Raw genomic sequence first — 106,163 nt, 5'->3', positions numbered from 1 at the left:
TCAACCCATCATTGAAAACACGAATGTTATCAACATTCAACCCAACATTGTTGGAGTCAACATTGACTCTAACAATCTCCCCCTTAATCTTTTCCTTCCTGCAACAAAAACAAAAACAAAAACAAAAACAAAAACCAAAACAAAGAAAAACTATATACATAAAAGAATACTATGTTACAGAATTCAGATCAACTCCCCCTTAATCAAATCAGAGGTAAACCTTGAAAACAGTTCAGAATAGATGTTGGTACAACACTCCCCCTGAAACAAACAAGAGGTAAAATCTCAAAGCAATCCAAGAAAAAAAAATGTTGGAACAACACTTCCTTTGGAACAAATACGAAAGAGTATTGAACTCGCCCTAAATCGAACAACACTGAAACCTGCAAAATAAATGTCAGTGTAAAACAAATAAAAAATTGACCGGATATTACACACTACTGTCTATCAACGACAGTTCACTCATCATAGAAAATAAGCAGCGACATTCAGAGCATTTAACCTTTCGATCAACTTACTTAAATACATAACCATTCATAGCATTTAACCTCTCGATCAACATGCTCAAAACAAGTATCATTAAGAGCATTTAACCTCTCGATCAACATGCTCAAAATAAGTAACATTCAAAGCATTTAACCTCTTGATCAACATTGATCATATGAAGGTCGGCCGAAGGCCAAGACCTTCATTGAGAGACTCAACACAATATGAAAAACATATCAAAAAAATAAGGTAAATGTTGAAGCAACAGAAAGCTAAAAACCAAGATAACATTAGAAATGCTACCAAAAATAGGTGCCCATGCACCACAAATATCCAAGGGGAATTAAAACCCCACAAAAACCAGCAGATAAAAAAGATGTCCATGCATCACAAATCCAGAACCATAGTTTTTGAAAAAGATAAACAAACTGCCATCAAGCGCAGTCAACATCCACACCCAACAACGTCAGAATTTACTCCATCTTTTTTGTTGAAGAAGGAAAATGCAGGAGTGCAGTGAACGACTTCTCAGCATGCTCGATCCTTGAAAGCAAGGCCTCACCCATCTTCTTGCTGCGATCCATCATTGAGCGCACATGATGCTTGATGTTGACAAACTCCTTTAAAGCCTTCTGGAATCCAACAAAGTCAAGCTCAACAACATCAGCGGGAGCTTTGCCTTTAGAAGATGTGGCTACATCAGTTTTCTCATCCTCTGGATCACCATATTTTGCAAGCTCAACACTCTGTTCTGGAAAACTCAAGTGTTAGCAGAGTTTTGGAAAACTCAAGAACATTCTGTTCTTCAACTAACTTTGCATTAGCATCCTCCTCGAGGTTTTGATTCACCAGCAAGTTATAGATGAGGCTTGGATAGAGAAGCATGTTGGATCTTGCTGACTTAGATGCAGCACGAGAGATGTTAGGAAACACAAGTTCACCGAAATTGAATGCACATGGCTTACCAATTTTGAACAGAACTTCAGCTTGTTCACGGGTGAGAGCTGTGGTGTTTTTGCTAGGCATCCAGTTGTAGATGGCAATCTTGTGCATGACATAATATTTCCAGGACAAGGTGGATGCAGCAGTCTTAGAAGACCAAGCTGATATCTTACCACCGGTCAACATTGCACACATCTCCTTCCCATCAATGTTGCCTTCAGCCTCTTCAACATCCTCAGTATCATAAAGTTGATTGATCTTTGCAGGAGAGAAATCAAAAATTCTACCACGAACAAAGACTGCCAAATTTTGTATCAAAAGCTTCCACCGTAAGGTTAGCATAAAACTCCCGAACCATAGTAGCATCATAGCCATAAACATTATACACAGTGCCCCACAGACTCCTTTCTTTGAGAAAAACATCAAGCTTATATTTTTCAAAAAATGGAAGATCAGCCTTACGCTAATTCAAAAATTTTCTCACATCAATAGTTTTATGCATTTGCTTGGCCTCTTGAGTATAAAATTTCTCAGTATAAGACTTACTAACCTCCACTTCCGAGTCAGAGCTACTGTCGATTCCATTTTTTTTTCGGAGATTCAGGTGTATGAGAAGTCGGAGCAAGGCTGGTTCCTTTGCTGCTTTTGGAATGTGTCTTTCCCTTTAGACAGAGGTGGCTTTGCTGTTGGACCAACATTGGAGGCTTCTCGACCCAACAGATTGATGTTGGATAGAACGACTCGTGTTGATTTGGAACGAGAAGATCTTCTGACATTTTGAGTGTCAGTAAATGATCCAACCTTACGTTTTGTTCCTTTCTTGGTTGGAGCAGGAGCAACAAAGGTTTCCACATTGATTACTCCAACATCGTCTTCAACATCCGCATCAACATCAGCGCTTTCCACTTCATGAGTGGCAGATTTTGCATCAATCTCCATTGGATAATGCTCAGGATTCTCGGTTTGTTCTTTTGTGGTGGTAACATCAGCAGGCTTTGATGCAACAACATCCTGAGGAGAAGACACAAGAGGAACAATTTTCTCCCTAACATCACCTGAACCCTTAGCAGCCTTTTCGACTTTCTTCTCAGCATTTGTCTCCTTAGGAGTAGAAGACACATGAATCTGGGTTTCCTGGTGAATAACTTCATTGAGAATCACAGTGGAGAGAGGCTCAGCATTAAGAGGCGTCTCTACAACAAATAGGGCTTCACCCCCAACATTTGAATCCAGTGAGGACCCATAAGTACTTCGTTTGGGAGAGCTTTTAGGAGATGGCACCGAAGTTTTGCTAGCATCAGGAGCGTCCGCCATTTTTGGATGGGAGGAAGAGGGTTCTGATTTTGACAAGGCCGAGAGATGTTTGGCGGCAATTTCTAGAGAGCCAAAATGTTGAAGAAGGCTTTGTAAAATAGAAGAGAGATTGATATTCTTATTCATGACCTTTGGTATCTCCGATCAAGTCTGCACAAATCTCAAGAAGGGTTTTTGACGTGATAGGCAAAAATAATGATGATCAGCGTTGAACCTTCTTAGATAAATACCTAGAGGCTCCAGTCAACATCCGGAACATGCACAAAAAGGATAACTACAAATCCCCCAAAATCTCACAATTGAGCAAATCTTCATTCAAATCACCAAGAAATTCGAAATCAGTAAAGATAAACTCGAAAGATATGGAGAGAAACCTAAAGAAATTCAAATATACAATTACGATCACCAAGGAGAAGATAAAGAGAGAGAAAGCAAAAAAAAAATGATATGCCTATAAGAAAGAAAGAGAGTGGAGAAAATGTTACTTCACAATGTTGGAACATCATCAGATAACATTGTTACCCAACATTCTTGATTCAGAAATATGTCACCTTATGCAAATAAAGAATTTCCCTTTTTTTTTCAAACAAAATGAGATCTTTTGAGCTCAACATCCACTTTCCCTTAGTGCATCGTCGCAGCGAACGTCGTGCCCCGAGTACTTAGATGTGAGGAAAATAATTGATCCCATTTCTTAAGAAGATGTTTAATGACCATCAAGCCTCACTCTTGTGCTACCGGTCTTATAACATCAATTTTTTTTTGAAAAATCATCATCTGCTATTGGGACAAAAACCAAACTAAGTCAGTAGAGAAACACGGTACCCAACAGAAGTTCAACAATGTTAGTAACATTAGTCTCCAACACACACATATGCCTAAAATAAAAAGAAAAATAAAATACAAGAAACAAAAATAGATGTTAGGATCCAAAAAAAATATCCTAAGTCATAACATCCATTACATGCAAACTAACTACATGCAACACAAATCGAGAGACTTCATAAGCTGGGAGAATCTCTCAAAATCTAACGCTTTGGTAAAGATATCTGCAATTTATTTTTCCATAGGAATGTACTCCAATACAATCAAATTCTTCTCAACAAGATCTCTAATAAAGTGATGACGAATGTCAATATGCTTTGTGCGAGAATGTTGGACGAGATTTTTAGAAATCTCAATAGCACTAGTGTTATCACACATCACAGTGAGAATGTTGTTTTCCAAACCATAATCATCCAACATCTGCTTGAGCCAGAGGAGTTGAGCACAACAACTACCAGCTGCAATGTATTCTGCGTCGGCTGTGGATAGAGAAACATAATTTTGTTTCTTGCTCGACCATGACACAACATTATTACCAAGGAGATAACATCCTCCACTCGTGCTTTTTCTGTCATCAGCATCACCTACCTAGTCAGCATCACTAAAATCAACAATTTTAGAATTAGTATCAATAGAGTACCACATCCCAAGTTCAGATGTTCCAGCAACATATCGAATGATACGCTTGACAGCCTTCAAATGGGACTCTTTTGGCTGGGCTTGGTACCTGGCACAGACTCCCACACTATACAGAATATCAGGTCTACTAGTTGTTAAGTATAACAGACTACCAATCATTCCCCGATACAGTGTTGGATCAACATCACGTCCAACATCATCCTTGCACAATTTGTCAGTAGAACCCATAAGAGTTCTCATATGTTTGGCTGATTCAAGACCAAATCTCTGGACAAGACTTTTGGCATATTTTCTTTGTGAAAAGGAAATGCCTTCAGGAGTTTGTTTCACTTGCAAACCCAAGAAAAAATTCAATTGCCCTACCATACTCATCTCGAAAGTGGTGAAGATAGCCTGAGCAAACTCCTTAACAAGCTTATCATTAGTAGCACCAAACACAATGTCATCAACATATATCTGAGCTATGATAATGTTACTAGCCTGCTTTTTAATGAACAATATTTTATCAACTTGACCACGAGAGAAACCATAATCAAGAAGAAACACAGTTAACCTTTCATACCATGCACGTGGTGCTTGTTTCAAGCCATACAAAGTCTTTTTGAGTTTAAACACATGATCAAGTTTACTAACATCCTCAAACTCTTTAGGCTGTTCAACATACGCTTCTTCAGACAAGACACCATTAAAAAAATACTCTTAACATCCATTTGTGACAAGGAGATTCCAAACTGACATGCAATGGCAAACAACAATCTAATCGACTCAATCCTAGCAACAAGAGCAAACGTTTCATCAAAATCAATGCCTTCAACTTGTGTGTACCCCTGTGCAACCAATCTAGCCTTATTTCTCACAATGTTACCAGCTTCATCAGTTTTGTTTTTGAAAATTCATTTAGTGCCAATAACATTCTTGTTATGTGGTCTAGGAACAAGATCCCGCACGTCATTCCTAACAAACTGATTTAGCTCATCATGCATAACATTCACCCAAAAAATATCTTCTAGAGCATCAGAAACATTCTTTGGTTCAACATGAGACAGATAACATTCAAACTCAACAAGTTCACACACAGAAGTCATGCAAGCAATCCTTACCATTTCTTTGTAGTTAACATCCTTCTTCTGTCGAGTAACAACATGCTCGGAGACATCTCCAATAATTAGAGAGCTTGGATGATTTCTCCTAACATGTCATGGAATCGTGAAGAAGTTGAGTTCCCTATTCATCTTCAGAATCTGAAACATAATCGCCAGTTTCTTTTTCTGATGTTGACTCAGTAGATGTTACACCAGATGTTGGATTGGATGTTTCTCCAACATTATCATTCGTCTGGTGGTCAGATGCTTGCTCATTAACATTGAATTCCTCAAGTAACTTGGTAACATCTTCCTCATCTGTTCTATCAACAAGACTCAAAGCATCATCAAACACAACATTGACCGTTTCTTGAATGGTCTTAGTTCTCAAGTTATACATACGATAAGCATGACTATTCACAAAATACCCAAGAAAAAGATCCTTGTCACTTTTTGAGTTAAATTTGCTAAGTTGATCACGATCATTCAAAATGTAGCAAACACACCAAAAAATGTGAAAGTACTTTAAATTAGGCTTCTTACCCTTGAGAATTTCATATGTCAACATTGTATCTGGTCTCATGTACACTCTGTTGATGATATGACATGTTGTGTTTACCGCCTCAGCCCACAAACGTTTGGATAGACTTTTAGCATGCAACATTGCTCTTACCATCTCCTGTATGGTCATATTCTTCCTTTCTGCAACACCGTTCCGCTGAGGGGTTTTCGGTACAGAAAACTCATGAAAGATTCCATAGTTAGTGCATAAATCATCAAATAAAGAGTTCTCAAACTCATTACTATGATCAGTTCTGATTCTGCCAACATTCTGACCATATTAAACACTGAACCTTTTGTACAATTTCTTAAAATGAGAAAAAGTTTCAGATTTATTTTTCATGAATTTAACCCAATTATACCTAGAAAAGTCATCAGCGCACACAAGAACATACATTTTGCCTCCTAGACTTTCAACCTCAATGGGCCCCATCAAATTCATGTGTAGGAGCTCAAAACATCTGAAGGTACTGCATGTTGACAACATCGGATGTTCTGTCTTCAGCTGTTTTCCCTTTTGACATGGTTGACAAAAACATCCTCTTTGATGACTAACTTTGGAAGACCACGAACAACAATATGAGCAATAAGTCTCTGCAGATTCTTGAAATTGACATGCCCAAGTCGTTGATGCCATAACTCAACATCATCAAGTTTGGCAACATTGTAGATGTTATCTTCCTGAGACTTGTAGCAATTATCAGAGGACCTTTTTCCCATCATCACACGACAGTTTGAGTCATCAAAAACTTCACAGAGATGTTTGTCAAACTTCACAGTCATTCCTGCATCACACAACTGACTAATGCTAATAAGGTTAGCCTTAAGTCCTTCAACAAGGTACACATCTTTCAACTTGGGAAACTCATTAACATTCAACACTCATTTCCCCATAATTGTTCATTTTGCTCCTCCTCCAAAAGTAACACTACCTCCTGATGTTGGAACAAAATCCGAGAGAAGAGATTTTGTACCTGTCATGTGTCTAGAACAACCACTGTCAAAATACCAATTTTCTGAGATGCGACATGTAAGGACGAATAGACAACAACATTGCAGGTTTCATTTTTCTTCTTTCCATTCAACATTATCCGGAATTCAAACCTGCCAGCGTTATTAACAGTCTTCTGATAACAATCAAACAATTGTGTTGCAGACTTAATAGCATAATTATTTAAATATTTAACACAATGAGGTTTGATGTGACCAGGAACAGAACAATAGTGACACACATAGGACCTTTTCTTTTTAGATTTTTTCTTCTGTGAGTCCTTAATGTTATCAACATTCTTACTAACATTGTCTTCCTTAACAAACACAGTGGTGTTGTGATGTTCTTGCATCTTACTAGAACCTTCCGAATAAAACCCTATTCCACAATTACTGTGCTGACCTTGAGACAAGATATCATTCATATCAGAAGTACTTTTGTTGAAACGCTCAAACACTCTTTCAGAATAAAAAAAACCTTACCTTTAAGCTTACCTACTTCAACATCACGTTGAGACAATAACCTTTCAAGTCTGGTAATCTGACTTCTAAGCTTCTGATTTTCGTCAACCAACATGCATAGGTCATTTCTCAATTCTTGACATTGGGTGTCAGCAATCTTAAAGAGATTCTTGAAGTTCCCCATATCCTTTAGAGAGTCAAACTCGTGTTCTTCTAAGGCTGCAACACAACAAACATCTGGTATAAAGAAATTGTAATCATCAAGGATAGTCATTTCATACTAGTTAGTAGTGTTGGTGGGTATCTTCATCCCATCAATCTCCTAAATGTCAGTATTGATGTTGATAACACTGTCACTAACATCCAAGGTTTCAGAATCAACCTTCTCGACTGACATATCAGAATCAATATTGACAACATTGTCATCAACACTCATGTCAACATTGCCATCAACACTCATAGTTTCAAACTCAACATCCTCATCTGATAAAATGACTTCTGACACATCATCAAGATCTTGAAGAGCTCCAATCATCTCATCATCAGAAGATTCTTCTTCATCCACTGTAGCAACGAGGAGTACCTATTCTTCCTCAGAATCAAAGTCATCACTCAAAGTTGCAGTGAGACCGGATTGCCTTTTCCGAACAACTGTAGGACACTCATTAGCATATATAGTGACCCATTCCTTGACATCCCCTACATTTAATATTGTCAGTATTTCTCACTTCTGATGTTGATCCAAAGTTCTTCTTGACACTATTGATGTTGGATGAAGATCCAACAGACATCCGGGATGTCGTTCTGTTTCCAGACTTGAACTTCTCTTTCTTAAAAGATTTCAGCATGTTGTTAAAATTTTTAACTAACATGGCTATGTTAGCATCATCTTCATCTTCAGGAACAACATCTGTAAACTCAGACATGTTAGCAACATCAGAAATAGCAAAAGGATTTTCAGCACGAAAGGCAACACTTTTGGTAACATGACCAACCTTTTGTTGCTCAAGATTCATTTCAAAAGTTACTAACTTGCTAATCAGATCACCAATTCTCATGGTAGCAACATCAGCTGTTTCTTCAATAGATGAGATTTTCATGTTATACCTTTCAGGGAAAGATCTGAACATCTTACTGTTGGGTCCCGGAGGGTCACTGAACAGGTTTATGGGGGAGGAGGAATACACCTGTGTGGTAATTGTTCGCGAAAATTGATGTTGGAACAGAAGAGAGAACTTAACTGATACTGAAAAGCTTTGTATAAGAATATCAATTGAAGGTTTCAATTAAGTCTCAAAACAGTTTTCAGTTGAAGAGAGGCTAGCGACTGATACTGATATAAATATCAGTGGAGGACTTTAGTTAACTGAAATAGTTATATAACTTCAGTCCAGATAAGGCTTCAGTCGAGTTTGAACGTAAACAGAAGATTGTTATAAATCTTACTGATTATCCGGAGATTTATCAGTTACACTAATAACACTAGCAGCGAAAATTAAACTTAGTTCAAATAGCCTGTAGAAAGGTTTGTCAAGTTATGAAATCCTTAGTTTCTCTTTTCAGTTAAGCAAGTTCAGTTGTAAAGCAATTTCAGCGCAAAAAAAAGAATAACTGAAAACAGGTAAAGAACACAAGGATTTTTACGTGGTTCGAAAAATAAGTTCCTACATCCACGACCAGATGATCAGTCTGACAAACATTCTGGGCTAGTACTTACGGGTGCACAACAAACCTTGAACTGAAAATACAATTTTCAGTATCAACACACTGGGTTGGATTTCTCGCTCTTCTCTTAGCACGCTAAGACACACAAGTGCCTTTTCCAGCGGGTGGCTAAGATCTCTGGAGTCAGAGCACTGGTCTGAACTCCTCTCTACTCAAACACTCTTTTTGCTCGATTGAAAAAGGGTTCGAAATCTTCCAACTAAGATTACTGAGAATAGGCTCTCAAGTAATCGATTATAGGCTTAGGATTCAACAAGAGTTGCCTAGATTTCTAAGAGAGTTTAGGTAATCAATAAGATTGATTTTACAACGTTTGAGTACTCTCTTCTTCGATTCAAAGTTTTGTTCTATGTTAAAGCTGGCTTGAAAATTTAACAGAGCTTCAGCGTTAGTCTTTGAATCGGTGAAGATTGAAGGCGTTCCTCGAGCTTTATTTATAGGTGAAGTCCCGAATATATCCGTTGGAGAGATGGTCTTCAGGATTTCAGCCGTTGTGAGATAATCCGTGCTTTGGGCTGAGGCTTCAATCTTCTTAGCTCCTGATTGGTTGAAGGTTTGAATCCTTTTTGTCCTTGGAGCAGGATGCGTCTGACTTTTAGCACGAAAAAGGAAAGTTGGTGTACTGAAAAGGACAATCTTCATATCTGGTGCACTTAATGCTGTTGCAGGAGCATGAGCATTTAATGCGAGCGTCAGCGTTTTAGTCCGATGAAGAATGTTGACTGATATACTCAAGTCGAAGCTCCGTTGTTTACACTGGTTTGCACGTGAGACTTAAGTTCAACTGAAGAATCAGTTAGAGCTTTTGTCCTTCGCTTGAACAGTCGTTGTCTTCAGTTAATTTGTCTTCTTGTTAACTGAACGTTCTAGTTCACGGTGTCCTTCGTATCACCAATATCTTCCTTCAGTTGTCATATCATTAGTCGAGCTTTGATCTTCTAAGTCTTCAGTCTTAGCTTCTTCGGTCTTCGACAAGGAGAAACTTCAGTCTAGCTAAAAGATTGAACTCTAATAGTTGAGTTCAAGCAAAAAGTCTAGTCTAGAGAAAAAAAAAACTAAGGGTTTTGAGATCATCAAAATAAGGATATGATATTTCTTCTATTTTCCAACACTTACTTACAAGTCTTTCATTGCTAATTGGTTCCCAAAGACCTACTGCTTCATTTGAGATTTCACACAGCTTTTCATTAATACGCAGAGATGGTCTCATCTTCACGCATTCTAAGAATCTCAAATTTGCTAGTCAACACTCATATTTTTGTTACTCCAACACTTGTTGATCCTTCACATTGTTCCTACAAAATGAGCCAAGCATCTCTAGCTTCAGTATAGTTAGAGATCATGCAAAAACAGAGAACATCAACAGACATGAAAATAGCATTCAAGGCTCTAGAGTTGTGATTAGAAATAATCCTTTCATCACTAGTCCATTTGCTTTCAGGAGTGTTGGTTGTAACACCATTATCATCAGTGGTACGCGGTGGAGTCCATCCATCCAACACAGCAACCCAGACACATTTATCAATGGATTTAATGTAAATTTTCATCCTAGTTTTCCACAACGTGTAGTTCTTCCCACTACTATCAAGAGTAGGAGGACGGACCGACACACTTGAAAAATCCATAAAAGGTAATTTTGCACACATGAATCGATTCTTAGTACGTCAAGAACCTGCTCTTGATGCCAATTGAAAAGGTTTAGTGCCCCAAATTACCAGAAAGTAAAAACTGTGTAAAACGTGGAGTAATGTTGGTAGGAATGTTATCAACAGAATGTTAATAACATTGAAACCAACAGGCAACGAAAATAAATAACACACAGATAAACTTTTTCACGGATTATATCACAATAATCCGCGAGTGCCTCAAGGCTAAAATTACTATGATGATCAACAATACAAAGTACAGATTTGGATCTCTTGGTGATCTATCTTTACAGATTGATTGCCTAAGATAAATCAACCTATCTACTCACTGCACTAGAATGTCGAACCAACACAGAAAGAAAACACAGCTGAATAACAAACGTTACACAGCCCAAACGAACAATGGCCTTGTACTTCAACTCTTGTCCTTGACCTCCCGTCAATACAAAGAGAGACTTTACAGATTAGCTGCTTAAGCCTTCTTCGTCAAAGCAATCCTTGAAGAATCGGTATCACGTTTGCAGCAAGAAAATAACGAGATGGTTGTGAGTGAATGTTAGGTCGCTAATTTTGCACTTCCAAAATGTAAGATAGAATGAGGCTTCTTGTTGTTTTTATAGACCTTCATGTCGTGGTTAGTTTCCTCCACTTCCCACTTCTAGAACGTTCCTATAACCGCCGCAATCCACCTCCGAAAACTGTCAGTCGACCAGTCTGGAATGTTGGTTGAAGAGATCATGGATCCTGAAAAATAGGAACTAACAGTCCACTACTTTGGACCATGATAAACCACATTTTCACTTATTAAAAACGTGATCAACAAGCATAAAACCTTTATTTCACAACCAAATAATAATAAAACGTAAAAGGAAGGTAAATATTAAATATATACAATTACCAATGGAGAGTCAAAGTATGGAGTCAAGGCAGAGTTCAGAATGTTGGTTGAAGCCCTGAAATATTGACACCAGGAATGTTATCAACATTCAACCCATAATTGAAAACATGAATGCTATCAACATTCAACCAAACATTGTCGGAGTCAGCATTGACTCTAACATAATTGACATGAAGAAAGATAATGTTTGTCAAGCGCTATTTTTTCACGACAGTTGTTATTTTTTATTCATGAGAACTTGTACTTTTAAAAGCTTGTTTGGTACGGGTGATTATGGTGTATAATATATTCGTAACACTCTAATATATTTTTTAGTAAGAAGTAATACGAAACATAAGACCCTTTATAAATTAAAAGCTCGAAAATATTATAGTACTAATTTGAGTGATTTTGTATACCACCTAGGGAGGTGGTATACATAATATAAATCTTAAGTATATAAATATTATTAACTTTATATAATCTTAATATATCGTACCAAACAACATATTATATTTTATAGATATTTTAATACATTTTATGAAATATGATATTTATATGATATATAATAAAAGACATCTCAGTCAAACATATCATACTTTATCTCATACCTCGACCTAACAAGCTCTTAGTTTATTTGATCAAGTAATTATTGTCGTAAGAAAAAGTAATACTTTCTTCGTTCACAAAAAATAGTCCTAAAAGGGGACGATACGAGTTTTAATAAAAATAATTTAGTTTATTATTGTAACAGCCCGACTCCAAACTTGATGGTTGTCCCCATAGACCAACACAAGTCTTTTCTAACGTGTTTTGTCCTCACTCGCACGCTCCCCGAGAAACTTTTCAATGGGTCACCTATCTTGAAATTGCTCAAAGCCAAGCATGCTTAACCTTGGAGTTTTTTTCCATGTGAGCACTAGAAAAGAATATGCATCTTGTTGATATGAGTAGCACCTATCAAATCATTTAAACTATCCTCGAATATGCAGTCTAATACATGCATATTCTCGGAATCCCTCTCTTTCTGGTATGTTTCGATTCGTTCATGTACCCCTCCGCTTTGAAGTACTTAGGAGTCGTTCCTTGTCTGTGCCTTGTGCACCATCTTCTGCCTGGGGCGTCACATACCCACCAGCTTCCGCTTGGTTCGTCCCCGAACCACATCGTACTGCGAGACGTTCGGCTCTAATACCGCCTGTAATAGCCCAGCCCTATACTTGATGGTTGTCCCCACAAACCAACATAAATGTTTTCTAGCGTGTTTTGTCCTCACTCGCATGTTCCCCGAGTAACTTCCCAGAGGGTCACCATCCTGAAATTGCTCCAACCCAAGCACGCTTAACCTTGGAATTCTTCCATATGGGAGCTAGAAAAGAAGATGCATCTTATTGATATGAGTAGCACCTATAAAATTATTTAAGCTCTCCTCAAATATGCAGTCTCATACCTGCATATTCTCAAAATCCCTCTCTTTCTGGTATGTTTCGGTTCGTTCATGTACCCTTCCGCTTTGAAGTACTTATAGGAGACGCTCATTGTTTGTGCCTTATGCACCGGCGATCACTCTTTACTTTTGCCTCGAGCATCATAATTGTGAGTGGAGAAAGGGTCCCACTGAAAATGTAGTGTTACTAAGGATAATTAATTGTATGATGAGTGGAGAAAATGGCCCACTATGTGACAAAAAGTTTTCAAAAATAGAAATGGACTAATTTTTGTGGGCATTTCAAAATGACAAAAATGAACTATTTTTTTAGACGAAGGGAATAATTGATATGAAGAAAGGTAATGCTTCAATAGATATCATAATGCTAAAGAAAAGCCAAAAAATATTGTTGCTCCTGAGAATCAAACCTGCGAGCCAAGAAGCGTACCACTAGGTTAGTGGGTCTTATTTGTAGATGATCAGATATCAAACTCGCGAAATATTTTATAAATTATTGGGTTAATTACGCCAAAAGCCATGAACTATACCTCAATTTCCAAACTTTCCATAAACTTTTTTTTTTTATCAGGATTTCCTTGAATTTAAGGGGTTGAACAATTTTTCCACATTTTTTTTTTCAGGTGAAGCTTCGGGCTGACTTGTCACCTACATGGTAATATCAAGCTGACATGGCGCCTATTTGGAGTAAAAAATTGACACTTGGAAAAAAAATGAACAAAAAAAAAACAAAAAAATAAAATAAAAAACCATTCTCTTCCCCCTCCTCCATGTCCGGCGAACTCCATCGCCCCCTTTCTCTCCACCGTCCACCGCCTTTCCCCACCTCCATCACCAAATATGCCGCCCCCTCTTTCCACCGCCCACTGCCTTCCCCCACCACCCCGTGGATCCGCCTCCCCTCCTCTCTCTCCCTCTCGCGTTTTCCGCCCATTAGAGTAGCGCCACCGCCTCTGAAATTCGGGCGAGCGACCGCCCATTCCTCCGGTCGGCTTCGCCTCCCCCTTGATTGTCTCCCTCTTCTCTCAATTGTTCTCTTTCTCTATGAGCTCGATTGTACACTCAAATCGACCTTAATTTCTTCCCTCAAACCCTCTGGAGAAGACGAAGATGAAAAGCCCTAATTTCCCCCCATCTTCGCTTGAATTCGGCGAAGTTGACGCTTCACCTCTCCGCCTCAAGCCCTAGCTCACTTCTGTTCGATACAACTCAGTCGGCGCCGCCTCTGGAACCGGCGAGCAGATGGCGTTCTTAGGTCGATCCTCCTCTCAATCTCACATAATCGAAGCAAAAAGGGCGAACCCCAGTCCTCTTGACTCTGGCGAAATTGCCGCCTTGGTTCGACGTCTTCCTTGGCGGAATCGCCGTCTGTCGTCTCAATGTCCTCAGAGGAAGGCTCCTCAGATCCGTCGCCTCCCAAAGAAAGAGGTTTGGGCTCAAAACGACGTTGTTTTACCCCCTACTAAACAACGTCGTTTTGATTTTCGCCCGGTGGTGCCATGTCATATTTCAGGTCACTTAAAAATGCCATGTCAGCACTCAATTTGGGGATTTTTGAAAATCATGGAAAAATTGTTCACCTCTTTAAATTCAGGAAATTTTTGATAAAAAAAAAAGTTCATGGAAAGTTTTGAAATCCGACCAAAATTCATGATTTTTCGCGTAATTAACTCTAAATTATTATTAATATAATTAATTGTACTCCCTCCGTCCACCAAGATTATGTAAAAATTACTATATCTGGCGTCCGCCAAGATTATGTCACTTTTCCTTTTAAGGCAATGGTCCCATCATCCTCTTTAATATTTTATCCTTACTAACACTCTTTATTTACAAAAAACTCACCCAAAATTCAATCTCAACCACATATCTCATAAAGTAGTGGGACCATTTCTCCACTACATCAAAATCATCAAAAATTTTATTAAATCCCGTGCTCAATCAATTTTACATAATCTTGGCATACGGATACTCCCTTCGTCCTGTAAAAATATTCACAATTTTTTATTTTGGGGTGTCCACAAAAAATAGTCATAATCTATTTATGAACACTACCTCACAATAGATTACCCTACATATATTAATTTATTTACATATTCTACCACATGATGGGACCATCTCTTCACTTATAATACAATTAATTATCATCATTAACATTACCTTTATGGTGAGATTCTTTCTTCATGAAATACCAACCTGTCCGAATGTGCATAAAAATCTCGCAGATACCAACGTTAATACCAAGCGAGATATTGAAACACAACAGATAGCAGATATAGAAATAAATGTGAACACGACGAAATTGGAAACTCAGTTCGGTGATAGAACACCTACGTTTGGGGGGCCTCGCCCAGAGAAAACGATTCACTATGAGAGATTAAATTACAGCAGGACTTACACAAGACTCAATCATCTATGCCTCTATAATTTTCTAAGACCTCAACACTAGAGAAAAGTCGAAAGCTAGATAACACTAACTTTCTAAGTGTGAACCCCGACGAACACACTTACTCCCTTACAACTCAAAATTCAACTCTCAAATGAGATAAACAAAAACAATACTTTTGCACTCAACAAACGTAAAAGCAAAGAGCTAAATACTAGAACATTCGATCATAGTAATAATGTTCTCACGCTCAAAACCTTGCTGCACACCCCAACTGCTTAAATAAATGCTCAAAACCGCCAACCCTAGCTGTTGGATGAGATCAGCCTTATATAGAGAAGAAACCCTAAGTTTCCTTCTTGAATAAGGACTCATGCTTGATAGCTTGCAAGTCAATCCAATAGATACACAAAGAACTCTTCGAAAATCACTCAAAATAGGAAACAAAGATTCTCAAGATATGATCTTATCTACAAGAGAATCTCTAAGTAAAATTCGTCTGCATCGTGGTATCACCTCTGGTATCTCGGTTGGTATCAACAACCAAAACTATATAAATGACAACCAAAGAATAGAGTATCCTACTCTAACACTTCACTCATAATATATTTAACCATTTCTATTAAAAACTATGTCACTCCCTCCTATAATTATTTTTACGAGAGTATAAAATTTGAAAGTCAAAATTTTAAAATTAACGTCTCAATATTATTATCTATGAATAACTAAGAAGAGCCTCCACAAAAAAATGAATATGTACAATGTATTTACGTGCATACAGCAGCGCAGTTGCTAAAATTAAAGAGATAAGGTCGAGTAATATTTAAACATATAAATATAGCTGTTACATTATAATTATAATAATAATATTGAATGTACGGGCAGGCCAAGTTGGTTGTTTGCCCGTAAATTTAAACCACAGTATCTTTTGGGCATATCTCAATTCCTTTCTATAAAAAGGCCCCCAAAAACCCTACTTCAAAATCACTTCCCATTTTCTTAGCCTCCTCGTCCTTTCCCCTTTTGGAATCCTATTACATTCCTCTTTCTATATTTTCTTCTTCCTTTCCCTACGTTTACATATATTTTGTTTTGTATATACACTTACAATTCGAGTTTGCTACATTTGAGAGTTTATATATTTACTACATGCATGCCTTAATTTTATGTTTCAAGTTTTAATTAGTATTTGTATGTGTTTATTTTTTGGTTTGAATGTTGAGGTGATTGAAATCATGTGCCAAAAACTTCCATCCGATTGCGCAACTATATCATGAGCAATACGGCCATATTTTGCACATATTGAGTAGTGTTAATGACGCATTTAATTTTATTTGTGCCATTAATTGGCTGTGTTTCAAGGGGTTGGTGTGGTTTTTAATTTATCCACACATAACTTTTTTTCTTGGATTTGGCAGCAAACATTTTTCTATTGAACATTCAGCTTTCCAATTCTGCGCTTCGGTTGATTTTTTATTAAATGAATGGGTTTTTTAATTAAATGATTTCAAACTAGTTTTGTTTGAATCTTAAATATTGGATAACACCATCTTGTAAGAATTGTTTGATTATATTTCTCAGAACAATAATGATTTTCAGACACCAAGGTGTCTAGACACCTTGGTTTTAACCGATTTTTATATGGATTTTTGATTGAACCGGTTTTTTGCTAATTTATGGTTTTACTAAAATATCCTTTCCTTTTATTTCTCAATTACTTTTAATCTTATCTTACTTTTTGTTTGTATTCTCGTTTCTTCCATAATGTTTGCCGTTTTTTTGCAGCTTTTTCGTTTTTTGCAGTTAATTGTTTTCCAGCTTTAATTGCTGGTTGGGGTTTGTCCCTCACGAGGTTATTTATTTTCAAAAAAATTATAAATCATATAATAATTGGAATTTATATGAGTTTTAATTGCAGATTTTTTTTATTTATTTGTTTCAAGATTTTATTATTTAGTTTTCGAAATTAATATTTATTCGTTTCAAAATTTTATTATTTATTATTTGGATTTTTTTTTTCGAAATTAATATTTATTTTTATTATTTTTCGAAAATTATGTTGTTTTTATTTATTTCCACCAATTTAGAGATTATCCTAAAATAATCTTAGATTTGATTCCACTAATTTATTTTCAAAAAATTTATAAATCATATAATAATTGGAATTTATATGAGTTTTAATTGCAGATATTTTTTTTATTTGTTTCAAGATTTTATTATTTAGTTTTCGAAATTAATTTTGTTTTTCGAAATTAATATTTATTCGTTTAAAATTCTTATTATTTATTATTTTGATTTTTGTTTCGAAATTAATATTTATTTTTATTATTTTTCGAAAATTATGTTATTTTTATTTATTTCCACCAATTTAGAGATTATCCTAAAATAATCTTAGATTTGATTCCACTAATTTAGAGATTTTAATTTCTCCAAATAATAATCTCATATTTGATTCCACTAATTTAGGGATTCTCCTAAATAATCCTAGATTTGTTTACATAGATAATTTATTTTTTGAATTTTAATACAGATTTGAGTCCACTAATTTAGGGATTCCCCTAAAATAATAGTAGATTTATTTCCACATTTAATTTAATTTTCAAATTTTATGTTAATTTGATTTGTTTCCATTAATTTAGGTATTCTTCTAAAATAATCCTAGATTTGTTTTCATTTATATATTTTTCGAATATTAAAAAAAAAACATTTCAAAAATGATTTAAAAAACAAAGAACCAAAATAACAAGAAAAAGGTGTTTCATTTACAATTTTTTTTCGAATATTTAAAAAAAAATCATTTTCATTTATATAATTTTTTCGAATATTTTAAAAAAATGATTTAAAAAACAAAGAACTAAAATAACAAGAAAAAGGTGTTTCATTTAAATTAATTTTTCGAATATTTTTTTAAAAAAATCGTTTTCATTTATATAATTTTTTCGAATATTTATAAAAAAAAATAGAAATAACAAGAAAAAGGTGCTTGGGGGATTTGAACCTGAGATCTCAATAATATGTGAGTGATACTTTGCCACCTTGTCCGGTAGTGGCAACCGCATTAGTACACCGTTAGAAATAATAATAAACTGAATCATACGAAGGGGCATTGTTCGAAAGAATAAATAACATATACTTTATCAAACGTGATATAATAATTATAAAATGAACTACTACAGTGTAAGTAATGATAAGAAAATTAAAAATAGTGAATCAAACAATTGGATTTTGCTTGTAAAAGTATGTAACATATACTTTGTTTGAATATATTATAATAAAGTATTGTAATTGATACGATAATAACTAATCGAACCACCATTGCGTTATTAACGAAGTCGAAATAATTGTACTCAATCAAATAAAGTTAATAAATTATTTGAAATTAATTAGCGAATTTGAAAATAAAATTAACATATAAAACTATTTAACATATACTTGAGGGAAATTCAATTTAATTATTGTAAATAATTAAACACGATATGCCAATAAGACAATGAACTGCTATAGTGTATGTAACGAAGTCGATATAACTATTTGTTATAAAATTATGAGTTGTTAATTAATTTAAGTTAAACTAGTGAATATAATATATATATAAATAAATAAAATAAAGTGAAATGATTCATACGATTGGATTTCGGTCGCGTCACTATTTAACATATACTTGAATGGGAAAGAATGTATTATACGATGGCATTTTGCATTGTATTGAAATTAATTAGTGAATTTGGTATAGATAAAATTAAATTAAATGAATAATACGATTGGATTTCGCTCGCAAGTCTATTTAACATATACTTTATTTGAATGTATTATAATAAAGTATTGAATGCAATATAATAATAACAAAATGAAAATAATAATGTTTGAGTAATGAATTAATTATAGTCAATGAAATTAAGCTACAATTAATTACTGAATTTGAAAAAAACATAGATAATAAAATGAATCATACTATGGTATTTTGGCCGGATAACTATACGACATATACTTTATTTGAATGTATAATAAAATAGTATTAAACTGAAATATTTAACGAAGTCGATATGATTATTCGTTATAAAATTAATTTGTATCAATTAATTAAGTGTAGTTAAATTATTAAATATAATATAAAAATATACGTGTGTGTATATATATATATATATATATATATATATATATATATAAGAAGAGGTTCTAATAAAAACCTGTTTTAAAATGATAAATAGGAACCACATCTTAGCCTTTAAAATTGAAGATCTAGTGGATAAGATTAAGTTGGAAAAATATGCGCCCAACATGGATATAATTGTTTTAGATAGCGATTTTTTTAGTTTTTAATTAGTCAAAGGTTATATTTGTCTTTTACTATTTACTTAATTAAACCTAGATGATTAGTTAGTCGTGTGTTTCATTTTTTCGTTTTTAATCTTTTATTTTATGTTCTTAATTTTCTCTCATTCTTTTTCCAAGTCTTCTTTATTCTTCCATACTCTTAATATCCTATACTCTTAATATCAATTATTATTGAAGATAGTTGTAGCAGGTATTTATACACGATGAACACTGAAGTTATTTATTAATTTAGTTTTATTCTCAGTTTTAGTTGATTAATTTCATTGATTTATTTTGCGATTTTTTATTAAACGATTTAAATGTTGATTTGATTTTGAGGAAGTTCTTTTGCAGTGTTAATTATTATTCTTTCAATTGTTGTTCATAATTTCTACGAGTTGCATAATCAAATTATGTAGTTGCTTAATTGCATGGCAAAAAGTGTGTATTGCACAGAAGAATATGTAAACTGTATAGTTCAATGGATTTGTTACATTAGTATGTTCATTTATTTTTTTGATGATATATATATATATATATATATATATATAATAATAATAATAATAATAATAATAATAATAATAATAAAAATAAAAATAAGAATAGCCCATTCATGTTTTTAAAGTTTTGGGCTATTTTAATTATGACAAAATCACTCAAAATCTTATAAAAAATTCACCTAGGCGTTTTACCAAACACATACCGTGCACTCAAGTTCTTTAATTTAATAACTTACTTAATAATTTAAAATTGAAGTAAAAAAAAATAATTCCTTCATTATTTACAAGTATTAATCGTACTTAATTATTAGTGGAGGAAAAAATTAAAAAATCATCATTTTCGAAAAAAATAAATAATAGAATTTTCAAGAAAAATAATACGTATGAAAACAATCTACAATTATTTTTAAGAGAATCCTAAAATAAATGTAAAAAAATGAATAAAATATAATTGAAAAATATAAATAATATAATTTTTGTAACATATAATATGTGTGGAAGCAAATCTAATTGGTTTTTAGGAGAATCCCCATACTAAAGGAAACAAATAAAAAAAAAATACAATTTTCAAAAAAATAAAATAAAATTATAGAAGAAAAAAATAACAGAAACAATTAAAATCGAATATAATACTAAAAAACGGATGAGATAATTTTGGAAAGGATATTCTAATGAAAACAAATCAAAAAAATTAATACAATTTTCGGAAAAAAAAATTGGCTGAAAATAGAACCTCAATAATCGAACAAATTTAAAAGAAAACATAGTCAATTCATAAATTTTTGAAAAAAATAAAATAAAATTCGAAAAACAAATGAGATAAATTAAAAAAAAATATTTTCGAAAAAAAATATTTTCGGAACAATAAAAAAAAATATATGCAAAAATAATTACTATAGGATTATGTTTACAACAATTCATAAATTCGTCGGAAAAACATAATAAAATCTCAGAAAAAAATAAATAAATAATAATTCGAAAAAATCATAAAATTTTCACTTTTCAGAAAGAAAAAAAAAAACAATTTTCAAATAAACCGAAAAATAGGGAAAAAAAAAACTAAAATACAAGATAAATAGGATAAGATTAAAAGTAGTTGAGGAATTTAAGAAAGGAAATTTTAAAAGAAAAAAAAAATTCGAAAAAAAAATAATTCGAAAAAAATATATAATTTTCGTAAAAAAAGGCAAAAAAACGGCAAACATTATGGAAGAAACGAAAATACAAACAAAAAATAAGATAAGATTAAAAGTAATTGAGAAATATAAGGAAAGGATATTTTAGTAAAACCATAAATTAACAAAAAACCGGTTCAATCAAAAATCCATATAAAAACCGGTTAAAATCAAGGTGTCTAGACACCTTGGTGTCTGAAAATCACTACTCTTCTCAGAATACTTTTCTTTGAATCTTATTAAAATGTAAATTACTTTTTAATATTTTTATTAGTGATAAACGGGTATATATTGGTCCAATAATTCAGACCTGGTGGCGCATTTATAGTTGGGATTGGGACTGGTGTGAGCAAATTTTCGCTGACCGATAAAGTGTGGGCTTCATGTTATAAATTTATAATGGATACAAAAAATTAATTTGAAAGCTAGAGAAGGAAAATGAGATTTAATTTGGGCTATTTCATGCTTTTTTCAATTAATTATTTACATGGAGATAAAACAAGAAAAAACAGTAGAGATGTGATAAAAGAGTAATGCTAAAATTCTAATTATTAATTAATGTTAAGTATGATTTAGTAATTCAATTAAAAATTTATTAAAACTAATTAAGATTTTATAATCTTTAATTAAGATAATAATTACTATCTCTATCTACAAAATGTTTGGTCTTTTTAGCATTTTAGTCGGTCCATTCACAATAAGTGGGGTGTTTTCTATTTTGATACAAATTATTGTATTTTCAATCTTATACACATTCAATATTTATAAAAAAAATATCTTATAAACTATGAATTATTATTTAACAAATTAATTTTGATGGGTTGCTTTTTTCACTTATGTATATTTTTAATGATGGGTTGTTTATACACATTCAATAAGTGGGTTGCTTTTTTCACTTTATGTATATTTTTTTCACTTGATGTATCATTAGATTAGGTTGGCTCCGATACCATACCATATTAAAAATAGATATTTGGCCCAATCCTCCTTTAAAAGGCCTCGTAAGAAAGTAAGAAATAAGAGTTGTCTCACCATATAAAGTGGCTCATGCCACTATCTCCAACCAATGGGGGACACTTCAACACAATACATATCAACATTGATGGAGAGAAATAATTTTGATATAAAGTCCACACTATATCGTAATTGATGGCTGATCTAAAGATTTATTTACTTAAAATTTAGAGGATAGCCTGTAACTGTTTAATAATTTGGGCTGACAAGTTTATTGGGCCAATAATATGTATCGTTTAGCCCAATTTAAAATTGAGCTACGGTCACTTTTTTTTTATGTTTAATTTTTGAAAGGGTGAGCAACCAATATTATGCTCCACTCATATTTTTCTCAAAAAAAAAGTCCACTCATATTGGTGTGGACATCGTAGTCCATAAGCAAATGATTATTATGGTGTTATACCTAAACAATAAAATTCATGTCCGTAATAATTTCACTCTCTAATTTATGGTTGTAATTTGTAAAAATCTTGAACATATGATTATACGTCCGAATATCTACACCTAAATTAGATTTATGAAGTAGAAAATATCTCATTGAATTCCAATCTACCAACAGAGCCAAACTTTTCACGCGGGCGCAAATTAAAGGCTTTGATACACTTTGCAAGGACGGAGGAAGTATTTATTATTAAAAAATAAAAATAAAAAATGGAATTTGATTTATAAATACTCCAAGTTTTCTTATTTTTTAGTTTTGCACCCCAATTTTAAAATCTGTTTATAAATATTTGAACTTTGTATTTTTTTTTTTTTTTCTGATTTAGCACCGACGAAATTTTTACCCTCACATCGTTGCTAACATGGCAACTATATTGAGAGATAAGTTTGAAGTGCATAATGAAGCAGATAAATTTATTGTCAATGTGAGATTTATAACATCTAATTGTAGAGTTTGGGATGTCAGTGCGACTGTCATATCAGCCACGATTTGAGAGTAAAAATTCGCTAGGTACAAAATCAGAAAGAATATAAAGTTCAAGCATTTATAGACAGATTTTAAAGTTGAAGTACAAAACTATAAAATAAAAAAAGTTCGAGTATTTATATGCCAATATCCCTACAAAAATTGTATACTCTAACTTTAGATTAACTAACCCAAATAATTAATTATTAATACAAAAGTAATACTATAAAAATAATTATAAAATTAAATTGAATTAATGAATCATATTAATTATCTTAAAATTAGTATTATAATATACTCTCTGCGTCCCTGAAAAAAAATCTATTTTTATCATTTTCATACGTCAATAAGTAGTTCATTTTTATTTATAAATACTACCCTCACTTATTTACATATTCTATTATATATGGGCCTATTTATCCATTCACATACAATTAATCATTATTATATAATCGATATTCTTCATTATTCATTACTTTTATTAAAATCATTGTCGTCTCATTATAAAAATATTTTTTAGAGACGAGAGAAGTAATAAATTAATGTAATACACGAAAATTGAAATAAAAAATCTGATGTGTTAAGCAACCCTCAACAACGCCATGCATTATTAAATAGAAAAAATAAAAGGCAAATAAATCTGTATCCGCCATGAAAGAAGTATGTATATGCATTCTCGTTACACTTACACATGCATGCCAAAGTAAACCCTTATTAAGATCTTCGAAAGAATTGAATCTCGCAGACATAAAACCCTAGAAAACGAAAAATTGAGATCAAGAAAAAAGAAGCAAATTAAAATCACCACTCTTGAACTTCAATTATCACTTCTTCGCGCTTAACTTGAACTGAAGAATCCGCGTTGTATCCGAAATCTGCTTCGATTGCGACGTAACCAACGCCATGGAATTCGAGTTCCAAAACTGATGATCGCTGCTCTTAACGATCTCCTCTCCATAAACCCAATCCTCCTCACCCCCTTTCTTCCCCTCGAATCCGCCCTTCTCCGAGCAAGAAACCGCCACCTTCCGCCAATTCCACCATATCCGAAGCATGATATACATCAGGAACAGACAAATCAGAGTGGAGGTGAAGACAATGGCCACTATGATCCCAGCAATTTGGGATTCCGTAAGCGCGCGCAGCGATGATTCCGAGCAATTAGCCAATGGTGGGCCGCACAAACCATCATTGCCGAGAAAAGAAGTTAATGGAAATCCCTCAAATTTTGATAGCAATTGGCCGCGTAGATGATTTCCCGAGAGGTTGAGTCTGTGAAGACTAGACAATTTTCCCAACGAAGTTGGAATTTCACCTTCTAGATGGTTGAACGAGAGATTCAATCTTTCCAGCTTCATCAAATTCCCCAACGAAGAAGGGATTTCGTCGGATAACTGATTGAAGCTGAGGTCTAACAGGACTTGAAGCTCTCCCAGCGTGCCGATCTCCGGCGGAATTGCTCCGGAGAGGGCGTTTTCCGACAACCTGAGCTCGTAGAGCTTCCTGCATTGCTGGATCGTGGGAGGGATTCCACCGGAGAGATTGTTTCTCTCGAGGTTCAAGACGTTTAAGAGGTTTAGCTTTCCAATTTCTGGTGGGATCGGACCCGACAACATGTTGCTTCGGAGAGAAAGTTTGAGCAATTTCGAGCAATTCCCAATTTCCGGCGGTATATTTGCACTGAAACTGTTTGATGAGAGGTCTAGCTCACCTAGCTCTGTTATGCTCCCGAGCCACACCGGAATAGGCCCGGAGAGCTGATTGTTGCTGAGGAGAAAGTGCTCGAGGCTCGTTAAGCCGGAGAGGTCGGTCCCAAGCTGGCCGGTGAGATTGTTGAAGGATAGATCAAGAAGTTGGAGCTGCTTCATCTGGCTGAACTGAAGGGGAATGCTGCCGGTGAGAGAATTATGTGCGAGGCGGAGACGGATTAGGTTTGTGGATAATGTTGAAGGAATGCTGCCTGAGAAACTGTTGTTGGTTAAGTCTAATTTGGTTAGAGAATTAGAAACACTTAAAGGAGCAATGCTGCCACTGAGCCTATTATGTGAAAAGTTGACAATGCTGAGGTTTTTGAGGTGGTGGAGAGATTCTGGGATTGGCCCTGATAATGAGTTGTTGTATAGAGTGATGAGAAACAGCTCGGAGAGGAATCCGAACGTCGATGGGATTGATCCGGACAGCTTGTTATCAGCCAAGACTAAGCGTTGAAGCTTCCTGCAGTAGCCTAAACTGGATGGGATTGTGCCGGAGAGTTCATTCTGTCTGAGCAGCAGATTCACTAGGTTCTTGAGCTTGCCTATGGTGGGAGGAATCGAGCCCGAGAAACGGTTTCCAAAGAAATCTAGGTCTGCTAAGCTCGAGCAGTTTGTTAGCTCTCTTGGGATGGAGCCGGACATTTGGTTGTCATAGAGGTATAGAGCTGTGAGCTGCTGCAGTTTCCCAATTTCTGGTGGGATTCGGCCAGTGATCATGTTAGCAAAGAGGAATATAGTGTTTAAGTTGCTCATGTTGCCTATCTGAGGAGGGATGTTTCCTGTGAAGCTGTTGTTGTTGAGGAGGAGATCGGTGAGGCTCTGCATTTTGTCGATGCCGGGTGGGAGGGCCCCACCTATGGTGTTCCCGGAGAGGTCTAGTTGGTGGAGTGACGAGCAGTTTAGTAGCTGCACCGGGAAGCCACCGGCTATGTTGTTGTCAGCTAGGAAGAGCTGGCGCAGGCTTGAGTTTCTGATGCAGAGATTTGAAGGGATGCCGGTGAAGAAATTCTCAGACAGGACTAGAACTTCAAGATTCCTCAGATTTGTGTTGAGGAGGGTTATGTTGCCTGAGAGATTGTTTCTAGATAGATCTAGTATCTCGAGGTGTACTAGTCTGTTGAGCTCGACTGGGATTTCGCCTCCTAGCTCGTTTCCCTGCAGGTTCAAGTACTTCAAGTTCGACAAATGGCTCAGCTCGGGAGGGATTGCTTCGGACAGGCTGTTGTTGGCCAAGTTCAAGATTTGCAGTGATGGAAGAAGGCCTATGGAGGCGGGGATCCCGCCTCCAAATCTGTTGTTTGATGCAGCAAAGTTTCGAAGCCCCGTGCAGCCACTGATCTCCTCAGGGATCACTCCATCAAAGCTGTTGTGCTGCAGGTCTAGAGACATCAGATTCTTGAGATTGCCAATCTCTTTAGGTATGCTTCCATTGAAGTTGCAGTAGGCAAGGCCTAAGACTCTGAGTTCGGACAAAACACCGATATTTTGTAGGACTTGGCCCGTGAGCAGATTGTCTCCGATTCTGAGAACTTGCAGCTGTTTGAGAAGGGCAATCTGTGGAGGAACTGTGCCACTGATCGAGTTCGAGAAGAGGAGCAGTTCCTTTAGGTTTATGAGGTTTCCTATGTCTGGAGGGATAGGGCCAGAGAGGGAGTTGAGAGATAGATCAAGTGTTTCAAGAAAGGAGAGTTTTGAGAAGTGCGGAGAGATGGGTCCATTTAGGCCAGAATTTGAGAGGTTTAGTGATAGAATGTGGTTTTTGTCATCTGCACATGTGATCCCATTCCATGTGCACATGCTAGTTTTTTGCAACCAGCTGTTGAGGGCTCCGAGAGGGTCGATGAACTCGGACTTTATCTCGAGGAGCCAGTGTGAATCATCAGGTGTAGCATATACGAGACTGGGGTGATCGAGATCCAGGAAAGATATGAGGATTGTAAGGGAAAGAATTAGAGGCCAGAGTTGAAGTGTTGTTGTCATTTGGGGAATTTTGAAGATTGGTTCAAGATGGAAGGAGAGAAATGGTTGGAAATTATATAGTTTACATGGTTTGGGTTTTGAGGAAGGAAATGTTTGTTTAAGGTTGTGTTTATTCACTTTTTTACTTTAGGAGATTTTGCTAAAAGTTGGGATATTTTCATAGTTTGTCTTAAAACAATGATAGTAGTATGGAGCATGTTTTTCAATTGTGTTAAACAAGATAAGATGGTGCGAATGAAGAAAAGATAAAAGGTAGGGAAAGAGCTATGGAAGAGACCCACTAGACCATGTTTGGAAAAATTCAAAAAATTAGGTGGGGGTAACCCTAAGTCTTTTGGATACCTACAAAATCCCATTATATATAAAGTTGACGATGGCGGACACACTAGGAGGGGAAGGGACGCTTAAGCGGTTAACCAAAAATAAAATAAAAATTCTAATTTATTCTTATGAAATCGTCAAAAAGAGTATTTTTAGTAAAAGATTTTTTGAATTTATTCGTCTAAAAATTGTGGACCAAAAGAGATGACACGAGTTTTAAGAAAAAAAAATGCAATAGTTGTGTTTAAGTAGAAATTGAGTCTCACACTTTTTTGTAAATAGTGAGATGAAAAGTTTGTGTGGTCATTTCCAAATAAGAAAATACCACAATCTTCAGGGACGTCCCAATATAGTAATAAAGACGAAATTTTTTGGGACGGATAGAGTATTTTTGAACATGAATAAAACAGAAATAGTTGAGGTGGTCTTGAATGCAATCGGTTGCACCCCGCATCTTGATTTAAATTCGTATTCTGACTTGAACCGTATAAATGATATTATTTGGTTATATAAATGAGATTGTCTGTAATTGACACTATTCCGTTATACAAATGACACTAACCGTGTAATGACACTATTTGGTGCCTATAATTGTCATTATTCGGTTATACAAATCGACAATTACATTGTGACTATTGACTGGAAAATTTAGTGACATTTTGTATCATGTCACTAAATTACATAATTATAGTGACGACTATATTATGTCACTGCAAACATAAACTATTGTGACAAGCTTGAAACGTGGCTACAAATTTTAAAATATAGTGACAAAAATAAATTCGTCACAATTTAATCATATTCAATGGCAACATCATCCGTCGCTGCTGAAATAGAAATTTTATTAAAAAGAAAAGAAAAAAGAGAGACCAAAGACAAAGGAAACAAGCAAAAGCACCCGCAAGAAACCCCGGGTAACCAAAAAAAGAAACCAAGACTAAGAGAACATTTTAAGAGGGTCGTCCTCGTCTAAAACATCGTCATCTTCATCGTCCAACATATCGCCCCATTTTTTAGAGGCCACAACCGACATAGCATGGGCTGCATCGGTAGAGTTAGAGGAGTTGATCACAAAGTTTTGCAGAATCTGTCCTCTAGACTGAGCATACTTCACTTTATTCAGGAACTCCACAGGCGAAGAAGTGTCAAGACCAGGGCCCTGCACATCATCCGTCGCAATAATTAGATTTGCAGTGAAAATGTTTTTTCGTCGTCACTGTAGCTTTTAGCAACAGTTGATATAGCTGCGACTTACCGACGACCACAAAAGTTGTCACTGGGATGCTTTAGTGACGACTTTGGCACATATAGTGACAAAAACTGTCGCCACTAAAAGCCTTCTTTTTTGTAGTGTTACTTGTAGCTTTTTTTACACGGTGGCAGACCATGTGTTCAAAATGACGTCGTTTCGACGTTTGTGTTCCATTTTAATTAAATGATGTTGCCTCCTCCTTCTTTCCCGGTGAAGGGCGCAGCCTCCTTCTTCTTCTCAGACCTTCCACCCACAATTCTCTAAAATTTCAGAAACCTTTCTCCCTAAATCTTTAGCTCTAAGTCTCTCTGAAATCCCTTTCATGTCTCACGACAATAGCCCTAAATCACTCAACAATCAACAACCCCCATCTCCATCTCTATTTCAATTTTGAACTTTGGCGATGAGGGTTTCCTCCTTGGCTTTCCTTGTGCAGAGCGCCTCGAGGATCTCGACCGTGGCGCAACCTCGATGGCGCGGCTGGGGAAGAAATGCAGCGATTTGGTCTGGAGTAGTTCGATCTGGTGTACAAGGAGTTGAAGGAGGGGGTTGTGACTTGTGAGCTCCGGCAAGCTGAGATACGATTGGCGGAGGAAAGGAGGGGAAGATTCGGAAGATGTAGAGGTTGGTTAAAATAACACTATAATATTTTAAAATGTTATAGTATCATTTGTATAGTTGAATAATGTCAATTATAAGCAGTGTCATTTATATAACTGAATAGTGTCGATTATAGGCAGTATCGTTTGTATAATCGAATAGGGTCATTTACACGATTTGAATCAGGATACGAATTTAAGTCAGAATGCGGATTATGATCTAAATACAGGTGCAATCGGATTGCACCCCAACTTTTTGCCTAATAGTTTGAGTTAAAGGTTCATCCACGAAGTGCAAATTACTAAAATCATTCTGAAATGGCTATACGAGTATGTATAGATTGTCGTCGAATCTAATTTATTTGTTAATTTCACAAATTCATAAAAAGGCACAAAACAACAAAAGAATTGTAGAGAATTTATACAAGATTTGTTTGAAGTTGACTTTCAAGATATGAGGTCAGATGGAATTCTGCAATAGTCAACTTAATTGGTAGAAATCCATTATGTCCTTGCCTAGACAGCATTCTAAAAATGTCATCATAAGCAATATATAAGGGATGCAATCTAATTACTTAAAAGTTTAATAAAATTTAAGATTGAATAAAAATAAAATAAATTGGAAGAGTATACCCTAATTACAGGGAGGAAGCGTGTGCCTTTGTGATCCCTACTAGCTCAACCTATTCTGTTTTTATTCAAGATAGTCAAATATCCGAAATTCTGGTATAATTTAATAAATTCCTTCTATTGACAGATAATCCTCTCTTCTTTAACCAAATCTCACCTAATATCAATTTTAATAACGGAAAAAAACAGAAAACAAGAACTGCCCCCTTTTACTAATCCCTCAACACCATGCAACAAAACCTAAAACCAACCCGGCCCCATGTGAAACTGCTTTTATGCAATAACACAACACAACTAAGTACTCTCGCTAGGAAAATTAATTATGTTGAATTCTCATATTCGCAGGGGTACTTTAATTGACAACGGTGCCACAGTGAAAGTGGAGAAGAATGATATTGAGGTATCTCGTGTGAGTTCATGTGTATTTCTACATATAAACAAATCACATATATATGTGAGGACAAAATTTGTCAATTCCAAGAATACAATAAGGTTTGATACTGAGGTTACATACAATGCATGCATTACTTAGTTTATTTTTTTCAAGCTTTCATAGTTGCTTAGTAGTCCATAATTTTGGGCAGAAGCAGACACTTGGAATGGAAATGGAAATGGATCCCAATCACTTTTTCATGGACCAATATCACTATAATTACTTTTTTTTTTTTTTTCAACTTATTGGACATTTATCGCAAAAGAAAAGACACTTATTTGACATATGTCATCGGGGGTAAAAGTTGAATTAAACCACTACTTTATCCTTTTTCCTATTTTGTCCTCTTCCTTCTTTGGGGGGAGTTGTAAAACACTCGATAGCCGAAATGAGTTTAAACTTGACTACTTGATACTCGACTCAAGAACAATATGAATTAATTTGTTGAATTTAGTTCGACAAACGTAATGATCTCGAAAACCAGTCCGTCCCACTACAAGTGAGACCTTTTTTTTAGCACGAAAATTAAATATATATTTTATACTATATAGGTAAAAAAGTAAAAAAGTGTAAAATTTTTAGAAAATTAAAAAAAGTGTATTTTATATATAAGTAAAAAAGTGTAAAACTTTTACCCAAAAAGAAAAGAGTCTCACTTATCGTGGGACTGAGAGAGTATTTTATTGATTCATATATAGTCTCATAGAAGTGCAGATATACTCTACAAAATTATCTAGTATAAAAGTTCACGTGCAAAATCAAAATTGAATAAAAGTTCATGTATTTAGACGCAATTAACTCATAATAATAATATTTAGACGCAATTGACTCATAATAATAATATGTTAGACTCGACTCTCAACTCCATTCATTAAATAGTCTTAGCAAACATTTTTTGCTTGTCAAATAGAAGGATTAAGGAGAATTGTGGAATATTAGTTTGTTATCAAAGTAAGAGGGTGTAAATCAAATCAATAAATAAATAATATCTGGTCCAACAAGTAACTTCATGTGAGAGAATTTTTTCTTGTCTCCACCTAATACTGTCTTGTTATCAAATGTTCCATCCTTAGGAAAAACAAACAGAATGCAGACACAGGGATAATACCTAACTCTCAAATTTAAATTTAAGAATGTAACGAAGAGCATAATTGAGATTGACTTATCACTATCAAATAAACCAAGGAATGATAAATAAGATATAAATCCAAAGGAGAAGGTACAATTATTGATGCCTTGAGTATGAAATTTGTATGCTCAAATCAAAGAACATAGCTAACAGCTTATGTGGGAAAAGAACAAACAAAGAAGTCCAAATTCCCAATAAAAAAACTAATCCTTCATAATCTTGTTGCTTATTATAAGTGTATTTCTTATTTGGTTGAAAAATTGCATAATCTCCTCATCTCAAAAGGAAATTACTTTCGAGGAATGGGCTCAAATTTCACCAATAATTTCGAGTCGAGATATCAACTGCATGCATCTCCCCAAAAACTTAGAAAAAAACAAGAAAAAAAACAAATAAAACATTGGATTTAACCACTTAAGATGTATTTTCTGATAAAGACATGCGAAAAGCACATTTTCATTCAGAGAGCGTGTTCTGAAAAATACCAAATCATTTTCCTATCTGATGAGAGTAGGAGTTGACTTGAAAAAGTCAATAATTCACATAAAGAACAATCAATATATTCATATTTTGCAATCAATTCATAAAAAAGTTGACACTATGTGACACCTAATGCTCTAACTTTGCTGCAAGCTCTTCAGACTATACATACAACAACTTTACTCAGAGTTCAACTCGGCTCGACTAAAGCTCGTTCGAATATAATGTAAACATAGTCACTACTTCCACAATCGCTACTTAGAGGTGTGCTCTAAATAGCTTGTTGGTGATGAAACTCTCAAGCGAAGCCAAGAATCCTCGATTATGCAATTCAGAACAAGCCCCCCCCCCCCTCCGAAATAGGAAAAAAGCAGAATACCGGTATCTAACTCAGGTCGTTTCATTAGGCAATGGATCTATAAGAGATGTGCAGTTTACAGTAGACAGCATAACACTAAGTGTTTATTATCAATTTACACTTGTTTCACATAATCAGAGACTAACTTCATGTGCCTGTATTCCAACAAGTAATGAAGCGACAAAGTATCAATATTACCAAGAGATGATGGCGTGGTGGTGAAGTTCAGCTTTCCTCCATCTTCCTGCTGACCGCTGGCACGTCAAAATATCTCATGATGAAACTCGAGAGCGACCAGATGCAGATGACGCCAAGAAACTGGAGGATATTGAGAAGTGTGCTCAAAGAACTATTTATGGCCAGGTTGTGAGGCGTCATCTCAGCGCCTTTCACAGTGAAGGAGAGAGCCGTCACCAATTGCGCTGCCCTATTCAGTTGGTGCAACCTATAAACCTTCATAGTGAAAGGAATATATTTAATAATTTGCATCAATGGTTTGAAACAAACTAAGAGAATTAAAGTTTAATATGTTTTACTTGGAAGATTATGGGAATGGCAGGCCATGATGGTGAGGCGACATATCTCGCATACTGCTCAAACGCGAACTGAACAATGATCCCGACAAGGTATGGAGCCAGAGTTGCGGAAGCAGCAGGGCCGGTCCAAGGCCAGACGAAACCCATTGTTACTGTTGGGATTATAAGACTAAGCACCAATACGGCAACAGAAGAGATTCGGTCTCCAAAATGAGGAACAAGAATTTGGCTTGTTTCAGCATAGGTTGGTTCCTTGGGTCTCCTCAGACGGTCAATCAGGAGAAAGAAAACGGCAGTTCCACAGTAGAAAATGGCTTCCGTAAAGAATAATATTAGAAAGTCTGCAAACAAAACAATGAAAAAATATTACAAATCTCTATGAACCAAAACCCACAAAGTAACTTATATGGTAGCTATAAGAAGAGTTAGTACTGAATAGACACGACGAACAGAACTCCATGACTGTGAAGTCTTAGAACAATTTCCAAGATGTCATTACAATTACGATCATATGAGATATTTTAATGTGACAACTAAAATCTTCCATAGATAAGTAAATTGCATTTGCACTTGAACTAACATATAACATAGTCTTGCAATATGCCAACAATCATTGGGACAAAAAGAAGACTGATTCGAGCTAAGAATCTAAAAGTGTCCTATCAAAATTAGCTCAAATAATGTATTCAATTCCAACAAATCCTTTTAGAAAGAAACCGCTTCAACTCATATATGCGGTACTATCATTGCCCCTTCTTATGAACTGCATTTAGGTTTAAAACTGACTAGCAGTCCATTCAAGTATTGTCAGCAATTAAAAGAAAGAAAGAAGAGTTTAACAAGAAACATAAATTTTACCTACCGGTTAATAAGGAATCCTCAAATATCGAAGATATTATCTTGCGTAGGTAAAGTGAAGGAAAGACAAACGATGCAACGAGGACAGTGGGACCAACAAGCCACAAAAGACTACTTTGATCTTTTACAGGGCCAGGAAGAATAGCTTCATCATCTCTTCTCTGCACGCGTCCATGAAAAGAAATAAATCCTGGTTTTCCCGCAGCTCTATCAATATGATCATAGGAATTATTTGAGGAGCCACTGTCTTCAGCACTAGAGCCCTGTCCTTCCTGCTCGAAATCATCTCCTTCAAGCTCACCGACTGATTCTTGATCTTCGGAGATAGCAAGGAGATTGTGCCTCTTTGACAAGGTTTGTTTTAGCGTTAGCTTTCCATGCATGAGCTGGCACGGCTTAACAACTTGCAAATAAGAAGAGGAAAAAGAAAATCTCTGTTAACGAGCCTTCATGGTCCAACATATGCCTTCAGATATCAATGTTAATCAAAAGTAACCAATTCAATGCTTCAATGAGTGAGAGCCCCACCAATATACCACGATACTTTTCAGATATGTGGAAATTTAATAAGCATTTGGCAAGTTCATTAACGCATTGATGCTTACAATGATACAACATATATTCACTAAGTATATGAAAGCTACCTTTACTATTGCTCAAAATTTGTATATCGAAATGTTGCCTTCCCAACAGTCCTTTCTTCGAGCTCAGCTGGAACCGACACAGCTCGATCAGAATTCGCAGTTAGAACAGGAAGGGAAAACAATGTCTTCCACCAACCAACAACTAAATAACTAATTGAGTTGGAATATAATCAGAAATTAGGTGTATTACTACAAGAATGGCTCTACTCTCCTAAATCTGGCTTCATATAAAGTAGCTCCACTCTAAATTCATATGAATTCCACAGTCAAATTTTGATAGATTGTTTACTCTCCCGAGTCAAATTAACACAACACCAAGTAGAACAGTCCTCATAAAAATAAAATTAAAAAAAATAAGAAATCAAAATTGGATTACTACATTGTGAAGAATTAAACAGAATGCAATATAAACTGAATAATTGCTAGAACAAAAGAATCCATAAAAGCACCCCGCATACCTTGAGCAGCTTTCCGTTTCTTTGAAAAGGTGAAGAAAGATACGCAGACACACAGGAGAATGGGGAATTAATCTTGAACGCCATTCTTTCTCAACAAGCAAGAGAACAATGGTATTTGCCGTTGCTGCCTGCTGTCACTCCTAAAAACTAAAAAAGACACGATTTTTTTTATCAATTAGCGGAAACCCATTCCTTCCGAGCTAAATTCGGGGTACCCAGGTAAGAATTAGGAGAATTTGAGGAGGGGGTTTTGGTTGAAAAACGGCTGCTTTGTTTCTTCCTGGGATTTTTCTTTATTGCATTGTTTTAAGGTTAGAAGATTGTGGGGGAGGGAAATTTGGGAGAGAAGGAAACTAAAGTTAAAAGATCGGAATTATAGCTCGATTCGAATTCGTTTTTCTAATTTTTCTGTCTAGACGCAACTCGCAACTCAAATTTAACTAATTGTTGAGTTCTACAAAATATAGAAATTATAGCCTAATATATCTGATTATTATCAATTAAATCAGTAGTTGATATGAACCGAACTTGAATAATATTTTCACTTAATAGGTCCAAGCCCCGACCATTCTATTTTTCTTTTTCTTTTTTTAATAACGAGGAAAATTCGATAAAAGAAATTGTATGATGAATCTCAATTTAAGAATTGAAATGGACAATGTTTGATACTACCTTGAATTCCAACTCACTAGTTCGATTCGTGTCACGATTATGGCACCACAAAATAGCTCTGATCACAAATTTCTAAGAAAATTGAAAAAAAAAAAATACCAAATTATTATTTCATCATGACATTAGAAGCCGATATATAACCTAAAATTAACCCCTTTTTGGTTGGTGTTGCTGCTACGTCTACGCACAAGCAAATCAATCATAACCAAGAACGATTTGGCAAACTTGAGCACAAATCTCAAATTCAAAACTATTCTAGCCCAACCAGTCTTGTGAAGTTGAAAGATAAAACAATGTATCAAGATTTATCAAAATTTGAAATATCAATGAATAATGGGATCTTACTATAACTGCTGATAGTAAAACTCAGGTGCATTTAAAACAGATTCATATCATCAGATATGTGTTAATATAGGAAAAAAAAAAAAACATTACTATCAGCCACAGACAAAACAACCTAACCGCCAGAGGGAAAAAGGAGAGGCTGAATACAAGTATTCACCCGCCTACACGTCTCCAATTGGTCGAGGGAAGAACCCCAATTCAAAAGGGGGCTCAATGGAGAGGCCTCCGTGGATATTTCACCTTCATGGAACGAACTAAGCCACAGGAAGCGAAGATAAAAATCTCATGCCTTTTGGACAAATCTCTTAAGGAGGAGCCCGAGCTATATTAGATTGGCCCTCTTCAAAAACCTGATTGTTCTGCAGTAATAGGGCCATATAGATTCGACAAAATCCAGGTATTTCTCCACCAACCACCCTTGGATTTCCTTCAATTTCCTCTTGGTCACCTCCTTGTAGTCCATATTTTTTATGTCAATGAGAGGTTGCCATATATATTTTTGCATGACTTCTTTTAGCTTACCACGAAAAAGGTACTCGTGTACCAGCATGCAGTAGGCCGGCAGGTTCTTGACAATTTTGACAGTTTGCATGAAGCTGAACACGTAGAGACTGCATATTCCTCGGAGCATCTTCACATAGAGAGCCGCAACTAGTGGCCCAAGAATCCATAGGGGAGTTAATTCTTTAGATACTTCTGATCCGTATACAAGATTAACTGCCAGGTACAGTGGTGTGCTGCAAACATAATACAGCAAGTCATCAACAATATGCAGGTGTCACGACAGTAGTAATCATAGCAGATAGTAGGTTTTGAGAAACTGAGAGTGCTGCTGTCTCCTATATTGACCTCCTGCTTGCAACTAGAACAATCAATCAAGCATCACAAAGAGGAAGCCCAATGCAGACAACAGGCCATAAGAAAAGAAAAATAAATTTGATAGAGCACATTTTCAAACATCTTGGCTTTTGGGAAGCTCGGAAGATGCTATGTCTGTTTCTTTGAAGCCCACAAGACCTAGTCAAACTAAGGGCATAACAATCTGATTGAGATAATCCACAAACAAAGTAGCCGTTAGGAACAACAGAAACAAAACACGGACAAACAATTCTAAAACCAAGTCTTCATATTAATAGTGAAAACCATCTCTTGCAACATTATAATCATAAACACATTCATAAAGATTGATAAGCCATGCCCCCTACTTCTAAGCACCAACATCAAAGCCCAAAAATCAAACTAATAGCATTTCTTTGCTAGCTAAAGAAAAAGGAAGTGCACACACAGCCACACAAGCACATAGGTCTGAGACCAGCCCATGAACACACCTCCATGGCCCCTGCCACTCTACACACACACACACACAGAGAACAAATGACTATACTTACAACATTAACAATGGTATCTTTATTGTTGGATCCAAACTCAGAAAGTAGCACCAAGCCTCCTTAAAAACTTCACGTCTTTCATTATTTTGCACGGCAGTTGACTCTTCTGGGGTTTCCTCAGATGGTTCTTCTAGAGCTCTTTCCACTGGTTGCGTTCTTAGTGGGGTACGCAATAACATCAACCAGTTCTTAAAGAGTTTTTGTATAGCCAAGGACCTGGTTGTTGTCTCATCTTCTGCTGTATAAGTGGCAGGCACAACATTCTGTACATTTGAAGATTCCACAAAGGATTCTTCACTCTCATGTTGTAAATAAGAAACTTTAATGGGATTCTTTAGGGACTTTGAGTCATTAGCTCTGCCACCCGAATCATCATGTCGACTGCCACCTTTAAAAGCTGATATTTTAGATAATTTTGACTTTGGTCCAAGAACAAAAGAAGCTCCTCCACTGTGCAAGATGTTTAATCAGTTTCATAATGAAAGAGGCAAAAGTCAAAGAAAATGATCAAGTATTGAACTTGCCATAAACACCTACACATTATCATGGATAGTAAATATCATAAACAAAAGGTATAAGTTCAAAATCAAGAGTTGTTGAAAGTCAAGCAATATCAATAGTTGATGAATCCACACAATATGTACATCACAACCAAAATGGCTTGCTGATTATGCAAGTGGCATGCCTAAAAAGTATTGACGCAAGTGAAGACGAGGTTATTAAATCCCTCATGGTAAAAATAATATCAACTGTCCCTTCTTGAGAAATCCAGTGCCATCAATTGTTGCCCAGTTGAAATGTTCGTCTATATGTTGTCATTTAAAGATCCATTAAAAATTCTTGAAAGTATATATACATGGAAAGGAAAAAAGATAGGGGTGCAGCAAGATGATGTTCATAAATCAGTAATGTTGCAAACAGCAATCCTTCCATATCCCGAGTTCAAGCAACCAATAAAATCCGGTCCTCTCTCTACTCACAAAACCATAGGATGCCTCAGATATGCAGATCATGGCTAATAAAGATTGATTTGATATAAAATTCCCAAATTACATCTACGATAGAAGTAAATCTCACCTTGAACATGATTTGCATTTTAAAGAGATTAATTTATCTTTTCTCCCAACTGGAGGGACTGGGACTGAGGGCAAAAGGTATTTTAGTTGGCTCCCTCTGCACCGTGCTGAGGGCACACGAGGGAAACTGCTACAAGAACCCTGATTAAAATCAAAAATCACCAAGAAGAGTCAATTGGAAAAATGGATATCAAAGACCTGATGTATAACAGTATAAGAAGATAAGGATAGATGACAACAAAGTTGATAAAGCAAATGAGAAGTAAAAGGTGATAAATATGTCGCATAATTTTGAATCAGGTTTCTATCAGGCCATATCGTCGGGATGATAATACTCAATCATTACGAAGACCAAAACACAAATGATTTTACATTAAATATAGTAACTTGACAAACATTTGATGATCTAGGACAGTCAAACATTTGAAGGCAGTTTCTAGCAATTAATGCATCTCAAAATCATCCAATACTAAATTATCCTAACACTTTCCACCAACAGCAGTAAAATTGATTGCTCAATACCCATTTATCTACAGAAATTCTGGACAGTATTTACCTGCAGCTGAAGTGTTGCTAATGCCATCGTCTATGCATTAAGCATGCAATAATTTCCCACTAAGCCCATGTTTGCACAAACAATAGAACTCCCTGAAATTAAAAGGCAAATAAGTAAATGTTTTTCTTGTACATTATATGATAAAAACCAATCAATGCATTCATAAATACCACATATCTAACATTAGAAATCCACTAAACGAGAAAGATCCCAACTTCATAAACTTATAAGTAATTTATTCAAAAGGAATGATAAAATATGAAGCAAACACTTTGAATTGGGGAAACAACCTTTGCCCATTTTCAATAGCACGAGATTATCATAAATTTTTCTTACAAAATTGCTAGGCGTGATCCCAGGTTTTGATTTTTACACAATCAAACAAAAAGACGCCGGCTTATTTGTGGATATAGATTACATCCATATACATATATGTGTGAATTATACACGCACACAGAGAAATATAAGGGCAGAGAGAGAAGGCCTACAATAAACTCTGAGGCGGTGAGATGAATTGCAGAGATTGTGATTTGTGGGTGAAGTCAGAAGAAAAAGCTTCGCCAAAGAGGTTTATCCTTGAGATAGAATTTGCAGAAAGAGGGGAGATTTGGATAGACTATACAGTCAATAGAAAGGGCGAGGTCAAATTTGTGAAATTAGGGTTCTTCGGGCCCTTTCTTTTCTTCGAATTTATGTGCAAATTTTACGGATACATATATGTACGCGTTGCTCAAAAAAAAAAAAAACGCCTTTATAGGTATATGTATATTTAGTAGCTGTGTGCGTGTAAAATTAATATGAACCTCAAGAATTCTACGATGAAATAAATTCTTTTCATTACTGGGGCTAAACTAATAAACGTCTCAGAAGAGTTTACTATTAAAATATAAATTTATGAAATTATCAATGTATTTTTTGTTTCATGAATTTTTTTCACTAAAATAAAGAATTTAATGAAATTATTTTTAAGTAAAAAATTATATCTTATGAAATTTATATGTAAGCAGAGTTTCGATCCAAAAAATATTAAAAGAGAAATTGAAACCATTATTTGAAACGTAACTATATTACATGTCTGTTGTTGGAATTAGTAATTAAAAAAATAAGAAAAGAATAAATTAGATAATATCACTAATGGTTTAAACTTTAAAAGTTTGAATAAATTATTAATTTTACAATTACCTCATAATCTATCGAAAATTTCACCATACACCACGTTAGTTGTTGCGTCTTGTGTGTGATCTCTTTTTTTGGTGACTTTTGAGATTGCCGCGTAGAGTTGTCCATAAGTAAAAATAGGTTTCGATGGGAATAATCATACATTTGAAAGAAATTATCAATGACTTTTATTTATTGTCGACATAGCTAAACAAACACTCATAGAAAATTGCCTTCTTTGGAAGTTTGGAACCGAATTGAAAATTTAGCGAGTTGCGATGAAAATGTAATCATTCTAACTATAGAAAATTTCTTGTGCGTATTTTTTTTTTCCTGAAATGAGTTTGCATTCACTTACATGTTCCCCAAGTTGAGTTACTACCAGTCTAGTGCCATTGCAAAGCTTATTAGATTGATCATAGTTTTTAGAAGTGTGATTATGCATTTCTCTTTCAATTTAATCTCATGACTCGACAATCCTGAACACTTGATCGTGTCGAGATATTCAACTGAAAATACTTGTTCATCGATGTCAATTTGTCCATCTTCTTTGCAAATGTTGTCTGAACTTAGGTAAACCCTTTCTTTGATGGACATTAGAGACATAGCGTAATCATTTATTGTATGAACCATCTCATTAGGGGCTAAGATAGCTCTATTCTTGAACATTTCTATATCAAATGCATTATTAATTATGTTATGGATATAGATAATTTTTTCTTGATTTGTGAAATATAATGAGTTTTAGATATTTCATAGTTTTAGATATATACTGATGTTTAGATATTTAATGTTTTTGTATATGGAAACTAATTAAATTTTTTTTTAAAAAAAGAAAGAATAAATGAGAATTGAGGAAAATTAGTGTTATATGACGTCACATAGGATAAAATTTATTTTGTCGCAATATTAATATAATGATTTTTAGATATTTAATGATTTTTAGATATTAAAATTGATAAAAATTTAGAAAAAAAATAAGAATGAATGAGAATTGAGGAAAATTAGAATTGAGTAATTAGAATGAATGGGAATTTATAATCCGTCATCTCCATAAATGAATATTAGCGGATAGTGCATTGGAAGATTGAAATGACTAAATTCATTCAATCGTATAAGTTCACTAGTGCTCTTTTGAACAATGGAATCAATTTATTTATATTTGATGGAATAAATGTTAACAATTGAATTTAATAGTTATTATATATATATATATATATATATATATATATATATATATACATATATAGGGTTAGGTTCAATGAAAAAAGCCTAAATGTAAGAAAGAAGAGAGAAGTAATCTCATCCGTTGATCTTATCCAATCCAACGGACATGATTTATTCACGCCATGTTCAACGGATTTTTTCGTTGAACATTCGTGAACATATACAATATTTTTGGGGGTTTTGGGTTTCGACCCCCCATATGTTCAACGAAAAAATCCGTTGAACATGGCGTGAATAAATCATGTCCGTTAGATTAGATAAGATCAACGGATTAGATTACTTCTCTCTTCTTTCTTACATTTAGGCCTTCTTCATTGAACTTTAGCCTACATATATATATGTATGTATATATATGGTAGTTCAAATAAAAACCATTTTATTGTAAGAATTTAGAACTAATTATTTTTCCATCTTAACGGAGATATGATTAAATCCTATTTCAAAGGTTATTTTTTAAGATCAACTATGTTGTGATTTTTAAGGGATTTATAGTCTTTTTCTATAGTAGTTTTTTATTCCTAATATACAGTAGGTATTAGAGGCAAATTAAAATATAATAAATTTTAAATCGTGTCCATTAAAGTATTATTGATTAAGGGTATAGATTAGTTCTACATTCTTATCTTAAGGGTGATTTTTATTTTAACCCAATTAAAGTATTATATACGTAGGAACCTAAATTGGTCTGCCATGAGGTCGAAGATAATTTTTTAGGGAATATAAATAGAATTAATAATATCAAAGTCATATATATTAAATTAAAGTAAATCAAGTATGTTTTTAAATTGAAACTGGAGAGTTGGATATCATGAAGTATAATATTACAATAATCATTACAACCTCAAAATTACAAATATATGTATTTTCTATTTTTGTGTATGGACGCAAATAAAATTTTATTGATCAGAGGAATACTAATATAAAGATTTTTAGATATTTAATAGTTTGTAGATGTATAAAGATTTTTAGATATTTAATAGTTTGTAGATATATAATGATTTTTAGATATTTAATGGTTTTTGGATATGGAAATTGATTAAAAATAAAAATGAATGAGAATTGAAGAAAATTAGAATGGAGTGATTGTACGACGCCACGAAGGATAGAATTTATTTTGTTGGAATATTTATATAATGATTTTTTAGATATTTAGTTTTTAAATATATCACGATTTTTAGATTTTTAATGGTTTTTAGATATAGAAATTGATTAAAATTTAGAAAAAAAAATAAGAATGAATGAGAATTGAGGAAAATTAGAATAGAGTGATTATAGGATGCCACGTAGGGTAGGATTTATTTTGCTTCAATATATATATATATATATATATATATATATATATATATATATATTGAGGAAAATTAGAATGGAGTGATTGTACGACGTCACGTAGGATATAATTTATTTTGTTGGAATATTTATTTAATGATTTTTTTGATATTTAGTTTTTAAATATATCTTGATTTTTAGATTTTTAATGGTTTTTAGATATAGAAATGGATTAAAATTTAGAAAAAAAATAAGAATGAATGAGAATTGAGAAAAATTAGAATGAAGTGATTATAGGATGACACGTAGGATAAGATTTATTTTGCTTTAATATATAGATTTCGATTGTAAATTTTTTATTAGAAAAAAATGAATAAGAAAAAATAAAAAAATACTCCCTCCGTCCCTGAAATGGCTTCCTCTTAGGGGACGGCACGGGTTTTAATAAAAAGTTGTAAAGTGTATTGATAGTGGAGAAAAAATGATATAATTATTATTGGAAGTTGTGAAAAGTGTTATAATTAGTATTGGAAGTGGTGAAAAGTAAGAATAAATAAAGTATTATTAGTGGTGGGGTAGGTTTCCAAAAATGGAAAGAAAGAAAGAGGAAGTTATTTGGGGGACGTCCCAAAATGGAAAAAGAGGAAGTTATTTTAGGGACGGAGGGAGTATTATATATTTTTTTTATCATATGTTTATTAAAAATGAAAAGATGAGAAAATATTAGAAATATTTTTACAATTCTATATATCTTAGGATAATATTATTCAACATTGAAGAGAAATTGATTGAAAAATTGGCCGCGCGAGAAAATATTCCATCTTGTCCGAAGAAAATTTTCCATTATACTCCATCCGTCCCACGAATCTTGATGCATTTCAACAATTAGCTAAAAAATAAGGGTTCTTAATTATACTTAATTATCATTTTTCTACTTTATTATATACACACTTCTACTTTATCACTTTTTTTTTTGATCGAGTACTTTATCACTTTTCTACTTTATTATTTACACATTTAATACATTAATCTACAACTCCTTAATCCCCTTGTCGAAAACAAATGCATCAAGATTCGTGGGACGGAGGGAGTAGTAAACATGTAAAAAAAATGGTTAAAAATGGGTGAAAATATATTTTCTCTCTTTTTCCATCAAAGTAAATGCACCCTCACTCAACATAAAAACTCAAGTATACTTAGGGGGCTGTATTAGTTCAAGACTTTAATAGATTTCTGCAGACTTTTAAAGTCTGGTGTATTAGTTCAAGACTTTTAAAAGTCTATGAAAATCTGGGTGTATTCGTTCAAGACTTTTAAAAGTCTATGAAAATGTGGGTGTATTCGTTCAAGACTTTTAAAAGTCTATGAAAATCTGGGTGTATTCGTTAATCTATGGACTTTAAAGTTGGAATGACTTTCATTGATTTCGATGAAAAAATAGGCATGAACAAATCTGAATGCACACCACGAGAATTCACAAATCCGGCAAAATCCCGCGCTCGCTGGGTGCCAGCGTCCGCGGCCAAGAAGCCAACGGCCGCTTGACCCTAGCGCTCGTTTGGCCGCGGACACTGGACCCTAGCGCTCGTGGCAAACGGGGAAAAGATGAAACCAATATCAAAATTGATCACCTGGCAAAGTTGCCTTTTCCTTCCCCAACTATGTAAATGAAGTAGGCCCTATCTACTAGGAAAAGAAGTGATAGGTAGCAGTAACAGATACTATAAAAAATATTGTATCTAAATATTAATAGTTGCCCCACTCATACATATTAAATGAAGTTGCCTTCACAAGGACTCAATCACCTCGGCAAAGTTGCTCATATGAAAAATATTAATAGTGTATCTAAATTATATTATAGTGTATCTAAATTAAAATAAATAATGACCCCTATCAGAGTAACTATGACAATATAGCATCATCTGGATATAAACACATAGCTAGGAGTACAATGAATTCATCAAGTGGCCAGCGGTTGCTGGGCTTCAGCGAGCGCTGGGTCTCAAACGCTCGCGTGAACCCAGTGCTCGCGGGGCCTGCAGCGCTTGCGTGCTCGCAACGACCGCTGGCTTTGGGGATTTCAATTCCGAGAAAATCACGGCAAATTCTTGCTAATTCATTAAAAATCCGACCAAGAATTCATTCAAAATCATGAAGAATCCATGAGAATTCTATAGACTTTTAAAATCCATGGACTTTTAAAATCTACATAAATCTTGAACTAATACACCCCCTCTTAGTCTCATGAATGAGACGGATCTGATCCGTGCCTCGACCTGCGCCTCGAACTCGGTGCTTTGATATGTATCCCATCCCCACCATAAACCTTAATATCAGTCGCATTTCCCCTTCCCCTTTTTTTCTTGCTTTCTCTTCCTCTTCTCGCGATTCTCGCTGCCGTCTCCTGCCTAGCTGTTGTCTCTTGCCTCGCTGGAGTAAGAGAAAGACAAGGCCACCAGAAACAACAGCAGCATCAAGCGGCTCTGAAGAGAAAACATCAATTTTCAGGCCACTATCGTGAAATCGGAAAAAATGAGGAATCAAATAAGAATTTATGGAGAACTGTTTCCTCTGTCGGCACAAACTATTGCCAGGCAAAGACATCTTCATGTACAAGTAGGTTTCCTCTCTCTCTCTCTCTCTCTCTCTTAATTTTCCGCATATTATAATTCATGTTACACTGCAATTTTTTTATTTATTTTTATGTACATATTTGTAAATGAGATAGGGCATTTTGCAGTGTGGAGTGCAGGAACAAACAGATTTTCATGAATGAGAAAGAGATCTGCAAAAATAGTGGTTGTACGTTGGAGTACACTCGTTCAGCGACTGCCACGTCGTCATCTACATTTTCTTCGTCGCCATCGTCTTCTAGCAGCGATAAGAGGGTGAGAGCTCGGGCAACAAATGTGTTTGCGTATTGAAGTGTGTTTTTCCATTTCTTTTACATGATTGGGTTGCTCATTTGATTTTCTGATTTCATGGAAATTTTGATTGCTTTTGATTTGCCTAAATTTTGTGTTCAATTGCCTGTGATGGTAGCTAGTTATTAGAGTGTTGGTGTTATAGTCGATGTTGAATTATTTTTGAATTTTCATTCTATTCAGTATACAGCTAAAGAACATTGGAATTTAGTGAATGTATCAATTTATGAACTTTTTTTTATTCAGTTTTACTGCTTTTTCTTCGACTTATTTGGTCAAATACTATAGTCGTAATAAAAAGTAATTATTGATACGAAGAAATGTAATATTTCAAAAATATTACCTTTATTGACGACAATTGTTATTTTTATTCACGAAAAGTTATACTTTTAGTTATTCAATCAAATAATTATTATCACAATAAAAAGTAATTATTGATATGAAGAAACGTAATGTTTCAATATTACATTTTTTCACGTCAATTATTTTTTAAATTCACTAGATGTTGTACTTTTAATTATTTGGTCAAGTAATTATTGTCGTAAGAAAAATAAATTATTGATATGAATAAATGTAATATTTCAAAGTTATTACCTTTTTCACGAGTCGTTATTTTTAATCACGAGAACTTGTACTTTTAGTTATTTGGTCAAATAATTATTGTTGTAAGAAAAAATAATTATTGATATGAAGAAATGTAATGTTCAAAAAGCTTAAATAAATGAAAAAATAGAAAAAATAATGTTGAAAAGAAAAAAAGTAGAAAAATAGAAAAAAAAAATGCTAAAAAGAAAAACGGGGAAAAAAAAACCAGCATCATTTAGTGTGTTTTAACCCTGGTGTTGTAAGTTGAATGTGATACTTCATCATTGCATCACACCCTTCTCTCTGTATTTATTTAGGAAAACAAGTACTCCCTCCGTCCGCCAAAAGTGGACCACTTTGGCTGGGCACGGAATTTAATAAAATTGGTGATAATTTTGATGTAGTGCAGAAAGGGTCCCTCCACTTTATGAGATGTGTGGTTGAGATTGAATTTGGGGTGATTTTTTTGTAAATAAAGAGTGCTTGTAAGGATAAAAGATTAAAGTGGATGGTGGGACCATTTCTATAAAAGGAAAGTGATATACTCTTTGCGGACGCCCGATATAGTAAAAATGGTCCACTTTTGGCGGACGGAGGGAGTATTATATAATTTTCAATCTATCTATGACCCGTGACCCATGACTCGCACCCAACCCACCATGACCCACGCCTTGCACCCCCTAACCTGTCTCTTCGGTGAGACTGAGTGTACTCAAGACCAACTCTTTACTGTAATTTAACTATCATGATATCGTAACAAATGTCATTATTTCCAATGCACAAAAACTCTTATACAAACGTTCATATGAGTATTCTATTAAACGACATTTATAAGTGTTGTATTGAAGTGTGTAGTAGAATACATACAAGTATTCTATTAGAGTATGTGTGTGTTCGTATCATACGGACATCTGTACGAAAGACATACTCATTCTAATTTATGAAGCGGTCTTGTGTGCAACATGTTGCACCATGCAACACGGTTGGCCCGTGACCCGAACTCGAAGTCCCGACCCGGACCCTTTCCCCACCCTAAACCCTAATATCAGCCCTATCTCTCCCTCTCTCTCAAAACAGATGGTTCCTCACTTCTTTTCCAAATCTATGTCGCCGCCTTCCTCTCGGGCCGGCAAGCCACCACTATGAGGCGTTGCTCCGCCTCAGTCACACCTCTCTCTCCCTCTCTCTCTCTCTCTTTCTCTCTTCTTCAGTATATCAATTTCAGGTTGACGGCGAGCTCGATTGGGGAGGCCGGTAATCTCTACACGGAGAAAGTCGTTGTGTTGAATAATGGCAACAACAGAAGTAAGATTGGTTTCGATTTATTTGTTGATGTTACATTTGTTTAGTCAAATATGTGTAGCAAGAGAGAGTGAGAGCGAGATTGAGATTAAAGGAAACTTGATGAACATTGTTGTTGGGGTCGGCGAGGGTTAGACGTCGAGCGTGGTATGAGATGGCCTTGACGAGAAAATCTATGTTACCATGAAAACGGATGGCTAGTTTGGTTATAAGGATTTCATGAGAGAGGCCGCATCGAGGCGCGCGGATGCCGAAGATTTGAAAGGGGGGTCGGATTTCAAGAGAGAGAAGGCTTCATTTTGTTGCTTTGCAGGAGGTTGAAGAAGGTGTTGTTAGACTCCATACAAGGATAGTACAATATGATTAAAGCATCCATGGATGAGATGAGTATGGAAGCCTCAAGTTTTCCACTTATCTTTTTTGGGTCAAGTATCAAATACACCCCTAACATTGAGACCCTTTTTACGCCTGGCACCCTAAACTAGACTTGGGTTCAATTAATCTCGTGGAGTCTTAAATTGTGTTCAATTAACCCCTCTGCCCTAACAGTTGTTTAACTCTGTTAAGTATATATTTTAATTTTTTTTATTTTATTGGTGGTGGAACCCACGCCTTTCTTCTTCGCCAAGCTCGCCGGAAATACGCCTGAAATACGCTCGGCGGCGGATCTGCGACAGCCATGTAAGCAGTGGAAGAAATCACTATCATTTGATTAGATTTCTTTTATTTGTTGACATTCATAAACGCAAGAAGTACTTATTCGCTCAATCGAAATTCAAAGTAGTGATCCACGACGGTGGAGCTCAATGAGGCGTCACATTCAAGCATCGAGAGAAACTGCGGCTTATCGAGGATGATAACGGGGATAAAGATCTGCGGGAGCTTCGTGGAAATTTCGGAGGCGACGAAGGCAACGGTGGGTCGGCTGAGGCGAATTTGGTGGGCGAGGTCGGCGGGGGAGAAGATGAAGGCGGCGTCATTGTTGGAGTGAAGGGGTTTGAATTAGGCGAAGTAGGTGAGGCGACGGGAGGTGGCGGTGTCGATGAGGAAGGGTGTGGTGGATGTGGCGGTTGAGTGGAGGAGAGAGAGGGAGTATTGGGAGATGGAGAGGTGCTGAGACGGCAGGGCGAAGGCTGTGGTATGTTTTGGTTTGTGTTCAGAAGCTATTTTGGGGATTGATGGAGCTTGTTTCCGCCATGGGAATGAGCTTTCAGCTGATGACAGTGTTGGCACAGTGTTGCTCTGCCTAGGACGCCTGGTTCAGCTACTGTCACAGTCGTTGAAAATTCTCCGCCAAACGTGTTTCCAACGATCTTGGCGAAGAAGAAATGTGTGGGTCCCACCACCAATGAAATAAATAAAAAGATTAAAATACTTAACGGAGTTAAACAGCCGTTAGGACAAAGGGGTTAATTGAACTTAATTTAAGACTTCAGGGGATTAATTGAACCCAAGTCTAATTTAAGGTGTCAAATGTGAAAATGGTGTCAATGTTAGGGGTGTCTTTAATACTTAACCCAATTAGAGAATCTAAGAGATACGATAATGAGCATTATAAATTGAAGATGATGCAACAACCTTATATGCATTGTGGTCCAATATAAAAAATTTATAGGCTAGCCCATACTAACAAATGAATCTTTAGGTGCAGTCGAATAGGATTATTCCGTTATTGAATCTATGAAGGATTAACTAAAAAATGGCCATTGTATTTCACATCCCACAAACAAATGAATTAACATTGTAAAAATTTCAAATCAAACAAAAAGAATTGAACAAAAAAAATTAAAAACCAATACAAGGTTATTGTATGTTTTAGTGGGATAATAACAGAACCATCACATCTCATTTTCTACACAAAGTTTGAAATACTATTTATACAAACATACTGAAAACATCAAAATACTGAATTTTGTTTTAAAAAAGTATTCGACCATACCTTAATCTATGCACATCTCTCTTAAAGAAAACACAAATTCATTTTTGATGAAATAACATTTTGAAATTGTAATATCAAATAGTAACAATAAACAATATGATTTTTATCGAAACCAACTGGTGTGCGTGAGTCTGAGTTCCAAGGATGAGGCTTTTATTTTCCACCATTCATCAAAGATAATAAACTATTATATTGTAACCCCTCTTCTCTTCCTGCTTTTTTGCACTCAAAACACACACTGAGAGAGGCTGAAGAAGATACACTGAAACAAAATGGCACTAAGAATGTGGGCTTCTTCTACAGCAAATGCTCTGAGACTCTCAACTTGTGCTTCTAAATCTCCTGCCTTTTCTCTCTCTAGAGCCTTTTCAACTGGTAAGAAACCAACTCATGCTTTCTTCTTTTCCATTTTTTTTGTAATTTTTGAATGTATGCTGATTTGATTACAGTTCTGGAGGATTTGAAGTATGCTTCTTCGCATGAATGGGTGAAGCATGATGGCCCTGTGGCCACCATCGGAATCACAGACCATGCTCAGGTTTTCTCTCTCTCTCTCAATCAGAATATATGCTGTTTATGTAATGGAAGATTAGATCTCATAGAGTTTAATTACGCTAAAAGATTAAATCTACCTAAGGGAATGATACATATATGATCCATCTCTACACGATGTCTAATAATTAGCGTACATGTGTAAGAATATCAATGTGGAAAAAAAATGGATGTACTTAGCATAATAGTAACCATTTTGAATTTGAATTTAGGATAAGGTGCTATTGATAGCTGTTTTAATTAAAATAATTTATATGCCCCAAAACTAGTTATCTGAATGCTGAATAGCAATATATCCGATTTTATTCAGGACCATTTAGGAGAAGTGGTGTTTGTGGAGCTGCCGGAAGCGGGGAAGGAAGTGAAACAAGGCAGCGGTTTCGGAGCGGTGGAGAGTGTTAAGGCTACGAGTGATGTGAACTCTCCGATCTCCGGCGAGGTGGTTGAGGTCAACACCAAGCTAACGGAGTCTCCGGGACTGGTATTAATTTTCATATTAAGTAGAATATATATAGATATATGATAATGCTACTATACATTGATTGTGTTGTGTGTTTGGCATGAAGATTAATACAAGCCCATATGAAGAGGGGTGGATGATCAAGGTGAAGCCAACCAATCCTTCCGACCTTGCAAACTTGATGGGATCCAAAGAGTACACCAAATTCTGTGAAGAAGAAGATGCTGCTCACTAATCATATCTCCACATCATTTTTGTTTTTTTTACTTCTTTTTCAATCTTCTCTTTTCTCTTTACGGTGTCAAAAAACTGAATTTCATTTCAGTATATTAATCAAGTTCCGGTTAATTGATTATTAACCACTCGCCTATCTTATTTTCCATATTTATGGAAACTATTCTACCTTTTTCTTTTAAGTTTTAATTTTGCCTCCTGTTACTTTATGAAATTGTTTTTATATTTCTTGCGTCTTTCATTAGTTACAAAACGAACAGTTCGTGAGTTATTTTTAGTTTTACTATTTAATTAAAATAGCAAAAAAACCAATTCATATTTTCTTAAATTAGAAATATTCTCAAATAATATAGTTAAATAGTAGAAAAGGTTAATTTATATTTTCTAAAATTAGAAATTACATTATCCAATAATATAGTACTATAAAATTCACCAGCTCTTTTAATCAATATAGTATAATTCAATGAAGTTGAGTTTAATATTAATTTATAATTGGATGAACAATATTATATATTTAGTTAAAATTTTCATCAAAATACTATATATTTTGGTGAAAATTTTATACTCTATAAAGAGTTTTAGAAACTTTTAATATATATATATATACATAAAAGAGACAAATTAATTATATATATATATATATATTACTAATTATTAATATAATTTTAGTTCATCATTATTAATGATGATATGAATGAAATTTTGGTTGATTTTTTTTTTACAATTAATTTAAGTTATATATATATATAGGAGAGTTCAAATGAAAACATTCACTTAGGGTGTGTTCTCTTTGGTTGTAAATTTATCATGGGAAAATGAAGGATAAACAAAATTTCATCCTTTAAATCCTTCATTTCTTTTCCCACATTTCCTACTTGACCATTACTCATTCCATTTAAACAGTGAAATTTTGTTTATCCCTCATTTTTCCATGATAAATTTACAACCAAAGAGAACGTACAATGTGTTAACTAGGAACCAATATAAGCCATTTATTTTAAAAAATCTATGGACAAGATTAATTTATAATAATAGCCTATAAAACTTAATAACTAATTAAATATTTCCTACGCTTTTTTTTGGGATCTTTCAACAAACCGTCCCTTATTCAGTGGGATCATTTAGATCATAATATTAGTTTAATAAAGACTAATAATTGTGTTAAATTATCTTATTCTCTCTCTCTCTCTCATTTGTTTCATAATTACGGTTGAATACATTATCTCTCTCTCCATCTCTATATATTTATGAACGGGTATTGATAGTTAAGGATAACAACAAATTAAAATCCATATAAAAAAAAGACATCATATATCAACGGAATCTCTTTGCATAAATACTAAAACATTAATTGCTAAGTATCTGATTTGTAATTGCTAATTGCGTCACAATTTAATGCTAAATACTTTCTAATCATCTAGATTTTAATTATTAACATTTGTAAATTGTATAATAAGATTCTACTTACGTATTTATGCAGCCATCTAATCTCTCTCTCTCTCTAGAACTTGCAGAATATTTTTTAAATTCATAGGAATGGAATTAACCAAGGAATCAAAATTCTATCCCTTTGGTATTCCTTGTGCATATCAAGCATAGAAATCACCAAGGATTGTCATTCCATTCCATTCTATCATATCAATCACCTACTAAAAGAGTGAAGGAAAATAAAGAGACTCGTGAAGATAGAGATAGCATCAGGTATATGTGACATTGTTGAGTGAATAGTGGCAGCCAGTGTTGAGAGGAGCTAAAATATAATTCTTTCAATATCCAACTCTTGGATGAACAAAGAAGTTATTCTAGCTAGTATTGGTTACTATATTCATTATTATGATAAAAGAACTTTTTCAGCTCTAGGAGCAGATATTTTAACAGACAAAGTGGGCACATCTTCAAACACCTTAGAATGAAGGGAAAAGACAAATGCAACCACTAGTACAGGTACAGGAGATATAAATATTAAGAGTTAAGTTGGCTGATCTATTTACAAAATAATTTTCCCCAGTTATAGGGAGAACGAGGAATATTCCAATACATCAATTATCTGCAAGAAGGCAGTGAAAAAAGTAGAAAATATAGAAGATGAGGGAGCAATTTACAAAACTAACACGACTCTGATCTTTACCCAGCCAGAACATGCTGTCCAATGAAATCTCAGGTACATCTGCTATTAGCTAAATTACATAATTAACTTCTTTATTGCACAAAGCTTCAGATAGCAAGGTGTGGAAAATAAATATTTATGCTGTTTATCCAAGATAACTCCAGTAGGCAACATGACGACATCAGCACTCATTTCAAAAAGAGGATGAGCAATATTAGCATACACAGGAAACTCTTGGAATGCAGTGTTGTGCATCAAAAGAAAATACAGGTAGCTAGCTGAGAGAATAACATGGTTAGCTCATCACATTACAAATGAGAATGAACATAGAGATAGAGAACAAAAAACACTACAGGCCATGCTTTGCATTCTTCCTTAGGATATTCAACCAACTAATATGCAGTTAAAAAATAAAGAACATATAAACATGCATATAAGTTAGACACATAAAAGCTATAACTAGTTTTTTTTTTTCTTAAGAAAGGTGTCTTATATAACATGAAAGGCAGAACAATCATATAGGGGGGGGGGGGTCCATAATTATATAAATTAATTGGAATACACTGATCATTGTACATACCAATAAGCTTGTAATACGCTCTATACATCAATGAGCATTACTCTGCCATTTCATGGATTTACGGCGGCGGTGGAACCATCTTCACGTGGAGCAGTATCAAGAAGTGTACTTTGGCTAAGCGTTGCGTTTTGAGCAGCTGTACTGACACCTCTCAAATGGATAGGTTGCAGAACTTTACAAAACATTTCCTCAAATGTATTGCATCAGTTTCTTCAACAAAATATCAACTGCATTTTCCTTTTCTACTTCACTAACAAAATACAATCTACCTAGAATTGCAGCAATTGCCAGAAATAAAATGAAATACCATAAAATTGCCAAACACTCTGATGCCAAATCAGGAGCAAACACCCAAATCTGCAAATTTGAACTACCTACACATAAATTTATTTATAATAAGCTAAAGAGATGCTTCATGTAGAAATAAAAATGAGATGCTAAAGATGAATGAAAGCTCCATCCAAACTTGCATCGGAATTGACATAGAAACAACCATCAAAACCATATCTTTATTTCTTAGTTCTTGAAGTTCCTAAAGCAAGACGATTGTACAAAAAAGGGAACTAATTTAAGAGAACAGACCAAGTAATTTTAGTCACCTACATCATTTGGATAAAACTAGCATATGATTTCAAGCAAAGCAGCACACTGACTGGATAATCACGATTATAACGAAAACACAAGCATGCATCCAGTCAATCATAAGTCAGGAGAAGAAACCCAGAATTTGAGATTAAGGGTGACACCATCTCCAAAGGGCAATCATTTTGAGGTGGACTCCCTAACTAGGAACTCGTCCGATTCAGCCTCGCTAACCAGTTTCTCCCTCTCATCAGCCTTCCCTCCATCGACACTCTGTGACCCTGTCAACCTGGCCAAGACTACAAAAGACATCCCTCCAAGAATGTTGTTCAAGCATCTCAAACCAACCACGGAGGTCTTGAAAAGAACAGGCGAAACTCCCTTGGCTAACAAAAACTCGATCCCATTCAAGGTTTGGTATCTGAGATTGCTGCTGACACCCATGTGGATTGCCCAAGTGACGGCATTCAAAACTGTCGGTGGAGCTTTGTTTGGCGTCTCAAAACTAGGATCCATCTTCTTCCTCATCTTGATCAACCCATTGGAGAGAGCAGTGCCAACAAGTCCAGCTGCAAACCCAACAGCTGCAAATAGAGTGCCTTTGTACACAAAAGTCCCCAACCTACTCAACACGCTATAAGCCCCGGGTTCAAACATATGGCTCGTTGGAGAACTGGCGAAAATGCCGGGTAAAGATATGCTTGCAGAGGACATGGTCGGGGCCAAGAGATACATAAGCACGAAATTCATGATGGAACCAACAACAAGCGTAGAAAACACGAAGTCCAGCTCATTGAGGCCAAAATTCGGGCGCGAAGCCATGTCTCCTAAACAGCAAGCACTAACACCCACCAACTCTTCCATGAGAACTTTGAAGGGGAACTGCGGATCAGCAGCAACCCTCGATCTCCATCCATTGAGAAAAGCCCCAATAGGTCCAAAACTATCCGATGAAGATTTGGATTCATCGGAATCTCCTCCACCACCACTCCACCCTCCATTTCCACCATCATCTCCACCACTACCTCGTCCAACGCCGATATCTCCACCGCCTCCAGCACATGGTAATTGAAATTTACTTTGTAGATCAAGACTCCCCATTAAATTTCCACTGCATTTCAATGAAGGAAAGAAGACAGAACTCGCGGAAGTATTATCGGCGAATATTGGGGCAAAACTGGCAAACTCACGACCACAGCTGGGGCGGCTGTAGTGGCACGCAAGTGGGGAGAAGCGAAGCTGAGCCATCGCCGCCATCAATACTCACTTAAAAAACTGCTAAACAGATCAATGAGATCACTCGTCTAACCGCAAATCGTATCTGAAAACAGTAGAAACAAAGCAAATCTCAGAACGCAGGTAGAAAAACAGATTACGGCAAAAATCCAGCAAAAACCGATGCAGTCAAGACAAGATCTTTAGCAGAGAAATGCATGCGCAAAGACACATAAAGCGGAGATCATCAGCTTAGATCTCTTAAACCCTAATTTAGACAGACATAAAATCGATTCAAGCAGCACCGAGAATCTTACGCTGCGCCAACTTACTCGAAGTGAAAAAAACAAAAAACAAAATCTTATGAAGTGACATCACAATCGCACGAAATAGATAATATGAATCAAAGCTAAGTAAAAAATTGTCAACAAAATAATGTGCTACTTGCAAAACAAATGGGAAATAGGGAAAAATTATGAATGGAACCTCGCATCAAGGTAGCAGAGGTGTATAGTGCATCACTTGTTGAGAGAGGAGTTGGTGTGACTTATTTATATAGCGGCCGGCACTCTTGGTCCTGGGCCCCGCCCTCTCACCTAAATGCTAAGCGGTCCGCACTTCCGTCTAGATTCGAACACGTAATGCGCCGGTTTTATGCTCTCTTGAACCAGACCGATTAGTTACCAACCCATACCACCGGTTTCGCATAGAAGGTGGTTTCCCATTTGTACCATCAGCTTCTGCATTGTTTCACGTTTCCATTGGCCGTGTTTGATTTATTAGTCATGTTATGGCAATTTACGCCAACTCAAGGAAACGACAAGGGCGGCTGGTGTTACGGTATATTAGAATTGTGTTTGATAGGAAATGGTAAAAGGGTTAAATAATTTTAATACCCACTTTCATAATATATCTATCAAATCTATCTAGTCTTATAAAATATTTATGAAAAATACCCACTTCATAGTGAAATACCATTCCTACCCTTATACTATATCTCTCTTAATCCTTCATCTTATACATTAATCCGCGCTTTCAAAATTGGTATCAGAGCGAGTTTTTATGGAGGAATTATATTATATTTAATTTATTTTATAATTAACCTATGTGGGAGGAGACTCTATTAAAAAATTATGGATCCGAACGATTGTCCGAGATGTGTACCATACAGGAATTCTCTCCAACATCTAGAGAGAGAAACTACTCGTCTACTAGACGATCTCAACTAGAACAATCGAGCCCTCGTGACCAATATTCGGCGAGGAGAAGATGTTGAGAATATTCGTGATATCATCACAGGTATTCAATCATACCATGAACATCTCATGGGAATCGCCGCTACCAGAATGGCGATTGAACGAACCAAAGAGGAAGCCCATCAGACACACGACTGATGGAACAGAAGGACAAGGCGGGAGCTGTCTACCCAAAGTACCAGCCTATCAAGCCGGATTATTCCGTAAATATTGAATTACGGGAAATCCAAAAGACGGTGGAATATTATGGCAACAAGCTATATGATCTACCACTGGAGATGAGCCGGATATCGATGAAACAAGAAGAAATCTTAATCCTCTTGCGAGATATCAAGAGAAAGGTGGAGGAGATCGAAAGGCGAAAACCATGTTCCGAAAAAATTTGGAATACATGGTCCAAAGATCAGACGTATCCTCTACCGGTTGATGCAGCACCCAAAAAGCTGCAGACGGAAGAAATAGCCCGATTCTTGAGAGGGAAAAATCATGAATAACCTCGAAAGAATCAGACTAGAAGATCTACAAGAATTAGCAGAATCATTTGCTAATCTGAAAATGGTTGATCTAAATATGAACCAAGGAGGTTTCGAGCCCAAAGTCGAAATCCCACGAGAAGAGCCACCTACATCTTCTAGGAGGGCTGAAGTTTGTGACGAAGCAGGTAGCCTCCAACGAACCAGAAGGCGGCGCATACTACAGGAAACACCTGTAGGAAAGGCCATACTCGAGCCAATCCATCCATATGGGTTAGTTCTCAATATTGACGAAGCAAGCTTCAAAAGTTGGGAATCACTCATTGATGAATGGGCATCAGCAATGAAGATCGTGGTTGCCACCGTAAAGTATGATAAAAATGAATTTATCAAAATCTTCGAGGCAAGTTTTGCGGGAATGACAAAACAGTTTTGGGATAACATCAAAACTCACGAGAAGAACGAGCTGTTTGCCAAAGAATCGCCATGGGAGATTCTTGAAAAAGCAACAGAATACCTCAAAGTTCACTTTCTTGGAATGGGATTCTTTGAAGGTGCAGGAGAAGAAAAGCGTATCAAATATCAACAAGCACTCTATAGCTTGAGATTGGTAGTTCTGGAGCCAAAAGCTCTCGACGAATTTCTACGCTTATATGCCATATATACACATATGGGGCTGGTGGATGATCAGATCGCTATGGATCTCTTCTTTCTGAAGTTTCCAAGTCCATGGAGAGAAATGTTCATCAACGATTACAAGTCACCTGGAGCATTCCCCCTCGATAGTACATCAAGGAGAATGTCCTATGTCCATAAGAAGCTGTCAAAATAGCGTCAGCAGGCAAAAGACCAGAGAAATCTCAAGAAATTGAGAAAAATCAACAAAGAAACTCCTTTGATCTGCGACAATATTGATCTACCAACAGAAATAGGTGGAGAATTATTGTATTAAAGGAAGAAGACAAAGAAACATAGGTACCAACCCTATGGAAGAGAACCAAGAACCAGGCGAGGTTCTTGGAGACCCATGACTATGTGGTCCAAACAAAAGGCCCGATCTTACAAGACAGGGCAACGGAGCGGACCATCAAGGAGCCGGTTTTCATCTCAAAAGCGAATCCCGGCGAGAAAAACTTTCAGACGTACCCAGGCCAAATCAAATGAAAGTTTCAAAGATTGCAACTGTTGGACGTGCGGTGCAAAGGGGCATATTTCTACCTACTGCCCCGACAACGAGAAAAAAGGGATGAGGAGATTCGAATCGACACCGGATATCGAAATGCCATCTACAACCAAGAACTGATGCCAGTATATAGGTTCGAAGATATATCATCTGATGAGAGTATATACGAGCAGGAAGAAGTCTTTAGCTCTGAAGATTCGGATACGACCTATGGATCATCCGGAGACGAGTCAGACTAAGGAGGATGACCAGGTTACTCACCTTCAGAAGGAGGATCAGGAAGGATTTACCAGCCATTTCCTGATTCCCCAAGAAAAAGTGGTGGAAAAGCTCGTGAAAAAACTCAAGGACAAAACCATGGATATACAAACATTCCAAGGGTTTTCAAGCGGAAGAATGGATCAAGTTATACAAAGATTGAGTCCATTCAAAAGGAAGTATCATGTCTTCTTCGGAACCACAAGTCGAGAGTTGGCGCTTCCAATTGAAATAACAAGCAACCAAGTGGAGATCCAATTAGTCCCAGCCGAAGATGTGCAGAGGGATCTCACAAAAATGAAGCCAGAAGTCGCTAAAACAATGAAATGGATTCATATTGGGGCAATCCAATTGGTAATCAAGTCCGGACTTAAACCAGGGACGGACACACCAATTGATATTGCAATTTGTGACAAGAGGGTCACAAATACGAAAGATTCAGTACTGGGAGCCTTCTTAGGCAATCTCTACGCCAAGAAGATTATAACTGAATTATATCCACAGATCGCTTATAATCTTCAAGATTCATCCTTCAGTCGAGCCCTAACACTCTACCAGGACTACAAGAGGAAGGATCTATTAACAGGAGGAAATAGGCCATACTCAATTACATATCAAGTCTCGTATGCCCTATCAAATTCCCACCATACGGATTTATTTCTGGGAAAGAATTTTATTGAGGTCCCCGAAATATTCAAAGAAGTGGCCAAGGCGGTAAGCCTTGACCGAGTTGAAATTCCCATAATAAGGGAAATCGACATCCAAGTTGGAGATAAGCAGGTGCTGAAACATAATCAAAATCTCAGATTGGGAGCACCAAGCCTATCATTCCAAGGAGATAGGCTGACCTCAAAGCCTTTAGAAAGGAGTTTCTCTCACTCTTACGAGAGAAAGACGATCCAGGAAACATCAGCTCTAGGCATAAGGGTGAAACTCAAATGCCCTGAAGGATGGAGAAATGTTTCCACCAAGATTGATACAACCGAAAGAAAAAATCAATTTCCTTGCAATACGTTGTATTATTTGGCAAATCCAGAAAGCAATCGATATATCGGAATTCTGGAAATTGGAAGCTTTGAGATCCAGATCGAAGGCAAAGCCGGACAAGAAGCTGACGTCCTAATCTTAGGACGAAATTTCCTTGACAATTATCAACCATGGTCAAGGAAAGCAAGTGGAGTGGAGATCACAATCGATGATAAACGTTTGCTGATCCAATGACGAGTCCATTCTCGATCTACATCTCTGTAGGGATGTTATACGAGAAGTTCAAAGTAGAATATTTTGCTGCTTATATTGATTCATGAGCACGAATCTGTACAGCAAAACGAGGAGTCATTCCAACAGAAGTGGAAGAAGAACTGCCTCGAATTACGGGAAAGGATTTCTCAAAGAAGATATTACTCTTATCAAAAGGAGTAAAACAGACAGAAATATTGATCGGCGGAGCAGGACAAACCCCTTGGTACAAGGTCAAGACTCCACCTATCTATTTCCATGATACAGGAGCAGATATTTTGTTTGGAAACAATTTTCTGCAAACCTTCAAAAGATATACACAGGACAATGAATCTAGAAGGCTTGTGTTCACAACCAATTGTGACCATAAAATCATTGTGCAAAGGCTCGAAGGAGCTTTTAATCGTTCAATGCCAGTCAAATTTCACAGCAAGCGTGGTGATGATGGTAGACTCCGGAGACCACAAATGAAGGATCAACGGAGATTCAGAGATGTGCTGCTCAAATGCAGAACCGAGGGATTTCCAGATCTCTCGGAGGAAGAAACACAGATCCTCAAAGTTTCTTTGATATCACATAAAGATATTAAGGAAGAAGAACAGGTGTCCATAGCCGATGTCAAAAGGAGAATCCAGAAGTGTTATCACGAGGATCCTTTGGCGTGGTGGGACAAGAACCAACTCAAAGCCACCTTGAAAGTTAAAACTGGAAAGGAGCATGAGTTCGTAAGATTCAGACCTATCCCAATGAACACTCAAGATCAGTAGGATATGAGGAGTATAATCAAGGAACACAAAGATTTGAAGTTAATCGAACCAGGAAACTCGCCTTACAGCAGTCCTGGATTTCTGGTGAGAAATCATGGGGAGATCAAGCGAGGAAAACCAAGATTGGTCATTAATTACAAATGGATTAATGACATTCTTGAGTTTGACGGATACTTTATCACAAGCAGAGAACACCTTATCAACTGCATCAGAAGTGCAAAGGTATTCTCAAAGTTTGATTGCAAATCAGGGTTTTACCAGATTCGCATGGAGGAAGGGAGTAAGAAGTTCACATCCTTCTCAACTCCATAAGGACACTATGTCTGGAATGTCATGCCAATGGGGCTAGCCAATGCGCCTCAGATATTCCAAAGGAAGATGGATAATCTTTTCAAAGATTATTCTTCATTCATGTTTGTTTATATTGATGATATCCTTATTGCATCAAAAAACATTCATGAACATGTCAGGCATCTGGAAATCTTTGCGGAGGTTTGTCAGCAGGAAGGACTAGTGCTGTCTGAAAAGAAGGCAGTCATTGCAACCCAGAAGATGGAGTTTCTGGGAATTGAGATCGATGAGTCTGGGATAATTCTACAAGATCATATTGTGGAAAAGGTCCAGAACTTTCCAGAAAATCTCAAAGAAAAGAAGCAGCTTCAAAGCTTTCTTGGGGTTGTTAACTTTGCAGGGATGTACATCAAAAACCTTGCAGAGCATAGGAAAATCTTCAGTCCACTACTGAAGAAAGATGTTCCATTCATATGGAAGGAGGAGCATCGCGAGGGGATGAAAAGGCTAAAAGAGATTTGCAAAAATCTCCCAAAGCTTTCAATACCACAAGATGAGGATGAACTAGTCCTATACACGGATGCGAGTGATTTTTGGTGGGCGGTCGTGCTCACTAAAATCACCCCTTATAGAGAAGAACCATGCAGATACTGTAGTGGTCTCTTTTCCGATAGTGAGGCTGTGCGATGGCACATCAACGAGAAGGAGTTCTATGCAGTCAGAAAGGCGTTCAAAAAATGGCCGCTATTCTTACTAGCAAAGAAATTTGTTTTGAAAGTCGATAACACTAACGTTAAAGCTTTCTTAACCAAGAAAATAGAATCTAAACCTGAAAAGGATAGATTACTTAGATGGCAAGCTGAATGCCAATATTATGATTTTAATATTGTCATTTTGAAATCTGATGATAATGTTTTTGCAGATTTCTTAACAAGGGATGGAGCCAACTGAGGTTGACGCCATCATCATAAACCAGAGGCAGCTCCTAGAAAACATGGAGATCCTACAACAAGAATGGCAAGAGTGCGTACTCCATGCCAAACAAGTCGGACGGATACAATCGGCTGATGAAGCCAAAGTGTCTGACCGTATACGAGAATGTCTTAAGGAGATGATAAATCTTCATGAGGCAATCCACAGGCCGCCCCTGCGCGGGATTAGGGCTTCCCTGATCGAAGCAGGCATTACCGTACCGGACGGATTACAGGTAGCAGGGGATTCAAGTACCCCTAGCACAAGTTCTGAGGCTAAGGTGTCAAAATCGGATCCTCAAGAAAAAGATGTTGCTAAGGCTTCACCGCCCGAACCAACATGTCAACCCTTCACCTCTGGGGAAAAAGAGAGAGAGATCAGCCTTAGGCTGATGACGGGAAAATCTAAGGTTGATATTAATTTTGTTGAAATGTCTCCTTCTTGGTAGCTGTACCAGAGCAGATGGGAGAAACTCAACACAAGGAAAGGCATTAACCCGGGAAACTGCCAGGTTGATGTCGGAGGAAAATATCCACGGGTATGGATGAGCACCGGCGCCCATCCACAGGATGTTAAATAATGGTATGAGTTTGGAGCTATGGCTTCAGTTTATACCATATCTCCAGCATTCACCGAAATTAAGGGTCTACCAAAATGGATCCAAGAAACGGTGTATGATGCTTGGGCAAACAACGAGTCCCTCAAACAAGGGGATGTTTTGGAGCTATACTTCTTCAGTGCAGCACCAGAACCAGCAGGGAAAGGGAACCATGAAGCTTTCCATTTCATAAAGCTTCGAAGACCCGACAATCAGGCCTTGAACTAAATTAAGGTCCCTGATTATCAGTCCTCAATCGTCGCCACATACAAGGAGGATCAAATCTCCACTAGACGAGCATGGGGATTGTGGGTCTGTCTCACGGAGATGGACAAAGTCAAGTCTAGATATAAGTTATTCCAGAATTCAAGTCTGGGATCGTTCCTGTTAAACACTATGACAGGAACCACCACCAAATTTGCCGAGAAGGCATTTGAAGAGAAAAGACTAACACTCTGGCAAAATAAGATCGTAGGGAGCAAGAAGAATCGTCGCAAGCTCTGCAATATGGCTCACTTGGGTCATTGGAACGAGCATATCTGTGTGGAATGTTCAACGCAGAAGGAACTGGAGTTTGGAAAGGGTTTTCTCCCGAAACCTGATCGAAGGAGATTCCGATCTGATGAACATGAGGAGCACAAAACTCCATGTGGAAGAGCATCTCGGGCACCAAAAAAGTAAGATGCCTGACAGAGAAAAGAGAGTCATGTGACTTACAACAGGAATCCCACTCACCAAAAAGAAAAAGACAAAGGTGAGTGGGTTATCATGCAAACAGACAACTCACCAAAAGCTGAAGTGAGTGGAGGATAAAAGCAGCAGGCCCCTTCTACAACCATTATCAGCTGAATAATGGAGTAAGGCACCACGGAGGCATGTGAAGGCATAGCTGGTGTCGGCAATTATTGCTGACAAAAGAAGGTGGAGGTCACCATCCAAGTTAGCTGGCCACGAGGAAGGAATCCAATGCCAACTACCAAGCAATTATAGAGAGCATCAGACCTCTATAAAAACCCCGAGCTCTGGAGAGGAAGAGACATCGAAAAATCATCACAACTCCACACAACACACTCTCTCTCTAGAAATTATCTTTGTAATTTTAAATTTCTGTTTTCAAAGTTTTTCATTTTAGTTTTAGTTCTTTTAATTTTATGTACACAAGTATTAGCTACTAATGAGTAGCTAGACAAGTTTGTCTCCTCCCTGAGGGAGATTTTTATGAAATAAATTAAATATTTTATAATTCCTCTATAAACGTTTTGTTTTTGCTCAACTTTTCGGGTGAGTAGAAAATTTTCTTTCATTTATCAACAAAGTATTGAACGTCGGAACTTAGTAAAGGAGGAAGGTTGCAACCATCTCTTGCGAGTGCGTGGTTGGACGAAGCCTGGAGGGCAGATGGTCCATAAAACGCGACTAGAACTGACTCCTGAAGAAGACTGATTTATTCTTAATTGTTCTAATTTTAGGGGTTTACATGTGCATATTTCAAGTTTAATTTTCTGGAAATTGGTGCCTTTTATGGTTTGTTTTATGCTTTGCAGGAGATTTAGGTTTTATAGATGGAAGAGTGCAATTTTGGAGATTTTGGGTTGAGAATGAGATTTTTAAGCATACTCTGGTGTACAGAGCTGAAAAGCCCGTGTACAGAGCTGAAAAGCCCACGCCAGAGCTGAGCGCAGAAATGCCAGAGCCAGAGTTGACCATCTCCAGAGCTGAACTTCCCTATACAGAGCTAAAATCTCCAAAGCAGAACAAACGTTTCAGAGCAGAGCTGACTTCCAGCTCTGTCATGTCTTTCCAGAGCTGACGCACCAGAGTTCGCTTAAGTTCCAGAGCAGAGTGACGATTCTCGCCAGAGCTAAATTTCCAGAGCTGACTTCCAGCTCTGTCATGACCGCCAGAGCTGACTTCAAGCTCTGCCATGATCGCCAAAGTAAATTTGACAGAGCAGAGCTAAAGATCGACAGAGTCAACTATGCAGAGCTGACTTTTCAGCTCTGCACTTTTCAGAGCTCGCAATGCCAGAGCTGACTTTCAGCTCTGCACTTACCTCTCCAGAGCCGAGTTTCCAGAGTTCGCATATGCTGCCAGAGCTGCGATTTTCACCAGAGTTGAGGTGTTTTGCAGAGTGCGTCTTACACGATTTTATTGCCTTTAGAGTTCTACTTTGCATGGAAACTTTCATGGTGGTCAAGAAGAATTTGAAGTCTATAAATAGGGCTTAGTTTTTCATTGTAAAAATAATCCCTTGCCCTAGTTTTTGACGCCTTTGAGATCTTCTTCCGTTGGCAGCCGAAACTTAGGATTTATTTGCTTTCTTAGTGCTTTCATAGTGTTCGAATTTTCATTGTTCTTAGTTAGGTTTCGATTTGTTTAGTTTTTATTCTTGGCTTGTGATTGAGTGACACAATTACACGTTCAAGACGTTTACGGTATTTTGCAATTCAATTCAATTTGTTTAATCATGTTTATGTTTTTCGTTCATGTTTATGCTTTCTTTTTAATTATACAATTTAAATTATGCACTTTAGTTTCACGCCTAGATTAGTTGGTTTTTAATTTACAAGTATTTAATTTTTTAAGTTAGGTTTAATTTAAGTTGTTTAAATTATTGCCTAGATTAAGTTTAAATTCAAGTCAAGTTTAATTTAAGTTTAAGTTTAAGTTCAAGTTTAGTTTTTCAAATCAACTCTTTACTGCTTCCTTTACTGTTTTCCCGCGATACAATTAGAAGCCCTTAAAGATCTTCCTTGAGAGATGACACTGGGTCAACTTACCATCGTAGGATGCCCTTGTTCTATTGCAAGTCAACTTAGAGGTGTTTCTAGTTGAGTCAAAGACCATTCGACGAAAGGTATAATGTTGATTTATGTTTAGAATTATTTTGAATTGTTACGGAAGCATGTTGGGCCTGATAAGTCTTCATCGACTATTTCCAATTTGAACATGGAATTGTATTATGATGAATTATTAGAGGATTTGTTAAAGGGTAGTTTTGTCATTAATTATGTGTTGGATATGTTTGATATGTGTTTTATGAAAGTGGGTATTTTTAATAGATAAGTTATAGAGGTGGGTATTTTAAATTTTGACCCATGTTAAAATCGTGTACCACGGTTTATGCGTTTGATAGAGCATGAGTGAATCGTTATTATAAAATAAATAGTCGAATATACCCCCAATATTTTTTAGAAATTCCAGGCGTGACTTAATTATTGCAGAAAAAAATTGGGGGTTTACTCCCTCCAAATCGCAGAACTCACTTCATGAATCTCCAAACGATGAAAGCCCAGATAAAAAGTTTCAATTTGAGCATAACGCATGTGGGGGAATTTGAGCTTATTGTCTTTCCATCAATGCACACAACAAGGTGTATCTATCAAAATTCATTAATTCGGTATTCTGCAAAGGCATGTCTGCCATGTACACATCTTCGTTGCATCCTAGACTCAAGGGAACAGCTATCTGGCTAGAATCCTATTCTTGATCCTCAAGATTTGAAGATGGGAGATTGATGAGGATAGAGGTTTGTGGCTGCCTCCACTTCCTGATCTTATACTGTTGTCCGACCGAAGGAGAAGGGGCGGCGGCGATTCTCGTTGTTCGTCGTTGGAATAGAGAGGGAGATGGGGGCTGTTGACGGTGAGATCACACAGGAGGCAGCGATCTTGTTGACTGCTGGCAGTTCAGCGAGAGGAAGAGAGGAAGGTGCGGCCGGTGGAGGTCGAAAGACCTCTGCTAATCGTACGGTGACAGAGCGACGGCGACGCGAATTCACGTCGAGCTGCTGCCCATCGGAGAAGAGAGCGGCCGTGAAATTTAGGGATGAGGGTTCCTGAAATTGGGGAATTCTGGAGGACTAACAAATTGAAGGTCAGGGTAGGGGAATGAGTGGAGTCGGGGCTAGAGAATGGTGGCAGCAGCGGCCGGCGCTGCATGTGCAGCGGGGCCGCAGCCGTTCACGGCGAAGAGAGAGAGAATGGGAAGGGACGAGATGGAAGAGAGAAGGAGGGAGACGAGAAAAGGAGGGGTTGGCTGTTGATGGCGATCCTCGGCGGCGAGAGAGCTTGCCGGATTCAATGAGGAAGATGAGAATGAGGAGAGATTCATGTTGCAGAGAGAGATCGAGAGCATCTTCGGAGACGGAGACAGGGGGTGTCTAGTAGTGGTCACCGCCCCCCTCAAAATTTAAAATTTTTCTATGTATATATATGCATAAATATATAAATGTTTATTTAAATATATATGTGTATACAATTTTTTTAGTGGCCTATTCTATAATTGAGCCCAATATAATTTCTACTTAAAATCCAATTTAATAAGTTGAACTAAACAAAATTCATTTAATAAAATATAGTGAAACTTGGTTATACAAAAATTGATTTGCTTGTTAAGGGACGGCGGCCGCCGTGGGTGCCCTTCGCTGCTCACTCCAAGGAATTTCACGGCGCGCGCCGTGGACGGCGGCGGCCGTGAGCTCAGACTCCCAAACAGCTCCAAACGATGCCAAAACGCTCGGTAACTCCCGATTCTTGCACACGACAGTAGCACACCCAAATAGTCATCGAGCACGTGAAAAATAGCACGAAGCATGCTCGAATGCACAGCAAAAAGACTCACAAATTCATCACAAAATAGGGCTAAACATGCCCAGAACCCGATCTTGACTCAACTGATGGCATTATTGTTTGTTTGATCATACTACCGATTGTTTCTTTTAATCTTCATTTTGCTGTTGGACTGAAAAAGTATAGCATGCTGTGTGTTTTCGTTTTTTTTATGTTTTGTGAGTCTGTTTCGTCCGTGTTTGTGCTTGGGCAAAATCATGCATGCACGCTTGAGGACAATCGTGTTTAAAGTGTGTGCGTGTGATGAGCCCAGGTTTGTGCTCTGTTTTTGTGTCTGTTTTAGGTCTATGTCGAGTTTTTTTCTTTTTGTTTGTGTCGTTTGGTCGCCTGGGAGGGCGTAGTTCCGTGGCAGGACCAGCTTGTGGGCAAGAGGTGCTCCAGGGGTCGAAACTGCTGTCACCTTTCGTGAAAGAGGTATGCGCCGAAAGCAAAGAGGAATGGAGGCAAAACCAACCCTTATGCCCATAAGTACCGCACGAAAGCTGGCAGGCAAGAGGATTCCAAGGCAAGGGAAGAAGACGGAGGCACAACAGGCGGGCGAGAGAGGACTGCAAGTGGGAGTTCGATATGGGCCAAAGGCGGCAGCTATCCAAAAGAGACCGATGAGGCCAAACCACCGCCTTATCCAAAAGAAAACAAATCTTCATGAAGATTAGGTCTGAAAAGGGATAAGCATCTCCATGCTTGCATGGATCCGGCCGCACCTCATGGGCTGGGCCTTCGTTGCCCTAATCACTCCTATAAATACCCGAAGAGCTTCTAAAGCTGGGGGTGCTGAAAAACCGTCCTGTTGTGCAGTATTTGTGAAGTCGAAGCTAGCCCAGGCTGTGGGCATAATCTAGTACTTTTACGTTTCATGTTTTGCACGGCACTTTTGGCCGTAGGTACTTATATTTCCCTTTAAGAAATTTCAATTTCAGTTATGTTTTTCTTTATATCTTTTGCTCGTGTTATTTACTTTATGGTTGGCTAAGTTTTATATTCTGGTTTGGGCAAGATGATCTAAGCATGAACGCTTAACTCGAGAGGTCTAATTTGGGCATAACAACTGTACGAGCATATTCCCGATACACTAGGTTTGATTCAAAAAAGGTTGTGACAACTTGGTTAGTTAATTGATCACTAGTTAACTAGGAAGTTCTGACCACAAGTAATGATTTGGGCATAAGGCGAGTTGCCATCGACCTCCAAAATAGTACAACTGGTGTTGGAGCTGTGACTGCTGTGAAATATCGGCGTAAGAGTCAAGTAGGTCTATCTAAATCTTAAAGCATTCTAGGCAAAGCACAACTAGCGATAGGCCATCGCAGAGAGCGTGGATGTTGCCCGGGTTAGTTGATTTCCATTAGCTGACCCTTCTAAGGGATCATAAACTGAAAGGATAGATTGGGCAAGGGATTGTTGCGTGCATGACAAGTGACAATAGGGGCGCAACAATTCTTATGCCTATAACCACTGGTATGCGAGTATAGTAATTATCTTTGCACCAATGATCGAGTGTCTAGTTCATGTTTAATGATTCAAACCCAAGTCAGAATTGTTTTGTTATTTGATTCATTTACCTTTGTTATTTCAGTTTAGTTGGAAATCCTGTTCTGCCCATAAGCACGTTGTGGTCAGAACACTGCAGAATACAAATCCTTTTTAGTGACACCTTTGCAGGAGAAGTTACTGCTCAGTTCCCTGTGGATTCGACTATGGACTTACCACTAGCTAGTCTAGTTGTGGGCACAGGATATTTTATTTGCACAAAGCTCAAACGACAGCTTCGTCAGTGGTGCTTGTGACCTTTGTGCCCTGGCCTGCTAGAGGAATATTCCAACTCCCGTCCCTCTGATTTCTCTGTGTAATGTGATCTCTCTGACCGATGGGACTTCTCTGCCCTGTACGATTTCTCTGGCCTATGTGATCTCTCTGACCTCTGCATCCTCTCATTTCTCTTAGAATTTTCCCTCAGAGTATCCTCCAAATCCTTGAGCTGGTTTTTCAGATGTGACACTTGGTTTTTCAGTCTGGCATTCTCCCTTGGCCTCTCCTCCTCAAACATGGGAGTGACAGAACGGCTGTCGGATTCATCGACTCCCTCCTTCCGGACAACACTGCTGAGTCTGACACGGCTCCCCTCTGGCCTTCTCTCTGGTTCCTTCTCACCAGGGAACCTCTGGGCCTCCCTAGGTAACACAGCCTGTTTGTTGATAGGCTGGTCATTGACCTCCACAGCAGTAGGAGGCAGAATTTCGGCGCCCTGTGGGTTGGGCATTCCCGTCAGGGGAGTGGAGACGGGGACAACTGAGAGTAGCGGGGCCCCTACGCTCGGCGCACGGCAGCGTAGTTGAGCAGAGCCATCATCTGCTCCGCCAACACAAGATTCAACGGTCCACCACCAGACGTAGGGACGAAGCTTGGTAGTTCTGACCCGGGGGCCATCAGAGCAGATCTCTAAGGCACGGTGTTCTGACCCGACAGCGGGGTAGCTGAGACGTTGTGAAAGCCCGACGGTGCAGTGAAGACGGCGCTGGCCGGCAACCCGTTAAACAGCGAAGCGAGAACCTCAGTAGTGTGGGTGGCAGAGCCAAGCCCAGCGTTGTCGAACTCATTTTCCAGAGTGCGGCGAGCATCAGAAGAATCCATGGTACCTACATGTTAAAAAATGTGAGAAAAGAGCTTAAGTAAAATAGATCGGACCATCCCTTGGCGTAAGAAGTCCCAATATAAGATGTTCCGAACACTAGCGTGAAAGCCATTACGGATCCCCTAAAAGATGTTCCCATGCACCGGGAAATAAACCCAGGACATGGATTTAAACATAAACAGAGAGAGCGATGGAGATTTCCCATAGATTCGACGTTAAGCTCAAGCGACGAGAACATATTACCCGGTGAATTAACCATGAAAACCCAAAAACACAAAAACAGAGCACCAATCAACAGATCGTTAGCGAAATACGTTAGATTCGTAAGCAAAATAGGCGATAAGCAAGAAAACATCTTAGCCGCATACAACTATCACAACAAACTGTAAAATAATTGCTGAAACCACACCCAATTTTTTCGATCTCACCCATTTCCCGACATGCACATGCATAAAAACTAGAAACAACCATCGATCTTAGCAGTGCGCGGACAAATTGGACGGATAATTGGACTGGTTGCCCCAAAATCACCTGGGCTTTGAAAACAACGAAACAATTAAGGTCTGCGCACACAGATTCGCCCGCGATTGCAGATCTGCATGCGCAGGTGGCTGAACCTCACGCCTTAACTCATTTTTCCCACAGACGGCGCCAGCTGGTGAAGTGTAAATGAACGGGTGTACGATTAATCGATGGATTGTTATTAATAATAATAGTATTAATAATAAAGATAAAAGGAAAATACTATAGCCCTGTTTAGCACAGCGCTGGTTCATATTTCAGTCCTCGTCAATATATATATATATATATATATATATATATATGGTGAAGTATAAATGAACGGATGTATAATTAATCGGTGGGTTGTTGTTGAATCGTAAAATATACCTAGTGTTCGATCGGAGAAGACGGAAAAGAGTAGTTAGATTTGAGAGCACGAGAACAGTATTGCAGTATTCGAGAGTAAAAGATAGCGTGGTCTGCAAAATGCATGTACATGGGTATTTATAGATTTACAAGCCAAGGGTAAAATAGTAAATTCATCCGTCGGAACATGCTCCCCGCGTGGTCGAGGGCAAAGTAGTAAATTCGTTGTAAAGCGGGCGATTCCCCTGGCGAAAACCATTCCTCTGGCGAGAGTCATTCCTCTGACATTAAGCGATTCCTCTGGCGAAAACCATTCCTCTGGCGAGAGTCATTACTCTGACTTTAAGCGATTCCTCTGGCGAAAACCATTCCTCTGGCGAAAGTCAATCCTCTGACTTTAAGTGATTCATCTGGCTTTAAATGATTCCTCTGGCTTTAAATGATTCCTCTGGCGGAAACCATTACTCTGGCGAGAGTTATTCCTCTGGCGACGGCCATTCCTCTGCTCCGCATATATCACTCCTCATCAATATATATATATATATATATATATATATATATATTAAAATAGATGTAATAATAAAAATTATTTTATCAATATAATTTAGAATGATAAAAATAATTTTATTCATTAACAAGTACTTCGTAAATATACATATATCTATCTATATATTTATACATATTTCATATTAATATATGCAAATTTTAAGAGCAATAATATTTCAAATTAACATATACAATAATTAATAAATTTAAACGCTGGGCCAACAATTATATTTGCGACCCATTTATTTTTAAATATAAATTTGAAGTTTATAATTCTTAATTTTTTTTAACCCTATAATTCTTAAAATTATAGTCTATCCCTTATTTTTAATTTCCTCCCGTCCCAGCATTGCCATACACCTAAATCTAAGCTGTCTTCCTTGCGGCCTCGTCTCCTCCCTTGCATATCTCGAATTCCGTCCACCGGCAACCGCCCCGACCCCATCACACAATTTCCGTTAATTTGGATAATAACCTTCGAACTCATCTTTTTGTTGCATAATTCTTCCTCTTGTTTTTTTTTTTTTTTTTCTGATCTCTTTGTCAGTACCCAAAAACCCTAGATATCAATTTCGTAAATTCATCCGGTTGCTCGAGAAATATTCCGGATATATTCACATACGCCTTGAATTTACCTGCACCTGCATAAACCTGAGAGGATAGCGCACTTTGGCGACAGAATCCGCACATAGTTTGCGGAAGATCTAAGGTAAATATGGCATTAGTTTGAAAGTGTAATTAATTGATTCAGAGCATGCGTAATTTTGTTTTTTGTTTTTTTATATATATAGTGTATAATTTTATTTTTTTCATTGATAATTGAACCTTCAATACATCTACTTAAGGAAGGCGAAGAGGAAGGAGTCATAATAGTTAAATTTCTTCCTTGTGTTAAAGAATGTGTATTTTCTTCCTTGAGATTGAGGGATAAATCTTGCCCCGGAGACGGAGAGAGATTTTTGTAGCTACTCTGAATTTTTAGTTTTTCTCGCAATCTCTGAATTATGCTATTCTCTATTTTTATTTTTATTTTCTCACTGAAAATACGCCTGTGTTCTTGTTTCAAAAATCTGGACTGCAGCTGAAAATAGGTGGTAATATATTGTAAATATAAGAGTTTGGCAAAAACTTGTTTGCATCGGATATGTGTTGCATTCACCCTAATTAAATCCAATTGTAGTTCATCAATACCAATTAGGATTTAATTAGCGCTTATGCACCGGATGTACCAAAGTGTGCCTCATACAGTTTTTGCACCTTAAACCGACAAATGTCCATTGGACTGTAAAGATGATGAAATTTATGGATTCTGCTTTGTCACAGTTGATTTATTTTTGCAATGTAGGGGATACAGAGATAAACTGACTCTGCTTTGAAATTTATGGACTTCTCTGTTTTTCTTTTTCTCATTGAAATACACCTGTGTTTGTACTAAAAATCTTGTCTGTCGCTGACAATAGATGGTGGTAATATATTATAAATACAGTTTTTTTTGCTCCTTAAACCATCAACTATTGTTTGTTGATCTGTAAAACACATAGGGGTGTAAACGAACCAAGCCGCTCGCGAACTATTCGGAGCTCGGCTCGAAAAAAGCTCGTTCGAAATTCGTTCGTTTTCTTAACGAGCCGAACTCGAGCCCGAATCCGAGCTCGATAAAATTATCGAGCCGAACTCGAGCCTGTGCATATTCGGTTCGTGAGCTCGCGAATATGTTCGGCTCGAACCTATTCGCAAATAGGCTCGCGAATAGGTTCTCGAACAGGATCGCGAACATATTCGCGAATAGGCTCGCGAACAGGTTCGTGAATAGGTTCGCGAATAGGCTCGCGAATAGGTTCATTAAATTATTGATTTTATATATTTCATTTTCTGAATAATTAAGATAATTATAATAGTTAAAACAAATAATTTTCGGTAAGTTTACAAAAGTATCTATTTATTAAAAATAAATTAAAAATTATAACTCATCATTAATTAGAAATATGATTATAATAATATTAATTAGTTATATATACTTATATTTATAATTATTTTATTAATTCTAAAAGAAGATAACTTTTATAGTCTTATATTACTATTTACTAATTATAATTTAATATTTATTATATAAGCTAAATTTTCACGACCGACCTTAATTAAGGATAATTTAACCGGGAAAACCATGACTGGGGAAGGGAAATTAAGAAGCGGTTTTAGAGAGGGGCGTATAAATGAATGCTCAAAGAACTTGAATAAGCGTGAAATATTCCTTGAAAGGAAAAGGCATAGCTAGAGGCTTGACTTAAAACATAATCAGCGATTTGCAGCGGAGGGCGTAACTGAAATGATCAGTGTTTACAGCGGAAAGCATAACTGAGATACATGTATGAAGACATATATCCTTTCTGAGCCTACTTTAAGTTCGACAAAAACTCCACTCAGCAACACTTCATCGCCTATCACAGCTCAACTTGCACAAACATAAATATACGAAGGGCTAAGTACAAGAGTACTTAGTGGGCAGTTGCCAAAACTAAAGCATAAACTTAACATCATCAACAAAAACACAACATCGCATAAGAGGTATACGTTTCTTTCAAATCCTTTGCTTACTAAACATTTCCAAGATCATAAATAGCATTAGTGCATTCTTCATCATTAACAATCATAAACACTCATAAACAAGCATCGTGTCGTGGAGAAGGCCTTCCCCAACGAACACGGGCATCGCGCCGTGAGGGGGGGCCTCCCTCAGCGGTCACGGCATCGTACTATTGAGGGAGGCCTCCCCCAATAGACGCTAACATTGTACCGTCGAGGGTGGTTTCCCCCAACGAACGCTGAAACACTGGCATACTGGCATCGCGCCGCGAGGGAGGCCTCCCTCAGCGGACACGGGCATCGCGCCGTGAGGAAGGCCCTCCTCAGCGGACACGACATCGTACTGTTGAGGGAGGCCTCCCCCAACAGACGCAAGCATCAAACACAGGCATAAACTTATTAGCGTAAAGCATTCAAGCATAACAAAGCGTAGTTCGCATGAGGCGTAAATAGCATAAACAACATAGCGTAAATCATTTAGCGTGAAGCATAATAAAGCATAAACTTGCATAGTTCTTCAATATCATTTTATTTCACGTGTAAGAAATTGCCCACCTGGTAGAGAAGACTCGCGACTAAGCCTTAAACTCCTGCGTTCAACCTTGATTCGGAAAGGCATAACGTAAGGTCTTAGTCCAAGGAAATTCTCAAATAAATGAGGATGCGTAATATAATTATGCATGGCTCATATTCCTTTTTATTACTGAGATAATAATTAGGGAAACTTTATCACTAGTCCTTGTTATTAAACAATTAACCCAACTAGGTTCCGTCCCATGAGGTCAAGTAATTAACTATAACGGCGGGCTTTCCCCTACTAGCCGAAAACCGCGGAGCAGCAACGGCGGAGACGATATCAGACTGAGGAAATTATGCTTCCTCCCTTCATTCTTTGCACTCGATTTTGAAATGAAGGTAGTGAGATGAAGAGGGGGGCAGCCGAGGATCGGCGCCCTCGGCGGCCTAACGACCAGCGGACGCCGCTACGGGTGCAGCGGCGCGGCGAATCTCAGTCAGCCTTCCAGTTGCAGCGGTGGTGGCGGCGGCGGCACCTCAAGAAGGGAAGAAAATTAGGGCTCGCTCAAGCTTCGATGGAAATTGAGAGCGAAGAAGGCAGAGATGGAGGTGAGGGAGGAGGTTCGACCGCCGTTCACCGGAATTCAGGAGTGGCGGCGGCGATTCCTGATTTTGGGAGAGCTAGGGCTCGATTTGGAAGGGGGAGTAGGGCTTCCATTGTTTCTGTTGATTTGAGAGAGAGATGAGAGTATGACGGCAAGAGGCGCCGCCCTCGGCCAGGCACGGCCGCGCCGGAGCCGCGGAGCCGCGGCGGCGGACACCTTGGCTGAAGACGGATCGAGAGGAAGAGAGATGACCAAAGGGAGTGTCTGATTTGAGAGAGAGACCTGGGGCTTGCATACAGAAGAGAGAGAGGGAGGAGAATGCCGGGCTTAGGCGCGGCGGCAGTCGACGCCGACCGGAGACGGAGGCGGCAGAATTCGAGAGGGAGGAGAGAGGCGCGATTGGTTTGAGAGGGAGAGAGATAACCGAGAGTGAGGGAGTTGAGAATTGGGTTCCCCTTTTAATTCATAAATTGGGCCGATTTTAAATGCTGATTGGGCCTCTGATTTTATTTATCTGGGCCTTTGATTATTCATTTTTTTTGGGCTGCTGTATCATGTCAGTTGGGCTGATTTTTATTTAATTTCAAGCCCAGGATAAATCATTCTATTCTTGGGCTAAGAGATAAAACTATGAGCTTGAATTTTATGTAGTTGGACCTCGTATTATTTATTTAATTGAGCCCAACTACTTGCTTAATCATTTGGGCCCAAGATAATTATCATATTACTTGGACCTCTTCATTATTATTTTAGCCCAATTGCATTACTTTAACCCGAGTACTCCTAATTAATTATTAGGCTGCATTATGTTGAGCCTTTTAATTATTTGACTTATATTATTACTTCAATTCATATTTGTTTAGCCCGATTAATTAGACGCAGCTACCCAATTACGATTAATTTTTACGAGGTTATCTTATCAAGCGGATGTTCGATTTAGCTACTTTCTTTTATCGATTAAATAGGACGACTTCTATTTATTATCAAGTGGGGTTAAAACACTCTAAGATGAGCAGATTAATTATAGTTACGATTCGATTTCATGAAGCGAGACTTAGTTAGTTTTGTTAATCCAATAGCTTGTTTATTAATAAAACTCTCGGGTTATGATACTAGGATAATAAATCATGCATAAGAGAGTCATGCATATTTAATTTCGTATTCTCATTATTTGAGAATTCTGCTCGAGAAAATATCTTATTTAAATTCTCGCAATAAAGGTCAAGCGCGAGAGTAATACCTAGACGAGAGCTACTGCACCACAACTAGAGCTATAATCAGGTGGGCTTATTTTTCATATGTATGCTTGAGTTATTAAGCTCTAAATATTTCATGAAATGAAAATTGTTTATCCAATAAATATTTTTGTGCGCTCTGTTATGTTTAAGGCTCGCAATTCATGGATCGATCGAGGTTCTCTTATGACCTAACACGTTGTTTGAGAATTGTGTACACTTGTTAGTTGTTTCGGTGGGTTGATCTCCATCGGGCACTAATTCATGTCAGAGGCGTTATAAGGGTGCTCGGCTGGATGTGTTCCGGAGCATGTATCATGTAAGGCCTGCCTGGGTAGCGTCCCGAGGTCAATTCAACTTGTCTGAGTTACGTCCTCAGGGCAAGTGTCATGGGAATGAGGGATCCGTCGGTGGCTAAAAGGTCCGGGATCACAACGAGTAACAGAACAGAGTGTGACAACAGCGCGTTAATAAAATGAAATGTTTTAACATGCTTAGAAGTCCTTTACTTTAAAACCTTCTAAGTTATGTCATGAATGATTGGATAAACTGCTCTTACGAATTGTGAAATGTTTTAAAAGTTGCAGCCCACTAAGTACATTAGTACTTAGCCCAAATATTTTCAAATGTTTTTCAGGTTCATTGGCTGGTGCTGACGGGGAGAGCTGAGGCTAGGGTTCAACTCCGTGTTTTGACTTCCGCTGTAGTACTAGCCTTTATCTGTCTTTCATTTTCTTGACTTAAGACCTTTAGGTTATGACTCTAAACGATATCTTTTGTTGAGCCTAGACTTTTGACCTTCAAGTATTTTGATTAAGGAATGTTGGTTATCTGAAGCATGAAATTAAACTTATGTGATCCTGAGTTTGAATATTGTCATTTGATTGGCAACTCTTAAGGCCTTTCAATTTACCTCCTTTCAGTTTATCTCTTTGGAATATGAATACCCTCCTCGATCCGCGCACTTGGGCGCCCATGTCCCATCTGCCATCTCCGCCCAGATCCGCCGCTCTAACCTCTCCACCTCTCCAGATCGGAGTCCTCTCTTCCATTTCGGCCCAACCCCCAGCGCGCCGCCGCTCTGACCTCTCCACCTCTCCAGATCGGAGTCCTCTCTTCCCCCATCTGCTATGATTGAGCCGCTTTCCCACCGGTCCGGCCGTCCACCTCCAGTCTCGGACCTTCCCCCACCCGAAATCCTTCTCGGTCCCTCCCCCACCCCAAATCCCTCTCGACACTCGACAGTCGGCCCTCTCCAGAATCCAACTCCAGCCCACCACTGCGCCGCACCAACTCCGGCCGCTGCCCTCTCCTCAGGTAAACCTTGGAATATGTTTTGTGTTCTTCGAATAAAAAGTGTGAGAAGAAAAGGAGTTCACTTGTGTTTTTGTGAGAATTGTTATTGAATTTGATCCTAGATTTGTTTGTTTTTCGTGATTCTTGCTAGAATGATTCGTCCAAGTTGATGCAAAACAGGGATTTCGGTTATTTGCTGGTATCTTGTTTGAGATGCATATGAGTAACCAGCAATTCTATTTTTGTCAAATTATTTGAACTTTACTTCATTCAGTCATTGTCGTTTTTATGCAACCTCGCCATTGTCAAATTATTTCTTTTGAATTTGTCTAATTTTTGGTATTACTCATTTGTGTTTTTTTTTATGTAATTTGATTTTTTTTTGGTATTTGTAGGATGAGATTTGCAAGGAGCTTCAAGATCAAATGCCATGTTTTATAAATATTGTGTAATTTTGATACATTTTGTGGATTTATTTTGTGATTTTGCATTGTGGACTGAAATTTTTGGAATGACTACATAACATATTTTATTTATTATTAATACACGAACCGAGCTCGAACTCGAGTCCTGAATTCGAAATCGAGCTCCAAAATTGAGCAAATTCGAGCCGAGCTCGAACTCGAGCCTGAATTCGAAATCGAGCTCGACTTCGAAATCGAGCTCCAAAATCGAACCACATTCGAGCCGAGTTCGAGCTCGAGATAAACGAATAATTAACGAACCGAATACGAATCGAATTCGAACTTAATATTATTCTGTCGAGCCGAGCTCGAGCTCATTTTAAAGCTCGATCTCGAGCTCGAGCCGAACTCGAGCCTACCTAAAATTTTGCGAGCCGAGCCCGAGCCTGCAGGTATTCGGTTCAGCTCGGTTCGTATACAGTCCTAACACATGTCTTCTTTCTATTGATCTATGAAACACATGTCATAGCAATGTTTGCATTTTGTGGTTATTTCTTTATTCACATAACTAAAACTGCACCTATCTCCAAATTAAAAAATTGTATGTGGAAAAATCATGGCTACTTGTTTGGTAATGTAACAGCCCGTTCATGGGAAAAATAAAATATAATAAATAAAAGAACTACTTAAAATAAAGGAGGTTGATGATATAAAATAAGGTTGTAATACGAGAAAGATCCCAATGATTCAAATAGGTTTACTTCGCAGCTCCTTAGAAAAGAAATAGGAAAATAAAGAGAAAACTTGACTGCGCTGAATAAACTTGACAACTTACCCTTTTTAAATGGGTTATTCATAATTTGAAGAGATAAAACGAAAGGCATTGAGTGATGCCAATCAATTGATAATATTGAAACTCACAGGATCACATAAGTTTAGTTTCGCGACTCTGATAATAATCAATGATGACTTCATTAATAGAAATACGAATTAAGAGTCTAAGCTCAACAAGATAATACTGCACCATATGATAGAAGATCTTAGTTTAAGGGATTGAAAAATAAGATAGCAAGCTAGTCGTTAGCGGAAGCAAAAGACGAAGCAGAATCCAAGCCTCAGCTCAACCCCATCTGCACCAACCGATCAACCTGAAAACATTTAAAAATATTTTGGGCTGAGCACTAGTGTACTCAGTGAGCTATGCATTTTATAAATATTTTATGAAATAACCAAGGCAGTTTATCCAATATCACAATCATAACTTAGAAGGTTTTAAAACAGAAATCCACTTCTAAGCATGATAAAACTTTTTCTCATTAAGTGGCGCGCCATGTGACGTTTGATTGTTACTCGCTGCTTATGATCCCGGACCTCTAGCCACCGACGGATCGCTTTCTTTTCTCCTATTTATCAATCTCGGGACGCACCCGGTCAGATCAATAATCATATCTGTGCTTCGGAACACATCCAGACAAGCACCCTTATAACGTCTCTTAGCTTTGTTAGTGCACGATGGCGATCAACCCATCGAGCCACTAACCTTGTGTACACAATCCTCATCTAACGTGTTAGGCCAAATGAGAATCTCGATCGATGCTTATGCGAGCATTAAACAATACAGAACGCACATAAAAACATTTATATTGGATAAACAAGTAACTTTCATGAAATATCAGAGCTTATATAACTCAAGATACATTGTATGTAAAATAAAGCCCACCTTGATTGGACAAAGTCCGAAGTCAAACGTAACTCGTCTTGCAAAAGCAATGCTAATCTTCTTGGTCAACTGAGCATACAAGATAATCTAATCTTAATATGTCTTGTGATACTAGCCTTAGATAATAGTAAAGCGAGGGTACTAAGTTCTGATTTGCTATGCTCGGGTTTTAAAACTCACTTTATAATCTTGAAAATTCAAATTTTCATCTCAGGGCACCAACAATACCCTTGCTTGACTTCATAAAACTTTTAACTTAAAAATAATTTCAATACATAAATATTTTTCTTTTCAAAAACATAGTATATTTTCATTCTAAATAAAACATTTATATATGCGCTTATAACATATAATTGGCATAATTATATGCATATAAAATTATGATGCAGTTGCATTGTTTAATAATTAAATAAGCCCATTACTCAAATTAATATATGCCCAACAAAGAAAATAAATAAGTCCAAGTTTTAATTAGAGTAAAATTTTGAAATAGCCAAAATGAAGCATAAAACACAATTTATGGCCACACATTGAAACAACACAAATTTTGGCCATTTTTATAGCTTTGGGACGTTTTTGCCCTTAATTGGGCGGACTGGGTAGGGTCAGAAGCGCGGGTCGCGTGCCGGGTAGGATCAGGCACGCGGGTCGGGTTAGGCACTTATGGCACTATTAGTGCCATAAGTGCCAAGCTTGGCACTTATGGCACTATAAGTGCCATAAGTGCCAACGAATTTTTTTTTACTCCCCCTGCCCTGTCTACCCCCCAGACCCCCGACCCCACCCACCCCACCCACCCCCAAGCCAAAAACTTTTACTTTATTATTTTATTTTATGGCACTTATGGCACTAATAGTGCCATAAGTGCCAACAAAATTTTTTTTTACTCCCCCTGCCCTGTCTACCCCCCAGACCCCCGACCCCACCCACCCCCAAGCCAAAAAATTTTACTTTATTATTTTATTTTATGGCACTTATGGCACTAATAGTGCCATAAGTGCCAACGAAAATTCAAAATAAAATAAAGTAAAATGGTCTTTTTAGCACTTATGGCACTAATAGTGTCATAAGTGCCAAACATGCATAACAAATATAGAAACAACAGCATCATCTAAACCCTAAATGGAACATTAAACCCTAAAGGATAATCTAAACCCTAAATGGAACATCTTAAACCCTAAATGGATAATCTAAACCCTAAATGGCATATCTAAACCCTAGGGAAGTGTTTAATTTTAAAAAGTTCCTTTTGGCTGGGGGGTAGGTGGGTCGGGTGGTGGTAGGGTACGGGGGTCAGGGGGGTAGGCAGGGCAGTGTGAGTTGAAGTAAAAAAAAAATTATTGGCATGGGGTGGGGGGGGGGTGGGTTGGGTCGGGGGTCTGGGGGTGACAACCAGGGGAAGTATGGGGTGGTGGGGGTCGGTGGGGTCGGGGGTCTGGGGGTAGACAAGCAGGGGAAGTAAAAAAAAAAAATTTTTTTTTTTTGGCTTGGGGGGTGGGTGGGGTCGGGGGTCTGGGGGTAGACAAGGCATGAGTTAATCCCTAAATCTGGATCCGGGTCAAAGAAAGTTGTTGGATCTATTGGGTTAAAGGGTAAATTAGGTAGAGCACATAAAAGATGGCCAAATATTGATATTTTAAATTTTATGAACAAAATTTAAGTTTCAATCACCAATAGGGCCATCCGGTCCTATTGTTTCTTTTAATTAATTGCAATGGCCCAAAATGAGCCCAAAATAAACTCCACCCAATTTCCCTCATCTTCTTCACGCAGCCAAATCCCCTTTCTCTCTCTTACGCTCAAACTCCATAAACCATCTTTCCCATTTTCCTTTTCCACGCCGCCTGCCGCCTCCCACGAATCTGGCGGCGCGTCTCCGGCGATCACCACCGCCGCCCTCATCTCTCTATATCCTTCTCCTTCGCCCGCCCCTCTCTCTGTGTCTCCTTTCTCCGCCGCACTGCACAGCCAGCACCGGTGGCCGTCACCGTTACTTCCTCAGACCGGCGCTACCCCTTCCTCCGTCTCTATTTCTTCTCAGACCCTTCACCCACAATTCCCCCAAAATTCAGAAACCTTCCTCCCATAATCTCAGCCCTAAGTCTCTCTGAAATCCCCTCCCTTTCCTGTCACTCGACAACAGCCAACGGCTGCCGCCTCTTACCCTCGATTCACGGCGAGAATCGCCGCCCTACTCTCATTTGGCGACAACAGCATCAGCCCCCAGGCCCGCTGTCATCGCCGCCCAAGCGCCCTCCACCATCTCCATCTCTCTCGCTCTCTTACCAGAACGGGCATCGGCCACCGCTGCAGAGGTCCCTCTGCTCGGCTACGTCCTCGACTCACACCGCACACACCGACACTCACAACAAGAATCAAGCTCAACAAGATCGGAGCTCAAAGATTGAAGTTTTATCAAAATAAAAGGGTTCGTTCGTCTCTGTGTTTCTTCAATTCCTTCACAAAAGTCCAGCTCAAAGTATAAATGTATTTTCTCTGCTTATATAAAGTATAGATGTAAATTGAAGAGTATATATATATACAAATCAATTATAAAGTCCTTGTTTCGGGGTATGATTTCTGTATAAATGTCAAGGCACAAGTTTGATGGTATCGTCTGTGATGATTTTCGTTGGTTTTGTGTGTCACTAATTATTAATCAAATAACTAAGCAGTAACAGATCAAAGAGTAGTATATAGAGTAGATGATGTAGAGCTATGAAGTTAAAGGTGAAACCTTGGTGTGGTTTTGTGGTTCTAGCTTTGAATAGACTGAGTTTTGTGACTGTTTTGTTTGAGTTTTCTGCAAAAACATATGAATTATGCTTAAGGTCTGATTTGATGAGAAAAACAAAAAGGAAAGTGAGTAATGGAGCCTGAACCTTTCTTTTTCTTCTATTTCTTGAGTAAGTAGTACTTTGCTTGTTGCCTTGTGGAAGATATTGGAGTGAGATATGGAGAAAATGTCCCGAATGATCGGGAGGAAATGAGGATGATTGGTGATGGGTGATTGGTGTAAAGGGTGTTTCTGCAGTAAAGAATGCAGAACGAAATGGTGATTGGGGTAAAAGAGTAGAGAATTTATGGAAGGTAAAAAGAAGCATGGCCTTTTGGGAGCCATATCTCATGAACTAGGTTTTAGATAATTAAACCATCATTTGAATATAACTATGAAAATATCCAGATTTCTTTTTTTTTTTTTTTTCTCCGGGCATAACTACCTATAATCCAAATTCAAGATTCTTACTAAAATATTCTATTGGGAAATATCGGGGTATTACAGGTAATTAAGGTAAAAGTTGACACAGATAACTTGATGCTGAAAACCATGTCGAAAAATTTATTGCGACTAAAAAGATGGAAAAAGCAATGCTAATGAATTGGCGGTAAAAATCTTCTGTCGAATTGTGTTTTAATATTGTGTATAGATATAGATAATTTAGGGGATAGTAGTCTCTGATGATATTCTTATGTTTGAATTAGAGTTTGAAAATTAAAAAGAGAATGAAAGATCTCTAAACTGACATGTCAACGATTCTGTATTCAGCTTGCATCTTTGACTAATGAAAATGCTTTAAATCTGCTTCTACTATGCAGGAATATCTTATTTTTAGCTACCCTGGTGGGCATCCTTAATCCTATTGAGGTTTCAATATGGATTTGGAGACGGAAAACAGAATAGCTGCCATTCTTTTAAAGGAGGCCGCAGAATTGCGTCGTGAGGCTCAGAAGGAAGGTGCACTTGCTTATCTTCGTGAGCCCACTGTTAGGTTTAGGCCGAATTCTCGTTTCTTGACTGCAACTGTTCGTGGAGTTCAACAAGGTAAGTTTTAGCTGCCTATTTTTCTTTCTCTGGTGTTTGAATGGACTATGGTTTAAATATATGTGTGCTTCTCTGACTAATGGATATGGTGGTTTTTGTTCTTTAGAGTTGTCCTATATACGAAATCCTTAGTTGGATTTGACTTGCCTTGGCTTCAGAAATACTAAAGGGTGTTCTCAAGCAAATATCATAAAGCTCCCTTGTCTAATACTGACCTAATTATGCATGTCAATGATGACAGGCCATAAGTCATAGAAAGGACTGAAAGATAGCCTTTTCTTTAGCCAGCATGGAGGGTCTAATTATTCCTGTTGTCTTTTATGCATCAAAAGTCTTTTTATGTTACCTTAACTCCTTAAGTTGGCTGTAGAGGTCTGCAATGAAATACTAGGAAGCTCAAGCTATAGTCTTGTCTTAGATGTTCTACTGAATTTAATAAACAAATATTTGACTGGATTTATGAGTTGAAATGGTGTGTTTGTCAGTAAGTTATAATTTTTTCTATGACGTACATATTTTACTCAAAATCTTTATCTTAGATGAGAAAATCTGTCTAAGTTTTATTGAGCATGCAAATAAACTAAAGAAGCCGAAATCACTTTTTTGTACCTAAAGTTTGTTTGATCTTCTGGATGTTAGTTGCTGGACAGTAAATTGAACTTTCTCTTTTTTTTATCTTCTTTTTCTGGCTGTTATATGGAAAGGTGAGCTGAGCTACTGTTGATGTATTGAGACTGCAAGTAGCTTTCTTTGAAGTGTGGCAAGTTTCACAGAAACACGGTTCTCTTTTCTAGCCAGTTCTAGTATCTTATGTATCTATCTGGATACAATATTGTACGACTCCCATTTGATATTTGGTACTGCAGCAAATCGTGTCGTTGAAGTTAATGAGATGTGGCGACTAAGGGAAAAACAGCTGGAACTGGACAATAAGCTTACAGGAATCAGAAGTGGGAGCAACAGTGGAAGAGGTCACAAGGACATTCGCGAATCTCACACTAGTACAAGTAAAGCAAGCAATGAAGTGGAGAACAGTGCAAATGTTTCTCTCTCTTCAAAGAAAAGATCTGTTGAGCATTTTGATCCAATGGAGGATGAAGGTCTAAAGGATGATGAGATTGACCAATTTTTACAGTCCAGGTTTGTTTGCTTATGCACGTTATATTCTGTATACAATTTGGTGACCTTTCCCTTGCAGACTTATTTAGTATTTGTGCTTATTATCTTTCCAATTATAGAATCAAGCGAGGCAGGGGCTCTGTTGGATCAAGGATGGACGAAACCGGGCCTTACCTTCCCCTTAAGCCAGATTCTAATAACAAGTTTGAGAGCGATATTGAGATGTCAAATAAAGCAAGAGTCGTGCTTGGCCCGAAGAAGCCTTATTCCCTGACATCTAGTGAATCATCTTCAGATGATGAGTCGCGTTCACACCGGAGGAAGAAAGCTAAGGTAGCCTCAAGCAAGCGGCATTCGAGGAAACACAAATCAAAAGAAAAATCGAAAGACAAGAGTAGGAGGAGGAAGGACAAGAAAAGTAAACATCATAAATGACCATGCAGCATTTTTCAAATGGAAAGCAGCAGGTGGCTTAGGCCTTGTCTCAGAATCGACCAACCCCATACATCAATACATGTGGTTGCCATGTACATTAATTTATGTATTTGCTCATCTTTTTATTATCACTTATGGAATCACTTGACATTGTTGTGTTGGCCAACTGCCTATCGAAGGGAATGTAGAAAAAATCTTGATGTCCGCGTTTGGTTCGTAATGAAGTGGGTTGTATTCATGATGCATGTGCTATGGAATAGGAACGAATTCGAGTTTATTCATGAAAAATGAATAAGAAGTGGAAGGATAGGCGTATAATTTAGTTGCGTGAAATCAACGCCTAATCTAAAAAGCAGTAAATGACACCGGATTTACGTGGTTCGGTCGAGAAGACCTACGTTCACGGGGGTTTTTGGGGGTTTTCCACTATAATCGAGAGAGTATTTTACAGTTTACAAGTTGTGGGTTCACAAAAATGACTATCCCCCCAAATGCGAGCTAAAATGAGTTATTTATAGAAAAGAGAGAAAGTAAGGTCCATTAACCCACTAGCCCTAAATAATTGGGCCCAAGCCCCTATTCCATGAGCTTCGCTCTTTAATCGAACCGAGAGTCGAGCTGCGCTGCTGTAGTAATTCCCTGTCAAGTCCAACTGAACCAAATATTAATAATAATAATAGCATTAATAATAAAGATAAAAGGAAAATACTATAGCCCTGTTTAGCACAACGCTGGTGCATATTTCAGTCCTCATCAGCTACTCCCCCCCAAGTCTGGTTGAACCGGGTATTCTTCGTGTTCAGCCAGCGAAGTATTGTTAAAGCTAGCGTTGTGCTGTTTTCCTTAATCCCTGCAAATCATGAAGACATAAGAGTTTTACTACTGTAAGAATGCAAAGATAAGCATTTTCCCCTTGACCTTGGAATTGTAGTTTCAAGTTAGATTTCCTTCTTGTTTGTTGAATGTTGACAAAGATAAATAATTTCCATTTCTTTGGGCGCATAAGAAGACCAGCGCTGAGAATACCCCATATTGAATACTTTGCATAGATAAGCAATATAAATGCTTTGTGTTGGATGAATCAGAAGACCGTTGCAAGAATACCCGAATAACATAGGAAGATCCATGTCGAAGTTGAGAAATATGATACTCTGATCATGTGAGAAAACTCGTCATAAATATTTGTCGAGTCTGAACAATATACCCTATTGTTGAGCGCGTAAGAAATCCAGCGCGTGAGAAGACTAATAGATAATCCGCGTGTAAGAAAACCAGCGCATGAGAAGACCGATGGATGACAGTAGCACGCCTAAAGGCGGCTTATTTCTCGCTGAGCAACGATTAGAATAGATCAAAGCAGCCCATAGAGCAGAGGTGCAAAATAGTGTAGCCCGTAGAGTAGAGCAGAGCATCCCGTAGAGTAGGGTAGAGCAGCCACAGAGTAGCGGAGAGCATTGAAATCACGGCAGAACATTGAAATCATGGCAGAGCATTGAAATCACGGCAGGGCATTGAAATCAAGGCAAAGCATTGAAATCACGGCAGAGCATTGGAATCACGGCAGAGCATTGAAATCAAGGCAGAGCATTGAAATCACGGCAGAGCATTGGAATCACGGACGGTGGCAGAGCATTGGAATCACGGACAACGGCAGAGCATTGGGGTCACGGACGGTGGCAGAGCATTGGGGTCACGAACGGTGGCAGAGCATTGGGATCACGGATGGTGGCAGAGCATTCCTCTACTGCTTCCCTCCTTTGTATGCATTCCTTTGCTGCTTCCCTCCTTTGTGTGTATTCCCTTGCTGCTTCCCTCCTTTGTATGCATTCCTTTGCTGCTTCCCTCCTTGCCGGCTGGAACACTCTGCGCGGAGCATGGAAGACCCTGGGGGTGCAACCAACTTTCGCGGCTTACGATTAAAAAGTAACCCTCTGCGCGGAGCATGGAAGACCCGGGGGGTGCAACCAACTTTCGCGGCTTACGATTAAGAAGTAACCCTCTGCGCGGAGCATGGAACACCCGGGGGGTGCAACCAACTTTCGCGGCTTACGATTAAGAAGTAACCATCTGTGCGGAGCATGGAAGACCCGGGGGGTGCAACCAACTTTCGCGGCTTACGATTAAGAAGTAACCCTCTGCGCGGAGCATGGAGGACCTGGGGGGTGCAACCAACTTTCGCGGCTTACGATTAAGAAGTAACCCTCTGCGCGGAGCATGGAAGACACGGGGGGTGCAACCAACTTTCGCGGCTTACGTGTCATATCCCGGCTTTTAATCACTGATTAAAGGCTTAATTATTAATAATTAGGGTTCGACATCCATTAATAATAAAACTAGTTTGATTTATCTGATGTGATTTAATAGTTATATTGTAACACCCCGTACCTTTCCTTATGTTGTGAAATAGTGTCTTAACACTATTAAGAGTACTGAGATGTCGAGATACGAGATTAATTTTTTTATGACTAGATGAGACAGTTTGTCTTTTAAATAGAGATGTGAGTGGACAAACCAATGATAGAGTTAGAGTGAAGAGATTTGAGAAACGAGTTGAGATAGAGATGCTGATTGAATTGAGCTGAGATTTATTTTATTTCCGACTACCGGGAATAGAATTACCGGATACCGAGTTATCAGAGATTGACTGTCCTATTAAGAAAATAGGAATAATGAGTTGGAAATAGAGTCGAGAAAGAAAGAGTGAGAACCCTTGATGAAAAGAGTCGGTCTGAGAAACGTTGAGTCGTCCGTGTTTTGCCGATTGCTTTGAAGTGATGATATGTGAATTTACGTGACTGATTGATTATGTGATTTTCGTTACGAGTGCTTTTATGAGCAAGTTATTATGATTTTTAATTGAGGACTTTAGCACTTAGAATTTTCATTAAGTTTCCAAAGCAAGTGCGGTTTATTTTTACCGAGAAATCGAATGATGCCGGTTTATGGAAATTTTTCCTAGCGTAATTGTCATGCCCCGACTTTTAATTATGGATAAAAGGGTTAATTTTGATAATTAGGGTTCTGTATCACCCTGTATTTTTTTACATTATTACTATTTTATTACTATTCTGGTAATTAGTGTTAAGGGATACATTAAGGTTTTGCAAACCTGAGCATAGAGTCCTGGTGACTCTAGCTTTTTCTAATAATTGCCTGAGAGGTTATAACGGATAGGATGGAGTTTTCTCAGTAGATTTAGATACGAGCATTCTAGAAGTCCGATGATGATACCTAACTAGAAATAGAGTCGGGGTGAGTGAGTAAAGAATTACTAGAGAGATAAAGTCATATTCGGGAGGCGAGTAAATTGACGTTAGATTTTGACTGATTGCGATGATATGTTTTGAGTGAAATTGTTTGATTGACTATTATGTGACCTACTTGAGACATGTGTGATTTGATTGAATGAATCATGATTTTTCTGAGCATGATAGCACACGAGATAAATTTTAAAATGAGTAATGAACGAGATTTAATTTTTTTTTATTGAAAGTAGTAATGTTATGGTTAATATTAAAAATTTCCTAACAGAATTTCTCGGAGATTTTTTTTTTCTGAGATAGATGTGAAGTGGATTATGTGTGCATTAGTTATGTTATAATTATTTTTGGTCACTTAAGTGCATAATGTGTAGTTTGTATTTAATTAGTGAGTGATTTATTAAATCAAATTTGCACTACACATTTACTACACTTTTTACTAAGCAAATTTTACCATTTACACTACTTATTACCTTTTAACCTATGGTTAATAGTGCAAGTGGCCAAGTGGGAGCTTAGATAAGCTTTCTAATTAAATATTAATTAGTTTTGCTTGGAGGCCAAGCTTATGCATTTAACAAAACAATTTTTCTTCTTCATTTTTTCTCCCCAAGGTCACGCCTCTCCTCTCTCTCTCTCTTACTATCACAATTTTCTTCCATCATCCTCCATTATTAACCATTCTCAAAGCTTCTTAGATCATTTCTATGCTATCATCTCCATTAAAATCAAACTATAAAAACCATATATATTTGAAATCAAGAGCATCTTTGAAGAAGTTAAAGCTTGAAGTCAAGAAGGAGGATTTTATTTTTGTACAAAAAAAACATTGAGTAAGTATTAGATCTAAGCTTGAGTAAGTTATATATGTGTGTATATCTATTATATAATAGGATTAAGCCTTAACCTATGTGGCATATCTAAAATCTCACCATTTCAAAATTTACCATATATAATCTTCATCATTTATTAATTAATTAACTATTACACATTCTATATAAAGATTCATTAATCATAATAAATATAATTAATAATAAATGTATCTATTATATAAGAATATTAACATTACATATACTCTAAATTAATAAATTTTATTATTTATTTTTTCTAGATAAAAATTAGATTTACATGTCTGATAAGAAAAAAATTATAATCTATATACGATAAATTATTTTAATTGAATGTTAGTGATTAGATGTATATTTGTTATTAATTTTATATTTCTCAATAGCGTACATATTATATGTATATGTTGCAATATATTATATTGTATGAATATATATATATATATATATATATATAATATTTATATTCTTAATTTTCAATAAAATTAATTTTAAATTAAGTTTGAATTGAGACATGCACGTATATGTAAATTATAAACGGGTCCGGTCATTGATTTACATGTTTGCATAATAAGGCACAAATTCTATAAATTGATTACTTTAAAATAAAATCTTATTTTATGTCTATCAAAATAATTAAAATTTTATTTTTATTTTTTATAAAATAAATCCATACATTTTAATCTGTCAAAATTTTTAGACGAGATGATGCCCATAACTTGGTTGGTCTTAAAACTCCAAATGATACGATGTTCGATAAATCAGTTATGGTCTTTTAAATATCGGGCGAGATTATTTTCATAATTAGTTATGCTTTTAGAAGTTTGGAATTATATGATACTTACAATTCAATTATGATTTTTCAAACTCCATATAAAATTATGGTCAAAAGGCAAAATAAAAAAGATTGAACAAAATTAATAAATCTTGTAACAACAAATGCAACAAATCAATCCTCCATCATACCTATGTCAAATTTATATGTATTTCTACTCTCTTTTTTTTTTTCTTACGCGTCAACTTTTTATAAAATTTCATATGAAAACTAATGGGTATTTTTATGATCTCAACAAAATTAATAATTTAATTGCTAAAAGTTGTTGAGATTAATATAATTTAAAATGTATTACTAATTGAATTGAATTTAATTAATTATATAAATAATTTACATAAAAATTTATTTTATATAATTATCATAAGAATAACATAAAATATATAAATTACAAGAAAATATGTACCCGTCGAATTTCGACGGGTAATACACTAGTGGATGAAAATAGCATTAAAACCCCTCTTTGTTTTCTTTTTCATTATTTTCGAAAATTGGGGTATTTTACCCTTCAAAAAAAATTCACTTTCTTTTCTTAAATTGAGGTGATATTTATGTAATTGAGAATCTATTGAGTTGATATCCATGAGTTTTTAAAACGATTAGAAAGTATTTTGAATTTTCAAATAGTTTAGTTTGCTAAATTTGGGAAGTTTTTATTGATGATGAGATTTGATGAATTGATGTCTTATATGTGCTATTAAGTGACTCAACTTGATTAATATAAGGTTGGATTAATGATTTATGCATGTTTGTAATTTTTTCAAAAAGTTTAGTTTGATATAAAATAGGCCTTTTTGATTTATGTGCTAATTGTTTGAATTGGCTAAGGATAATTGATATTAAGCATGATAGTAATGATAGTTAAGGGTTAATTTGGCTAATTGTTGATTATATGTGAAATTGATTGAGTTTAGTTTACTATAATTTGGGTATTTTTGAATTATGAAATCAATGTTTGGATTAATGATGCCTATGTGCTAATTGGACTATATAAAGGACTATGGCATGATTAAATTGAGAATTTTGAATGAATTGTAATTTTTCACGGAGTTTAGTTTGTATGTTTACACGAGATCTCTCATATGCGATGAGTTGAGTGTTAAATGTGAACAAATATGGCTATGTGATGATTATTTGAGTTATGAGATGATCTAGATGATTAATGATGGATGAGATTGAAGCTTGAGGTGGAGAAGTGAAAAATGAAAAGTGTTAGTTTGAGGAAGAAGATGATATATATGTGTATCTATATGTGATCTTGTTTTATGATGTTGATTTGTGCTAATTGGTAACCTAGGATGTTAGATCTATGATTTGATCAATAGGTTATACATGATTGGTGAAATTTCGTAGGCCTACTGACCTACTGTGATCGACGGTTTTTCGATGTTTAATAGCTTTGAAAATTTTATAGCAAGTCCCTACATGAGTCTTGAGTACCCTGGTAAAATTTCAAGCCATTTCAACTTCGTTTTATATTTCTTTAAGGGGTTATTGCCAGAAAATACATATACTTTGTCAATTTTCTGGTTTATATCATGACTTTATAATTTGGCCAGAAAATACATCAATTTCCAATTTAATTGCAATTATAACATGACTTTATAGTTTGGCCAGAAAATACACCAAATTTCAATTTATTCTCAATTATAACATGACCTTATTTAGATTATTTTTCATCATAGATGTCTTAATATTTATTGTATTTATATTAAATTTTTATGTATAAAATATTTTTAATTGATTGATTAATTTTTATAAAAATTAAGTTAGATGATTAATTATTTCATAATAATTATTACATAATATATATATGTATGTATGTATTTTTAAGCCATCAATATAATATCTTGTTTTATATATATAAATTTGATTTTAATATTCTATTAATATATATTATATATATATAATAAGTATTTATTTATTTAAATTGTGAAATTATAAAATATTAGGACCAATTAAAAAAATTATGTACATATATAATAGAAACTATGTTAAAAAGTAAATAATATTATATATTATTTACATATAGATGTATATTTATCAAATATATATGTATTTATGTATAGTATATTGTGAGATGAAAAGAAAATTAAAAATATTTAATGCATTAAACTTGATATTATTATACTAAATTAATTACAAGGTCATGTTATAATTGAGAATAAATTGAAACTTGGTGTATTTTTTGGCCAGACTATAAAGTCATGTTATAATTGCAATTAAATTGAAAATTGATGTATTTTCTGGCCAAATTATAAAGTCATGATATAAACCAGAAAATTGACAAAGTATATGTATTTTCTGGCAATAACCCCTTTCTTTAAAATGCAAAACCTAAACTGCACATTACTACCGAGAAGTTCAGAGAACAGGGGAAAGAGTCATTCATTTCAGTAGCTTCCTGTGTCATCTAGCTTTCCAAATTTTTATGGTATCAACCTTATTGTGTTATCTAGATATCCACCAAATTTGAGCTCAGTTGGACAATGTTTATTGTTTTTAAAAAATTGTAACTTTCGGTTGCACAAAACTGCCAGAAATGGTAGATCGTGGTAAAAACGTCATATCTCACAAACCACTTGGAGTTTTTGACTCTACTTTTTTTTATAGGAAACTAGACTCGAAGATCTTTCTTTAGGTATGAGTCTCGAGTCCAGGAGATGTCGGAGTCAGAACAGATTAAATTTTGAAGTTGAGTCAGTGTAAAAACAGAGCATGTTTTGATGATGTTTGATTGTGATCCTTATGTGCCTTATGTGATTGTGTTGCCTATGTGTTTGAATGAGATTAGACGAGTCTTATATGAGAGATAAATCGAGACTTAGAACCATGATTTTCTTGAAACCTATCCTTGAACTTAAGGATTGAGATGAGTGGAGAGTTTATATAGAGTTGAGTAAGGAGATAGAATATGAGATAGAACATGAGTTAAGGCTTGAGAATTAGTCAATGAGTTTCTAATCGAGATTCATTTTATGACATGAACCTTCGATGATGATGATGATCCCTGAAGACACGAGCAGAGCAAGGAAGTAAGTAACTCCGCTTTGACGGGAGATTTTGAGTAAGATCTTCAGGTGGGCATTATTTTTATTACATATATAGAGATCCCCTGCGTGACGTAGGCCTCATATACGAATATATGTGCATGATATGTTTTAACTGTTTATTCAGCTTTTATGAAATGCTTATATGTTCAATGCCCTTTACGAAAATAAAAATGTTTATGAAAATGAAACGTTTATGAAATGATTGACTGCCAAAAATGTTTATGTTTTTATATGTATCCTATCTGTGTTGGTTCACCAACTTTAAAGGAAATCCAATTGGGATCCTATGCTAGACAAAGGTTGCTAGCTAGGGTTAACGTGTACACTCATGGAGACCGCGAGTCGCTTGCGACCAGTCTTGGCGTCCGTGGTAAGGAGGCCTCCTTCCCGGCGCGTGACAGAAAGGAACAGATATGGATCATATGAAGGAAAATGATAGGCCGATCGACTTTATGAAAATGAAAAGAAATGTTTTTAGTAAGTGCAGGTCTTTCAAGAAAACCCCTGTGTGTTACTGTTGGCAGTTCAATTTATATATATGTATGCATGTTTATTTTCGGCTTATGCCACTGAGTATTTTTATACTCAGCCCTGCATGTATTTCTAAATGTGCAGGTTGAGCAAGCGATGGAATGGCTTGGTGTTGAGCGGGAATTCTTTTGATGGATATGTAATGAAACCTTGAGTATGCATCTCCATATGCATAACTCACACGTTTTTTCCGCTGCAAACACTCTGAAATTGTTATCGTATTGTGGAACGTATTACACTTTCATTTTGTTTAACTTTCACTTGGGTCCAGTTGTTATGGCATAATCGTTTGTAAATTACCCACGCGGTTATATATATATATATATATATATATATACATATCACTAGTTTGTTGTTATTAATGTTGGTTACTTAGCAAATCCCCTTTAATTTCTTTTTTTATTGTTCACCCCAAGTCATAACCCCGGTTAACCCGTCACTGGGATAGTGGGCTGTGACAGAATGGTATCAGAGCAGTTCGTTTGCTCTGGCCCTAGAAACCTTATTCTAAAAAGCCAAGTCTAGTTTGATTCACTAGACATACGTGGGTTCATACGATACCGCTCAACACTCCATTGCATCGTGCTCAATCAAGGAAAAAGGTAACTGCAGTTTCAACGTTTTAAAGATGTTATTGTTCTAAACTGCTTCACGAATATGATTGTGTAAAGAGCATGCTATGATGAAATGTTGAATGTTTTGCCTTTCGTGGCATATCATTGCAGTTATGATGTTATGATAAGAGGAATGATAGAGAATTGACACATGCTTTCCCCAGAAAACATAGATTACTATAAGTGGCATGATCACGATTCTAAAAGAACATAGACTACTAGATTAGTAGGATATCTCTACAATCTAGATTCTTAAAGTGATGATTTAGAAGAATGAAAGAGGAATGAAAAGATATGTACGCGGTAAAGGGAATGCCCAGAATGACGATACAATACGAATTCAAGGCAAACGCTGCATCAAGGGTTTGAGCATAGTCTCTACGTTCGAACGTTCACACGCGACGGAACATCGAATCGACTTCTGCTATACGATAGATTTTAAGAATAGTATGTTTTGTCTGTATATGTGTGTGTATGTTTTAGTGGGGTTTGGGGTTTGAGATCAATAAGATAGAAAACCTTAAGATAAGTTTAGTTGTCATAATGAAACTTATGTTTTGTTATGCAGTAAACTATGTGAAGTCAGTCACCCTAGTAATTTGTCTGTTTTTTTGTGTTCAAAACAGATTCAACTGATCCGATGGAGGCTGTTAGAGGTACATTTAACGTGCACGACGGAGGATGATTGTTATCTTGTTTAATAACTTCAACTAAATTATGTTTAAATATCATGGTCTTTAGGATCTGAATCTCCACAAAAAAGGTGGCCAAAAAAGCAAGATTGGAGACATCTAAGCGACTCAAGGATAAACGAGGTATTCAAATATTAGAGTTATTTGTGTTGTGTCTTTGCATATTTGTTAAGCAAAAAAACTGATTTCACATCATAATCAGATAGAAATGTTGGCTCACAGAACGAACCTCCGATGGATGGAACATGTAGGTGACATTCATATATCCCTTGGGGTTCTACTGTTGATTATATGCATCAAGAGTTCATAATAAAGCTCACCTTGTCTGTTTTGATCAGGTGAATCTCTTGAAAGAGCCAGATTAACTCGCAAGACAGGATACTGCGAAGAATGCAGCCAACAACAGTGACCCCATTTTCGCAGGTTTGCATACTAGAACAACACCATCCTCTTTCTGTGGGTACTTATCTAAGCTAAATCAGTCTCAAGTGGATTCTGTTATATCTATGGGTTTTGGACACTTGCTGGAAATGAGAGTAAGATTTCTGCCAACACAGATGGCATATTGGTTGATGGAGAATTTTGACTACAAAACTAGTGAATTGTTGATTGATGACAATGTGAAATTTAAAGTAACTGAAGATGATGTTTGTAGAGTTTTTGGGTTTCCTAAGGGTGGTGAAGAGATCAACAGATTCTCTATTCGGCTTGTAATGCTTTGAGTATGCAGTGGGTGTCGTTGTTCAACGTTCGACATCGTGACAATATAAAGATTAAAGCTATTTTAGATAAGATGTTGGGAGAGGTGGATGGAGGGCCATGGTTCAAGAGGCATTTTCTCATTGCTATGCAGTTTAGTCTAATAGAGAGCTATCCGAATGGGACGGTTCATCCATTCGTCATGAGATGCTTGGAGGATTTGAGTGTGATCAAAAACTGGAACTGGGCAGGATACATGTTGAAGGCTTTGACTCAGCATGCACAAAGTTGGGCCGAGAATGGGAAGAAAATATTATGTGGTCCAATACTATTTCTTGTGGTAAGTATATATTTGGAATTCTTTTTCAAAATACAACTTGCATTAAGTATATGTCTCAAACAATTTACTTAGCAAAATTTTCTTAATGTGCAGCTAGTCTATGTCGACAGAATGTATATGGAAGGTTCGAATGTACCACGTTGATGAGGAGTAATATGTGCAGAGCAGAGGAATGACTTTACCAGGGGAATCACGGGAAGCAGAGAGATGGTTTTTATCAGAGGAATCACCTAAAATCAGAAGAATGGCATCCGCCAGAGGAGCGGTTTTCGCCAGAGGGATGATTCTTGCCAGAGGAATCGTACTCACCAGATGAATCGTACTCGTCAGAGGAATCGTACTCGCCAGAAGAACGGTCCTAGCCAGAGGGATAGCTTGCTCCAGAGGAATCGTCCACCTCACCGGCGAATTTACCTTTTTGCCCTTAACCACGCGGAGTGCATGTTCTTAGATAGGAATTTACTATTTTGCCCCGTCCACGCAAGGAGCATGCTCGGGGAGCGAAATTACTTTCTTACCCTTAGCTTGTATTCCTCTATAAATACTCGTGCATGTGCACTTTGTAACATACGTTATCTTTGATTATCATGCAGCAGTTTTACTCTCGTGCTCTAACAAATCCAATTACTCTTTTCTGTCTTCTCCGATAAAAACTAGGTATAATTCACGATTCCTTAACGATTCACCGATCAATTAGACACCCACATATTTATGTTTCACCATCTGGCGCCGTCTGTGGGAAATTCTGGGCTAAGGCGTGAGGTTCGACCGCTTGCGCATGCAGATCCGTAATTGTGGTCGGATTTGCGTGCGCAGGTCTCAATTGAGCTGATAATCCGATTACCCACCTAGATCCAGTCCGATGCTCGTGTTTTCACACTGATCTACTCCCGATCCTCTAAGATCGACGGTTTTTTATGTTTTCCCTGCATGTGCATGTGGGGAAGGGTACGGGAATTGAGGATCGAAGGCTGATTTGTGGTTACTTTGCACGCGATCATGATAATTGTGTGTGGTTGCGGTGTTTCTTCGTATAATCTGTGTTTTCCTTATGAATTCGACGTATCTCACTAATGATTTGTTGGTTGATGCTCTGTTTTTGCACTCTTGGGCCCTTCGTCGTTGATTTACGGTTATTTTACGCACAATCGTGATAATTATGGACGATTTTCATGTCTTCTCGTTTAATTCTTATTTTCTTTATGGATCTAACGTGTTTTGCTAACGACCTGTTGACTTGTGTTCTGTTTTTGTGTTTTTCAGGATTTTCATGGCTCAATTACCGAGTATTACGTCTCCGTTCCCAAATTTAACTTCGAACTTAGGGGAAAATCTCCATTGTTCTCTTTGCTTACGTCTTAAACCGTGCTCTGGGTTTATTTCCTAGTGCGCGGGGGTGTTTCTTATGGGATCTACTAATGGCTTTCACGCCAGAATTCATGATATTCCGTATTCCATACTCCGTATCCCTCCGATAACGGGTGATCCGATCTGCGTGTTACTTAAAATATCTTCTCACATTTTGCATATGTAGGTACTATGGGTTCTTCGGACACTCACTGCGCTTTGGAAAAGGAATTTGAGAACGCTGGGCTTAACTCTGTTGCTCATACCACTGAGGTGCCGACTTCGCTGTTCAACGGCATGCAGGCTAGCACCGCCTTCACCACGCCGCCGGGCTTTCACGCTATCTCAGCTACCCCGCTGACATGACAGAATGTTAACAACCAGAGATCTGCTCTGGTAACACCGGGTTCCGACATGCCAGGCTTGGCTCCCACGTCTGGTGGTGGACCGCTCAACTTCGGGCTGGCAGAGCAGATGATGGCTCTGCTCAACTACGCTGCTGTACGCCAGGCACTAGGGACGCCTCTGCTGTCAACTGTTCCCGTTGCAGCCCCCCTGATGGGCACGGTTAATCCACAGGGCACTGAAGCCCCACATCCCGCTGCTCTGGAGATGAACGACCCGATGGCTCACAAACAGGCTGCGATGCCCCGGGAAATACAAAGGGTTCCCGCTGATAAGGAATTGGAGAAAAGGCCAGAGGGGAGCTGAGTCAAGCTCAATAGCGTTGTCAGAAGGAAGGGGGTCGACGAGTCTGATAGTCAATCCATCTCTCTCGTGTTCGAGGAGGAAAGGCCAAGGGAGAATGCGAGGCTGAAAAACCAGGTATCACAACTAAAACACCAACTCAAGGACCTGGAGGATTCACTGAGGGAGAAGTCCCAGAGGGACGACAGGGCGCAGAGGTCAGAGAAATCCCACAGGGCAGAGAAGTCATATCGGTCAGAGAGATCGCATCGGTCAGAGAAGTAACATCAGGTTCGCGGGTCAGAGGGACGGGACCAAGAGTACTCCTCTGGGAGGCTGGAGCACAAAGCCCATAAGCGTCATCATGCCCATGATACGCCAAGGGAAATAAGGGAACACGGGAGATACAAGGAGGACAAGAGAGCCAAGACGTCAAGGTTCTACCCCATCAACAACAGGAGTCCTTTCTCCGATGATATCCTGGCAGACACTTTGCCACGAAGCTACAAACCCATTTCTCTGGATTACGATGGCACCACCGATCTGGAAGTACACCTCAACCGGTTTGAGGGATTAGTCACACTCCATATGTACACTGAGGGCATCAAGTGCCGGATATTCTCCACCACGTTGACCGGACCTGCCCAGTTGTGGTTTGGAACACTCACCCCAAATTCCATCTGTTCGTTTGAAGAATTACAAATGCATTTTCTGAGGCAGTTTGCAAGCTCGCGGAGAGTTGGGAAGTCGGCCCTTTCCCTGAAGGATATCAAACAAGATCAGAATGAAACACTGCGGGAGTATACGGCCAGGTTTAACCTCGCTGCTCTGGAGGTACCAGAGGCGGAGTCGCAGATCAAGAATTGTGCCTACGTCAGAGGGCTCAAGCCGGGGCTCTTCTTTAACGAGCTATAAATCAGACCAGCCAAGGACTTTGATGACATCATGGCCAGGCTGCCAGGATACTTACAATTGGAAGACGCTAGGATGGCAAGAAAAGCCGAGAATGACAAACACAGGGCCAGGAAGGCCGAAGAAACATCAGAGCGTAACAGCAGGCATCAAGACCGGGCCCCTTTCAGAGGTTTCCCCCAAGGGTACCCCCTACCCAAGCAGAGGGACCACAGCGCCAGCAGCGTACTGTGAACGAAGTGACTCGTTTTGACGAGTACACCCCCCTGGACAAGCCACCGGAGGAGATCTTTCACTTAATCAAGAATCAACCATTTTTCAGGGCACCTGGGACTTACATAGATGGGCAGCCACAACAAGGACCTAACAACAAATTGTGCGAGTATCACAATGCCTATGGGCACCATACCAAGCATTGCGGGCACCTTAAGCATCAGTTGGAGTTTTTGGTGCACGCGGGTAATTTAGACCAATTCATAGCCCGAGGGAACGAAGGCCGGGATCGAAGGCCAGAACAGAAAAATGAGCCCTGACGGGACCAAGGGAATAATCGAGACCGAAGGCCGGAGGAAAATTGAGATAATCGCCGAGGAGGAGCGGAGCAGGGACGAGAACCCCCTTTCCCGTATAGGAGAGAGGTCCATATGATCTGCGGAGAAAATGGGACACCCACATCCAATAGGGCCAAAAAACAAGTTGTTCGGGCAGTAAAGTCAGGATATTACCCCAAACCAGTCATGGAGATCACAATTGTGGCAGAGGAACCAGCTATCACCTTTGGATCCGAGGATCTGAGGACGATTATGTACCCCCACGACGATGTGCTGGTTATTTCAGCGGATATCGCAACTTGCATTGTGCATCGCGTCTTTATAGACTCGGGCAGCGCGGTGAATATTTTGTATCAAGAATGCCTTCAGAAAATGGGAATCGAGGCCAACATTGAACCCACGAACTCCCCTCTGTTCGGGTTTGGGGGGAGATTGTCATGCCAGTGGGGTTTGTGGAATGGCCGGTTACACTGGGCAGAGCGGATGCCTGTAAAAACAGGATGATACGATTCCTGGTGGTCGACATGCCCCAACCATCCTACAACGTGATACTTGGGAGCCCTGCTTTGACAGCTTTTAGAGCGATTATTTCAATGTTTCACTTGAAAATGAAGTTCCCTATCGGAGGGGGGAGAGTGGGAGAAGTGTGGGGAGACCAGAGAATATCAAAGGAATGCCACGTAAGAATGCTGGCAACGTCTTCAGGGCAGAAAAGAGAAAGAATAACAGAGGGACCGGATGCACGGAAGAAGGGAAAAGTGGGCGAAGTAAATGCCCTGGTAGAGGAGCGACAGGAGCTGGCGGGATTATTAAAAGACCGGGACAGTGCAGAGAAGACCGCCCTGGTTTCCACCAGTGACGTGTGCAATATGATAGAATTATTTCCGGGGCGAGAGGGTTTTCAGATCAAGATTGGGTCTTCCATGGATGAGCAAACCACAGAGGAGTTAATTAGCTGCCTCCGAAGAAACGTGGATGTGTTTGCCTTTAGCACAAGCCGATTTGAAGGGAATCGACAGAGGGTTGGCAGAGCATTGCCTCAACGTGGATCCTAAGGTCAAACCAGTAAAACAAAGAACGAGACACTTTGGGGCCGAGAAAGATGCCGTAATCAGAGAACAGGTCCAAGGGCTGCTGGATGCAGGGCATATTTAGGAGGTGCAATACCCAGAGTGGATTTCGAATGCCGTAATGGTGGCCAAGAAGACGAATACCTGGCGGATGTGTGTGAATTATCGAGACTTGAACGCTGCCTACCCGAAGGACCACTATCCTCTGCCGATGATCGATCAACTAGTAGATTCTACATCTGGGTACGCACTCTTGTCAATGATGGATGCGTACCAGGGCTACCACCAAGTGAAGATGTATAAAGGGGACATCGCCAAAACGGCTTTCGCCGTCTGTTGTGGGGTTTATGGTTGGAAGAGCATGCCATTTGGTTTGAAGAACGCAGGGGCTACATATCAGAGGATGATGGAAAAAATCTTCAAAGAACAACTTTCAAAGAACATATCAGTATATGTAGACGATATGTTGGTGCGCAGTATCAGAGCGGCAGATCATGTCTCTGACTTGGAAGAGGTCTTCATGGTCATAAGAAACCATCGGCTTATGCTCAACCCGGCAAAGTGCACCTTTGGGGTCACCACGGAAAAATTCTTGGGATACAAAGTTACCCCCGCAGGGATTGAAGTCAATACAGAAAAAGTCAAGGCTATCATAGAAATGACACCACCCAGAGGGATCAAGGAAGTACAGACTCTGAACGGGCGTATCACTGCTCTGAGCAGGTTCATCTCGCGGTCAGCAGAACGTAGCATGCCATTCTTCAAAATCTTAAGGAAGGGGACCAAATTTCAGTGGACAGCGGAATGCCGGACAACATTCGAAGATCTTAAAGCTTACTTAGCCGAGCTCCCGACTCTGACCAAGCCGATCTCGGGGGAAGTATTGTACTTATACATAGCAGTGGGAGAGGAATCAGTCAGCTCTGTGCTCATCAGAGAAGAGGGAAATCATCAGAGGCCGATCTACTTTGTCAGCAGAATCATTCAGGGCCCCGAGTTAAATTACACGGAAATCGAAAAGGCTGCTTCTGGCGGTCATGGTCACGACAAGAAAGCTGAGGCCTTATTTCTTGTCACATGGGGTAGTGGTGCGGACTACTTTACCTTTCAGGCAGGTGCTGGGGCGACCGGATTTGTCAGGGAGAATGGTCAAGTGGGCCGTGGGGGAGTATAACGTGGAGTATGAGCCATGAACGGCAATCAAAGCACAAGCTCTTGCGGACTTCATCCAAGAAACTACTCGCCGCCCTGTGCAGGAGTTCTGGATCGCCTTTGTGGATGGGTCAGTCACCAAGGAAGGGTGTGGAATTGGGGTATACATCATTTCTCCGTGCGCGAACATATATCAATTTGCCATTAAATTCACTTGTCGGATGTCCAACAACGAGGCTGAATATGAGGCTGTGGTCAGGGGGGCGCATATTTTGTCAGAACTAAGGGCCGAATGCGTTATCATCAGGACCGATTCTCAGTTAGTGGCTCAACAATTCTCAGGGAGTTATCATGTCAAGGACCATCGGATGAAAGCATACCACTGCAAAATCAATGAAATGAAACAAAAATTCATGGAGTTCAAAATCGAGCAGATTTCCCAGGAAGAGAACACAAAGGCAGACTTATTGGCGCGCATGGCTAGCGCAGTGGAACAGACATGGAATGATGAGATCATATTGCTCTGTGATACCAGAGAAATGGGGACTTCACAGGTTTTCTCAGTGGAAATCAGGGATGATTGGCGGGCCCCAATTATACACTTCCTCAAGACAGGGGAGCGATTGAGCAAAGAATCTAATCAGAGGGCTCGATACGAGAATTATTGCTTGATCAATGATCAACTTTACAAGCGATCTTTTACCCAACCCTTACTAAAATGTTTATCTCCTGAGGAGGCTAATTTTGCTTTAAAAGAAATTCATGCAGGTTGCTGTGGTGGGCACACGGGATTCCGGGACCTCGTACGAAAAGTTATTTGGGCAGGCTATTGGCATAACATCAACAAGGATGCCAGGGAATTCGTCCGCAAATGCGAGGCTTGCCAGAGACATGCTGGGAGAATCAATATCCCGGGGGAAACCATGGGAGTCATGTACGCTGCATGCCCATTTCACAAGTGGGGCATAGATATCGTTGGGAAGTTGCCCACGGCACCAGGGGGTAAATGCTTCCTCATAGTGGCAGTGGATTACTTCTCCAAATGGGTTGAAGCCGAAGCTGTGGGGAAGATCGACGAGGTGACAGTGGAGCGGTTCATCTGGAGAAACATATGCTGCAGATTCAGCGTCCCAAGGATCATCGTGTCAGACAATGGAACCCAGTTTACGGGGTAGAGAATTGCTGACTTCTGTGACCGAATGGACATCACTCAACGTTTTGTGTCCGTGGCTCACCCTCAGGCAAATGGGCAGGTGGAGCTAGCTAACAGATCAATCTGTGAAGGAATAAAAAATCAGAGCAGAGAGAAATGGGTCGAGGAGTTGGACACCGTCCTTTGGGCCTACCGAACTAGCCCAAAGACAGCAACCGGCGAGGCGCCTTTTACCCTGGTATACGGATCCAATGCAGTGATACCAGCGGAGGCTAGATTGGAATCACATCGCATCACTACTTACAACTCAGAGCAAAATTCCGAACTACAAAGAACAGACCTCGATCTTGTTGAGGCGCAGAGGGACGAGGCTCAAGTCAGAGCGGCGAAGTATAAAAGCATTATCAAGGCAGGATACGACAAGAGGGTCAGAGCAAGGAAGCTAGCTAAGGGCGATCTAGTCCTCAAGAGGGCCGATGCATTGAAGCCAGTGGGCAAGTTTGAGCCTAATTGGGAGGGTCCCTTCATCATCACTGAGGTCCTGGGCGGCGGAGCGTACACTTTGTCGGATCCAGACGGCAGAGCTCTCCCCAGACCATGGAACATCAATACTTTGAAGAAGTTCTATGTGTAAATGTTTATTCAATGACATGTCAAATTCTAGACCGAATACTCTTTTTCCCCACAGGGGTTTTAACGAGGTTCGGGGCCATGATATCAATAAAATCGGATACGTGGTTCTAGGGAATTCCCTGGTGTTGACTCATTTATTTTAATTATCGCTTTTCAAATTGCATATTCCACTTAACATGTTCATGCAGAGCATTGCACATGCCACCAGAGGGGGGAGTAGGGTGTATACCCATAATCCTACAATTTACAAATTCAAAATTGCTGCTCAGCAAGACAAGGGAGAAGCAAATTCAAAATTGCTTGCTTAGCAACTCAAGGGAAAACAAAGGCAAAATTGCTTCTTAGCAAGTCAAGGGAAACAACAAACGGCCAGAGGGATCACGCTGCCACCAGAGCAGAGGGATCACGCTGCCACTAGAGCAGAGGGATCACGCTGCCACCAGAGCAGAGGGATCACGCTACCACCAGAGCAGAGGGATCATGCTACCATCAGAGCAGAGGAATCACGCTGGACTATTTAATCGTAAGCCGCGAAAGTTGGTTACACCCCCCGGGTCTTCCATGCTCCGCGCAGAGGGTTACTGTTCAATCGTAAGCCGCGAAAGTTGGTTGCACCCCCCGGGTCTTCCATGCTCCGCGCAGAGGGTTACTGTTCAATCGTAAGCCGCGAAAGTTGGTTGCACCCCCCGGGTCTTCCATGCTCCGCGCAAAGGGTTACTGTTCAATCGTAAGCCGCGAAAGTTGGTTGCACCCCCCGGGTCTTCCATGCTCCGCGCAGAGGGTTACTGTTCAATCGTAAGCCGTGAAAGTTGGTTGCACCCTTCGGGACTCCCATGCTCCGCGCAGAGTGTTCCAAAGGGAAGCAGCAAAAGGAAGCAGCAAAGGGAAGCTGCAAAGGGAAGCGGCAGAGGGAAGCAACAAGAAGGGAAGCAGCAAGGCAAAGCACCAAATGGAGGAACGCAGAGAAATCCTCACCATAGGAGTCAGCGAAATCCTCGCCAGAGGAGTAAGAGAAATCCACAAAAAAGCGGAGTTCAGAGAAATCTCCAAAAGGCGGAGTCAGAGAAATCCACAAAAAAAGCGGAGTCAGAGGAATCCACAAAAAAGCGGAGTCAGAGAAATCTCCAAAAGGCGGAGTCAGAGAAATCCGCAAAGGGCGGAACCGGAGAAACCCACAGGGAGGCAAGCACATGGAGTCCGCCAAAGGAAGAATCAGAGAAATCACAACAACATCAGTCAACGAATGCAAGGATGTCATAATAAACCATCAACTATATCAAAATCAGAGAAACCCAACTAGAGGAGTCAACGAAATCATCAAAAGAGGAGTTAGCAAAATTTCCAAGGGAAAAATTTCAACACTTTGATCAAAAGGATAAATATGCTACTTCACACGAAGGAAACGATCATCACATCTCAAAGCTTCAACGATAAAACAACAGAATGGCACCAAGGACAAGTAAATGTAAAATCAGATCAAAAGATGGGTGTACAATATTGATAATCAGAGGGGAAAATTCATCCCTCCACAACATCTAAAATAAAATTCAAAGTACTTACAGAACAAAAAGTTTACAAATATTCCTAGCTAAGGGGAGGAGGGAAACAGTCGAGACAGTCAAGGGAGAGGAGCAGCAACAGCAGGATTCAGAGCAGGGGCAGCAGCAGCATCGGAGGGCTTGGAGGCAGCAGCATCAATAGGGACCGAAGCTTCACCAGAGGGACCGCCTTCTTCAAACACCTTCAGCGTCTCGGAAGAGCGCACTGGGGGCAGACGTTGCTCCAGGTTCAATAACTTTACCGCCTCTGCAATATATGCGTCCTCATCCTGGTATAAGGCATAAAGCTGATTAACGGCGTCTGTGGAAGAGGCGGGATCCTCGAAGGCAGCGGCTGTCAGACCAGAGGGCATCGGAGGCTCCATGCTGAACTTAGAAGACTCATGAGGGCCAGTGCCAGTCCCACCCCTCAACTTATCCACGAATTTTGCCAAGACAGCACGGACGGAGGGCTGGTATTTCAGGGACGAAGACGCTGGATCAGGGTAAACCCCAAAGGCGAATTGGGGAATGGCCTTGTTCAAAACCGGATACCACCACTTGGGCTTCACCGGGGCCTCAGCATTGATCCCCAACAGCCTGTTGAGGTCTTCATCCTTGATATGATCCATCAAGGCCTTCATGTCCAGAGTCGCGACTTGCTCCTCTGACGCTCCCACCATCTCCGCCGTCTTTGTGGATATTTCCCGTATAATATGGGCGAAGATGGGTCCGAACCCCTCCAGGTAGTCGGGGTGCTTCTGGAAGGCCGCCAGAGTGCCCTCCAACATGAAGTCCAGGAACCGCTGGCCCTGGGGAGAAACAAAAAATTCCAGGCGTTGGTCCCTGGCCCCCATCACATAACCCTGGGTCTGGGCACCTGCACAAGCATTCTTCCATTAGCGGCAGGAGTCTTGATGTTCCTTTGCATACGCCTCCCGGAATCGGGTAAGGTTATCGTGGCCCTCCTTTTTAGCCCTGGCCAGCTCAGAGACCAGGGACGCCTTCTCCACCTCTAGCTCAGCGATGCGAGCCTGCAGAGCCGCAGCCTCCGCCTCAGCTTTGCCTGAGACGCTCCTCTACGCTGGCGACGTCGTCATCACGCTTGGCCACCTTTTCCTGCTCCTTTTCCCTCTCCTTCTCCAGTACATCATAGTTATCGATATACTGGATGGCCTCCCAGATTCGGGACTCCACCTGCAAAGAAACAAAGGGAGTAATGTCAGAACAGAGAAATGGCTCTTGCCAGAGAGATGGTTTTCGCCAGAGAAATGGTTTTCGCCAGGGAAATCAAGAGGTTAGTAATTTAATCTTTAAGTAAAAATAAAAATGCAGGGTACCTGAAGAGCCAACTGGCCAAGCTGGCTGACCAGAGTCTCTCGTTTCAACTTCCCTATCACCTCCTTGTCCTTGGGGTGAACGCGGGAAGATAGGGCCTCAACAAAGTCTCGCCCCGTCAGGAATGAGATCGGACCAGGAACAGCTACCTCCGATTCCTCGGCAAGAGGGGCCGAAACCTTGCCCTTGCCCTTTTTGGCAGCTGCAGAGGAGTCTCCACCTGCTGGTTTTTTCCCCGTGGCCGCGAGCTTGCCAGCCTTCTTCAGGCTCTCTTTCTTTTCCTTCTCGCCCACGGAGATCAGACCCCTCTTCCTCTTATGCGTGAACCCGGGAACGGCGATGTCTTGGACTTGGTTGGGAGGAGGGACGTCATCAGTAATGTCCACAACAGGGACATCGTCCCCACCAGCACCAGATCCCTCACCAGCTCTGGAACGTTTGCGCCTATGGATAAGGCCAGAGGCATCAACCTCCTCAGCATATGGGCTGAGCGCGCTCAAGACGCTCAGGTCTTTCCCCTTGCCCGGGCGTCGGCCTTGAGGAGGGGAAACCATTCCAGGGGTCTCCGACAC

General features: G+C 38.1%; 7 protein-coding genes and 2 long non-coding RNA genes across 16 annotated transcripts; 3 read left to right on the top strand and 6 right to left on the bottom strand.

Annotated features, from left to right (window-relative positions):
• Positions 1 to 5,430: 5,430 nt before the first annotated feature.
• On the bottom strand, positions 5,431 to 10,236 carry LOC131023282 (uncharacterized). The gene is made up of 10 exons (XM_057952829.1): positions 10,147 to 10,236; positions 9,348 to 9,782; positions 8,030 to 8,488; positions 7,653 to 7,884; positions 7,323 to 7,520; positions 7,089 to 7,218; positions 6,859 to 6,953; positions 6,406 to 6,634; positions 6,212 to 6,319; positions 5,431 to 6,109 (listed from the first exon to the last, which is right to left on the bottom strand). Exons 1-10 carry the CDS (start codon positions 10,234 to 10,236, stop codon positions 5,431 to 5,433), a joined length of 2,655 nt encoding a protein of 884 aa, XP_057808812.1.
• A 13,680-nt stretch (positions 10,237 to 23,916) lies between these two features.
• LOC131019900 (LRR receptor-like serine/threonine-protein kinase GSO1) lies at positions 23,917 to 27,357 on the bottom strand. Its single transcript, XM_057948520.1, has one exon. The coding sequence runs from the start codon at positions 27,024 to 27,026 to the stop codon at positions 24,117 to 24,119; it is 2,910 nt and encodes a 969-aa protein (XP_057804503.1). The 5' UTR covers positions 27,027 to 27,357; the 3' UTR covers positions 23,917 to 24,116.
• Positions 27,358 to 32,246: 4,889 nt separating this feature from the next.
• On the bottom strand, positions 32,247 to 35,401 carry LOC131019908 (uncharacterized). Of its 2 annotated transcripts, XM_057948531.1 has the most exons (5): positions 34,725 to 35,401; positions 34,267 to 34,333; positions 33,627 to 34,025; positions 32,765 to 33,105; positions 32,247 to 32,681 (listed from the first exon to the last, which is right to left on the bottom strand). In XM_057948531.1, exons 1-5 carry the CDS (start codon positions 34,806 to 34,808, stop codon positions 32,454 to 32,456), a joined length of 1,119 nt encoding a protein of 372 aa, XP_057804514.1. In that variant the 5' UTR covers positions 34,809 to 35,401; the 3' UTR covers positions 32,247 to 32,453. The 2 variants fall into 2 exon arrangements, with proteins under 2 accessions (XP_057804514.1, XP_057804515.1); XM_057948532.1 differs by lacking the exon at positions 34,267 to 34,333 and having other exon boundaries at positions 34,725 to 35,205.
• Positions 35,402 to 35,700: 299 nt separating this feature from the next.
• Positions 35,701 to 39,525, bottom strand: LOC131019911 (uncharacterized). Its single transcript, XM_057948535.1, has 5 exons — positions 39,250 to 39,525; positions 38,762 to 38,853; positions 38,207 to 38,346; positions 37,130 to 37,579; positions 35,701 to 36,478 (listed from the first exon to the last, which is right to left on the bottom strand). The coding sequence occupies exons 2-5, from the start codon at positions 38,786 to 38,788 to the stop codon at positions 36,064 to 36,066; spliced, it is 1,032 nt and encodes a 343-aa protein (XP_057804518.1). The 5' UTR covers positions 38,789 to 38,853; positions 39,250 to 39,525; the 3' UTR covers positions 35,701 to 36,063.
• A 9,608-nt stretch (positions 39,526 to 49,133) lies between these two features.
• LOC131019921 (glycine cleavage system H protein 3, mitochondrial-like) lies at positions 49,134 to 50,536 on the top strand. The gene is made up of 4 exons (XM_057948547.1): positions 49,134 to 49,540; positions 49,615 to 49,703; positions 50,028 to 50,198; positions 50,284 to 50,536. Exons 1-4 carry the CDS (start codon positions 49,438 to 49,440, stop codon positions 50,410 to 50,412), a joined length of 492 nt encoding a protein of 163 aa, XP_057804530.1. The 5' UTR covers positions 49,134 to 49,437; the 3' UTR covers positions 50,413 to 50,536.
• A 3,039-nt stretch (positions 50,537 to 53,575) lies between these two features.
• On the bottom strand, positions 53,576 to 55,536 carry LOC131019909 (protein RETICULATA-RELATED 3, chloroplastic-like). 2 transcript variants are annotated; one of them, XM_057948533.1, is made up of 2 exons: positions 55,382 to 55,536; positions 53,576 to 55,001 (listed from the first exon to the last, which is right to left on the bottom strand). In XM_057948533.1, exon 2 carries the CDS (start codon positions 54,935 to 54,937, stop codon positions 53,861 to 53,863), a length of 1,077 nt encoding a protein of 358 aa, XP_057804516.1. In that variant the 5' UTR covers positions 54,938 to 55,001; positions 55,382 to 55,536; the 3' UTR covers positions 53,576 to 53,860. The 2 variants fall into 2 exon arrangements, with proteins under 2 accessions (XP_057804516.1, XP_057804517.1); XM_057948534.1 differs by having other exon boundaries at positions 55,228 to 55,384.
• A 15,395-nt stretch (positions 55,537 to 70,931) lies between these two features.
• On the top strand, positions 70,932 to 84,548 carry LOC131019914 (protein TMA23-like). 2 transcript variants are annotated; one of them, XM_057948538.1, is made up of 4 exons: positions 70,932 to 71,317; positions 82,565 to 82,790; positions 83,657 to 83,930; positions 84,029 to 84,548. In XM_057948538.1, the coding sequence occupies exons 2-4, from the start codon at positions 82,622 to 82,624 to the stop codon at positions 84,342 to 84,344; spliced, it is 759 nt and encodes a 252-aa protein (XP_057804521.1). In that variant the 5' UTR covers positions 70,932 to 71,317; positions 82,565 to 82,621; the 3' UTR covers positions 84,345 to 84,548. The 2 variants fall into 2 exon arrangements, with proteins under 2 accessions (XP_057804521.1, XP_057804522.1); XM_057948539.1 differs by lacking the exon at positions 70,932 to 71,317 and adding an exon at positions 80,700 to 81,395.
• Positions 78,040 to 82,558, bottom strand: LOC131019927 (uncharacterized). The gene is made up of 3 exons (XR_009100549.1): positions 81,850 to 82,558; positions 81,705 to 81,770; positions 78,040 to 78,395 (listed from the first exon to the last, which is right to left on the bottom strand). It is a non-coding gene; the product is annotated as an uncharacterized LOC131019927 (long non-coding RNA).
• Positions 84,549 to 88,184: 3,636 nt separating the features above from the next.
• Positions 88,185 to 95,815, top strand: LOC131019898 (uncharacterized). Of its 5 annotated transcripts, XR_009100541.1 has the most exons (8): positions 88,191 to 88,437; positions 92,298 to 92,361; positions 92,950 to 93,467; positions 94,106 to 94,135; positions 94,221 to 94,294; positions 94,374 to 94,418; positions 94,510 to 95,210; positions 95,304 to 95,815. It is a non-coding gene; the product is annotated as an uncharacterized LOC131019898 (long non-coding RNA). The 5 variants fall into 5 exon arrangements; XR_009100543.1 differs by lacking the exon at positions 92,950 to 93,467 and having other exon boundaries at positions 88,185 to 88,437; XR_009100539.1 differs by having other exon boundaries at positions 94,106 to 94,294.
• The last annotated feature ends 10,348 nt before the right edge of the window (positions 95,816 to 106,163 follow it).

This window comes from Salvia miltiorrhiza, chromosome 4 (assembly GCF_028751815.1).
Source record: "Salvia miltiorrhiza cultivar Shanhuang (shh) chromosome 4, IMPLAD_Smil_shh, whole genome shotgun sequence".
Taxonomy (NCBI): domain Eukaryota; kingdom Viridiplantae; phylum Streptophyta; class Magnoliopsida; order Lamiales; family Lamiaceae; genus Salvia; species Salvia miltiorrhiza.
Note: the sequence above shows the minus strand (reverse complement) of the source record. Positions and strands in the feature narration are given on the sequence as shown.

Bases quoted from the DNA above. Each gene is read 5' to 3' on its own strand.
- LOC131019921 (XM_057948547.1), top strand. From the start codon at position 49,438: ATGGCACTAAGAATGTGGGCTTCTTCTACAGCAAATGCTCTGAGACTC. The intron at 49,541-49,614 runs GTAAGAAACCAA...ATTTGATTACAG, and splicing joins CTCTAGAGCCTTTTCAACTG to TTCTGGAGGATTTGAAGTAT. The intron at 50,199-50,283 runs GTATTAATTTTC...TTTGGCATGAAG, and splicing joins TAACGGAGTCTCCGGGACTG to ATTAATACAAGCCCATATGA.
- LOC131019900 (XM_057948520.1), bottom strand. From the start codon at position 27,026: ATGACAACAACACTTCAACTCTGGCCTCTAATTCTTTCCCTTACAATC.
- LOC131019914 (XM_057948538.1), top strand. From the start codon at position 82,622: ATGGATTTGGAGACGGAAAACAGAATAGCTGCCATTCTTTTAAAGGAG. The intron at 82,791-83,656 runs GTAAGTTTTAGC...TTGGTACTGCAG, and splicing joins TGTTCGTGGAGTTCAACAAG to CAAATCGTGTCGTTGAAGTT. The intron at 83,931-84,028 runs GTTTGTTTGCTT...TTCCAATTATAG, and splicing joins GACCAATTTTTACAGTCCAG to AATCAAGCGAGGCAGGGGCT.
- LOC131019908 (XM_057948531.1), bottom strand. From the start codon at position 34,808: ATGGCGTTCAAGATTAATTCCCCATTCTCCTGTGTGTCTGCGTATCTT. The intron at 34,026-34,266 runs GTAGCTTTCATA...CTTATTTGCAAG, and splicing joins AATTTTGAGCAATAGTAAAG to TTGTTAAGCCGTGCCAGCTC. The intron at 33,106-33,626 runs GTAGGTAAAATT...TTTTGTTTGCAG, and splicing joins TGAGGATTCCTTATTAACCG to ACTTTCTAATATTATTCTTT.
- LOC131019911 (XM_057948535.1), bottom strand. From the start codon at position 38,788: ATGGCATTAGCAACACTTCAGCTGCAG. The intron at 38,347-38,761 runs GTAAATACTGTC...GATTTTAATCAG, and splicing joins TAGCAACACTTCAGCTGCAG to GGTTCTTGTAGCAGTTTCCC. The intron at 36,479-37,129 runs GTAAGTATAGTC...TTATGTTTGCAG, and splicing joins AAGATACCATTGTTAATGTT to CACACCACTGTACCTGGCAG.
- LOC131023282 (XM_057952829.1), bottom strand. From the start codon at position 10,236: ATGAGACCATCTCTGCGTATTAATGAAAAGCTGTGTGAAATCTCAAAT. The intron at 8,489-9,347 runs GTACTCAAACGT...ATTACCACACAG, and splicing joins ACTTTGAATCGAAGAAGAGA to GTGTATTCCTCCTCCCCCAT. The intron at 6,320-6,405 runs GTTAGTCATCAA...GTCAACATGCAG, and splicing joins GTTGTTCGTGGTCTTCCAAA to TACCTTCAGATGTTTTGAGC.
- LOC131019909 (XM_057948533.1), bottom strand. From the start codon at position 54,937: ATGGCGGCGATGGCTCAGCTTCGCTTCTCCCCACTTGCGTGCCACTAC.